This window comes from Lytechinus variegatus, chromosome 17, assembly GCF_018143015.1.
Source record: "Lytechinus variegatus isolate NC3 chromosome 17, Lvar_3.0, whole genome shotgun sequence".
In the NCBI taxonomy this organism is placed as follows: domain Eukaryota; kingdom Metazoa; phylum Echinodermata; class Echinoidea; order Temnopleuroida; family Toxopneustidae; genus Lytechinus; species Lytechinus variegatus.
The window spans coordinates 13,496,140-13,601,031 of NC_054756.1; the positions used below are offsets into that span (position 1 = coordinate 13,496,140).

A 104,892-nucleotide genomic window follows, 5' to 3' on the forward strand; every position below is an offset into this window, starting at 1 on the left:
TCAAAGTAAAGAAAGATAATGCAAGCAATGTCAGAGTCTAGACCAAGTCATCTCAGGACTTTGTTGTTCTTGACAATCAAAAATCTTGCCAGTTGCCTAACATAGCAACATCTAATGTGTGAAAATTGAATTCCAAGTTTTGCAGTCTATTCAAGTCACCAACACATGTAGATGAAATGAATACATTGTTTACGTTTCCAGGAGATGAAGTCCATTCAATTTGAATACAGGGTGATTAAAACATTACAAAAATTTATGCTTCGGGTTCGTTCACACTAACCATGATGAATGACATTGTATTTCTGCAGGACGTTCATGAGTTCAACAACCTTTCCTCTTTCCTTGATGCCCTTGTGTAGTACAATCCAGTCAATGACATCTTTACCAATAAAACACTTTTGGTAATGTCGAAGTCTGTATCGTCTATCTTGGATAAGTGATGATCTCCATTCATTCCTGAAAAAGTTATGAAAAGATGGTACAATTCAATTTACATTAATCCAGTTCAATTCAATCATGAAAATAGTTATAAAAATACAAAACAAAATGGTTAATTAACCCTTTAAATCCCCCAGTAAAATAAATGTTGGGCCTAGCAGAAAACATGCACAATGTTAAATGCCTTTTTATTTAGTCACCTGCATTGGAGAATTTTTCCAATCAAAATTATTTCATGCTCTCACTCGAACACGAAAAGAAATAGGCCTATAACAAGTAAAAAGGATAGATTTTAGAGTCTACACTTAAAAGGGCTCGAGTTAGCAATGGCAAATCATTTTACAATAAATCATGACAAGGACTATTATTATTATTTGACAGATGAAATATTTAGATGCCAAATCAGCTGGTTACAGGATACATTCTTCATGCTTGGATGATAATTAATGAGACAACAGAAAATGAATTGCCACGCTTGTTGTGCCAAAGGCAAAGACGAACAAAGTAAACACTATAGTATAGGCTATAAGGTTAGAATGCTGAAAAAACAATACACCCAAAACTTTAATAGTACATGGGTCAATCCACGTCAAATCAACCAATTTTCAGACAATTTGTCACCCGACCCCCTTCGATTTTCTTTAAACTCGCACCAAATGTTCCCCCAAATGTCTGACGGAAAAATCTGAAATATTTTGCCCCAAGGTCAAACGGTTGCTAAGATACAGCCTCCCTTAGCAACCAATGCGTGGCCAAACAACCAAGTTTTAAAAAAATTTGCTATTTTTGATCGACTGCTGCAACTAAGTTTGATGAGGTAGAGTGCTTATTTTCTGGAAATTGGAAGAACTTTTTAATCTTAACATGCACAGTATATTACGGCACGGATCTGACCAGCCGTTATTGCGCACGAGGTCGCCGAAAATGGTGTTAAGCATCCAAGTCAGTGATTTCGGGTGCATGTTTGGAAGCTCATAACTTCCAAATTCAATTAGCTTCTAGCCCAATATCATGCATATTTGAAGACTATCACTTGCTCAATAGACCTACAAAAAATTGGCCCAAACGTGCGCGTCGATTTCTTGTAGGGCGCCCTCAAAGTTGGATTTTTTCTAAAAGTTGCCAAGTTCAAGGTCACGGATCACCCCTCGTCCCATCAAGGAACAACACCAATTTCTGTATACTGATAGACAATTACCTATATTTTCATGGGATACTTAAAATTCTTTGTGACCGAAATGTTTAATAGCTCGTTTACAAATTCGAAAATGGTCGTAAACACCCCAAAACCAATGCAAAACGATACATACAGGTTTATCAGCACACTTCACATTGCAATAAATCGGAAATGAAAAGCCAACAAGCACTGGTATTGTCTGTAATGGTAGTCTGTAATTAGTACTAAAAGGATATGCATCACAAATAGTTTGACTTATTGGTAATGACCTTGAAAAATACAACTGAAAATCATTATAAACAATAAATCAGGTCAATTTTCCGTGATTATAGGGCACTAAACTGTATTTACACGTACTTTCACTTGTGTGTCATTTCAAAACAAATGATGATTTTAAGCTGATAATTGCAAATCCTGTTCCTTTCAGGTTGTATTTTAATATCCAAATAATACATAAAGTCACATCTTTATCTTTTGACCTTGACATTGATCTAAAAATAGCTGAAAATGCCTTAAAATTAGCATATTCACAACACCTGTGAGTTTTACAACACATTTCAGAATTGATTTTCTCACAGACTAAAAGCCTGATCATGTTGATATTTGCAGTACTGGTAGTCCATAATGAGTACTTGGATGATCTTTTATCAATTCATTCTTTTTCACACCACAATGACCTTGAAAAAATGGCTGAAATTCACCCAAAATCTTTAATCCGCCAATATCCCACCATACAAGGTTGTTTACACCGACTTTCACTTATGTGTCATTTCAACACAAATGATGATTTTAGGCTGATAATTGCAAATCTTGTTCCTTTTAGGTTGTATTTTAATATCCAAATGATACATAAAGTCACATCTTTATCTTTTGACCTTGACATTGATCTAAAAATAGCTGTATATGCCTTAAAATTAGCATATTTACAACACCCGTGAGTTTTACAACACATTTCAGAATTGATTTTCTCGCAGACTAAAAGCCTGATCATGTTGATATTTGCAGTACTGGTAGTCCATAATGAGTACTTGGATGATCTAATATTAATTAATTTTTTTTACAACACAATGACCTTGAAAAGATGGCTGAAATTCACCAAAATCTTTAATCCACCAATATCCCATCGTTAAAGGTTGTTTACACCAACTTTCACTTATGTGTCATTTCAACACAAAATAATGATGATTTTAAGCTGATAATTGCAAATCTTATTCCTTTGAGGTTGTATTTTAATATCCAAATAATACATAAAGTCACATCAGTCACAGGCTTTTAGTCTGTGAGAAAATCAATTCTGAAATGTGTTGTAAAACTCACGGGTGTTGTGAATATGCTAATTTTAAGGCATTTTCAGCTATATTTTTAGATCAATGTCAAGGTCAAAAGATAAAGATGTGACTTTATGTATTATTTGGATATTAAAATACAACCTGAAAGGAACAAGATTTGCAATTATCAGCTTGAAATCATCATTTGTGTTGAAATGACACATAAGTGAAAGTCGGTGTAAACAACCTTTAATGGTGGGATATTGGCAGATTAAAGATTTTGGGTGAATTTCAGCCATCTTTTCAAGGTCATTGTGTTGTAAAAAAAAATTAATTAATATTAGATCATCCAAGTACTCATTATGGACTACCAATACTGCAAATATCAACATGATCAGGCTTTTAGTCTGCGAGAAAATCAATTCTGAAATGTGTTGTAAAACTCACGGGTGTTGTAAATATGCTAATTTTAAGGCATATACAGCTATTTTTAGATCAATGTCAAGGTCAAAAGATAAAGATGTGACTTTATGTATCATTTGGATATTAAAATACAACCTAAAGGAACAAGATTTGCAATTATCAGCCTAAAATCATCATTTGTGTTGAAATGACACATAAGTGAAAGTCGGTGTAAACAACCTTTAATGGTGGGATATTGGCGGATTAAAGATTTTGGGTGAATTTCAGCCATTTTTTCAAGGTCATTGTGGTGTGAAAAAGAATGAATTAATAAAAGATCATCCAAGTACTCATTATGGACTACCAGTACTGCAAATATCAACATGATCAGGCTTTTAGTCTGTGAGAAAATCAATTCTGAAATGTGTTGTAAAACTCACGGGTGTTGTGAATATGCTAATTTTAAGGCATTTTCAGCTATTTTTAGATCAATGTCAAGGTCAAAAGATAAAGATGTGACTTTATGTATTATTTGGATATTAAAATACAACCTGAAAGGAACAGGATTTGCAATTATCAGCTTAAAATCATCATTTGTTTTGAAATGACACACAAGTTAAAGTACGTGTAAATACAGTTTAGTGCCCTATAATCACGGAAAATTGACCTGATTTATTGTTTATAATGATTTTCAGTTGTATTTTTCAAGGTCATTGCCAATAAGTCAAACTATTTGTGATGCATATCCTTTTAGTACTAATTACAGACTACCATTACAGACAATACCAGTGTTTGTTGGCTTTTCATTTCTGATTTATTGCAATGTGAAGTGTGCTGATAAACCTGTATGTATCGTTTTGCATTGGTTTTGGGGTGTTTACGACCATTTTCGAATGCGTAAACGAGCTATTAAACATTTCGGTCACAAAAAATTTTAAGTATCCCATGAAAATATAGGTAATTGTCTATCAGTATACAGAAATTGGTGTTGTTCCTCGATGGGACGAGGGGTGATCCGTGACCTTGAACTTGGCAACTTTTAGAAAAAATCCAACTTTGAGGGCGCCCTACAAGAAATTGACGCGCACGTTTGGGCCAATTTTTTGTAGGTCTGTTGAGCAAGTGATAGTCTTCAAATATGCATGATATTGGGCTAGAAGCTAATTGAATTTGGAAGTTATGAGCTTCCAAACATGCACCCGAAATCACTGACTTGGATGCTTAACACCATTTTCGGCGACCTCGTGCGCAATAACGGCTGGTCAGATCCGTGCCGTAATATACTGTGCATGTTAAGACTAAAAAGTTCTTCCAATTTCCAGAAAATAAGCACTCTACCTCATCAAACTTGGTTGCAGCAGTCGATCAAAAATAGCAAATTTTTTTAAAACTTGGTTGTTTGGCCACGCATTGGTTGCTAAGGGAGGCCGTATCTTAGCAACCGTTTGACCTTGGGGAAAAATATTTCAGATTTTTCCGTCAGACACTTGGGGGAACATTTGGTGCGAGTTTAAAGAAAATCGAAGGGGGTCGGGTGACAAGCATTTGTTGATTTGACATGGATTGACCCACATGTAAATAGTACATGTTCGCATTAATAACTTTACCTGCTGAAACCACACATCGCCATATAACCAGTACCGTACCAGTTTATCTTCCACTATACTGACTTCAATTCATGAAATCAAGAAATTGGAAGGAGGGGGCAAGCAAGTTTTTATAGGTAAAACTTAATACGCCCACAAAACAAGCATGACAAGGTATAGACCAAAAGCTTCGGTCTCTGTTTTGTTGGTTGTTCAGCTGAACTCCGTTTGCTTCACTCACCAAATACAGAGACCGAAGTTCTAGCGCGATCTGTACAGGGGACTCAATGGCCATAGGCATATATTTATGTACTTAAGATCGGATAAAACGGGGAAGTGAATTTGCGCGACAGCCGAGATAAGTCACTGTTTTTGTTCCTTTTAACTTAATTTTTCTCCGTTTTTGGGCAATTAATGCCAAGAGGAAATATAAATTTGCATTTTGGTGGCGTTAATTTTCAAAATTTTTATTCATTAAAGTAAAAAATTGAAGAGCCCCGATGGGGGGATTTTGCATTGCAACTAATTTGCAAGTCCCCTAATGGTGGAAGCACAATAGCGAGCCGTCTGTTTACGAGGAGAATTAAAAAGAAAATGTGTAAAAACTCCTCGAAACAGACGGCTGCCAGCTGTCTAGACAAGGTGGTATGTATGTTACAACTTACAAGGTATGTTAGTAGGTTGTTCCTCTGTAATAACAAAATGTCAAAATTGTTAAATAAATCCCTACATACGATAGTGAAATTATTCCCGTCTACCAAATTTTTAACAAGAAAAGAAGGCCTCGAATTCGGCCTAACAAGTAATAGAAGTACTTAACTAAAGTCAAGAAAAGACAGATTATCAATATCATGACATTAATATATTGGAAGCTGGCGCCAGATCAGTAGAGGCGCTGGTCCAAAAATTGGGATTGTCCCAGAAAACAAGGATATCCTCATAAACCAAGACAAATCATGTCTTGATAAATTGAGACTGTCCTTGTTTATGGGGACGTTTTTTTTTTCACTTCCCCCTATGGGACAAAGACAGCAATTACGGAAATTGAGAGTGCTAAAAATAAATTCAATGACCTCAATTCCCCCAGTTCACCGTCTATTTTTCATGACTTACCTTCTTCCAATAATCTTGTTATGAAACCTGATATGTTTACATTGACTAGCACACTTGATTGGTGTCGGCACTTGACAGGTGAATGAACTTTCCTAGATTTCTTGTGTGAAGAAATCCTTATAAACTGAGACAGTCCCTGTAAACTGGGACAGTCAGACAGTGGGAGTGGGACGATCCCAATTTTCTGACCAGCGCCTCTACCATGTCTACTGCAGATATTAAACGCACCTAGCTGATCAGTGATGAAAGATTAAAAGAATGTTTTCTTTTCTACCAGCTATAATTTTGTTTCATGGCAAGACTCAAGAGGAGTAACCTAGAGCTAATTTCAGCCCTAATAAGTGAGTACAAACTCACCTGAGTTTTTCACCAATGATCAATATGTTCCCCGTAGCCTTTGAAGCCAGCGACAAAACTGCCGAACCGTCGAAAGACTTCGTCTTGCCTCTCATAATTCGTTCCTCCTTTCAGCAACTGAAAACTTGAACAAAATATTCAGATATAGCATAATATCCACACCTAACGAACAATTTCGGCTAATTTCTAAGATCTGTGACATGAATTTGAAAAGATCAACCAAATTGTATCAGTTTTCCAGCATTTCCCCTATTCCGTCTACCGCGTGTCTGTGTTTTGATTCCCGTTGAATGATTGTTTACGTTGCATGCCGCATACGCGCACCACCCCACCGGCGGCGTGAAGTTGGTTGGATATTCGATATTCGATATTCAAACTGTGAAGTTGGTTGGATATTCAGGTTCGATATTCAAACGCGTGTGAAGTTGGACAGATATTCAATATTCGATATTCAAAAATTAGGGGTTTTGAAAGCTAGCTAGGGGGTTTAAAAGGTGAAACACAACACGGGCAACCATAAAATAGCTGGCTTCCCCTAATACGAGGATTTTTTAGGGGACAAAAGTCAGGGAATAAAAGGGTTGGAAATTTCTAATTTAATTTTTTTTTTCAAGGGGCCCCAGGGATATCCCGACGGCCTAGCCAGGGTAACCACCTATCCTAACTTGTAGAACTCGACTCGGGCAACAAGATAAACACCTGCTTGACCCGGCGCATGCACATTTAGGGGGCTCAAATTAACAAAATTAAAGGGAATAAAGGGCTATTTAGACCATTTTTTAATTAAAAAAAGTATTTTTTTCAAGGGGCCCCCAGGGATATCCCGACGGCCTAGCCAGGGTAACCACCTATCCTAACTTGTAGAACTCGATTCGGGCAACAAGTTAAACACCTGCTTGACCCGGCGCATGCACATTAAGGGGGCTCAAATTAACAAAATTAAAGGGAATAAAGGGCTGTTTAGACCATTTTTTTATTTAAAAAAGTAATTTTTCCAAGGGGCCCCCAGGGATATCCCGACGGCCTAGCCAGGGTAACCACCTATCCTAACTTGTAGAACTCGATTCGGGCAACAAGATAAACACCTGCTTGACCCGGCGCATGCACATTTAGGGGGCTCAAATTAACAAAATTAAAGGGAATAAAGGGCTGTTTAGACCATTTTTTTTATTTAAAAAAGTATTTTTTCCAAGGGGCCCCCAGGGATATCCCGACGGCCTAGCCAGGGTAACCACCTATCCCAACTTGTAGAACTTGACTCGGGCAACAAGCTAAACACCTGCTTGACCCGGCGCATGCACATTTAGGGGGCTCAAATTAACAAAATTAAAGGGAATAAAGGGCTATTTAGACCATTTTTTTTATTTAAAAAAGTATTTTTTCCAAGGGGCCCCCAGGGGTATCCCGACGGCCTAGCCAGGGTAACCACCTATCCTAACTTGTAGAACTCGACTCGGGCAACAAGATAAACACCTGCTTGACCCGGCGCATGCACATTTAGGGGGCTCAAATTAACAAAATTAAAGGGAATAAAGGGCTATTTAGACCATTTTTTTTATTTAAAAAAGTATTTTTTCCAAGGGGCCCCCAGGGATATCCCGACGGCCTAGCCAGGGTAACCACCTATCCCAACTTGTAGAACTTGACTCGGGCAACAAGATAAACACCTGCTTGACCCGGCGCATGCACATTTAGGGGGCTCAAATTAACAAAATTAAAGGGAATAAAGGGCTATTTAGACCATTTTTTTATTTAAAAAAGTATTTTTTCCAAGGGGGCCCCAGGGATATCCCGACGGCCAACCAGGGTAACCACCTATCCTAACTTGTAGAACTTGACTCGGGCAACAAGATAAACACCTGCTTGACCCGGCGCATGCACATTTAGGGGGCTCAAATCAACAAAATTAAAGGGAATAAAGGGCTGTTTAGACCATTTTTTTATTTAAAAAAGTAATTTTTCCAAGGGGCCCCCAGGGATATCCCGACGGCCTAGCCAGGGTAACCACCTATCCTAACTTGTAGAACTCGACTCGGGCAACAAGATAAACACCTGCTTGACCCGGCGCATGCACATTTAGGGGGCTCAAATTAACAAAATTAAAGGGAATAAAGGGCTGTTTAGACCATTTTTTTATTTAAAAAAGTATTTTTTCCAAGGGGCCCCCAGGGATATCCCGACGGCCTAGCCAGGGTAACCACCTATCCCAACTTGTAGAACTTGACTCGGGAAACAAGCTAAACACCTGCTTGACCCGGCGCATGCACATTTAGGGGGCTCAAATTAACAAAATTAAAGGGAATAAAGGGCTGTTTAGACCATTTTTTTATTTAAAAAAGTATTTTTTCCAAGGGGCCCCCAGGGATATCCCGACGGCCTAGCCAGGGTAACCACCTATCCTAACTTGTAGAACTCGACTCGGGCAACAAGATAAACACCTGCTTGACCCGGCGCATGCACATTTAGGGGGCTCAAATTAACAAAATTAAAGGGAATAAAGGGCTGTTTAGACCATTTTTTTATTTAAAAAAGTATTTTTTCCAAGGGGCCCCCAGGGATATCCCGACGGCCTAGCCAGGGTAACCACCTATCCCAACTTGTAGAACTTGACTCGGGAAACAAGCTAAACACCTGCTTGACCCGGCGCATGCACATTTAGGGGGCTCAAATTAACAAAATTAAAGGGAATAAAGGGCTGTTTAGACCATTTTTTAATTTAAAAAAGTATTTTTTCCAAGGGGCCCCCAGGGATATCCCGACGGCCTAGCCAGGGTAACCACCTATCCTAACTTGTAGAACTCGACTCGGGCAACAAGATAAACACCTGCTTGACCCGGCGCATGCACATTTAGGGGGCTCAAATTAACAAAATTAAAGGGAATAAAGGGCTGTTTAGACCATTTTTTTATTTAAAAAAATATTTTTTCCAAGGGGCCCCCAGGGATATCCCGACGGCCTAGCCAGGGTAACCACCTATCCCAACTTGTAGAACTCGACTCGGGCAACAAGATAAACACCTGCTTGACCCGGCGCATGCACATTTAGGGGGCTCAAATTAACAAAATTAAAGGGAATAAAGGGCTATTTAGACCATTTTTTTTATTTAAAAAAGTATTTTTTCCAAGGGGCCCCCAGGGGTATCCCGACGGCCTAGCCAGGGTAACCACCTATCCTAACTTGTAGAACTTGACTCGGGCAACAAGATAAACACCTGCTTGACCCGGCGCATGCACATTTAGGGGGCTCAAATTAACAAAATTAAAGGGAATAAAGGGCTATTTAGACCATTTATTAGTTTAAAAAAGTAATTTTTCCAAGGGGCCCCCAGGGATATCCCGACGGCCTAGCCAGGGTAACCACCTATCCTAACTTGTAGAACTCGACTCGGGCAACAAGATAAACACCTGCTTGACCCGGCGCATGCACATTTAGGGGGCTCAAATTAAAAAATTAAAGGGAATAAAGGGCTATTTAGACCATTTTTTTTATTTAAAAAAGTATTTTTCCAAGGGGCCCCCAGGGATATCCCGACGGCCTAGCCAGGGTAACCACCTATCCCAACTTGTAGAACTTGACTCGGGCAACAAGCTAAACACCTGCCTGACCCGGCGCATGCACATTTAGGGGCCTCAAATTAACAAAATTAAAGGGAATAAAGGGCTGTTTAGACCATTTTTTTATTTAAAAAAGTAATTTTTCCAAGGGGCCCCCAGGGATATCCCGACGGCCTAGCCAGGGTAACCACCTATCCTAACTTGTAGAACTCGACTCGGGCAACAAGATAAACACCTGCTTGACCCGGCGCATGCACATTTAGGGGGCTCAAATTAACAAAATTAAAGGGAATAAAGGGCTGTTTAGACCATTTTTTTATTTAAAAAAGTATTTTTTCCAAGGGGCCCCCAGGGATATCCCGACGGCCTAGCCAGGGTAACCACCTATCCTAACTTGTAGAACTCGATTCGGGCAACAAGATAAACACCTGCTTGACCCGGCGCATGCACATTTAGGGGGCTCAAATTAACAAAATTAAAGGGAATAAAGGGCTGTTTAGACCATTTTTTTTATTTAAAAAAGTATTTTTTCCAAGGGGCCCCCAGGGATATCCCGACGGCCTAGCCAGGGTAACCACCTATCCCAACTTGTAGAACTTGACTCGGGCAACAAGCTAAACACCTGCTTGACCCGGCGCATGCACATTTAGGGGGCTCAAATTAACAAAATTAAAGGGAATAAAGGGCTATTTAGACCATTTTTTTTATTTAAAAAAGTATTTTTTCCAAGGGGCCCCCAGGGATATCCCGACGGCCTAGCCAGGGTTACCACCTATCCTAACTTGTAGAACTCGACTCGGGCAGCAAGATAATCACCTGCTTGACCCAGCGCATGCACATTTAGGGGGCTCAAATTAACAAAATTAAAGGGAATAAAGGGCTGTTTAGACCATTTTTTTATTAAAATTTTTTTTTTCCAAGGGGCCCCCAGGGATATTCCGACGGCCTAGCCAGGGTAACCACCGATCCCAACTTGTAGAACTCGACTCGGGCAACAAGCTTAACACCTGCTTGACCCGGCGCATGCACATTTAGGGGGCTCAAATTAACAAAATTAAAGGGAATAAAGGGCTATTTAGACCATTTTTTATTTAAAAAAAGTATTTTTTTCAAGGGGCCCCCAGGGATATCCTGACGGCCTAGCCAGGGTAACCACCGATCCTAACTTGTAGAACTTGATTCGGGCAACAAGATAAACACCTGCCTGACCCGGCGCATGCACATTAAGGGGGCTCAAATTAACAAAATTAAAGGGAATAAAGGCTATTTAGAGCATTGGGAACTACTGCCCCGACTTCCTCCCTATCTCTTAGTGCCGGCAATTAGTGTGGTACGGTATGTCACTGACACAGCTCCCGTAGGACTATCGTGCCAAAATTGATTTTTTGGTTGTTTTGGCTTCAATAGGGTCCCCTTAGACCAAAAACGATTGGGGTCAAATTTTCAGACCCCTCCTTCCCTTTGTGGGGGGTCCTTTTTTGGCGCCATATTGGCCTGTACAAAGCCAAATAGGATAATCCATTGTTTTCAACCTTATTTCTTACTTTTCTTTGCCAATTATATTTTAAAGTTGTCTGAGGTGTTTGAGAATGAATTTTTGATGATGTTGTGATGTCAATGTTTTTTAACTTTAACCATACGGAGGCTGACTTTACGAAAAATCCCGCAAAATTGTAAAATATTGCCCCCAAAATATTATTTTTCCCTTTATTGGCACTAAAATTAGGACAAAAGGATTACAAAATGAAATGAATATGTCTTGTTATACAATCCAACAACAGTGGAATATATCACATGTAATGTATATCATTATTTTTGGTCAATTGATGTAAAAATCATCCCCATTTCAGGATTTTATGCAGTGAAAACCTTACTACAACACTAGAGGGCGCCATAACTTATGATAAGCACTTCCCTAAAAAAATCAAATTCTAGGCACTGTAATTTTATCAATAAATTTGAAAGCTGACACATTTCAAGAGCAATTATTTCCAATGCCGATTCATAGTATGGGCATCTAATTTGTTTTGATTCTCGCCCCCCCCCGCACGGGGGGGGGGGGCAAAATGGGCAAAAATGGAGTTTGAAATTGCTGTTGCTGCTTGAAAAACCGATATAGTTTGTTCAATATCCGGGAATATGAATGTGTGTGACTACCATGGAAAAGTGAGTCTAATAATACATTAGAATAAGTTACAAGGAGAGTCGTTGGTCGAGTATGTTAAACAATAGAGTATAAAATAGCCACTGTTATTTACAAGTGGACATGTAATATCCATCAAGAATATGGTTTCATGTTTAAACCATGATTTTTAAAGTCAGAAAATTAGTTACAACCGTTCGAGTGTTGTGGCCCAGTGGATTGGTCTTTTGACTTTGAAAGGGTCGTGGGTTCGAATCCCAGCCATGGCATATTTTCATTATCAACATTATCAACATTGTGATGCACTCAACCCAGGTGAGGTAAATGGGTACCCGGTAGAAATTCCCTGAATGCGCGAAGGAATTCCTTGAATGCTAAAGCGCCTAGGCAGCCCATCTAAGGCAGGGGTAATAATAATGGCAAGGCCCGCTGGGAGAACAGTTTTTAGAACTGAAGTGGCTTCCCTAGGTAAATATACCTATATTATTAATATTACCATATCATAACAAGGACAGTCATTGGTCTATGTCGGAAAATCCAAGATGTCGTGAAGAAATCTGAGTCTAAAGTGAATGCTGTTACTTAAAAATGGACATCGTTCATTTAAAATTCACCAAGGACATATGATTTTGGTGTCCACTCAATGGTTTCATGATTATAATAATACTTTCGATTAGTTACAAAGATATGCACTTGTCCATTTTGCCTAAAAATCCAAGAAAGTTTTCAAAATGGCATCTAAAATGATTCCTAAAACTCATTAATAATGGTCAGAGTTTATACAATATTAATATGTGAGGAATAATTTGGATGTCTACATGGTGGTATAAAGGGTTAGATAATACATTCAACAAATAACAAGGATATTTAGTTTTCCATTTTGTCTAAAATCCATGGTATATTAAAAAAATTCATCAAGTGGGTGCTATTACAAACTCATGAATCAATATGATAACTTATCCCATACATATAAGTGTAGGCACCAAAATATTTCTCACAGGTTGGTATTGTTTGAATAATGTCTCCACTTTTAAGTAACAGTAGTCATTTTGGAACCCATTTTTTTAAAGCCCACTTGGATTTTAAGGCAAAATGGATAACTGCATAGTCATTGTAGCCAGTCCTTAATATGTATTTTAATTTCAACTCTTGAAATACTAGTGTAGACACCAAAATAATATCCCCAGGTGTATGTTTAATGTTCTATATCCACTTTTAAAATAATAGCAGTCATTTTTAAAAGCAATCTTGGATTTTTGATAAACTTGATATCCGACTGTTTTTTCAACTTGAAACAATACTTGATCCTTTAAACTCTAGTGTAGACACCAAAATCAAATCCACAATGTGCATTTCTAATGAACTTTGTCTACTTTTAAGAACCACAGTCAATTTAGACCCTGCATTTTGGGGGCCATATCGCATTTTTTGACATAGCAGACCACTGACAGCCCTTATTTACTTATCCAAATGTCTTATTTGACCCTTGAAACCATTGGTTTAGACACCAAACTGGGGGCCGTTTCATAAAGCTGTTCGTAAGTTAAGAGTGACTTTAAGAACGACTGGTGATCCTTTCTTACGCGCTAAACCATCCCCTATGGTGTATACCATTTACCAAAAGAAAGGATCACCAGTCGTTCTTAAAGTCGTCTTATCTTACGAACAGCTTTATGAAACACCCACCTGATATCTCCCAGGCCGATATGAAATGAACTTTGTCTGCTTTAAGTATCAGCAGCCATTTTAAGATCATTTTTTGGAATTCATCTTTGATTTTTGGACATACCAGACCACTGACTGTCCTTGTAACTTATCCTTATATATTACTTAACCCAAACCAGTGGTTTAAAATTAAACATCGAAATCACATTTCCATGGACGATATGAAATCAGCTATGTCTGCTTTAATTTTAGCAGCCATTTCAGAATAAATTTTTTGAAGCCATCATGGATTTTTGGACCCACCAGACCACTCACTGTCCTTGTAACTTTTTTCCAATTTACTACTTCACCCTTAAAATCATTGAATCAAAACCAAATTGCGGATTTTTAGCAGACGGCAGGCTTTTTTGATGCCATCTTATATTTTCCAGGTATCCTGGGGTCCTTATATTCACTCTACCCTGTGTCAACAAATTATTTTAACTCCTAGACCATGGAGTATGAAACTAATTAGGATTCTAGGGTGGATAATGAGTGAGTTGTATTCATTAATTTTAAGTGAATGGTGGCCATCTTTGATACTATCTTGAAAATAACCATTTTCCCTGATGCAGATTTTGGTAGATTTTTAGTATATTATTCCTGAGGTCAATTAGTAAAAACAACTGTTGAAAAACAATGTAAGTTTGGAAGTTCTCTAAACATCACATGTTATTTCAATAATGAATATGTGCATATGTGCGTGTGTGTGGGGGGGGGGCTAAAATTATATTTTATGTGTTTTTTCTGTCTATCAGTAATTGGAAATTAGCCGAGAAGTACATAATTGACAATTCGAATAGAAGTCCTTTAATCGTAAATTGTACTCTAGAACGAGTGGCCGAATGGTGAAAGTTGTATGCCAGTCAGTGGGGGGGGGGGGGGAGTAGGGGATATGGTTGGTAGGATGCTCGTCCAACTTGAAGCCTTCAGATATAGGCATTTTAGCTGTCTAGGGATGATAAAATACCATAAAATAATTCATTGTTTAACCGGGCGCAAAATTACTAATACTCCTGATTTTAGTGGGTCTCGATATAGGTGACCCCCCCTCAGGCAGTGGGTGAGGGTGGGGAAAATTGGAACCCTATCATTTCGTGATAGATTGGACCCAAGTGAATAAAAAAAAAAAACAATTTTGGCACAAAAATCCTGCAGGAACTGTGTCATGATATACCGTACCACACTAATATCATCATGATAAGTTATGGCGCCCTCTAGTGTTGTAGTTAGGTTTTCACTGCATAAAATCCTGAAATGGGGGTGACTTTTACATTAATTTACCAATAATAATCATATAAATTACATGTGATGTATTCCTCTGTTATTGGACTGTACAACAAGACATATGCACTTCATTTTGTAATCTTTTTGTCCTAATTCTAGTGCCAAAAAGGGGGAAAATTACATTTTTGGGGTAATATTTTACAATTTTGGGGCATTTTTCGCAAAATCCGCCCCCCGTATGGCAAAAGTGAAAAAATATTGACTTCACAACATCATCAAATATTCATTCTTGTACACCTCAGACAACTTAAAAATAAAATTGGCGAAGAAAAGTGAGAAATAAGGTTGAAAACAATGGATTATCCTATTGGGCTTTGTACAGGCCAATATGGCGCCAAAAAGGACCCCCCACAAAGGGAAGGAGGGGTCTGAAAATTTGACCCCCATCGTTTTTGGTCTAAGGGGACCCTATTGAAGCCAAAACAACCAAAAAATCAATTTTGGCACGCTAGTCCTACGGGATGACACACCATACCGCACTAAATGGGAAGAGTAGAAAAAAAACAAAAAAAAAAGGAAAGGGAGAAAATCAAATAGAAGATATCATTTATTTTACTCTTTTATATTACTTGTATTAATTATATTTGATTTTTTATACAAAATTATGAAAAACAATAAAAACTTTAAAAGATAAAAGAAATAGAAGAGAGAGAAGGGAAAGGGACTCGGAGAGAGAGCAAAGAAAATGAGGGGGAATAGAAAAAAAAATAGGGAAAACGGAGAGGTCATATTGTATGAACAGGATATTTTAGGATTGTGCCCCGAGCAACTTTGAGATTGTTTTAGACATGGTGTGCAGAAAATGAACATCATGTATCTTTCATCTTCCTTTCCTTTCTTTCCTTTTGTCATTTCTTTTTTGTTCCCAGTTTCAGAACTTTTGGGGGGGCTTGGGGCAGTGTTATCGGATGGGGTCCGGAACAATAATGGCACAAGGGTTTTTATCCTATAAGGAGGCAAAATAACATTCTCGGTGGGGGGGGGGGGGTGACACACAATTTTTTTTAAATCGAGCGAGAAGTGCGAGCTAATTTTATTTCAAAATAATGGTGTCCCTCCTGACTTGAAAAGCGACCTGTTAAGGACTAGCTGTTTGCATTAATTGGGTCATGAAGATGATATCTCACCAAATAAATAGTGTGAGCGCGAAGGGATGATACCTGGACGTTCTAAGCACCTTTTTTGTCATCATGAACTGAATGGGTATCTAATTCGCTGAAAATATTTCAGTTATGAAAATTGTGGACACGCAGGATATGTATCTCGCTAAAACAAATAATGAAAACTCTAATGACATTGGATTTTTAAGACCCATGTAAATAGATAATTTACTTATTTCAATTATTAGTTACTGCGAGCGCGTAGCGCGAGCGACATCGTGAATTTTATATAATGACCTGAACATTGGCGTACCGTGGGTCACGGCGTTGGGGGGGCACCAGCAAAAATTTTGAGTCACTTAGGGAGCGCGCGAAGCGCGCTCAGTTGCCAGGTATACTGACCTAATAGAGACATTTTAAGGACATGCAGTGACATTAAACGAATATGTATCTCACTGATTAAATAATGCGAGCACGAAGCGCGAGCTGAAAATTTGTGATATTTAGACCTAAAAAGGGACATTATAAGCAATTTGTTTGTAATCATGATACGTACCTCTCGCTAAACAAACAATGCGAGCGCGAAGCGCGAGCTGAAATTTTTGTGTATATTGACCCCAAACAGGGATATATTAAGGGCTATATATACCTGAAAGATCTATGTTAGTGACCAAAATTGTCGGGAGCTAAATGTTAACGGTGAATGGATGAGAAATGTTTGACAATGACAATGTTTACTAAACATTGTTTTCTTCAAAATTTCGGGGGGGGGGGCAACTCACTGGGCCTCATCCTTTGGTGCCACCACTGGTCTGGGGCGGAGCCCCCGAACCTCGTGATATTTTAAAACTTTGCAGATGGCCAACATTTTTTTATCATATCGCGGGTATATACACCACATATTATATTAAAGGGATGGTCAGGGCTGAAAGTATGTATAGCTTAATAAATAGAGTAAAATTCACTTAGCAAAATGCCAAAAATGTCATCAAAATCGGATAACAAAGAAGTTTAAATTTTAGCAATGTTTTGTGAAAACAGTATGGTCATGAATATTCATTAGGTGGACTGATGATGTCACATCTCCACTTGTTCTTTTGTATTTTACTATATGAAATTAGGTCTATTCAAATTTTTTCCTCCAAGAGCTAGAAAAATTGGATTGTCCATTGATTTATTGCATTTGATATTATTCAGCTGCAACTTATTTCACTATAAGGAGACATTATTCACACAAGTATGAAATAACGGGGAAAAAATTATGTATTAACACGTTAAGAAAAATGAAAGTTGAGATGTAACATCCACAGCCCATCTAATAAATATTTATGATGATTGTTTTCACAAAATATTGCTAAACTTTAAACTTGTTTGTTTGTTTTATTTCATAACAATATACATAAGAGATACATACAATAACGGAGGATCGCCCAATTCAGCTGTATTTGCAAAATACTGCTGTTCTTCCTTGGGGTCCTACATTTACCAAACAAAGTAATATACACCATTAAAAATACTAAAAGAAAAACATTTCCAAGTAAAATACATTGACAGAAAAGTGTTCAAAAAAACTTACTAAAACTATGAAAACAAAAAGAAAGAAGTAAAAATACAAATGCTCAATCTAAATAATCATAATAGAGTATGAAAGGAACTTAAAGTTGGTACATTATGAATTTCATTGAGCAATTGATTATAAATTGATATCCCCGATAGAAAAATGTCCTTTTACAATTGTTAGAATTTGGCTTGGGTAAATTAATAACAAATACTGTAGTATTTGTTATCCGATTTTAATGAAATTTTTGGCATTTTGCTCAGTGAATACCACTCTATGTATCAAAATATAAACATTTTCACCCCGGACCATCCCTTTAAGTTCAAAGCAGTTCAGTGCGGATAATAAACGAAATATATTAAAGCAGCAAAACATAGCAAAATTGGAAAATTTGTATAAGTCACCAGCAAGCGAAGCGAGCTAGAAAATCTTGGCCTTTTAAAAAGATTTTAAATATAAATTCAAATTATGTGATGGTCGCATTGGGAATTTAGCCGATCAATCAATCAATAATTAGTCACGCGATATCGTATAAAAGAGACATGTTAATTCATAATACAATTATTTTTAAGGGGTATAACTCCGTCCTTGTTGATTAATTGAATTGAAGGCTACACGTGCTATAGAAAATGTCTCCTGAGAATTATTTGAAGGTTAGAGGAACGTTAAACTCATATTTTATATTTCAACAAGACGTTTTGTATCGATATACGGCCCCATATTTTCACGGTATGCCTATTTTCTGCAAGAATTAACATGCAGAGATGCCGATCTACAACAAAAGGCTAAAGATATTCATTCGACCCAACCCATTCTCATTTTTCTTACTTTGTAATCTGATTACAAAAAAGTAAGTATGTATAATGATTAGACTGATTCGAGAAAAAAAATATGGGTAACAACTGAACAAACTTTGTGCAAATAAAACAAAATACATGTATCACTCGGTTTTCGGAACTATGTTAGTGGCGGAGGAATTAGGACTGAGTGTCATTAATGAATAAAATCTGCTGATGAGATGCTTTACCGAGTTGCCCCTTAATGTGCATGCGCCGGGTCAAGCAGGTGTTTAACTTGTTGCCCGAATCGAGTTCTACAAGTTAGGATAGGTGGTTACCCTGGCTAGGCCGTCGGGATATCCCTGGGGGCCCTTGAAAAAAATACTTTTTTTAATTAAAAAATGGTCTAAATAGCCCTTTATTCCCTTTAATTTTGTTAATTTGAGCCCCCTTAATGTGCATGCGCCGGGTCAAGCAGGTGTTTATCTTGTTGCCCGAATCGAGTTCTACAAGTTAGGATAGGTGGTTACCCTGGCTAGGCCGTCGGGATATCCCTGGGGGCCCTTGAAAAAAATACTTTTTTTAATTAAAAAATGGTCTAAATAGCCCTTTATTCCCTTTAATTTTGTTAATTTGAGCCCCCTTAATGTGCATGCGCCGGGTCAAGCAGGTGTTTATCTTGTTGCCCGAATCGAGTTCTACAAGTTAGGATAGGTGGTTACCCTGGCTAGGCCGTCGGGATATCCCTGGGGGCCCCTTGAAAAAAATACTTTTTTTAATTAAAAAATGGTCTAAATAGCCCTTTATTCCCTTTAATTTTGTTAATTTGAGCCCCCTTAATGTGCATGCGCCGGGTCAAGCAGGTGTTTATCTTGTTGCCCGAATCGAGTTCTACAAGTTAGGATAGGTGGTTACCCTGGCTAGGCCGTCGGGATATCCCTGGGGGCCCTTGAAAAAAATACTTTTTTTAATTAAAAAATGGTCTAAATAGCCCTTTATTCCCTTTAATTTTGTTAATTTGAGCCCCCTTAATGTGCATGCGCCGGGTCAAGCAGGTGTTTATCTTGTTGCCCGAATCGAGTTCTACAAGTTAGGATAGGTGGTTACCCTGGCTAGGCCGTCGGGATATCCCTGGGGGCCCTTGAAAAAAATACTTTTTTTAATTAAAAAATGGTCTAAATAGCCCTTTATTCCCTTTAATTTTGTTAATTTGAGCCCCCTTAATGTGCATGCGCCGGGTCAAGCAGGTGTTTATCTTGTTGCCCGAATCGAGTTCTACAAGTTAGGATAGGTGGTTACCCTGGCTAGGCCGTCGGGATATCCCTGGGGGCCCCTTGAAAAAAATACTTTTTTTAATTAAAAAATGGTCTAAATAGCCCTTTATTCCCTTTAATTTTGTTAATTTGAGCCCCCTTAATGTGCATGCGCCGGGTCAAGCAGGTGTTTATCTTGTTGCCCGAATCGAGTTCTACAAGTTAGGATAGGTGGTTACCCTGGCTAGGCCGTCGGGATATCCCTGGGGGCCCCTTGAAAAAAATACTTTTTTTAATTAAAAAATGGTCTAAATAGCCCTTTATTCCCTTTAATTTTGTTAATTTGAGCCCCTTAATGTGCATGCGCCGGGTCAAGCAGGTGTTTATCTTGTTGCCCGAATCGAGTTCTACAAGTTAGGATAGGTGGTTACCCTGGCTAGGCCGTCGGGATATCCCTGGGGGCCCCTTGAAAAAAATACTTTTTTTAATTAAAAAATGGTCTAAATAGCCCTTTATTCCCTTTAATTTTGTTAATTTGAGCCCCCTTAATGTGCATGCGCCGGTCAAGCAGGTGTTTAACTTGTTGCCCGAATCGAGTTCTACAAGTTAGGATAGGTGGTTACCCTGGCTAGGCCGTCGGGATATCCCTGGGGGCCCCTTGAAAAAAATACTTTTTTAATTAAAAAATGGTCTAAATAGCCCTTTATTCCCTTTAATTTTGTTAATTTGAGCCCCTTAATGTGCATGCGCCGGGTCAAGCAGGTGTTTATCTTGTTGCCCGAATCGAGTTCTACAAGTTAGGATAGGTGGTTACCCTGGCTAGGCCGTCGGGATATCCCTGGGGGCCCCTTGAAAAAAATACTTTTTTTAATTAAAAAATGGTCTAAATAGCCCTTTATTCCCTTTAATTTTGTTAATTTGAGCCCCCTTAATGTGCATGCGCCGGGTCAAGCAGGTGTTTATCTTGTTGCCCGAATCGAGTTCTACAAGTTAGGATAGGTGGTTACCCTGGCTAGGCCGTCGGGATATCCCTGGGGGCCCCTTGAAAAAAATACTTTTTTTAATTAAAAAATGGTCTAAATAGCCCTTTATTCCCTTTAATTTTGTTAATTTGAGCCCCTTAATGTGCATGCGCCGGGTCAAGCAGGTGTTTATCTTGTTGCCCGAATCGAGTTCTACAAGTTAGGATAGGTGGTTACCCTGGCTAGGCCGTCGGGATATCCCTGGGGGCCCCTTGAAAAAAATACTTTTTTTAATTAAAAAATGGTCTAAATAGCCCTTTATTCCCTTTAATTTTGTTAATTTGAGCCCCTTAATGTGCATGCGCCGGGTCAAGCAGGTGTTTAACTTGTTGCCCGAATCGAGTTCTACAAGTTAGGATAGGTGGTTACCCTGGCTAGGCCGTCGGGATATCCCTGGGGGCCCCTTGAAAAAAATACTTTTTTTAATTAAAAAATGGTCTAAATAGCCCTTTATTCCCTTTAATTTTGTTAATTTGAGCCCCCTTAATGTGCATGCGCCGGTCAAGCAGGTGTTTAACTTGTTGCCCGAATCGAGTTCTACAAGTTAGGATAGGTGGTTACCCTGGCTAGGCCGTCGGGATATCCCTGGGGGCCCTTGAAAAAAATACTTTTTTTAATTAAAAAATGGTCTAAATAGCCCTTTATTCCCTTTAATTTTGTTAATTTGAGCCCCTTAATGTGCATGCGCCGGGTCAAGCAGGTGTTTATCTTGTTGCCCGAATCGAGTTCTACAAGTTAGGATAGGTGGTTACCCTGGCTAGGCCGTCGGGATATCCCTGGGGGCCCCTTGAAAAAAATACTTTTTTTAATTAAAAAATGGTCTAAATAGCCCTTTATTCCCTTTAATTTTGTTAATTTGAGCCCCCTTAATGTGCATGCGCCGGGTCAAGCAGGTGTTTATCTTGTTGCCCGAATCGAGTTCTACAAGTTAGGATAGGTGGTTACCCTGGCTAGGCCGTCGGGATATCCCTGGGGGCCCCTTGAAAAAAATACTTTTTTTAATTAAAAAATGGTCTAAATAGCCCTTTATTCCCTTTAATTTTGTTAATTTGAGCCCCCTTAATGTGCATGCGCCGGGTCAAGCAGGTGTTTATCTTGTTGCCCGAATCGAGTTCTACAAGTTAGGATAGGTGGTTACCCTGGCTAGGCCGTCGGGATATCCCTGGGGGCCCCTTGAAAAAAATACTTTTTTTAATTAAAAAATGGTCTAAATAGCCCTTTATTCCCTTTAATTTTGTTAATTTGAGCCCCCTTAATGTGCATGCGCCGGGTCAAGCAGGTGTTTATCTTGTTGCCCGAATCGAGTTCTACAAGTTAGGATAGGTGGTTACCCTGGCTAGGCCGTCGGGATATCCCTGGGGGCCCCTTGAAAAAAATACTTTTTTTAATTAAAAAATGGTCTAAATAGCCCTTTATTCCCTTTAATTTTGTTAATTTGAGCCCCCTTAATGTGCATGCGCCGGGTCAAGCAGGTGTTTATCTTGTTGCCCGAATCGAGTTCTACAAGTTAGGATAGGTGGTTACCCTGGCTAGGCCGTCGGGATATCCCTGGGGGCCCCTTGAAAAAAATACTTTTTTTAATTAAAAAATGGTCTAAATAGCCCTTTATTCCCTTTAATTTTGTTAATTTGAGCCCCCTTAATGTGCATGCGCCGGGTCAAGCAGGTGTTTATCTTGTTGCCCGAATCGAGTTCTACAAGTTAGGATAGGTGGTTACCCTGGCTAGGCCGTCGGGATATCCCTGGGGGCCCCTTGAAAAAAATACTTTTTTTAATTAAAAAATGGTCTAAATAGCCCTTTATTCCCTTTAATTTTGTTAATTTGAGCCCCCTTAATGTGCATGCGCCGGGTCAAGCAGGTGTTTATCTTGTTGCCCGAATCGAGTTCTACAAGTTAGGATAGGTGGTTACCCTGGCTAGGCCGTCGGGATATCCCTGGGGGCCCCTTGAAAAAAATACTTTTTTTAATTAAAAAATGGTCTAAATAGCCCTTTATTCCCTTTAATTTTGTTAATTTGAGCCCCCTTAATGTGCATGCGCCGGGTCAAGCAGGTGTTTATCTTGTTGCCCGAATCGAGTTCTACAAGTTAGGATAGGTGGTTACCCTGGCTAGGCCGTCGGGATATCCCTGGGGGCCCTTGAAAAAAATACTTTTTTTAATTAAAAAATGGTCTAAATAGCCCTTTATTCCCTTTAATTTTGTTAATTTGAGCCCCCTTAATGTGCATGCGCCGGGTCAAGCAGGTGTTTATCTTGTTGCCCGAATCGAGTTCTACAAGTTAGGATAGGTGGTTACCCTGGCTAGGCCGTCGGGATATCCCTGGGGGCCCCTTGAAAAAAATACTTTTTTTAATTAAAAAATGGTCTAAATAGCCCTTTATTCCCTTTAATTTTGTTAATTTGAGCCCCCTTAATGTGCATGCGCCGGGTCAAGCAGGTGTTTATCTTGTTGCCCGAATCGAGTTCTACAAGTTAGGATAGGTGGTTACCCTGGCTAGGCCGTCGGGATATCCCTGGGGGCCCTTGAAAAAAATACTTTTTTTAATTAAAAAATGGTCTAAATAGCCCTTTATTCCCTTTAATTTTGTTAATTTGAGCCCCCTTAATGTGCATGCGCCGGGTCAAGCAGGTGTTTATCTTGTTGCCCGAATCGAGTTCTACAAGTTAGGATAGGTGGTTACCCTGGCTAGGCCGTCGGGATATCCCTGGGGGCCCCTTGAAAAAAATACTTTTTTTAATTAAAAAATGGTCTAAATAGCCCTTTATTCCCTTTAATTTTGTTAATTTGAGCCCCCTTAATGTGCATGCGCCGGGTCAAGCAGGTGTTTATCTTGTTGCCCGAATCGAGTTCTACAAGTTAGGATAGGTGGTTACCCTGGCTAGGCCGTCGGGATATCCCTGGGGGCCCCTTGAAAAAAATACTTTTTTTAATTAAAAAATGGTCTAAATAGCCCTTTATTCCCTTTAATTTTGTTAATTTGAGCCCCCTAATGTGCATGCGCCGGGTCAAGCAGGTGTTTATCTTGTTGCCCGAATCGAGTTCTACAAGTTAGGATAGGTGGTTACCCTGGCTAGGCCGTCGGGATATCCCTGGGGGCCCCTTGAAAAAAATACTTTTTTTAATTAAAAAATGGTCTAAATAGCCCTTTATTCCCTTTAATTTTGTTAATTTGAGCCCCCTTAATGTGCATGCGCCGGGTCAAGCAGGTGTTTATCTTGTTGCCCGAATCGAGTTCTACAAGTTAGGATAGGTGGTTACCCTGGCTAGGCCGTCGGGATATCCCTGGGGGCCCCTTGAAAAAAATACTTTTTTTAATTAAAAAATGGTCTAAATAGCCCTTTATTCCCTTTAATTTTGTTAATTTGAGCCCCCTTAATGTGCATGCGCCGGGTCAAGCAGGTGTTTATCTTGTTGCCCGAATCGAGTTCTACAAGTTAGGATAGGTGGTTACCCTGGCTAGGCCGTCGGGATATCCCTGGGGGCCCCTTGAAAAAAATACTTTTTTTAATTAAAAAATGGTCTAAATAGCCCTTTATTCCCTTTAATTTTGTTAATTTGAGCCCCCTTAATGTGCATGCGCCGGTCAAGCAGGTGTTTATCTTGTTGCCCGAATCGAGTTCTACAAGTTAGGATAGGTGGTTACCCTGGCTAGGCCGTCGGGATATCCCTGGGGGCCCCTTGAAAAAAATACTTTTTTTAATTAAAAAATGGTCTAAATAGCCCTTTATTCCCTTTAATTTTGTTAATTTGAGCCCCCTTAATGTGCATGCGCCGGGTCAAGCAGGTGTTTATCTTGTTGCCCGAATCGAGTTCTACAAGTTAGGATAGGTGGTTACCCTGGCTAGGCCGTCGGGATATCCCTGGGGGCCCCTTGAAAAAAATACTTTTTTTAATTAAAAAATGGTCTAAATAGCCCTTTATTCCCTTTAATTTTGTTAATTTGAGCCCCCTTAATGTGCATGCGCCGGGTCAAGCAGGTGTTTATCTTGTTGCCCGAATCGAGTTCTACAAGTTAGGATAGGTGGTTACCCTGGCTAGGCCGTCGGGATATCCCTGGGGGCCCCTTGAAAAAAATACTTTTTTTAATTAAAAAATGGTCTAAATAGCCCTTTATTCCCTTTAATTTTGTTAATTTGAGCCCCCTTAATGTGCATGCGCCGGGTCAAGCAGGTGTTTATCTTGTTGCCCGAATCGAGTTCTACAAGTTAGGATAGGTGGTTACCCTGGCTAGGCCGTCGGGATATCCCTGGGGGCCCCTTGAAAAAAATACTTTTTTTAATTAAAAAATGGTCTAAATAGCCCTTTATTCCCTTTAATTTTGTTAATTTGAGCCCCCTTAATGTGCATGCGCCGGGTCAAGCAGGTGTTTATCTTGTTGCCCGAATCGAGTTCTACAAGTTAGGATAGGTGGTTACCCTGGCTAGGCCGTCGGGATATCCCTGGGGGCCCCTTGAAAAAAATACTTTTTTTAATTAAAAAATGGTCTAAATAGCCCTTTATTCCCTTTAATTTTGTTAATTTGAGCCCCTTAATGTGCATGCGCCGGGTCAAGCAGGTGTTTATCTTGTTGCCCGAATCGAGTTCTACAAGTTAGGATAGGTGGTTACCCTGGCTAGGCCGTCGGGATATCCCTGGGGGCCCCTTGAAAAAAATACTTTTTTTAATTAAAAAATGGTCTAAATAGCCCTTTATTCCCTTTAATTTTGTTAATTTGAGCCCCCTTAATGTGCATGCGCCGGGTCAAGCAGGTGTTTATCTTGTTGCCCGAATCGAGTTCTACAAGTTAGGATAGGTGGTTACCCTGGCTAGGCCGTCGGGATATCCCTGGGGGCCCCTTGAAAAAAATACTTTTTTTAATTAAAAAATGGTCTAAATAGCCCTTTATTCCCTTTAATTTTGTTAATTTGAGCCCCCTTAATGTGCATGCGCCGGGTCAAGCAGGTGTTTATCTTGTTGCCCGAATCGAGTTCTACAAGTTAGGATAGGTGGTTACCCTGGCTAGGCCGTCGGGATATCCCTGGGGGCCCCTTGAAAAAAATACTTTTTTTAATTAAAAAATGGTCTAAATAGCCCTTTATTCCCTTTAATTTTGTTAATTTGAGCCCCCTTAATGTGCATGCGCCGGGTCAAGCAGGTGTTTATCTTGTTGCCCGAATCGAGTTCTACAAGTTAGGATAGGTGGTTACCCTGGCTAGGCCGTCGGGATATCCCTGGGGGCCCCTTGAAAAAAATACTTTTTTTAATTAAAAAATGGTCTAAATAGCCCTTTATTCCCTTTAATTTTGTTAATTTGAGCCCCCTTAATGTGCATGCGCCGGGTCAAGCAGGTGTTTATCTTGTTGCCCGAATCGAGTTCTACAAGTTAGGATAGGTGGTTACCCTGGCTAGGCCGTCGGGATATCCCTGGGGGCCCCTTGAAAAAAATACTTTTTTTAATTAAAAAATGGTCTAAATAGCCCTTTATTCCCTTTAATTTTGTTAATTTGAGCCCCCTTAATGTGCATGCGCCGGGTCAAGCAGGTGTTTATCTTGTTGCCCGAATCGAGTTCTACAAGTTAGGATAGGTGGTTACCCTGGCTAGGCCGTCGGGATATCCCTGGGGGCCCCTTGAAAAAAATACTTTTTTTAATTAAAAAATGGTCTAAATAGCCCTTTATTCCCTTTAATTTTGTTAATTTGAGCCCCTTAATGTGCATGCGCCGGGTCAAGCAGGTGTTTATCTTGTTGCCCGAATCGAGTTCTACAAGTTAGGATAGGTGGTTACCCTGGCTAGGCCGTCGGGATATCCCTGGGGGCCCCTTGAAAAAAATACTTTTTTTAATTAAAAAATGGTCTAAATAGCCCTTTATTCCCTTCAATTTTGTTAATTTGAGCCCCCTTAATGTGCATGCGCCGGGTCAAGCAGGTGTTTATCTTGTTGCCCGAATCGAGTTCTACAAGTTAGGATAGGTGGTTACCCTGGCTAGGCCGTCGGGATATCCCTGGGGGCCCCTTGAAAAAAATACTTTTTTTAATTAAAAAATGGTCTAAATAGCCCTTTATTCCCTTTAATTTTGTTAATTTGAGCCCCCTTAATGTGCATGCGCCGGGTCAAGCAGGTGTTTATCTTGTTGCCCGAATCGAGTTCTACAAGTTAGGATAGGTGGTTACCCTGGCTAGGCCGTCGGGATATCCCTGGGGGCCCCTTGAAAAAAATACTTTTTTTAATTAAAAAATGGTCTAAATAGCCCTTTATTCCCTTTAATTTTGTTAATTTGAGCCCCCTTAATGTGCATGCGCCGGGTCAAGCAGGTGTTTATCTTGTTGCCCGAATCGAGTTCTACAAGTTAGGATAGGTGGTTACCCTGGCTAGGCCGTCGGGATATCCCTGGGGGCCCCTTGAAAAAAATACTTTTTTTAATTAAAAAATGGTCTAAATAGCCCTTTATTCCCTTTAATTTTGTTAATTTGAGCCCCCTTAATGTGCATGCGCCGGGTCAAGCAGGTGTTTATCTTGTTGCCCGAATCGAGTTCTACAAGTTAGGATAGGTGGTTACCCTGGCTAGGCCGTCGGGATATCCCTGGGGGCCCCTTGAAAAAAATACTTTTTTTAATTAAAAAATGGTCTAAATAGCCCTTTATTCCCTTTAATTTTGTTAATTTGAGCCCCCTTAATGTGCATGCGCCGGGTCAAGCAGGTGTTTATCTTGTTGCCCGAATCGAGTTCTACAAGTTAGGATAGGTGGTTACCCTGGCTAGGCCGTCGGGATATCCCTGGGGGCCCCTTGAAAAAAATACTTTTTTTAATTAAAAAATGGTCTAAATAGCCCTTTATTCCCTTTAATTTTGTTAATTTGAGCCCCCTTAATGTGCATGCGCCGGGTCAAGCAGGTGTTTATCTTGTTGCCCGAATCGAGTTCTACAAGTTAGGATAGGTGGTTACCCTGGCTAGGCCGTCGGGATATCCCTGGGGGCCCCTTGAAAAAAATACTTTTTTTAATTAAAAAATGGTCTAAATAGCCCTTTATTCCCTTTAATTTTGTTAATTTGAGCCCCCTTAATGTGCATGCGCCGGGTCAAGCAGGTGTTTATCTTGTTGCCCGAATCGAGTTCTACAAGTTAGGATAGGTGGTTACCCTGGCTAGGCCGTCGGGATATCCCTGGGGGCCCCTTGAAAAAAATACTTTTTTTAATTAAAAAATGGTCTAAATAGCCCTTTATTCCCTTTAATTTTGTTAATTTGAGCCCCCTTAATGTGCATGCGCCGGGTCAAGCAGGTGTTTATCTTGTTGCCCGAATCGAGTTCTACAAGTTAGGATAGGTGGTTACCCTGGCTAGGCCGTCGGGATATCCCTGGGGGCCCCTTGAAAAAAATACTTTTTTTAATTAAAAAATGGTCTAAATAGCCCTTTATTCCCTTTAATTTTGTTAATTTGAGCCCCCTTAATGTGCATGCGCCGGGTCAAGCAGGTGTTTATCTTGTTGCCCGAATCGAGTTCTACAAGTTAGGATAGGTGGTTACCCTGGCTAGGCCGTCGGGATATCCCTGGGGGCCCCTTGAAAAAAATACTTTTTTTAATTAAAAAATGGTCTAAATAGCCCTTTATTCCCTTTAATTTTGTTAATTTGAGCCCCCTTAATGTGCATGCGCCGGGTCAAGCAGGTGTTTATCTTGTTGCCCGAATCGAGTTCTACAAGTTAGGATAGGTGGTTACCCTGGCTAGGCCGTCGGGATATCCCTGGGGGCCCTTGAAAAAAATACTTTTTTTAATTAAAAAATGGTCTAAATAGCCCTTTATTCCCTTCAATTTTGTTAATTTGAGCCCCCTTAATGTGCATGCGCCGGGTCAAGCAGGTGTTTATCTTGTTGCCCGAATCGAGTTCTACAAGTTAGGATAGGTGGTTACCCTGGCTAGGCCGTCGGGATATCCCTGGGGGCCCCTTGAAAAAAATACTTTTTTTAATTAAAAAATGGTCTAAATAGCCCTTTATTCCCTTTAATTTTGTTAATTTGAGCCCCCTTAATGTGCATGCGCCGGGTCAAGCAGGTGTTTATCTTGTTGCCCGAATCGAGTTCTACAAGTTAGGATAGGTGGTTACCCTGGCTAGGCCGTCGGGATATCCCTGGGGGCCCTTGAAAAAAATACTTTTTTTAATTAAAAAATGGTCTAAATAGCCCTTTATTCCCTTTAATTTTGTTAATTTGAGCCCCCTTAATGTGCATGCGCCGGGTCAAGCAGGTGTTTATCTTGTTGCCCGAATCGAGTTCTACAAGTTAGGATAGGTGGTTACCCTGGCTAGGCCGTCGGGATATCCCTGGGGGCCCCTTGAAAAAAATACTTTTTTTAATTAAAAAATGGTCTAAATAGCCCTTTATTCCTTTAATTTTGTTAATTTGAGCCCCCTTAATGTGCATGCGCCGGGTCAAGCAGGTGTTTATCTTGTTGCCCGAATCGAGTTCTACAAGTTAGGATAGGTGGTTACCCTGGCTAGGCCGTCGGGATATCCCTGGGGGCCCCTTGAAAAAAATACTTTTTTTAATTAAAAAATGGTCTAAATAGCCCTTTATTCCCTTTAATTTTGTTAATTTGAGCCCCCTTAATGTGCATGCGCCGGGTCAAGCAGGTGTTTATCTTGTTGCCCGAATCGAGTTCTACAAGTTAGGATAGGTGGTTACCCTGGCTAGGCCGTCGGGATATCCCTGGGGGCCCCTTGAAAAAAATACTTTTTTTAATTAAAAAATGGTCTAAATAGCCCTTTATTCCCTTTAATTTTGTTAATTTGAGCCCCCTTAATGTGCATGCGCCGGGTCAAGCAGGTGTTTATCTTGTTGCCCGAATCGAGTTCTACAAGTTAGGATAGGTGGTTACCCTGGCTAGGCCGTCGGGATATCCCTGGGGGCCCCTTGAAAAAAATACTTTTTTTAATTAAAAAATGGTCTAAATAGCCCTTTATTCCCTTTAATTTTGTTAATTTGAGCCCCCTTAATGTGCATGCGCCGGGTCAAGCAGGTGTTTATCTTGTTGCCCGAATCGAGTTCTACAAGTTAGGATAGGTGGTTACCCTGGCTAGGCCGTCGGGATATCCCTGGGGCCCCTTGAAAAAAATACTTTTTTTAATTAAAAAATGGTCTAAATAGCCCTTTATTCCCTTTAATTTTGTTAATTTGAGCCCCCTTAATGTGCATGCGCCGGGTCAAGCAGGTGTTTATCTTGTTGCCCGAATCGAGTTCTACAAGTTAGGATAGGTGGTTACCCTGGCTAGGCCGTCGGGATATCCCTGGGGGCCCCTTGAAAAAAATACTTTTTTTAATTAAAAAATGGTCTAAATAGCCCTTTATTCCCTTCAATTTTGTTAATTTGAGCCCCCTTAATGTGCATGCGCCGGGTCAAGCAGGTGTTTAACTTGTTGCCCGAATCGAGTTCTACAAGTTAGGATAGGTGGTTACCCTGGCTAGGCCGTCGGGATATCCCTGGGGCCCCTTGAAAAAAATACTTTTTTTAATTAAAAAATGGTCTAAATAGCCCTTTATTCCCTTTAATTTTGTTAATTTGAGCCCCCTTAATGTGCATGCGCCGGGTCAAGCAGGTGTTTATCTTGTTGCCCGAATCGAGTTCTACAAGTTAGGATAGGTGGTTACCCTGGCTAGGCCGTCGGGATATCCCTGGGGCCCCTTGAAAAAAATACTTTTTTTAATTAAAAAATGGTCTAAATAGCCCTTTATTCCCTTTAATTTTGTTAATTTGAGCCCCCTTAATGTGCATGCGCCGGGTCAAGCAGGTGTTTATCTTGTTGCCCGAATCGAGTTCTACAAGTTAGGATAGGTGGTTACCCTGGCTAGGCCGTCGGGATATCCCTGGGGGCCCTTGAAAAAAATACTTTTTTTAATTAAAAAATGGTCTAAATAGCCCTTTATTCCCTTTAATTTTGTTAATTTGAGCCCCCTTAATGTGCATGCGCCGGGTCAAGCAGGTGTTTATCTTGTTGCCCGAATCGAGTTCTACAAGTTAGGATAGGTGGTTACCCTGGCTAGGCCGTCGGGATATCCCTGGGGGCCCCTTGAAAAAAATACTTTTTTAGTTAAAAAATGGTCTAAATAGCCCTTTATTCCCTTTAATTTTGTTAATTTGAGCCCCCTTAATGTGCATGCGCCGGGTCAAGCAGGTGTTTATCTTGTTGCCCGAATCGAGTTCTACAAGTTAGGATAGGTGGTTACCCTGGCTAGGCCGTCGGGATATCCCTGGGGGCCCCTTGAAAAAAATACTTTTTTAATTAAAAAATGGTCTAAATAGCCCTTTATTCCCTTTAATTTTGTTAATTTGAGCCCCCTTAATGTGCATGCGCCGGGTCAAGCAGGTGTTTATCTTGTTGCCCGAATCGAGTTCTACAAGTTAGGATAGGTGGTTACCCTGGCTAGGCCGTCGGGATATCCCTGGGGGCCCTTGAAAAAAATACTTTTTTAATTAAAAAATGGTCTAAATAGCCCTTTATTCCCTTTAATTTTGTTAATTTGAGCCCCTTAATGTGCATGCGCCGGGTCAAGCAGGTGTTTAACTTGTTGCCCGAATCGAGTTCTACAAGTTAGGATAGGTGGTTACCCTGGCTAGGCCGTCGGGATATCCCTGGGGGCCCCTTGAAAAAAATACTTTTTTTAATTAAAAAATGGTCTAAATAGCCCTTTATTCCCTTAATTTTGTTAATTTGAGCCCCCTTAATGTGCATGCGCCGGGTCAAGCAGGTGTTTATCTTGTTGCCCGAATCGAGTTCTACAAGTTAGGATAGGTGGTTACCCTGGCTAGGCCGTCGGGATATCCCTGGGGGCCCCTTGAAAAAAATACTTTTTTTAATTAAAAAAATGGTCTAAATAGCCCTTTATTCCCTTTAATTTTGTTAATTTGAGCCCCCTTAATGTGCATGCGCCGGATCAAGCAGGTGTTTATCTTGTTGCCCGAATCGAGTTCTACAAGTTAGGATAGGTGGTTACCCTGGCTAGGCCGTCGGGATATCCCTGGGGGCCCCTTGAAAAAAATACTTTTTTAAATTAAAAAATTGTCTAAATAGCCCTTTATTCCCTTTAATTTTGTTAATTTGAGCCCCCTTAATGTGCATGCGCCGGGTCAAGCAGGTGTTTATCTTGTTGCGCGAGCCGAGTTCTACAAGTTAGGATAGGTGGTTACCCTGGCTAGGCCGTCGGGATATCCCTGGGGGCCCCTTGAAAAAAATACTTTTTTTAATTAAAAAATGGTCTAAATAGCCCTTTATTCCCTTTAATTTTGTTAATTTGAGCCCCCTTAATGTGCATGCGCCGGGTCAAGCCGGTGTTTATCTTGTTGAGCGAGCCGAGTTCTACAAGTTAGGATAGGTGGTTACCCTGGCTAGGCCGTCGGGATATCCCTGGGGGCCCCTTGAAAAAAATACTTTTTTTAATTAAAAAATGGTCTAAATAGCCCTTTATTCCCTTTAATTTTGTTAATTTGAGCCCCCTTAATGTGAATGCGCCGGGTCAAGCAGGTGTTTAACTTGTTGCCCGAATTGAGTTATACAAGTTAGGATAGGTGGTTACCCTGGCTAGGCCGTCGGGATATCCCTTGGGGCCCCTTGAAAAAAAAATTAAATTAGAAATTTTCAACCCTTTTATTTACTGACTTTTGTCCCCTAAAAAATCCTCGTATTAGCGCAAGCCAGCTATTTTATGGTTGCCCGAGACGTGTTCCACCTTTGAAACCCCCTAGCTAGCTTTCAAAACCCTAATTTTTGAATATCGAATATTGAATATCTGTCCAACTTCACACGCGTTTGAATATCGAACCTGAATATCCAACCAACTTCACAGTTTGAATATCGAATATCCAACCAATTTCACGCCGGGCACCACCCCCTTATAAAAAAATCTCACGCTTCTATTATCCCTCTTGCGGTAATTTTGAGCTTAATAACATTGTCAACAACTAGTTCGTCCAATAGAAATATCGGTATCAAGGGGTTGAATGAGGCGCATTCATTGTGTAATTGATATTACGGATCACGAGAGAGCTTATAGGACCTGTAGGCCTCCCTATATAGGGAGTGGGTGCAGGGAGGGGGGTTTCTCCCGCGCGAAGCGCGAAGCTATTAGTGTTTCAAAAATTAAAATGAAAAGGATCCTTTTCTCTTGTCTCTAGTACCTCCAATTCGGTTGACTATATTGCGATTTTGAACCTTGTTTTCAAAAGTGATTGTGAACGCACAAAAGAGTATACAATGATAATAACTCCGCGCGAAGCGCGGAAGCTAAAGCGTTTTATCAATTTTTCTTGCAGTAAAAAGGGTCCCGAGAAAAGGGTATTCTCAAAGATATATTGAATACTTTCTTTGAAAAGATCAGATTTGATTACAAACAATTTAGCAACAGTGCATATTTTTAACTCGCAAAACAGAGAAGATTGGTAGAGGAAGATATTCCTCCCCGCGCAGAGGAATGAAAATCTGAAATTTCAAAGGGCGGATGTTTCATCAAATGCAGATATCTCTAATACCCAATCGGCTTTAATTCAATTGATTTTCTAAGATTATTGAACTTCATTACAAGGAAAATAATGCGCAAACAGTTGAAATTTCTGTGATTTATTGAAATTATCTATCTATATAAAAAAAGGATGCCTAGTTTTTTTTACTTATCCTGAAGCGCTTTATTTTGAATATAAAGAAACTTAAGTGTCATTCAAAATTTCAAACTGAGGGCGCAAAACAGGACAGGTGATGAATGTATACAGGGAAATGACATGAAGTTTAATACAATTTGACATAAAATATTGTCCTTTTTTATTTAAAACGACACGAATTTCATACCTTCCTCTTTTTAAATTACGAACCTGTTTGCCCCAAAATTATGATTGTTTAGTAATGAGCTGAAAAGCGGGAGAAGTTGACTTTATGGAGGTGACGGCAGAAACTGATATAAAGATTTTTAATACCCGCTCGGAGCCGACCAGACCAGAAGTTGCGCGATCAAGAAAAAAAAGATAACTTCATAAGGCCTATATTTACATCGGCCTAACCTTACTCAAATTCATGCCCTAATGTATACAATTTTAACTTTAACTGGCAAGAAGCTCATAGCTGAGGTGGAAAACAGGGTTAGAGAAAAGGTGGGGGAAACAATGGAGAACTTCAATATTGTCATTTAACCGCGCGCAGCGCGGAAGCAAAATTCATATATAAATTTAGAGCAAGAAGAGTGAAGAAGTTTCTCTTTTGAGAAAAAAAATAAAGATTAAAAAGACAAAGCTACCTATTTTCCCTTTCCTCCCTTCCCCTTTTCTCCTCTCTTTTTTCCTTCTTTTTTTTCTTTTTGGGGACTTTTTTGAGGGCGACCGCCCTACCGCCCCCCCCCCCGGCTACGCGCCTGCCCCCCCCCTTGAGACGCCAAAAAAAGGGAAGAGGGGGAAGTGAAATTGAAAAAAATGAAAAGAAGAAAAAGAGGAGTTAAAATAAGAGGAAGACAAAAGATTAAAATAAAGGGAAGACTTGGAAAATATCCTTCACAGCCCCCATTCCTTCCTTCATTAATTAAAACGATGAATGCTTTCTACAGGCGGATCCAGCTTCCGCCAATCGTGGAAAAACCTATATTTTCCTCAATCGGCAGCTCAAAGTTGTTGTTTTTAAGGGGTTGTGTTAGAGCCCAGTGGCGTAATAGCCAAAAATATTGAGGGGTCGATATGGCGTATCGCGTAAAATTGATAAGAAGCTGCGAGCGAGCAAAAAGAAATGCCTTTTTTATTACAAAAATCCAAGTTTGTGATGGACTTTGACAAAATATTTAGAAAATAATATTTCACCCTTATCATTTTCCTTTTCTCTTTTTTTTTCTAGGTCGTGAAAAATGGGGGCCGGGGGGGGGGCTAAACGCCCATGTCCTATAAGAGTCATTTCTTTGCTTAAAAATAACATTAATACGTAATAATCTCATAAGCCCTATAAGTCTATAAAAAATGTTGATTTGAATAAATAATCAAACTAGAATAACGCTGAATCAAAATCGGATGTAAAACATTATGACATTTAAAGTTTCGCTTATTTTCACAAGTCATTATGAACAATTTAGAGAAATGCAAATGAGATAGTCGATGAAGTTCCTCATTCACTATTTCTTTTTTTCATTGTTTAAAGGACAAGTCCACCCCAACAAAATGTTGATTTGAATAAAAAGAGAAAATTCAACAAGCATAACACTAAAAATTTCATCAAAATCGGATGTAAAATAAGAAAGTTATGACATTTTACAGTTTCACTTCATTTCACAAAAATAAGTTATATGAACGAGCCAGTTACATCCAAATGAGAATGTCGATGATGTCACTCACTCACTATTTCTTTTGTATTTTATTATATGAAATATGAAATGTTTTTATTTTCTCGTCATTGTCATGTGAAATGAAGTTTCGTTCCTCCCTGAACACGTGTGGAATTCCATTATTTTAACATTTTGTGCTTCAGGCAAGGAGGTCCTAATCATCAAATTCGTCAAAATTGAAATATTGTATAATTCAAACAATAAAAAACAAAAGAAATACTGAGTGAGTGACATCATCAACTCTCTCATTTGGATGTAACTGGCTCGTTCATATAACTATTTTGTTGAAAATAAATGAAACTTTGAAATGTCATAACTTTCTTATTTTACATCCGATTTTGATGAAATTTTCAGCATTGTGCTTGTCAGATTTTTCTCTATTGATTCAAATCAACATTTTTCTGAGGTGGACTTGACCTTTAAATGATACGATATTTCATTGTTGAAAAAATTGAAAATAAGGACCAAATTGACTGTGCAAATTGCGCATGTTTATAGGGATGACAATATAATTCCGCATGTTTAGGGAGGAATTAATTGATGATTCACCTGACAATGAGGCTAAAATAAGAATGTTTTGTATTTCATAATGAAATACATATAAGAAAAGTAAGTGGATGACGTTATCAGTCCCATCATTTGCATATCGACCTCTGGATGTGCATAACTATTAAGAATTAAGCGGAACTTTAAAATGCCATAGCTCTCTTATTCATCCGATTTGATAAAATTTTCAGTGTTATGCTTATTGGATTTTTCTCTTTTTATAATCAACTCTTTATTGGAGTGGACTTGTTCTTTAATAGTGCGAACGCGAAGCGCGAGCTATTTTTTATTTTAGAATTTCATGTATTTTGTCCTGAAAATTGAACATTCTGGGCATATTATTCTAGATGATCACTGCGAGCGCGAAGCGCAAGAAGAAAATTTCAATGACCTGATCCAAAGGGACTTGTTAAGGACGTTTCGCAGTTAGTCATTAAGACGATACATATTTCATCGATTGAATAATTATGCGAGCGCTAAGCGCGAGTTGAAAATTTTTGACATTCCGACCTTATAAAATTGACATAATTGATGCGAGGACGAAGCGCGAGCGGAAAAATGAGATTTCTGATCTTATAATGGGACACTCTATGTATGTTTTGTTAATCATGAAAAAGGATGGATAATTTGGTATCTCCTACTGCGAGAGCAAAGCGTGAGCAGAAAATTTTTGATATTCTGATCTAAAACTCGATAATTTTAGCACGTTTTGATTAAAGATCAAGCTTCGTATCCCAATAAACATGGCCGGTGCGCATGTTTTAGAATTAGACAAAATCTGGGCATTGGAAAGTTTATTTTTTATCATGAAAATCAATCATGCGAGCGCGAAGTGCGATCTTAAAATATTTGATATTCCGTTATGAAAATGGCAAATTTGAGCATTATTTAAAGCACTGTGTAAGAAAATTATGAAGTGGGTGTGATAGCACTTTAATGATGAGAGCGCGAAGCCCCGAGCTGATATTCATTTTGATCTCGGACCGGGTCATTCTAGGCCTAAGGATAGGATTCATGGGTTGATATATTATTAACAATCAATGCCATAATGCATTTCAAGTTTTGAAGTCAATATACAAAACATATTTCAGCTCTGACATCGAGCTTTGGCATTATTTTGTGTGCTTTACAATTTGATTTTGTAAGTGCTCTGTAAAATGTCCGTTTTATGATGTGAATATCAACGTTTTCATACTTGCGCTGTGCGCTCGCATTATTTGATATATTCCTAGCTCTTGTCTTCTAGTATTCCATAATATTCTCAAAATATCAATTTTCAGTTGTGATTGTCAAAACTAAGGCATATCATGCAATTAGCGCTGCGCGCTCGCATTTGATTGGGGAGTTATGCATACTACATCAATTCTATGACAAAGTATTTAAAATCCCCTTTATTATATACATATAATTGCACAGTGTTCTGTATAAGCTATATCGAGCTGTATAAGCATATTCATAAATAACAGGGTACACTTCAACAAATCCCCCCCCCCAAAAAAAAATCATTATGAAAAATACGAGACATTTGACTAGCTCCTGCTCGTACGCACGGGCGTCCGTTGATATAACACATAATATTTTTATGAAAATATGCACCTTTTTTCTTAAAAGTTGATGGAGAGGGGGAAAAATTTATCGTATCAAGTCGGGGTATTCAGTAATGAGTACAGGAGAAACTATATTTCACTGATTTTCATGATTCATCCCATTTGATTAACTCATCTATTCGTGTTTTGGGGCTAATCTTTCCCTTACGCATTGCTTTTTGGCAGAAGTTCTATGGAAAATGCACCTTTTTTCACACAAACTTTGAGACACTCTGTATTCATTCCCCCATTGCTCGAGAATTAATGGGCAGTTAACGACGGGGTTAGAGATTTATTGAAGAATGGAATGTATATTTCATGAAAATGAAAGCCATTTCCCCATTTGATGTTATCTTCAATACGTGTTTTTTAGATGAAGTCAGTTATCGAATAGGCTCTCCTGGCATTTGAGGTCTCTATCGGTGACGTCACTCAGGATCGTCATGCCTGGACCATCGGCCAGGCAGGGGTCGCAATGGTATATGATTTATGCATAATGCACTCGATATATACAATAATCTTGTCCTCCCGTTCAAATGAATGTGAAACTCATATAATTTCCATCAGAGCATTCAACAGGAGTACTGTAGTACACATTTCTTTGTTATAAGTGAATTAAAGTCCCTCCAGTGAGTTTGCCTCACCCCTATTGTGAAAATGTATCACCCCTAAGTTGTAACACAGTCAGCTGTTTGCACTCAGGGTCACTCCGTGACCTGTGTGTGCGTTCAAGAGTTGTACACGATTTTCTGTCTCATTTAGGCAGAAATCTTTCATAATGAACAGTCAACGATGCTTTTTTTTTGTCTAAGCTAGGAGTATTCCAAATCTTTAAGTTTTTAACAAATAATTTAAAGGCCTCAACGTTTGGTGAAACATCTTTGATTATATAGAGGTGACAGGTCTATGATATTTTGTTGGAAGGATCCATTTCCACTCCCTCATTCTCCCTCTACTCCTAACTGAAAATGTTAAAAAACAATAAAGCACGTTTTTCACAGTTAGGATTGAAAATGTGAAATGAACGAGTAGCATTCAAAGTAGACAGCTGGCAGCCGTCTGTTTCGAGGAGTTTTTCAACATTTTTTTTCTTCATTTGTTCAATTTCTCCTCGTGGAGCCAACGTAGTTCAGCGGAACAACCACTGATCTCTCCACTAGTGGGGGGTGGAGAGATGAGTGGGAACAACTTACATGTAACCAACATAACAGAGACCGAAGCTTTTGGTCTACATTCAAAGAAGTGTCAAAAGATTGAGCCGAGAATTTGGAGGGCGATTGTCTCGATTCCTTAGCATGTAAAGTGTCTATTTCCACGTCCACAGTTGGAGGCCCGTGAAGTTTAATTTTTGAGGACAGATATTCAAATGTCGTTCGGAATGGCCAATATTAAGGTGAATCCCGTTGGGATAATATTCCTTGTCGTGCTAGGAGGAGGAACATTACTACTGATCAAAAATTCTTTTTATGGGAAGGATAAAAACAGCGATGTATCCAAGCAAGGTGAACTGATCAGCATGAAGCAGCTCCTGGTCGCCAGCATCCAGCTCGCCGAGCGCGGCGGCAAGGTGGTGAAGGAGATTCGCGATGCGCACAAGCTGAACGAAGCCAGCAAAGGGAAAACATTGGAAGGAGCCAATAATCCTGTAACAGACGGAGATATGAAGTCACATGAAGCAATTTTATCTGGATTCCAGAAGTCATTTCCTTCAGTTTATGTATGATTTTTTTTAATGTATTGTTTTAAATTTTGTTAGATCAGGCAGGGTGGGCACGGTCAATAATAAATCATTAAATCACTAAATGTGAGACTCCTCTTTGCTTTACCAAAGAATGAAATTGAAAGAAACAACACCAACAAATGATGCAGTATTTTTTTCCACCCAATATGTTGTCTCACTGAGGTCAAAAGCCCATTTGTTTTGTGTGTGGATGACAACAAAAATCCTTATCAAACAAAAGTAGACGGTGAATTTTCAAAGTAGAAGGTGAAAAGGGGTAATTTTTCATGAGGAATCTGCTTATCAGTTATCACATTCTTATTTGCTGCCAAGGTAATCATTTTGCAACAAATAAATAAAACAAAGGATATTGGTCTCCCAAACTGGAGACTGTCTCTGAAATGGAATACCCAAATTCTTTACAAAAGTCTCTGATATTGGAGATAATCTCTCTCATGGAAGACAGTCTCCCATATTGGTCGTGCGCCTCTACTGACTGAGCCAAAGTCCACAAACAAACGAAATCTGCATGTGCAGACTTTGATGGCACTGATCTAAATCTGGAAGCCTTGCACTTTTGCAAAGATTAGGATGCCAATTTGCTTTAAAAAAATGATCTGAATTTTGTTACACTTGTTCATGATAAGAATATGAGGAATCTGTGTTTATGATATTGCTAGGTATTCCCACTCATTCAATGAACAAGGTTATGACCTTGTTCTCAGTTATATCTCCATGTGTGGCAAAATAAGAGTGGCAATGTTTGGCTAATTTTCTCTTTTTCTTTGGGGCAAATGCTTGATTTTTTTTACACTGACAGTTTCCATTACACCTATTATTCATACAACTTGGCTCTTATTTAAATTTGATTCTTTAAATCATTTTTTTCTTAATTAAAAATAGAGATCAAAAAATGAATTTTTTCTTGCCTTATTACTTTCCACCAATAGAGTGCGTACACAAAAATATGCCAAAAATTCAAGTTTTTGAGCGCTCTGGTGAATAAAAAAATTATTCCCAACTTACTAATGAAAAATAAATGGCAACTGTACGGAAATTAGTAATTTTGGTCACAAAAGTGATATTTTAATGACTTTTTAAAGTGTGTGCTGTGGACAACATTGGCATACCATAGTCATACCTGTAGATTCCCCACAGGCAGGGTGGTAGGAGTGGGTACTCCCACAAAAAAATGAAACTTTCATTCACAAGATTTCTACTTTCAGCACTCAATAAAAAACAAGGTTATGATAATTATAAACCTTGTTCTCTGATGCTGCTCCCTGCCACCCCTATGTGGTGGAATAAGATTGGCAATTTTTTGCCTATTTTTTCTGTTTTTTAGGGACAAATGCTTGAATTTTTGACACTGTCAGTTTCCATTACAACAACTTGGCTCTTAGGGATGTTCCACAGTTTGTGCGCATCATGATCTGTACATATTTTACAATCGGAGCGCTGCTGACGTCACAATGTATGAAGAGGTGATCAATCAGCTGTAGAGTGAGCTGATTTTTCTCATTATCTGCACTCTAACTGCAGATCCAATGTGTTATTTTACATGATGCTAATATACTGAAATTATTCCATGAACCATTTAAAAAAATATGTCTCCCAATATGTCTCCCAATCTCTTTAAATCAGAGCCAGTTCACTCATCTTTGGGACTATAGAGTATCCCAAAGGGAGCCCCCTGTCTACACCAGAGAGACAGGACGATGTCTGGACGGTGTCGTTAGAAAGGACGGGATCATGCGGTAACCTGTAAGATACGATAGTCTTTATGATAATAATAATAATAATAAAAAAGAAAAGAAAAAAAAAGAAGGAGAGGAACGATTTTTTAAAGACACGTCGAAAAAAAGAAAAGAAATAATAGTTGGCCTAACGAGTTGGCGATAATAGTCAAATATGACTGGTCGCCATTAATTTTCAACAAAACATCTTCCCTCCTTCTTCCTGGTGGTGAGAGAAGATGAGTGGACTGGCTCTGATTAGAGATTGGGAGACATGTGCCCTCTACTTTGGGAAAGGGAACTTCCAAATACCAAGGTCCAATCTGGACTATACAGTGATGATGAACTACATGTATCAACTTTTTTAAATACCGGTACTATATTTTAACAACAACTTGCTCTCCGATATTTTTTTGAAACCATATTTTTATTGAAGTATTAATCTATTCTGAAATTATATTTTCCAGTTTTAATAAAGAATATGGAAATACTTACTGAAAGTTATTTGAAAATATGATGCACTGTAGATTGTGATTCATGAAAGGCATGTCTTAGGATACATGTACCTTCACATTTTCATGACCACGTAGGGGGTGGTTCACAAAGATTTATGACTTAGGTGTTGTGGCTCAGTGGATAAGTCTCTGGACTTTAAACCACAAGAAACTCAACGAGGGCCGATGGGCACATACATGTAAGCATTTTGCTTTACGTCTCAACATCCAAGTAAATCCAAGTAAGTAAGTAAGGTCTGGGATTCAAATCCCACCTTAGCACTCGCGTCCTTTTGCTAGGCGTTTATCTATATTTGCCACCCTCCATCCAGGTTTAGTACCCTATAAGAAGGCATCCAATCACGGAACATGTAGCCGTGCTAAAGCCGGGGTAGCAAGGAGCTTTGCGTTCTATGAGATACATTGTACTACACGGAGTCACGTTTAGATTCCCATTTTGTGAGATACAATAGGCATCACCACATTGAAAAAAATCGCGCGGAGAGGATGCGCGCTACTGCATATGAATTGATGATATTCTACGTTACATATCATATGTACATCAGCATTTTAAGGATGACTCTAAATCAAATTTATAAAATCTTTTGTTAAGCACCCCTCTGGTCTTATTTCAATCTTCACTTTCATTACAGGTCGTGTCGGAAGAACATGAAGATAAAACATTTGATTTGGATAAAGTCGAGGCCGTGTCCAAAGACCTACCTCAAGTGTCTAACATCATTCAATCGGATGAGAAGATCCCTAATAGTGATATCACAGTGTGGGTAGATCCCTTAGATGCGACACAAGAATATACAGGTAATTAGACTCCAGCTTCAGACCCTAGGTGACACTCCGACACATATTTTCAAGCTTGTACAAGTTTTGAGATTGTTGCATACAATACATGTATGTCTTTTGAGAGCCTTAGGGTGTGTTTATGCTTCCATTGCGAGGACAGAATCAGCGATTTCAAACGTCTATTCAAAACGCTGATCGTAAACGTGGTTCTGGGAGTGCTGTTTATGCTTAACTTTTCAGAGCAAATCATGATATCCAGCTGGGTTCGCATCGTAAAGCGAGGTCAAATCGGGCGCGCCTTTTTTCGAAAGTTTTTTTTTTCCGAATGTTGTTATTACGTGGAGATAACATGGAGCAATACGACTGTATTTGCCCGCGGATTTTCATCTCACCGGAAGCATGTACCAAATGACGTCATTTAAACACGTTTACGATCGTGGTTCTGTTTATACTTCCCCAGAAAGCCTGATTCTGGTCAAACAACGTTTACAAACGCACCTTTTTGTGAGTTTACGATCGGCGTTTTGAAACAGCGTTTAAATGTAAGTAAGCATGGACGCAACCGTGTTTTCGACTAACCACGTTTGGAAACGCTGATTCTGGCCTCAAAAGTGGAAGCATAAACACGGCCTTAGATTGCACAATAAAGCCTTAATTGCAGAATCCTCTCTCCCTAATACTGTGAACTCTCCTTATTCATGCACAGTACTTGCATGTAGCGAATCTTCTGATTTTCCCCAAATCGGTTCTAAAATTCTGAATGATGGATGATTAATCAAAAATCTAAAGCTCCCTATTCACTCAGTGTGTGCTGGGTCTGTTTCCTTGATAGTAACAAATTTGCTGTAACAGGTAAAAGCTACCGAAGTGGCGAAGTCCTTCAATCTGAATGGCTGATAGTAAATTTGTATAAAAGAAATTTTGCATTTGTTATCGTAAGAAGTGTTATGAAACTGGACTCTAGTCAATGATGGGGTTGACTTGTCTTTATGCATAGTCTACAAATTAAGCTATGTGTCCTGCTTCAAATGACTAGAATATTGAGGACTGTGTTGAGCAGTATCTGTTTCCTGGCTGCGCTGTATTCAGAATCTATTATTTGGACTGCATGACCATTGAATTAAAGGATGGGATTTTTTTTCTGTGCAAACATATGGTAATTAATGCAAATGTTTATGATGTAATTTGATATTTATTAGAATGATTGTCAGATATCTGGTTGGCTATATGTACAGTATTTATGCAATGAATATTGAATCTTTCACATGCAACAAAATCAACGGGTACTAAAAGCTGGTGTCAATATTCTGAGAATAAATTCTGTTCCCCAATCTTGTTATTGTCATGAGTGCTGGTACCACATGTATGCAGTGAGTGACATTTTGTGCTTCTCCTGGTAGATAAGGAGGTGTACATGTACATGTATGTAAGGGCAGAATTACTTGCTTTGGCTTTGCTATGTGCTGTGGGTGAGAGTTAGACCCCATTTTCAGCCCTAAAGTTATTGTCCTGAGCATTTCAGTTTCAGAAGTCACAAAAATTTTGTACTAAAGAACCTCATTTGCTGTATTTCACACTTTAGCAAAATGATAGTGCAAAGAAGGTACAATGTATTACTATTAAAGGGCTGAGTCAAATCATTACCGTTCAAACGACCGTTAGAAGCATAAATGTGTACCAAGTTTATTTTGACAACCGTTTGAATGGAATTGAGACAAAAAATGAATGTAGACATTCATGTTATCAAGTGTGACATCAACTGAAGTACAATTTTTTCAGAGTCAAGAAAGAAGGAAATGTTCTTCTTATTCTTGATAGTTTCAAACTAAACAAATCTAATCAGGGAAATTTGGGAAACTGATAGCCATTTCATGAATGTAAAAATATGAAATGTGATATTTCAGCAACTTTTGGGAAAGGTTTTTTCTTTCTAATTAAACCGTAGTTGGTTAAACCTGACCGCCCATTTATTAATAGCATTTTAAACGTTTTTTCAAAAATACACTCAATGGCTCAGGCCTACTGTACATGTAGTACATGTATTTAACTCATCCAACAGAGTGGACATTTTCAAAGTGAATTTATTAGCTTCCACAATGCAGTTCAGATATTTATGTCACGGATTGAAAGAAGTTAATCATATGTGACTCTATGAGAACACTGGACACACGAAAGCTAATTAAAAAATTACCAACATAACACCTCTCAGGTTGCAGGTACCCACATACCGTAATTCTGCCTCCTTATCTACTAGAAGATATACATGTATGTATGTGTAGCTCAATACTGGGTGTGGAGAGAGTCTAGAATGGGGGATATTGGAATGGGACAGTAAAAAGAGAGAGGGGGGGGGGGGGGTAGTAAAAGGAGAGAGGCGCCTAGGTGTAAAGAGGGCGTATGAGATATCTCTTGCTATTCTCAGGATCATAATTGACCAACAAGAAATAGCCGCCAGGGCCTCAAGAAAGAAGACGCTTTTCTTCAGTGGGTTATTGACAATAGACCTGTTGGCAGAACTAGCCATGGAATCCAGATAACATACATCAATTCATTTTTTGAAAAATCCTGTTTTATAAAGATTTGATTGGTAACTCTAGGCAGGGGCTTATCCAGGATTTTTCTAAGGGGAGGGGGGCACATCTGAACAAATTTGACAAGCTAAAAAAAACAAAGGGCTTTAACCAAAAATTATTAAAGGGGATTTCATCTACGAAAATAATTGACAAGCCTCCCAAAAAAGAAAAAAAAAGATCTTCATTTTAAAGGGGGGGAGCACATTTCTGTTGCAACAGCATTTTTACATGTCAAATTATAATTGATCCTTTCAAAGGGGGGGGGGGTGGGTGGGCACGGGCTGCGTGTGCCCCCCCCCCCATGGAACTGCCAGTTACTCTGCTTACATGTAATTTACATTATACATTCTACATGTAGGAGCTCTTGAATAAAGATACTACATTCTGCTATGCATGGAAAATCAAATAAGGTATGGATGATACTGTCAAGCACTGATTTTGGGGTAAATAATGATGTAGAATAGAATGAATAGAATAGAATGTGAATTATAACAGAAGTTGCTGAAATCAGGTTATGATTTTTCTCCCATTTTCAGAGGACTTGCTGGAATATGTCACAACAATGGTGTGTGTAGCAGTGAAAGGAGTGCCCACAATTGGAGTTATACATAAACCATTCCTTGATAAAGGTCCCAAGACATGTAAGTGAAAACTATTTAGAAAAGAATTAGCTCTTAATTTCTATAGCTTTGGTAAAAGGTCAGTTGAACATGTATGGAGAGCTCACTTGCAAAAGGGGTTAGGTCCATTTTTCATCAAATTTGATTTGTTTTGTCTCAATGTATAGATTTTTAGTTAGCTCTTTAAGATGGTACCAAAGAAAAGTTGAAATTCCCATTAAAAAGTGAGCTAAAATGGCAAAGAAAACTCACTCTTCTGAAGAGCTCATTTGTCAAAAGGGGTTAGGTCCGTTTTTCATGAATTTTATTGTTTTTCTGTCTCAAAACCTCTAAATTTTTGTTGATTTGATGATACCAAAGAAAATTTGAAATTCACATGAAAATGTGAATAAAAGTGGCAAAGAAAATCACTTTTTAATCAAAAGAGATTGGTTTCATTTCAGTTTGCTTGCAAAAGGGGCTAGGCCACAATGATAATTAAATATATATCAATCTAAAATAATTGAAGACAGGTAGATTTCTTTTATACCCAACTACCCAAGTTTATGTTCACATGATAGGGTAGTAGGGGAGACCGGGGTTAGTTGGAACATGGGGTAAGTTGAAACATTTTAATTTTCTTTAAAGCCTGTAAAATAAATTTATGCAATACTGCCTTCAATTTATTGCTATTAATAATACAACAGTGTTGAATTATTATTGCAATAAATTGAGGGCAGTATTGCATAAATTTATTTTACAGGCTTTAAAGAAAATTACAATGTTTCAACTTACCCCATGTTCCAATTAACCCCGGTCTCCCCTACATCATGACAATTTAGTTTCTTTTAAGAATATTGCAATATTAAAGTAAAAAATAAAAAACATGGCTTTTCTCGGAATGGTCCAAAGTGGACCTAACCCCTTTTGCAACCAAACTCTTCATATCAACTTGAGTATCATTTAACATTCCAGGATTACAAAATTGTACATGTACTGTCCATATAGCAGTCATCAAATTGTGTTCTCAGCCATTAGAATTGGAATTTGTCATTTATATCCAATATCCTGTATGAATTAACTCCTGACAAGATTCCAAGGAATGACTTTGGTAACAGAATTGTTAAACAAAAATGGAAAAAAGACAAAGCAAAGTAGCAAACATGCATACCAAAAGAGACGAAATCAACAAACAAAATATACCATGAAGATGTCCATGTATATATATTATTTACCCATGGTCCATAATACAGTATGTAGGAAATAATCATAGATAAAACAAAAAAAGAAAAAAACAAAAAATGGATTGATTATATATGAAAAACAGGCCCTGAATATATGACCTGTCTTTAAATGGGCATTACTTAGTCATCATACAATGTATGTATTACATGTATGAGTGAAATGGAATGCATGTAGATATTGTAAAATTTATCACATCTCTCTCTTTCTTCCCCTTTTTTGTACCTCATTCCCTCCCTACCTTAACTTCTATTCTTTCTATCTGCACTCCGCCCCCATGGCCTTTCATCTCTTTCTCCCTCCTTAAACTCATCTCTTAATATGTCTTCCTACAGCTTGGGCATGGGTAGGTAAAGGTCATGCAGAGCATCTGAAGGAGGTCAAACATCATCTCGACGCCTTGGAGAATCCTCGAATCATCGTGTCAAGGAGTCACTCTGGCAAGGTTGAAGAAGTCTCCAAGAAGACCTTTGGTGAGAGTACTAAGGTCAAACCAGCTGGAGGAGCAGGTAGGTTGGTCTAATCTCTTTTGTACATTGTTAGAATCATATAAAGGAGTCACTCTGGCAAGTCTTGAAGAATTCTCAAAGAAGACCTTTGGTGAGAGTACTATAAAAGTCGAACCTGCTGGAGGACCAGCCTTTGGTGAGAATACTAAGGTCAAACCTGCTGGAGGAGCAGGAAGGTTTGACTTAACTCTGTTTAGTTTGGTACATTGTAAGAATCATATCAAGCAGTCACTCTGGCAAATCTTAAAGAATTCTCAAAGGAAGACCTTTGGTAAAAGTCAAACCCGCTGGAGGACCAGCCTTTGGTGAGAGCACTTAGGTCAAACCAGCTGGAGGTGCAGTTAAGTTTGTCTTAACTCTGTTAAGTTTGGTACATTGTTAGAATCATATCAAGCAGTCACTCTGGCAAGTCTTGAAGAAGACCTTTGGTGAGAGTACTAAAGTCGGACCCACTGGAGGAGCAGGTAGGTTTTTGTCTCACCTGCGAAGCAGAGTGAGACTATAGGCGCCGCTTTTCCGACGGCGGCGGCGGCGGCGGCGGCGGCGTCAACATCAAATCTTAACCTGAGGTTAAGTTTTTGAAATGACATCATAACTTAGAAAGTATATGGACCTAGTTCATGAAACTTGGCCATAAGGTTAATCAAGTATTACTGAACATCCTATTAAAGTTTCATGTCACATGACCAAGGTCAAAGGTCATTTAGGGTCAATGAACTTAGACCATGTTGGAGGAATCAACATCGAAATCTTAACCTGAGGTTAAGTTTTTGAAATGTCATCATAACTTGGAAAATATATGGACCTAGTTCATGAAACTTGGACATAAGGTTAATCAAGTATCACTGAATATCCTGCATGAGTTTCACGTCACATGATCAAGGTCAAAGGTCATTTAGGGTCAATGAACTTTGGCCGAATTGGGGATATCTGTTGAATTCCCATCATAACTTTGAAAGTTTATGGATATGATTCATGAAACTTGGACATAATAGTAATCAAGCATCACTGAATATTTTGTGCAAGTTTCAGGTCTCATGATTAAGGTCAAAGGTCATTTAGGGTCAATGAACTTTGGCCGAATCGGGGGTATCTGTTGAATTACCATCATAACTTTGAAAGTTTATTAGTCTAGTTCATTAAACTTGGACATATGAGTAATCAAATATCACTGAACATCCTGTGCGCGTTTCAGGTCACATGACCAAGGTCAAAGGTCAATGAACTTTGGCCGAATTGGGTTTATCTGTTGAATTACCATCAAAACTATGAAAGTTAATGGATTTTATTCATGAAACTTGTACATAAGAGTAATCAAGTATCACTGAACATCCTGTGCGAGTTTCAGGTCACATGATCAAGGTCAAAGGTCATGTATGGTCAATGAACTTTGGCCATGTTGGGGTTTTTTGTTGAATAACCATCATATCTCTGAGTTTATTGGTCTCGTTCATAAAAAGTGGACATAAGAGTAACCATGTATCACTGAACATCTTGTGCGAGTTAGAGTAGTATTCAAAGTCAGCACTGCTGCTATATTGAACCGCGTGATGCAGGTGAGACGGCCAGAGGCATTCCACTTGTTCTAAATTGAAATCTGTTGGATTTGTCTTCTGATCTCTGTTTAATTTGGTACCAACGTTAAGTCTGGTACATTGTTTGAAAAGTTGTAATAAGGAACTCTGGCAAGGTTGAAGAAGTCTCGAAGAAGACTTTGACGAGAGTATGAACGTTAAACCAGCTCTTAACTTACTGTTAAGTTTGGTACATTGTTAGAATAGTTGTATCAAAGAGTCACTCTAGCAAGGTTGACAAGGTCTCATGGTTTCAAAATGAATTCAGTTTGATTTATTTGACATCTGCTTTCGCATACCAAGAAATTATGTGATAGTGGCCCTCTACCATGTTTAAACTTTCATTGCTTACTCTTGTTTTCAAAGTGATGTTACATCTGGAAAATGAATCGAACGTTGACATCCATATTTCACTCATTACAAAATGCTGTTATTATACCACATCCCATTGTATATTTCAAAATCACTTTTGCTGCACAAGGCTTCATATATGAAATGACTATTAAAAAAATAATAAATCTGACATGTACCATCTTTTTGTCTTGTTCTGTGGGTTATCCTGTTCTTTTTAATCTATTCAGTAAATCTCTGTAGGCAAATAGCAACCTTTGCATCCCTCTATCTCTCTTCTCTCTCTCTCTCTCCTCTTTTCTCTTCCTTGTGGGATGTTCACATTATACAAGCTATGCTTTTGAGTGAATCTCCCATTTCCACAGGTACCTTTCTTCTATCTAAATTATATATCATAATTTGTCTACAAATTGTTTTGTGTATATCTTTATATGTTAATTATCATTGATGTTTTGTAGCATAAATATTTGTTAAAATGTATGAAAAATGATTTGTATCAATATTTATGTCATTTCTGTTGGAAATAAATCTGAATCTGAATTGTAGCAAGTAAATATGACCCTGCTCCACTTTCTCTCATCATTGCTTACTCCAGGCTTCAAAGTGATGTCCCTCCTTGAAGATGAATCTGACATCTACATCCATGTGACGCTCATCAAAAAGTGGGATATCTGCGCAGGCAATGCCATCCTGACGGAGATGAAATCTAAGATGACTACGTTGAAAGGAGATACGATAAAATACGACAGGACGGATGACGTCAAGAACCCTGACGGCCTCCTAGCCACGGTCTGGGACCACAACGTCTTTCTGGCAAAGCTTCAGCCGGTTTATGAAGACCTAAAGGCAGAACAGAAACCAAAGCAATAACGTTTGCAATGATAGACCCATCGAGTAGAAGTCATATTTTTGTGTCTAAATTAAAATTTATTGTGCTGACTGTGAGATCAATGCAATTTTATGTGACAGTGAGAAGCGTGAAGCACTACACTCCCAACATAACTTCAAGTTGATATAAATGAATAGCAATATTTTCAGCATTGACAATTTGAGCTAAACCTGATTGTAAAGTATGGGGGCATCGTGGTCTAGTGGTTAAGACTCTCGTCTTTCAATCTGAGGGACTTGGGTTCGATTCCGAGCCATGGCGTGTTTTAAACAGCAAGAAATTTACCCACATTGTGCTGCACTCAACCCAGGTGAGGTAAATGGGTACTGGCAGGAAGTAATTCCTCAAAAAGCTGCTTACTGGGGTAATATACATGTAGGAGCGCTTTGAGCACCTAGCAGGATTGATACGTGCGCTATACAAATCCTACATTATTATTCATATTATTAAGCGTTTTTAATATTGCATTTCTATTTTCTAACTGTCATTTAGTTTCACAAATCAGAAATAGAAAAAGTGAGGAGTGTGTGGCTTCTTCAGCTTCTTTACATCAGATTTGTTTGATATATTGTCTTTTGCTGATATTATTTCCTCTAATCATATATATCAACTTATTGTTGGGGTGAATTTTCAAACAACTTGTTTTTAGTGCAGGTCCCTATGGTAACGATATAGCCTCATGATATATATGTTCTTCAGTCAATTAAACCACTGAACATGATTTTAAAAATTAGATATACAAATTTATAATCAAGTATGGTGGTGCTGCCATCATTGTTCAGTACTCTGACACATTAAAACTTGTTATTATTGACTAGTTAAGTGTTTCTGTTACAAGCCACTGAAATCGGTATCTGTTTACTGAGAGCCCACTGTCGTTTTTGATGATAACAAGCTTTATACATTGCTACTCATTGGTTTTTAGGCTGTGAAATACATTCTCCTATTTACCTATTCAAAATGTGAGACTGTGCATTGATTCATAGGGGCTGCTTCATAAAATTGTGAGTCCGTTCAACATTTTGCAACAGACTGTTTTATGAAACTCTACTTTGTCAAAATTATACACTGCATTTGCTAACATCAAAGAGTACAGATATCGATCTATGTTATTATGGTTCATAAATATATATTTATTCCTGAAAAGAAAAGAAAATATATATGTATATTTTAGAGGGGGCAACAACTTATGGTCAGGAAATCATTTTGGCTCTTTTTTGTGTACTTTGTAATCTAGTCCCTATTAAAGTCATTTACACAAAGCTTTTAGAAGGCTCCAGATATTATTAGGATGATGAAATATAAAAATCAATTTTTCATTTTTGCCATAATCGTCTTCTTCAATTATTTGGAGGATCATGTATGTAGGACCTGCATAGTAGCGTTACCCTGCAATTCTATATGCAATACTGAAAATATTTCATATCAATAAAGTTGGAAGTCACTATATGCTATAAGTTGGTCATTTTAATATGGAAACATGATTTTATCATCCAACTTGCACTAAACTCGTGTTATTGAATCATTGGAATCCTCTTGATTTATATGTAATGCTAATTGTTCAAAACTTTTTTTTATAAAAAGAAAGGTGAAGTTGAATGGCATATGTTTTTCTTATTATAATATCTTTATCAGGTGACATAATATTTGTTCCAACGACGATTGCTCCGGTCTTTATTTTGTCTCAGATATAGGGTTAGGTTTTGAATAGGGTATGCTAAGTTTACCATTTAATTTAGCGTTCGCTTAAGGTTAGGATATAGTGTTAAACAGGCGTTGAAGTTGGTTGTTCCATCAGTGGGTGGAATTTTTAGCAAGCAATTGTCGCCGGATCAAATGTCATGGAACCTAACGATGTCAGGCCATAGTGCATAAACAAAGCAGCTGGGGAAAAGGGGCATTGTGTGAGTGATTGATAGAGACCAACCATAGACCAATGGGGTCTCCTCATCAGAAAATTTAGTGTAGAATATATATTATATGGTAGCTGGGTTTAGGTATTCATTAGAAGATATTTGAATTTAGAATCAAATATTTTTTTCCATTACTATTGGTGTTTTTGGTGAGGTGTTGATGTTTGATAACGTTATAAAACTGAGGGAATTTGTTTCCTTGGTTACCTTACAAACTTTGAATCTATAGCCAGTTTTTCAAAGTACGAACTCATTTCGATGTTGTTACCAAAACTAGCATTTACCTTTAAAGGATATACTTCCTGCTGTTAAACATTTACCTCACCTGGGTTGAGTACAACACATTGTGGGTAGATTTCTTGCCGAAGGAAAACACGCAATGGCTCGGATACAAACCCATGACCTGTCTAGAGAACTAGGCCACAATGCTATATACTGGTTAGCAGTTCAAATCAAATTATCATGTGATATCTTAATTCTACAGTACTGCCGCAAAAATAAACCATGGAATATAACATGGGCTCGAAGATAATAAGCACCAATGTGTAAAGGAAATTATTCAAGAATATCCTCTACCTTGATTTGCTTGTAAAAACACTTTTTTTTCCTTGGCGATTCTTCACTGCGTATCATGATTATAAAAGATAGAAAAAGTCAAAATTTATGTATGAAGGACATGTACATGTATACAGGTTCCTAAAAAATAGCTCTATTCATTGGAGTTAGATTTGCTGAAATGTGCCTTTATGATTGAAAGTATTTTCATGTGAGAAACAAGATTATATTGCAGAATAGAAGATATTGAATTCTTACATGCTTATGTAGATTTGTGTAATACCTTGGTATAGTGTGTACAAGTGTGTTTTTTTTTTAAATCTATTTCTTGAGTAAGCACTGTAAGAATTATTTACTTTTAGTTCTAATTAGTAGTCATTCAAGGTAATTTTTGCTCCAGAAGGATAAGTATACTTTTTTTCCTCCCCATTTTTTCAGGGGGGGGAGTTAAGATTGTGTTTCAATTTTTTAAATTAAACTTAACATGTGTAAATAGTTTATTGGCTAGATGGCCTTTTAAGGTCAATTTTGGAAGGACATTTATAGATAAAATTTCCTTTTGAGCTGTCATCTGTGCAAGTTTTTCTCCATTTTAGGGTTGCTATTAGTCATATTATGATGTCACTTCCTCGGTCAAGACCTTTGTTTCTTATCTATGTCAGTATATGTATATATATCTGGTCAAGAAGAATAACCACGCGTCACCTGAGGGAGAAAGAGTTTGTTTAATATTAAACACAAGTCCAAACCATGTACACCTCAGATTGGTTATAAATCGAGGTGTGTTTGATGTTTGGAATTGTGTTTAATTGCAGCTCTTTGTGCAAAAGGTCCAAGGGGAGGGATTTATGTACTCGTGTATTGTAAGGTGTTGTTCAGTCATAACTGTCTTTTTTAATCGCTTTAAAGTGATTGGTTGAAATTCTTGTATTTTACTGAGTGCAAGATTGTCAGTGAAAAATCACAACTTTGTTGTGAAATGTCCTGTGATATCCTGTAACATCTCTTAGGAGGTGTTGCAAGAACAATCAATTGTAAATATTCTGTCGCAAGTTTTCAGTCAATTTTAGCTGCATCAGATCAGACAACACTTCTTGTTTCAACAAGCAGGTTAGCAATCAATTTGCAGTTAATTGCAAGACATGTGATTGATTTAGGGACCGAAAATACCCTTGCATTTGATCACATGTTTCTTGCAGCACCACATTAGTGTTTACATGTATCTTGTTAAATGTGAAAGATGATATAGTCAGAATATATAATGAAACAGACTCCATTTTATATTGATGATGATCGACAATCTTGTGTAGGGAGATATAATAGTTGCCAAGGTTCTTCTCTTAACCCTATCTAGGCCGGGGTATTTTGGGAGTTCATATGGCCGGGGGGGGGGCCTCCCAGGCCCCCCCCTAAGATCTCGGCCGTCGACCGCGCGATCGCGCCGAAAATTGGCATGCTGGTTGCCTGGGACATAATCTCCAAGATTGTATAGTAATTTTTTCGTGCGAGTCGCTATTAAGTGATTATGCTAATTTATGCGTAATTAGTATGCGAAATCATACTTTTTCCTCTAACTCCCTAAATAAAGCTCCAAATGTACTAATTTTTGGTATAGAAACTCTTTGTGGTGTTCTTAGCAAGTGTACATGAAAAAAATTGCGATATCAAATCATTTTCTTATGTATTTTATTGTTTTTTGCAATTTCTTATGTATTTCTTTGTTTTTTGACCTTTTGTTTTTCATTGTTTTTTCAATGAAAGTTGTTGGGGACTCTTCTGTGATCATAAAAAGCATAAAATAAATACATTTAGAGCAGCAAAACTAAAAATAATCATACATTTATGAATTTTGGTTGAAAACACAATTTGCATTGACTTTGTACACGAAATCACGTTTTTGAGCAATTTTCGGTCTGACATGCACTTACATCATGTTGCGTAATTTCGGAACCACGTACCCGGAGGACGCAAAGTTGGTCTCAAAAGTTGCGCAAGACTTGAAAGTAAAAAGTCAGCGAGTGGCGCGGTCAAAAAATTTCGCGCGGCGAAAATATTGCGCGATTTGTTGAGGGGGGGGCCTCCGAGGCCCCCCCCCCCGGCCTAGATAGGGTTAAAGAAATATGTCAAAATGTGTGTATATATGCATATATATCAACATGGTTTATTCTTACCTTGCTTTAAAGTAGCTGAAGTAGATATATTTTGTGAGAATGTGAATGTCAACTGTGTATCAAATTATCAGCTGCCATATCTTCAAAGGTATATTATGTTTAAGTATACCTTGACCTTTGTTTAAGAATATATGAAATGTGAACGTAAAAAAAATAATGATATTTTCCATTATTTGTATATTTTGCTCATATTGTATTATTATTCTAGATGTTGAGAAGTAATTAAGAGACTGAATTCTGCAATAAACTCCCATTGCGACTACGGCCCTGATTCATAGAACTTAATATCATTGGCATGTTGCAAGCCACTGTCATAAGCTACTGAAGTAGTGCCGTTTGATTGGCTGAGATGTTTATATGTCCGAGAATTCTTATATCTATCATCAATCACAAACTACAGCAACGAGGACCAAATGCAGCAAAACCATGCACTTTTCTACAGATCTAAATTGAAAGTTGAGATTTCACATTTAAAGACAAGACACTTCTCAGAGATTCACACAATGGTTTCTGGTTAATGCAGGGGGGAAGGTCAAATATATTGCTGTACACACGTGTGACCAAGGAATTTCCGTACACCCCCTAAACAAGTTTTTCTCTGTGTGCAAAATAACCCCCTAAACAAGTTTTTTGCAGGCTTTATTTACACATTTTGGCCCCTAAACAAGGTGTCGCCAAAATATGACCTTGGGGGAAAAGTTTTGGGGAAGAAAAGTACCCTAAATACATTTGAAGTCTTCAACTCTATATGCACCTGTAAAATATAAGTGCTACTAATATCTATGATGACTAGGGCTCGGTTTTCCTCTGGATTTTTAATTCAGAATAACCTTTCACACTTCAACGTCATTGTTTGAATCTAACTATATATGAAGTTCTTGAATCAAATGAAGGTTTGTGCAATTTTAACACCAGTTCATTCTTTCAATACAATATATGTGGTATGTTATTGATTTTCTTCCACGCAATTTGATTAACCCTATGGAATGTAATTAATTTGGTTATGGATTAGTGTGAGCACATTCATCATTTTTAATAACTACTTTCCATGTGAATGTGTGAAAAATCGTGGATGATGCCATGATTATGTGTGTTATTTATATACTTTTTGTAGACTGTTCTTTTTTTTCTGTTTTATTGGTTGATATGCTGTATCTTTCTTATATTTGTCATTGTTAAAAGGGGAAAACGGACTACTTGGCTTTCATAGGTGCAGAGAATTTAGGAAACCTTCAATCCAATAAAGAATTACATAGTTTAGTCATTTCAAAGTTTGGATGTTGTGATGTTTTATACTATATAGGTAGAATCACTCCTTTGTGGTAACATATTCTGTAGATTGCAGTGGCATTCGAGATTTTGAAGAACGGGCCACAAAGAGCAAACTAGAAAATAGAGGGGACACATCACATTTTCCTTAGAGTTGGCTAAAGTAATATGGATGTTCAATGGGCAATTAGCAAATTATAGTGGGGGTGTGCACCCCCCACCTCAGAGCTACCAAGTCTCACGCATTATGCGTGAGACTCATGCATTTTGGACTCTTGTTCATCCCCTCAAATCTCTGTCTCACACAACTATCACAGCCTATCACCATATACATTGTATACAATGTCTGTGATCTCACTCAGATTCACAGAAAATCTCACGCATAGGCTGGTCTTTGAACTTGGCATCTCTGCCACCTGGATCGCCTCTAGGTCACAAATTTATTTCTCAACAATAATTGAAGTGTGGTAACAATTTCAATGAATTGGAACAGAATCCAATAAAACGACCACCCAAGTGTTTGTATGTATGAATATAAAATATGTGCCAAATGACTTTGAGGGAAAATGTGTAATTGCTGAGAAATGAGCAAAATAAACAAGGAATTCCATAATGATATTGGGTATTTTTCCAAATAATGTTAATACACTGTCCCATATATGCTTTTCTGTGTTAGTGGTCATCGTGCAGAATTATCGGTTTCCAGCCGAAATTTCACGAGTTTGCAAAGATAAGTTGATTTCAATGTACCAAATCTAGATCTATAATAATAGTGTGGCAATTAACCTTGATTTTAGAAGACTTTTTGTGAAATGATTGTTTGCTGCAACCTTGCTTTCTTTTACCTTTAACATCAGGGTCAGCTTTCCCTTTAAATGTGTCTTTTGAAGTCGGGCCTGTAAACACAAAGCTTAGCAATTGCCGCAGAACATTTTTTTTTTACGATTGATTGCATTGACTAGCTACATTGTACAATTAATCGTGAAAATCAAAAGTATGATTAATTGCTAACCTTTGCGTTACAGGAACCAGGTGTTGGGTTTATCCGAAGAAACAGTAATAGTGAGTATGGTTTCACAAATTTACAAAGGTGCAAGGACATGATTATTCCAAAGTCATATGTGTGTCCATTTGTCAATGCTGATATTTCAAGAATATGATTTGATGATTTTGTGAGACTAGGTCTTTTCATTTATATTTTTTTAGCCAAGAAAAATTAATGTCACAAAGGGAAGGGATTGGATTCCCCATTCTCTAATTATAGTTTGCCTTCACGTATATAGGATATTACACATTTTTGTAGATATCTTTAAACAAGTATTTACCTGAAACCTACATATCGTCGGCGGTCATCCGGTGTAAACCCATTTCATAGAAAATCGACTTAACAGTTTACTCCTATTTTCACACTTAGTTCCCCAGCCTTACAACTTATTCTTGTGCTAGAAAAATACATTGTTGCAAAGACCAAGAAAATTGTTTGGCATTGGCATCTTTATTTTAACACAAAACTAAGGATGCTAAAAGAGCTACATGCTTGTAATTTCGGTTTGAGCGGCTTAGATTTTCCCTGTCCAAAACCGCCATAGGAAAAAGCGATACAATGTTTTGACTGACCAGGATTTCAATACACGCGGTCAGTCAAAACATTGTATCGCTTTTCACGTGCAAAGTCAATGCAGTGCCCAGTGCTTACTGCTCGCATTGAAATTGTGGTTAGTCAAAGCGTTGTATCGCTCTGTTACAGTACATGTTTCCAATGGGATTTGCACATTTTATTGAAAATTTTGTATGGCATCACCATAAAAATCCTCTCATATCCCAGAAAATAAAATAAATTGCTGCCTAGAAATTTAGTTATGAATAGAGTAGGACTTATACTTTCATTTTCTGCAAAAATCTCAAAATCAATTTTTTGACCAAAATTGACTGCTATGAAGGTTTGGATGACCACCGACGATATATACATATATAGCATAGATAGGAAACTAGTTTAACAAGCTCATGAAATGATATGTGACTTTAATAAATCTCTTATTTAAGTGATTATTTCTATATTTTTCTGAATTAAATTGTGTGTGGTATTATGCTCAAAATGTGCGAGTGGGTCATGTGATTTTTATTTCCTTCTTGTAAAATTTGTTATGTGTGACTGTATTTCTTAGAAATAAGTCTTTACTATCATGAATAAATTGCATTGAACATGATTTTGAAGATGAATTCAGTTCAAATTTTTTTTTCATGTTTTTTTAGAGGAACAAGCTGTTGTATGTGTTAATGCATAAATTATGTAAAGTACAATCAGTAATCAAAAGTGGTTTAACCATGGTACCAATTGTTATATTTGTTATGTTTTGTCTTCGTTGAAAAAAATGATACTTTCATATTTGTTTTACACAAATACTTGGTATTATTCATTCATAAAATTAGCGTAGGATTTTTAAAGTGAATACATGTAGTGAAACAGCAAGCGACATTGAGGTTGATCCAAACACTAGACTCTGCCTATGCACCAATGTACCTATTCACCTTTATTTTTCAATTATTGTGATACAAGATTCCAACGACGATATAACATGATCCATGATAGTTGAAGAGCTAGGACATTCAATCAAGGTGCCATAAATGTAGGCTAAATTCTTATATATTACAATGGTATAGTTTGGCAATGCAATAGTAACATTGTTTCTGCATTATTTACCACTTTACCTGGGTTGCAGGTTATTTTGAACAACGTTCAGAATATCAAACCACCTGATGATTAGTCAAACCAGGGCCCCGTAACACAAAGGTTTGCAATCAATCGCTAAATACAAATGACCAATCAAGATCATCTTGCATGCGCACTCTGTTTAATATACTGACTGGGAACCAATCAGTACGGTTCTTTCATATTTGCAATTCATCGCTAACCTTTGTGTTACGGAGCCCAGGATTAAATACTCATCAGTTTGTATATTCCGAAGGTTCATTCATTTGTCCAAAGTTTTTTTTTTTTTAATTAAATATGTTATTTGCATTGTTAATCTGTAGGTTCAATTGTCTGACATTAGTTATTACAGAGCTCCATGAGCAGATCTGCCAACTACTTCTTTTTAAAAGGAGTTAATCCTTTTGGGGGAAATTTTTGATGTACATTATATCACATATAGGGAAAGAAAGCTTTTTTTGTCCAGATATTATGTACAGCCATCTACGACTCCTATTTTTTAAATGAATCATCCTATTCTGTATGGTAACAGGTTTGTAGGCCTGCATTAATTAGTTCAAAGATTCTATAATCCTCATCAAATTAATCAAAGTTTTGTGTTTTCAAATAACGAACATTAGGAAAAGTGGGTGCATAGTTATCAGTGTTATAAGAAATATAGAAAAAAGGTGATTTTTGTTTCCTTGGGGCCGTTTCATGAAGCTGTAAGTAAGTTAAGAGCAACTTTAAGAACGACTGCTGATCCTTTCTTATCCACTTAACCATCGCTAGTGAATGTATCATTTACCCCAAGAAAGGATCACCAGTGGCTCTTAAAGTTGCTCTTAACTTATGAACAGCTTTATGACACACCCACCAGATTCTTGTTCCCAACATTGTGCATACCCAGTAACTTTGTTACAGTGAAAATAGAGTGTTGCAATAATATGTCTGTTTAATGTAACTATGTAGTTTTTCAACATTCAGTTAGAGGATTTGATTCTATGTAAGCACTTGAAAGAGAAGTATTATTAAATGTATATTGTGATCAATAAATTTTTTTTATTTCTCTGCTATGAAAATTGTTGCCGTCTTGTCTTTATTTCAGTTAAGAGTGTTTGCGTCTTTGTTACACATATCTTGCCAAGGGAAATTTTAATTCCCCAGCCACATTTTATTGTATGAGATTGCTTTGTATTTTCAGGAATTAATATAAGAATGAATAAATTGTACAAAACTGAATTCATTGCCAATGCTTCGGGCTTAACGGGGAAAGGGCATAATAGTATCAGTAACCATGGTAATAGGGGAACAGGGTACATTAGTATTTTGGCACATTTTGCTTCATAAGTAACCTATAATGTATAACAAGTTGAGCATCTAAATTCTTTAATAGTATTAGGCCTCGATAAAAGTAATGAGGTATTGGACAGAATTTCCAGGTTTCAGTATTTATGCAAATAATCATCTAGAAATATGTGAATTTAGATGTTAGCTAAAATGTAGGTAACTTGGGCGGAAATAGAAGGGGCGGGGCAGTCAATTTATGCACCATGGATGGATGCACCAAATGAGATGCATCCTAAACTTGGATGAAGCTCTTCGATCGCCCACGATCGCGATGCAGCTGCGCCAGCACTGATTTGTTAAAGATCGTATAACAAAGAGATGCCTAACTTCTGTTTAGAGGAGTCGCGATTGTGTACAGTGATTGCTCTTGAATTACTGGTATGATACATCTAGACATGACAAATATGTCATATGGCAGGCCTATTATCTTATAAATGTCCAGTTGTTGGACGACTGAATGGTGTTCAAAACTAATTTCAAGGTGTGTGTAAAGTACGTGACCGACAGAAAGCTTTCAAATATTACAGTAACGTTGCGAGAAAGAAGAGGAGATAAGCCCAAAAACGAAATTAAAAAAAAATTAGAAAGTTGATATATCACAATGAGCAAATGTGGATCAAATAGTTAAAACTGATTTGAGATGAATAAAGGAGCCTTGTATGAAATGCATTATATGACATCACAAATATGAACTTCGCAAAACCAAATAATCGTGGAATTATAGATCTGTTTCCTCCGAATGTGTATGTTTCCGAAACCATCAGAATTTAAGAATAATTATGAGCGAGCAAATGAAGAGAATAAGTAATTCACTGCGCCGTCGATCTCCGCCGACTGTAAGGCGTGCTGAGCTACTGTAACGTGGGGCTGGGGTCAGACGGCGAACATCCCTACGATTTTCAAGCAGTGGCAAAAAATTGAAAAAGAAGCCGGGAGAAAAGAAAAGCAGAACTTTCAAGAAGAGCAAAAAAGGGCCCTGAGCCTTGTAAGTCTATAATACTCCTATAGGTGAGAGAGAGAAAAAAGTTATTCACTACCATATCGATCGCTACCCCCCCCCCCCGCCCCATCAAAATCCCTTTAATGAAGGTCCCGCCTAATATGGAGAACAAAAGAAATAAAAAGGATTCTTGGTATTGTTGCAGGCGGCGTTATACTATTTTTGTGGGGGGGGGGGGGTGAGGGGACTTAATTCTGGTGGCTTTAGAAAATATTGACGTTGGTTTATTCACTACGATGAAAATGGCCTATTGTGGGTAGCCCGCCAAGTAGCTTGTTCCTCCCCTGTAAAAAAAAAATGCTGAAAAACGTATGCGAGGGAGCATAGCGACCTAGAGCCACCCAAAAAAATTTGCTTGCTTGTCAAATTTTCTTTGTGCATAAATCACCATTAATTGAGAGTGGACATCTTATTTTTATTCCATTTTTCCGTGGGTGGGGGCTTGTTAATTTTTCCCCGTACAAAAATACGCCCCCCCCCCCTGATTTGGAGCAATTTATTTTGAACTTCCAAATATATTTTCATCTGCAACACCGTTACTAAAAATGGGACAGTCTGCAAAAAGAACAAGTGACGATGGCTGCATTCATCCTGGATCGTCCACATTGAGAGTATTGTAGAGAATAGAGTCAAGTCACATGTTAGTGGGGCGGGAGCAGGGAGCTGAAAATATTAGGGATGCGGCAAACACAATATTTATTGATTTGCCCTGCCCATCAAGTTTTACAAATTGAAAATTTTGTAAGATGCAATGCTAAAAGTATTTGAAATAGTATTTAAAAGTATAAAACCATCAGTCTTCAAATATGATGAAAAGACTATTAAATATGCAAAATTGTATTTTTTGTGCCCAATATTCTGTATCATAATTTTGCAAGCAGAGCGCGCCGAAATTTTTGGTCATTGTTTTTACTCCTATACCCCCAAAACATGGATCGACACCCCTGAATCTATTAAAGCTAAAAGAGCATTTATTAAACGTACTGGATTTAGATGTTATTTTGCAAGGGAGTGTGAATTAGCGGCCAAACGAGAATTTTTCGTATTTGGAAAATGATAGATTAAAAAAAATATTTTGGGAACTTGACGACATGAATGGAACATTGCATTATCTAACACATAAACGCATAGGGCCTACATAATAGGCCCTGTATAAATCTATTTTTTTTTTCTTGAGGTCGATTTTTTTTTGGGGGGGTGGGCTCAAGCGATTTTCTAATCAATCTATTTATTTATTTTACCCATTCATTCATTTCATTTATTATCATTATTGTTATTTTCATTTATTTATTTATTTATTTTTATTTATTTTTTGGGGGGGGGGCTTTATTCCCCAAACCCCCTCCTAGAATTAACCGCGCCTGCTTTGCTGATTAATGAAAGATGATTGAAAAGTTTGTTCATATCAATGTTCTTTTTTTCGCAAGCACAGAGGGTATCACCCCCCCCCCACTCGCCCTGGGGTAAAAATAGGTGGGGGCTGGGAGACATGCATGGGACCCCTGTTTTCAAAGGACCAAGAAAAATAAAGGAGAAATTAAGAAGAAAAGAAGAACCTCCTCATATGTATTCATTAATGTTGCCTTATATGATTTGAACCATGCCCCTCTGATTGAAAGGCGAGAGACATGTTGAAACTGGAAAATAAATGAGTTGAACTGAATTACTTTTACTTGATCAAAATCGAATTGACTTGAAAATATATTCGGACCCCGCCCCGTAAAAGATACTGTACTACCGATCTTGTCATTGGAAATGACCGAGTTCAGTCTCTCGCATAGTTCATTCTCATGATATTTTTTGAGGCGCCGCGACGTCGACCAGCTGGAAAGGAGTGACGGTATTTTCATCTTTGTTCATGTCGTTTCATTTTAACCAGGCTTCATTTTACAAACCGAGTCTCAGGAGACCATAGATGAGCTGAAATTTGAGAGAACAATTAGAATTTAGTGCTATAGATGGGTTTGGGAGTTGAGTGATTGTGAATTTTTGTCTGCATCTAGCAGAGACAGCAGAGCCAGAGCGCATTTGGAGTGCCAGATAAGCCGGGAGGAGCGGCATAGCTAACTTCGTTTGAGTCTAGATCTACTGACTTGGCTGAGCAGAGCCAGAGCCTCGCGCCTAACTCAACTGCTGAACAATCAATTTCGAATTGGTGAGTGAGATGATAAAAAAGAGCAAACATGTCGCCGACCCGAAACCAAGCCATTATTCCTTATTGAACAATCAGTTATATTACTGTTTGTCTTGCTTGATGAGATGTTGCGCCATTGGATTGGGGTGTCCAAACTTCGTGCACTTTTCAAAAATATTCATCAGGCTTAATTTTGTTCACAAAATATTCATAATTTATACAAAACCAATTCAAGAAATAGTAACCATATTGACGGCAAGATTGTAAACTATAAAATCATGGACGAAAATATAAAGTAGGTCAAGGGAATTCGCCGGTATCGCGATCTCAAAATTCTATTCTGATCGGCGAATGTGGGCTGTGCTGGAAAACCGTTCAGAATAAGTGTGACCTAACTTCGCGCACCAAAGCTTTTGTTGAGATTTAAACAAACACTCAAGCTCAAAAAGTGAAATATTTTTAACAGATTGATGGCAAAATGCTATAGAATCGGTTAGTACCACATTTAACTCACATTTTTGATGATATCTGCTTGCAAAATGGTGATATCGTGATGCTTGTTGATTTCTTCAAAACGGGCGCTAGCGATGACAAATTTGCCGATCTTTTGCCAATATTTTCATGAATACTGAACTCATCGTAAAGAAACTTTCACCAAAGGGTAATTTTAGGTCGCTTTTCATGTTGATGATGTCAGATTTTATTAAAGGATATTGGCTAGTTTTTGAGATAATTACCGTCCGCGAAGTATGGACACGCGCGAAGTTTGGACTCACTGCCATACTTACCCAAAAATACATGTAGGCCTATACCAACAGATGACGTTAATTTTTTCAACTGTTTGAATTTCTGTGATTTTTGCTCTGTTTTTGATGGATTGTAGATCTATGCAGGTCTAGACTTGTTGATCAGGTCTGTATTTCACTTGGAAGAGCCTATTAAATTTGTGTTAAGTGTTTACTCGGGCCTTGCAAGTTGTACACGTAATTAGCCTGGAGGCGTCTGGGCAGTGAAAGTCATAAAAAAAATATACTATATACGTATGGTCACTTCCCACTGGCGCCTGGGATCCCTACCTATATTTCCCCACATACGGGTACAAAACCAGAAACTTTCGCCCCCGAGAATTCTACTTTCCCTCTAAAAGATCTAGCCCTAAAACATGTACATGGGGTCCAACTTCATTTCCAACATTTCTGCGATATTGATCATATTTTTAAAGAAGAATTCATTAAAAAAAACGAGAAATTTGTTATGAAAAGATGGGAAGAGCTTACGGCCGTGTTTACATCGCCATCTTGATTACTTTGTCTTCCGCTTGGCGACAGCACGCAAAGCGATTTGCGTATAAAAAGACAAGCGGAAGACAAAGAAATCAAGATGGCGACGTAAACACGGCCGTAAGCTCTTCCCATCTTTTCATAACAAATTTCTCGTTTTTTTTAAAGTACACACACGAAGAAAATTCACGAAAGTGATGATTATAGACAAAATATATATGGATGAAAAGGTATTGTCTTTTTATACACAAATACACTGTATGTCACTAAAAAGTCTTATATAGATGTCGTGGAAATGCAAGAAATGAAATTATTAGACACCCTTCTCAGCCCCCAGACCGACAATCGCGCAGCCGAAAACGGTCGAGAATAACATTGACGTCACCCAATCGACCAACTCATCATCTCTCTGCATCATGCACTGAGTCACCTTACTGACCTGTTCAATATCTTCAGAATTTATCGTTTTCTTCATGTAATGTGATATTCAATTTCTGTTTTTTACAACTTCAGACCAAACGTGAATCAGAACTGTGTTCCTTTGCCAGTTTTTATTGAATTGTGAAATGTAAAGACCAATTTTGTCCACTGCAGTCGTCGTCGTGTTGCTCCACTCCAGTCAGTCAGTCAGTGAGTCGCTACCCAAATAAGTATAGAATCTAATCAAGAACTTGAAAATCAAAAGCAGCAATTAAGAAGTAAGGTTTAATAAATACAAGACTGAATAGAATCTCACATGAAAATAAGGAGAATAAAGGGCTAGTTTGAATGGGGAAGGAATATAATTTTAAAAAAAAATCCCGAACCAAAAAAAATCAAAGAGTTTCGAACCAGGATCCCCGCACTCATAAAAAACCAACATGCTTACAGATTTGTCCATAGACCATGTCTCTAACTTTCCGGGTTCATAATGATATATTTAGCAAAGTGCGTTCGCTGAGCTTGCCTCGCAATGCTTCGGCAATCCAACTGCAATGCCAATCATTTCGCGATGGATATTGCCGTGTTTTTTGTGGTTCCTGAACATGCTACATAATTAAATTTCATAATTTGTGTTCAGTCGTGAAGACGAATGTCTATGCTTTATATTGATAATAATATCGATGTGGTGCAAGCGTGATTTCTAAGTGAAAATATGCTTTGTTTATTCACGTATATTTCTTGAAAACAAATAATTTAAGCTAAATATCGGTTACCAAAATTTGTTAAATGTGCATTTCATTTTACTGTTCAGAAAATTCAAACTTTCATCTATGTAATAAGACCAATCTTGAGAGGAATAAACAATTCTAAGGGCGAAAAATGCTGATTGGAAAGAATAAACAATTCTAAGAGCAAAAAACGCTGATTGGAAAGATTTCTTCAAATCAAATCAAATACAAATCGTGGCCAACCAAAGAAATATAGTGGAACCATCTGAGTGACTTATCAACAAACAGGTTGTCCATTGACAGACTTTACCTACATTTTACAGTACGACTAGATGTTGTGGCATGTGTGTGTAATCCAAGCTCCACATGGGAGAAGTTACAATTTTGAAGCACAGCTTCAAGGTTCAAACCCTGGTCACAATTATTGGATTGTGATGTTAAAGGTCGGTCCCAGAAGTAAATCAAATATGTTGGTCTGTGAAAACTGCACACACCCCTTCTAATCATCCTTGTGCCTAGTCTGCAGGCACAGACCCTGTTGAAACTTTGATAACAAGTGGCTCTTCACAGAAGACTAGTTTTAGCACTGTTACATGTACAGTAATGTATGCTGCTTATTAAGACCCTTTATTATTACTGTAGTGAGGGGTTTCCAACTTTACAAAGCAGACTAGTAGATCCCTCATCCCATATCCCAATCCAGAAAATAGGTACATGTACCAGTACAAGTTATCTTCTGCAACAGAAATTGCTATGTTGTACATGTAGTCCCCAATTTCTGTGATGCACTAAAACAGAAAACAAAAATAATGGGATTGTGGAAGAACAGAGAATTTACAAATTATACGAATGGAAAACCCATTTTTTCCAGGCCAGGAGATTTGAGTTTGAAAGTAAAAGTGGTCATCATGAAAATCAGTGAGAATTAAAAAGTACATGTACTATAAAACTGCATTTGTACGTGACTTTCCATGGAACCTGTTTGCAGTTTTGAACAATTATTTGTCAAGCAGCATGGATTTGTAAACCTGCGCAAATTATAAGATTTGGATGCTAACAACACCAAGTGACAAAGAATAAACAGAAAATTTGGGTCTATTCTTTGTACATATGTAAGTTTGATTGTGTAATAACTTTATAGTCCAGAATACCCCTTTTGCTCCAATGAAGCTGTTTCATTTTATTGATGTACACTGTAGGAAATCAATTGGAGTGAGTAACATTTTAAATTTTACATGTACCTTCATAAATTCAAAACCCTAAAAATGGAATGCTTTTCCCGAGTCACTCCAAGACCTCCCTAATATTTCAACAGAAAATTACACTCACAGAATACAGAATATTGATATTTTGATAATTACCCATTTAGCCCTTGAAATTAAAGTTATTCATGTACCCCCAATGTACCCCCAATTCAGCAATCATCCCAATGAAAATAAAAAGATAACATTTTGTAGGAAATTCACATTCCATATAGATACCCTGATTTGAACCCCCAAGGAATTATCTCATTCATGCCTAGATGCCATTTTGTAAAGCCGTGGCTGTGTATCTGAGCAATCATGTAGGCAGGGAACTCCCACTTTCCTGATGTACATGTACATGTAGGTAAATGAATATTTTTTTGTGTGTGTATGTGGGTGGACTGTTCAGAACATTTTGTGTGAAATTTTGAACAAATGAAATTCTGGGTGTTAAAATTCAAGGGGAAGTTCACCCTGACAAAAAATTTATTGTATTGAATAGCAAAAAAATAATATAAAAATATTGCCGAATGTTTGAGAAAAATCCATCAAAGAATAATAAAGTTATTCGAACTTCAATTATTTGAATTGTGACTTCATATTTCTACATACATGTATCAAATGGTAAAATATCTATGAGATGTTATTTTCTCAGAAAATTGAAAATGGTTTTAACTGTATAATTCAGTATCAATAGACAAATCATTAAATACATGTACATGTTGTACATCCATTCCTGAAAAGAAAAAAATAAAAATAAGTCATCATGAACCATCAAAGAAAATTGAAATTTATGCATTTATTCCTTCATAACATATGGGGCAGCTGCTCGTTTATGTCGTCACAAATCCAAAATTTAAACTTCTAATAACTTTCTTAATTTTTAATGGATTTTCCTCACCTGCCTTCACCATTATTTTTCAATATTGTTTCTGCTATTTTTACAACAAACTTTTCTTTTGGGTGAACTTCCCATTTTTATTAGGGTTTTTATTATTATTTTTAGTTGCCCTCGATTTTGTGTGTGAATTCCTCCTTCTCTGCATTTGGGTTTATGTGCCTTTCCAAATATTCTACCCCAGTTGGACATTCTGAACAATATATGTATGCTTTTCAAACAGAGTTATGGTGCATGATGTATTGCAAATTGTTTAATTACGGTATAGGCCTTTCATCCCCTCATGATGTAGATTTATCCAAGGCTCCACATTAGTAAAGTACATTGCAGCCCGGTTCTTTCATTCAGTGTTAATTTACAGTGTACATGTACAATAGTACATACTAGAAGCATTTCAGAATCGACTGAAGGGATACATTTATACAGTTTCCTTCCCCTCTTTTAACACCTGAATTCCAGTATTTGTCGGCCTATTTCTATTTGATTTTCCTGTCAAGCTGTGCCGTTCTTTGAGTGCAAATCCCTGTCACTTGGTCGTGTGTATAAAGTATTGAAGCAGAACCTGCTTTGGGGTGAAGCTATTGTTATGGTGTGGAGGTGCATCTACATGTATGCATTGTTGCCTCAGGCCTTTGTCCAAATAGTCAGCAAAAATATGCGATCATTGTATACTAAAATAGCTAAACAGGTAGAATTAATAAAAGAGAACTTTGATTCCAATTTGGTTTTATACCATCAGCAATGGAACAAATTATCTGTTGGATAAATAGTCCAGGACTTGTCAGATAAAATGCATAGTAAAAAACAAGTCCTCTCCTGAAACTCATGGGAGTGAGGGTGTGGAGATTTTTGTACCCAGAACCTCCCAGTTCCCACTTGACATTTCATGTAATACAGGTATTTACATGTATGATGTGTTCTAATGATTTGCATGTTATTGTTTTTTGTAAAGGGGAGGGGGGGGGGGGGGAGTAGAGGAACGTGGCAGATTCCCTAATACATGAATGTCATATGTTCATGTCATTAGGGGTACTTTATGCGCATGTACATGAAATTGAGGAACTCTGTGTATCCGTAAATTCCCCTTTCACTCTTGCCACATGATTTCATTCTGGAATTGATCTTTAAACTTGTGCTGAGTAAAAGCCCCTTTGTTTTTAACACTGTACTAGGTACATTGACCTTGGAGTATCGGGGACCACTCACCAGTTGATCAATTCACTGTGTCAACATACAATGCACTAATAATTGCTATTGATTTTAAAGGGAGACGGACAGACGTCATAGGACAGACATCCTTACCTAAGGATTAAGACTACACAGACAGAGAGCAGGCTTGTTCTAAAAAGACACTAGGCAGGTAAGCTTTATGTACAGTATATTGTTTCTGTCTCTGTCTCTGTGCTGCTACAAGATTATCTTCCTTGCTAAATGATAAGTGTCCATCAAGTACTCGACCCATAACTATTAAACCACCTTGGACTAATACTTGCGTCATACATTAAAACAAGCCTCTCTTTTTAATCTGATCTGAACATCCTTAACCAAAAAAAAATATTTCTCAGAAAGATTATTCACACCAAACAGTAGTGAACCAATTTCATAAATAGTGGGGGTTGGGGAGGGGGCTCAAAATTTTGTTTGGCAAATCCTTTTTGGTAAAATAATAGGTACCACAGTTGTTGAAAAGAACTGATGGTATTGAGCTATGAAAATTGACAAGCAAAAGTAAATGTAAAAGAGTATTACAACAAATTATGTCATTATCTTCCAGAATTGTGGTCACAAAGACACCCAGGTAGTGGGGGGGGGATGAGTGTGTAGCAGGGGTGGGCACTTAGGGCCAAGTCCCATGTATCTCAGGGGCTACAGAACCAAAACTTTATAAAGTGACAATACATCACGTGGTATTCTGATAACTAAACCTAGGTTTATTCCTGTTCTAAACTAGATTAAATACTTTTATGAAATGCTGTGCTTTGTAATATTTCTTTCATACTCGTGGCAATTATGATGTACAGTGTATTAATTTGAAAAATTGATAGTAATTTTTGTTTTTTCATATTCTCCCATTTTATGACTCATTTAAATGCTTTGACAACATTTTGCAGGAGGATGTGATTAATTTTTAATTGAAGAATGAGTTGACAACTAACACTTCATAATGGTTTGGGTTCAGTCTGGATGTAACTTAACCCATGTTTAACTACCAGAATACATGTACCATCCAGTAGTTTTAAAGCATATACGGACCAAAAGCGCCATCTTTAGTTTAGTCCTCAACTAGTCATACCTGGCCAGTTTCCTGACCCATAAAGCTAGTGTAGACCCACTCGAATGATAACATGCTACTCAGAGCTACCAAGTCCCACGCATTATGCGTGAGACTCAAGCATTTCGGACTCTTGTTCATCCCCTCAAATCCCCTCAAATCTCTGTCTCACGCAACTATCCCCATATACGTTGTACACAATGTCTGTGATCTCACTCAGATTCACAGAAAATCTCACACATAGCTGGTCTTTGAACTTGGCATCTCTGGCTACTACTCAAGACATACTGCAATAATCATGATACCAAGTTACTTTTCCTCTCAAAACATTTTTGTTTCTCTATACAAATACAATTATAGGTCAATTCATTCTCTGTAGTATTTTAATAGTAGCTATCTGAAAACGTATATTTGAAGACTATGTATTTATAACACACAGTCAATGAGAAACCACACACAGTTAACTCCCCCTTTCAATAGCCAGACAGCCACTTTTAAAGATTTTATGGATTATGAATTTCTTTTAGTAGAAGTTGTTTTGAATCACACTTGTGGTACCATACAGGTACCAGAAAGAATCACAGCTAAGAAAATGCAAACTGTTCAGAGAGAGACAAAAAATAGAAAACCTGTTGTATGAGCTGTTTTTTCATAATTTTGCACATCAATACACTAGGCCTACCTGTATACGCTTCATATAATTTCATCAATACCAGCTTGATGAGAAATGACAGAAAGCATACATTACAAAGCTAAAATAGTGTGACAAAGTGTCACGTAATTCCTGGTAAAATGCCAATTTTATCACGCACCTGTCTGGTTATTATAAAATGTCATGGAGATTGGAGGATATTGATTTATTGAAAGTTCATATTATTTAAAGCACTTGTGATTTCTACAAGTGGTTTTGTTCATTATTCTTATGTAGCTGTAATACATTGTATGCAAAACATGTTCACAGTTGGGGAGAAAGTAATGTCAATAGTACACGTACATGTAGCTGCTTTTTTTTTTACAGGGGATACGAAGTGCAGCTATACATGTATATGCTTGGGTTTATTTTATATTCTTTATTATTACATGGGGGCCTTTGCATACAGCTACATGTACATGTACTGTATCATCTGTATGCTAACTTTCCATGAGGCTGAGAAATGTAATTCAATGGAAACTTTGTGATTGGCTGCTAAGCACCGTTACCATGGTAGTGTTATACATAGTTGTATTATAAACTCTTTAAAGGTCAAGTCCACTTCAGAAAAATGTTGATTTGAGTCAATAGAGAAAAATCAGACACGCAAAATGCTGAAAATTTCATCAAAATCAGATGTAAAATATGAAAGTTATGACATTTTATACATGTACATGTATGTATTTGTGCTTATTTTTAACAAAATAGATGTGCTAAATTTATTCACATGCAAATTAGAGAATCGAATATGTCCCTCTCTCACTTTTTCTTATGTTTTTTAGGGTTTGAATAATACAATTAATTTTTTTTACAGATTTTACAATAAGGACCAACTTGACTTTAATAAGGTCCTTAAAATACAATGGTAATTCAAATTGTTCAGGGCAAATTAAAACTTTCTGTCACAGGACAGTGAGGAGAAAACTATAATATTTCATATTTGATATAATATATACATGTACAAAACAATTAGTAAGTGATGTCATCAGTTCCCTTGCATAGCGATCAAGATGTGCATACAATGAACTATTTTGTGAAATTAAGCGAAACTTTGAAGTCATAACTTTCTTATATTACATCCGATTTTGATGAAATTTTCAGTGCTGTGCTTGTTGGATTTTCTCTTTTTTTCAAATCAACTTTTTTGTTGAGGTGGTCTTGTCCTTTAAAAATGGGCTGCATGGTCAGGAAGGGAACCTTTTTTTAAATCTACATGTATGACATTTTGATTGAAGAGATACTGAAATAAATGTTAGAAAAATCATTATTATTGAAATTAACAGTAAAGAATTTTGAATTCTCATTAGAATCTGACAAAACTCAATATAGAATTTCAAACTTATTAAAATTCATTGTTTTTGTAAACAGATACATGTACATACATGTACTCTATGTAGTCCATACTTTTCTTTTTGTATTATCAAATCTCCTTTCAGTTTTATTGGAAATGAAATAGGGAATAACAAATCATCTATGTAAAGGGATCGAGTATATGGATTACATAAAGAGCTGCGGAACCTTACTTGCTGCAAGTACATGTAATCATGCAATAAAGTTTCAAGAGGAAACTGAAAATTTTGATTTTGTAATAAGTATCACAAGCTTCCACACAATATATGTGGAATAAAAAAGTGATTAATTTTCCCTGGATAGCGTACAGCATTATAAAGCGTTGGTTTATCTATATGTATGACTGAAGACTGTGCACATTCGTCATTATCGCAGCAATTAAGCTTTATCTGTGGTGATTCCGACCTCCATGTACATGTACATGTAAAGGTCTTCAATTATGATTAGCCTACAGCATGTAGCTGTGAGAGAAAAAATATCTTATAGATCCTGAATAAAGATTAAACAATCCCTTTCAGATATTGATACTGCATTTCATTTATTTATTTTTCATTTTTTGTTTCATTCACATTGAAGAAAAGCAAAGAAGTGGAAAAAGAAGTTTGCCCCCCCCCACCAAAGAAAAGGGGGGAAAAATTCCATCAGCCTTACTGCCTCAGTAACAAATTTGAATTGAAATATTTAGAAGGAAAGTCCTTGCAGTTCTATGTAACTCAATGTTCTGGCCAATGTTCAAATATGGGCAGCAAGATATAATCCTGAGACATGCACAATATGAGATTATTGAGATCTTGTTATACAATATGATGGAAAATCATTCAGCGAAGCTCTCATCACCCTGATTCATGGCATTCCAGGAATAAGTGAGCTGCTCTCCTTACGCATGACATGGTATAGTGTGCAAGGTATAGGTATCACACAAAGAATGCTCTAAACTGAATCACATAATATGTTGAAGACGAACTGCAAGAGACCCATTCACAATGAAATAAAAATGTTTGAATACTTTAATGAGGATAATAAAATTTGTGATTTTCATATCGTTTGCAGTAAAAGCATGCAGGTAGGTAATGAAGTTGCTTGACCGACCTCATGGTTTGTCCTTTCAAGTAGGCCTTATCCCAAATCCCCTAAAAAACTTTACCTGTAAGTTAAGAATGACTGGTGATCCTTGTGGTAATATTCACCATTATATGTTCATTGTTGATTATTTTGCACATTAGAAAGGTTCAGTCGTTCTTAACAAACAGCTTTATGAAACACCCCCCCCATCATGTTCATGTTTGTATTGAAACTAATAAAAAATATATGGGAGCTCTGTGCAGATTTGCTCCTGAAATGCACCCAAAGCCCTAGAAATCTGACTCCCAAAAAAGAAAGCACATGAATAGGGATCAATCAATGCTGTAAACCTGTATGCAATACAGGGTAGAGGGGGTAGATATTCTCAAGGGAAAAAAAGTAAAGCCTTTAAATCTAGCATCGAAGCTGTATTTTCAAAAAGTGAAATTCCCAGGGTTGAATGCAGTTTTACCAGCTTCACATGTATAAAGATTTTTTCATTATATTTTAACATGTCACGCTACATATAGGCTCTAATGTACCCGGTACAGGTTTATGTACATACGACTGTATTGCATTTAAACACGCACAGTACATGTATGTGCACCTGCGAGTGTTATGGGGGTATTGGGTGTTCTCTGATTCTCTGTCCATTATGTGCATACATGAAGTGCCTCGCTGGAAGATGCTTGAACTTCACTCTAATGTTGCATACCCAAGGGCCTTTCAGTTTCAGACTTAAAGTTTAAAGGACAAGTCCACCCTAACAAAAACTTGATTTGAATAAAAACAGAAAAATTCAACAAGCATAACACTGAAAATTTCATCAAAATCGGATGTAAAATAAGAAAGTTACGGCATTTTAAAGTTTCGCTTCATTTCACAAAACAGACATATACAATACATGTACACATTTTGGTCGGTATGCAAATGAGGAACTGATGACATCACTCACTATTTCTTTTGTATTTTATTATATGAAACATGAAATATTTTTATTTTCTCATCATTGTCATGTGAAATGAAGTTTCACCCACCTGAACAGGTGGAATTTGTGCTTTAGGCAAGGAGGTCCTAATCGTCAATTTGTAAAAATTGAAATATTGTATAATTCAAACAATAAAAACAAAAGAAATAGTGAGTGAGTGACATCATCGACTCTCTCATTTGGATGTAACTGGCTCATTCATGTAACTATTTTGTTAAAAATAAGCAAAACTTTGAAATGTCATAACTTTCTTTATTTTACATCCGATTTTGATGAAATTTTTAGCATTGTGCTTGTCTGATTTTTCTCTATTGATTCAAATCAAAATTTTTCTGAGGTGGACTTGACCTTTAAGGAAGACTTGGAGGTTGAAGTTTTCAGATGCAGTTGCTCACTTGTGCTTTGAGATTGAGTTTCATTGTCTTCCAATTATTGCTAAATGCTTCAAAATTGAAATACTATTTCTTGTAAATTATTCCAATTGCTATACCTACAGTCGGCCTGCACATGTACATGTACCTTCTTTGAATCGTGTGTGTGTGTGGGGGGGGGGGGGTAGATGGCAATGACTACCAATACATGTAGCTCTGTCAATCAGTAATCATGGGAAGTCAAACTTGATATATGATTTTACATACATGCATGCCTTGATTTGAGAAGAAAAAGAAGAAGGAAAAAAAACCTGACTTCTCTATTAAAATCTGAAGTGGGTGAATTTTATAGGATCTCGTATTTTCAATGTTTGGGCTTGTACATATCTAGATTTCCAGAGTACAAAGAAAGGGGGATTCTGAAGAGAAAGGCCAACGAAGAGATAATTGAAAGTCGAAGAAGAAAGAAAACGGAGGTTTTGAGACAGGTACATTCAAACGCTTTAATACAGTGGACTTGCCCTTGTGCAAATTGAATTTATGATGGCCTGTGCAACACCTTTGACATGAATGTACTTGAAGATGATTTTTCTACCTTAAACAAGTTCAGTTAAGCTCAGGGGGGGGGGGGGTGAGGGGGTGTGTAACACCCACAAATGTATTTTTTTCAATGGTTCCCGGGGCTGTATACATAATATGTATGATGGGCACTGGGTTGAAGACAGACTGAATAATTTTATGAAATGGATTCTTGAATACCCATAATGCACCTCCCATATCCTTTCATCACTCTTGCCTCATTAGATTGTAAATTAGGTCAATGTAAAGTGCAAAGTTGGCATTTATTTGAACAGAGAACATTCACCATGGTAATGCCAGACGAGGGTTGGGAGGGAGCCATGGAGTGCTTGCATGGCCACGTTGGAGCAGACTCACTGCACACAACTCTATGCAATCATTATGAATCATCCTAGTAGTCTCTATTCACAGACCCATATCAGGAATGATGTATGCAATAGTGTCTGAAGTTGCAAACTACACAGTTTTGATGCTTATACCTCCAGTGGGCTTTGACTTCTAGCTGATCCCGATATTGCAAAAGTCCTCCTAATCTAGGGTCTTTTCCAGACTTCCGACCTATCACCATGAATGTTGAAACAGGGTCTGTGTTAGCAGACTCTGCACCTCCACTGCAAGTGCATGCTTTAATACATCTACATCTAAGTGAGATACATTGGTGGAATTGTCGAAATGTAAACAAAGCCCTCCACTCACTCTTGCTCACTATAAATCAGTGAGACATGAACAGCCGATCATTGGATAGATTGGATGTTACATGGTAGACTGAATATAATAATTAATTTAAAATCTAATTCAATCTATTGATCTCAAAGACTTGTACATGTAGCATGTGTGTAGTGTGCATGTACATATAGGGGGCATACATGACATTTACATTATACCATGTAGCTCTGTAGTGATGGGGTGGGATGTGCAGTAGTGAATAACAAAAATCTTGATCCAAATGAACCATATTTCTGTGCAACTTCTCCATCGAAACAGCTGCACTTTAGCACCAGTTGAAGTTGCTCAATTGTGCATCTCCCCCACCCCCCTTCCCCATTCTCCAGGTCCTAATCCCCCATCCATATTTACCATCATGTTCCCCTCCCAAGTCCACTTCCAATTGCCTTCCCCTGCAGGGAGGGGTGACAGTACTGTGCAGAAAGGGAGGCATAGGGCCACCCGCACCCCACCCTTTCCTCCACATGATTATTCAGAAGTTAAAAAAAACAGGTAGGAAGTAATACCATGGTCACATTTGTTCTACGGCGGCCGTACGGCGAGTCGAAAACAGCCGTTTTAACACTTTTTTGTAACAGCTACATATAGGTGGTTTGAATGAAAATTAATAAAATGACTGTTTTCGACTCTCCGTACGGCCGCCGTAGAACAAATGTGACCATGGTATAAGGGGAAGGAAGAAGGAAGATCTATGAGAGGTCTAGGTTAGTCTGCTGTGCAGACTCGTACTCGAGTTAAGGGTCTGAATGTGCAGCCTACTCATGCCTTGTGTACTGAAGGCCCTCTTGCTCAGGGTCTGCTTCATCTTTCGAATTAAAACAGCAAGTTTTGTACAGTATGTGCTAGTCTTTGCATAAAGACACATGCTGATTTCAATTAGGGTCTGTGCCTGCAGACTAGGTCTTGGTTGTGTATACTATAAGCTCTACCATTTTAAATGACATTCCCTTGATCAAAAAGCTGCTGCTACCCCTATTAATATGCATGCCAGTAGTGTTTATCTTTTAAAGGTCAAGTCCACCCTAGAAAAATGTTGATCTGAATCAGTGGAGAAAAATTTTATAAGCATAACGCTGAAAATTTTATCAAAATTGGATGTAAAATCAGAAAAATGTGAAATTCTAAAGTTTAAGTTTGCTTATCATTCTTCACAAAACGCTTATATGCACAACTCAGTGACATGCAAATGAGAGAGTCAATGATATCCATCACTCACTATTTCTTTTGTTTTTATTGTTTGAATTATACAATATTTCATTTTTTTACAGATTTGACAAACAAACTTTAATGGTTCATAAAACTTAAAAAAATATGGGAATACACATGTTCAGGGAGGAACCAAACTTTGTTTCATAGGAAAATAAGGAGAAAATTTGAATATTTTATATTTCATATACCCTGTATAATAAAGTACAAAAGAAATAGAGAGTGGATGATGTCATCACTCTCTTCATTTGCATACCATCCAGGATGTGCATACATGTACATGTAAATTGTTTTTGTGAAATGTAAAGCAAAACATTAAATTGTCATTTTGATGAAATTTTCCCCTTTTTACTCGTATTCAAATCAACTTCATGTTGGGGTGAACTTGTCCTTTAATATGCAGAAGTATATATACATGTACTACATGTTTCAAATGATAAATAAAGTACATGTATTATTATTCATGCACATGAACATACTGTATGAAGTGCATGTACATGTATTCGCCCAGGCACTCGATCAGATGTGAGTTTCTCCAAACAGTTTACATTGTACAGTGCGTATCAAAAAAAAGTTTACACTTTAAAAAAGCCCTGTGAATTAAAAAATATACAACATGTGGGTAATCTTTTCACATATAATTATGGGTTTGGGTCTCATCTATCCAATGAAGGTAAAAATTTTGACAGAATGTTACACTTGAGTGAGCACTGTCCATTTTTGTAAAGCTCGCACAAATCTGTTTGCGCAGAAATATTTGTTTTCACGCTGTGTCAAGGGGAAAGGGCGAAATCAAACTTACCCTTTGAAGCATTTCTCATAAATTTCCCCAGCACATTTAGCCAATTGAAATAAAACGGATACATTTAAGTATTTTGTAACAATTTTGCCGCCCAAATTTGAAATTTCAACACTTAGTACGCACAACAATTACCCTTTTTGTGCCAGCTGGATCTGAGGACATAACTGAATCTGAACAAAAGTTTATATCAGACATCTCCAGCATTTTTCACTAAGTTTTTAGCATTTAAAGTTGGTTTACATTTCATTTTCGTGTAATACCTGTTTCTCCACACTTTTCCCAAGCTTGGAAATGATTAACGAAATGAAAATCAAGCCTAAGCCTTTTCATGTAAATCACAGCTCAGTCTAAAGCAAATATCGTCACGATGGACTCGGTGTGTGGGGGAGTGGGATGGGGTGCAATGCACTCTTCGAAGTGTTTTGGGCAGGAAACAAGTATAAAATGGTAAAAGATATTTTCATATCAACTTTACTTGCTAATTTCCACGTGTTCTTCATGATTAACGTCTACTTTTATTCGCATAACTATTTCAAAGTTCAAAGTTCTGCGCAAATCATTTTTTACCAACTTTTCAAAAGTAAGTGGTGCTCACTCAAGCGGAAATAGTTTTCAACAGTTATATCGTCATTTGCTTAAATGGATCTGTACCAATTCTAAAATGTGGAAAAATCGTCAGGATATTGCAAATATATAATTTTACAGGATTTTTTCTAAGTGTAAACTTTTTTTTGATACGCACTGTATAGTCCTGCTGAAACTTGGATCATACATGTACATGAATCCCACATCATACATACACTCACATGCATGCGATGCACCCAGTCACCAGTATATTGTTTTTGACAAATGAGGGCAGTCTCCGTGTGTGTCTCCCTCTCGTCATATTAAAGCCTGTCATACCCGTGATGTAATCATTCCAATGAGTGAGTCAGGACAGCTCACCAGCCAGGCAGCGAGCGAGTAGTCAGTCATCATGCATCCAGGTTACATCGCGGATGATTAGGTTTTTCACCTTGCTTTGTCTCGATAGCATGATAACGCATCCAGACCAGGTCGGAGGACTGAGGATGAGCTAGAGAGGCTATCCCGCTGGGGATTTCACCTTATTATGAATCCCTGTTTATTATTATTACCATCATCGGAGTAGTAGTCGTAGCCTTCACCTTGCTTGTGTTTGTACATGTACATGTGATTCATGGGAGGTGCCCTTTGTGAATTCTTCTGACTGTCATCTTTGTTAATGTGAGTACATTTTCTGTACAACATCTTCTGTACATCAGGGAATATCATTTTACATTTATTGTCCTATTATTGTCACACATGTAACATACATGTACATAATTTGACAGCCCAATTCTGATTGAGAATGAGGTAACTAAAAGGTATCCTGCTGAATTTCTATTGTCACTGGAGGAATGTAACTTTAGCCTTCAACTGGTGTGGAGTACATACAGTAATGTATTATGATTGGGAGTGCCTTTTGTGAATGCACAATCTTCTCATTATCATCTCTATGTGACTCCTGTATGAGGAGTACATTCAATATTCATGTGAAGATGATTTACAAATTAGACGTATCTTCATTCATCCGGTGTTGGAGGATGATCATAATTTGTTGAGTTTGGTCCGATCCAGGGTTTCACCTTTATTATGACTCTGTTTGCTTGTGTATATTCATGTATCCACGGGAGGGTGCCATTTATTGGGTTTTGACTTTGATTGCTACATGTACAGTGTATTCTATACAATCTAGAATGATTACTGAGTGAAAATCTGAAATAAATAATTCAATAGTGAATTGATTGATTTGAAAAAAATGTTTGAGTACCGGTAGATCTTCATGTAGATGTACAGTGTAGAAGACATACTGTGAATGTTTAGATCTACATGTATGTGCCAAACGTACATCTTGACAGTGAATATGCAATCCCAGTGTAGGGACAGAAAAAAAAATAAAATATAAAGAGAAAAAATGCAGGAGGGGGGGGGGGGGCTGAGAGCAATATTGCCCCAGAAGGCCTGAGATTATCGAAAGTGCCCTTTAAAATTTATCTCCATTCACTTATAAATGTTGCTGGTTGTGGGAGTTCAGTGTACAGATGTACATGGAGATTAGGAAAAGTATGGTAGACCCTGAAATATATTGTTTTGCCTGAATATGATTCTTTCCCAATTACTAGCCTCAATACATACTTGTACATGAACACATACTACTGTATATTATTCACAGAGAGTCACCTCCATAATTCTCTTCTGGTTTAAACCAGACAAAAATGCATGTGACCCAAATGAGGTCACTTTTCAATGAATCACACATGAACATGGTTTTACTTTCTTTTCATGAACAATGCAGACTTTTAGGCATTTTTAATATCCTCTCACATCTACATGTACATGTACTGTATATTGGTCATACAGGATATCCAGTACGTACATGTAACAGATAAATTCCCTCTCAATCGGCTAATTAGCACACTTCATGTGGTGTCTACATGGTATGCACACTAATCATATTCATAATGCTTAAAGTGTGCCTTCATGTCTGTTTTTTTCTTCTGTTTTTATGATCACTCTTCATGCTGTGTAAATTTATTAAAGGAGCAAACCTGCAGCCTCTTTTATTAATCAATGCCTCTACATGTGCTCTAAAGATCAACGCAGTAGCTATCCTGTGCCATTGAGTAATATATGTAGATACCCAATTTTGAGTGGTCATGATGATAATTCATCACTATCAAAGAAAATACTTGTGATGGGTACATGTACAATTTTTTTCACCTGTTTCACAATATATGGCGTAACTCTGAAATTTCAAGGTTTTTATCTGTAGCATTCTCATTAAAAGCCACATTTGAAGATGCTTGGCATATGTATGAGTGCCCTCAATGAGTGCTACTGCGGGTAGAGCTATTATAATGTTCACTTTCCTTTTCAAACGAGTTCAACACTAACTGTCATGTTCAGTGTGTATTCATCAAGTTCATTAATGAGTTTCCTCATGGTCTTTTGATTCATATTTGAAAAAACAAAAATGAGTATGCACTGTACAATAAAACTGGAAGGGATTTTTATGAGCAATACAAATATATATAAAAAAATATGTGATATAGACAGAGAGAAAAAATTAAGGATGTTAAAAATAAAGAATACTGGGAGCCCTCAAATGTCCAACATTTTACTCCTAAAGATGTGAGTAGTTCACCCTCATTTTAGTGCCAGATTTAAAACCTTCAGGAAGTTTCCTGGACATCAGAAAAAATATATATATTTTGTCTGGGTAGTGTAGTCATATATATAGGCCTATATGCACTGCCAATATGTGGGCGATGAACATAAATGGGGCAAGCATCATGGTCATGTTAAATAAAGAACATAACTTTTGCATTAGCTCATTAGTTTGGTAGAATAATGAAATCCAGGATGGTCATTTGAGGCTACGGTCAGTTGACCACTTTAACATCTACTGCAGATATGCACATTGTGCATGTGTACACTGTAACATGTGCAATAACGAATAGATGATGTGCTTGTTTGTATCTCCTTACTTTTGATAGGGACATTTCCTCTTTATAATGGTTCTGAGTTTAATGACTTTGACCTTTAATTTGAAGGTCCTGTTGTGACCTTGAGGCATCAGTTTGAAAGGGTCAAGTTTCAATTAAAGCAAATTCATTTTCTAAAAGTGCAAAGTGTTTTCCAAGTTATGTGTGCTGCATGTTCTAAACAGATTTTGTGGGGATGATGTTTAATCCTAAATCTAGTTTTTGGCTCATCTTTTTTTTATATCACAAAGGAATCAATAAATTTATCACAAAAAAGGCAATGTTTTCTCAGAACATGTACCTATGTAAGTCATGTTCCAAGAATAGTATGTGTACCAAGGCCGTGCCCCAAAACCATGTCCCTGGGACATATATCACTGAACAGTAGCTCATACATGGAGCTGACAGCATTCTGTGATTGATTATAAAGCTTTCACAAGCACCATGCCATCCATCAGAGACAGAAGGGCAATAGTACCATGGTATGGTATAGCAATAACGCCCTCCTGGTCCCCAGCACTAGATTTATAGATTTCTATGCACTTTTCTAATGAGTCATTTCACTGGAATTGTAAGAAATTAACTTTGATGGATGAGGACTTGCAGGGGAATGTAATCGGTAAAGACAGGGATTCACTAGACGGATTATTGAAGCAGTTTATTATTAAAATGCTATTAAAGGGGTAGTCTATCTTAAAAATTAGTGTTAAAAATGTCAGTGATATGTTTGGATGGTTATTTTTGCATTATTTTTTATGACTGTCATACGTGCTACAGTCACATAACCAAGAATAATGGAATGCAATGGAATTGAATTTGACAAACCAATGATCATATGTCATCGGTAATAATGTACAGTTTTAGCTGCCTATGGTTGATCAGGGCCCCGTCTTACATGACTGATCTAATCAATCGTAACTCTATGGAAATCCATCAGTGTCATAATTTTTTATACAGGAAATTTGCAAAATGTCCTTTGTAAACATAGGAAAACACACCAAATTGTCAAGAAATCAATGAATGGATATATACCTGTACATTAATATCTAGATTTTTTTTTGAACAAACATGCATATGTTGACTTTGCTGGCTTTCCATAGTTACGATTGATTGGATCAATTGCAACTCTTTGTAAGACAGGCCCCTGGTGTCTGTTCCCTGTGTAACTGTGGCATAAGACATCGTTCTCACTACCTTCCTAAAACTAGTTAGTGGTAACTACAATTTAGATAAACGTGTAGTTAGAACGGTCGAAGCGATCTTCCACACTGGTTCAGAAAACCACCTCCCGATGTAGTTTTCAAGATCGCTTTTCCTTGTTAAACTGGTTTTAGCGTAAGTGAGGACACAACCGGTTTTTCGGGAAGCGATCTTCACACATTTTGAGCTCACTACTCCACACGACAGGTGTAGAATGCCGACATGTATGCTGCAGTTTCAAATTTTGCGCGAAATGTGTCACCCCACTGAGTGTTTCCTTAGCAACAAGAGCGCTTTACGTGAAGTGGTTTTGAAAACCACTTTTGTGTGATCAAGTGGAAACGCTAGCAAAGCGGTCTTGCAAATTGGTTTCCAAAATCGGTTTCCAGTAAAACTAGTTTTTAGAAAGCGTAATGAGAAAGGCCTTCTAGATTGCAGACCATGTCCTGGCAAAGGGAACATGAAATGAAAAGAATTAGTTTTCCTACAATTATTCAAATTATGCAATTACTCCAAATGCATATCAACGTTATTTGTTTTCCAAATAATTTTGTTGTGAGAAAATTTAGAGAAAATGAAGTGACCCCCAAACTTTGACTATATAGTAAATCTTGTTAATTTACAAATTACTCTCACATGATATACTGTAGTGTAGACATTGAAAAGTAAATAATGTACTATCTATATGGTCTAGATATGAAAAAAACAAAAACTCGTAGAGTCGCGTTTGGTATCACATTTTAACCTACATGTACATGTACGTCTGTTGACCCAGGGCTTTTTTAAGGATTTGCCATCAATCATAAATGACAATGGCCAATGGGGATCGTTGTAGAGTGCACATTTTGTTCAAAACACCGACCAGGAACCAATCAGAATTGTTCTTTAATATTTTCAATCAATCACAAACACCCCTTTTTTGGTGTGTGTTCCAGGTCCAATCAGAGCATTTCATGAAGAGTTATGTCAAGTGATTTTTGACCAACGGATGTTATAAGCTACTGAAAATTTTGCATCTGATTGGCTATTTATAAAGAGCGAATTAGTAATTGAAATCACCGACAAATCTTTCCATAGAATGCTCTCCTGGGGTATAGAAGAATATCTGTATGGTGCAATATAAATGATATGGGTCATCATCATCATCATCACCTTTAAGATTCATTGCATTGACTACAATGTAATCAAGATTCATGAAAATCAAGCATGGATCGTTTGCTTTAATACCTTTGTGTTTAACGGTCCCCAGGTCTCATACCTCTCATTCTCCCTCTTCATAGGCTCCTTCGTGTCTCCTACTTGATATTCCTATGTACTAAATATAACCATGCCCCGCATCACTCTCTCGATCCCAATGGCTTTCAATGCACACACCGAATGTGAATGAATTCATTATCATTAGCATAGAATGGCTACTGCATTGATCTTATTGCACTTCTACTGTCAATCATGACCACTATTCTTTTTTAAATAAATGCAAAGAAAACAAGGGTATTGTGTTCATATATACTGTAGGAGGAAGCCTGAAGGGAATATAGAGAAAAGAATCAATGATTTGCATTTCCAAGCCTTTCTGTCAGTTTGTTTTATTAATGATGCCATTACTTTCCTACATGTACAATGCCTGCATTTTATGTACATCATTCTGTTTCTATTTTTGTGTGTGTCAAATCTCGATGTAACATAATTCTGTCCAACTCCAAAAGGTAGGCATATCGTGTGAAGGAATAATGTGAAATATGAGGCACTATTACTTGAAATCACCACTTTTACATCATCATGCATTATATTTAATTTAAAAGGTATTTATTTTGAACTTTGTTTCATGGTTTGGATGGACTTAAAAAAAACTGCAACCAAAGTAGATATGAACTTTTGATGGCAACCAGATTTCACAAAGTATATTTTCTCTATTTCATGCCTTTTCAAATTATGGTCTTCTTTGTTTGGAAAAAAATTGCTTGACTTATCTTTTTATTCCAGTACAAAACAATTTTATTTGGAAGAATGTTGTTACAAGGTATTTGTACATGCACATGTACATGTATGTATATTGCCAATATTTTACAATCTATTCTATCATTCATTATAAACTGGGATGTAAAACATAAAGATGGTTATAATTGATAGTATATACAAATTGTACCATATGGGACTTGACTTCAAATGGCAGGTCTAATTAGGCTTCATCAAAACAATTTTCAGATCAATGACAATAAACTTAAATTGGAAACGTTGATATCCATTGATTTTCATGCAGCACGCAGACCCCAATCAGCACATGCTTTCAGAAGCGTTGTGATAGATACAGGCCCTATCACATTGTTTCGTGCAAGCCGTGCGAGTGAGTTAAAGGCATTCACCCGCAACAGAGTTTTGAGAATGTTCAAAACTTTTCCGCTTGCAAATCAGATTCGCATGCGCATCTTTGTGTGAGATGGCTTCAAGATACATGTACATGTCAATGCGGGCAACCTGCGGGTAGCAAAAATACCCAAGGTCCGCAGGTCACATGCAAAGCTTGCACGGAATGATGTGACAGAGTGTTTAAAAGCCAGCAGTGCCAACATCTAGATTAATAAGGGTTAAGATGGGGCTTTTATCTGATGAAGGGTATGTTGCTTCTATGAGGGATACTAAGAATATTACAAAATGTACACTCTGAAAAACAAGCTAGAATTATCCAAAATACACCCCTGCAGGTGAAATGTTTAGTGTCAGAAAGCTATAAACTGACATACATACATGTAGGATTAGTGTCCCTCTGGCTCTGTGAGGGTGTTATGAGGGATGAATTCCCCAGATGTTTTCCTGTTCGTTCTCGCCCAGATATCATTGGGAGTTCTAGCGAAAAGTTTGGAGGAGAGAGGGGTTCAAGTCTAGTTTAGATTCTCTGGATAAACAATCAAAAGACATCTATGCTAGTCTACATTTACAAACCTCAATCAAGTTTTACAGTGAACAAAAATGGCAGTTAAGCCTAATTAAAGGTCAAGTCCACCTCAGAAAAATAAATCAAAAGAGAAAAATCAGACAAACACAATGCTGAAAATTTCATCAAAATCGGATGTAAATAATAAGAAAGTTAGGACATTTCAAAGTTTCGCTTATTTTCAACAAAATATTTATATGAATGAGCCAGTTACATCCAAATGAGAGAGTCGATGACGTCACTCACTATTTCTTTTGTTTTTTTATTGTTTGAATTATACAATATTTCAATTTTTACGACTTTGATGATTAGGACCTCATTGCCTGAAGCACAAAATGTTAAAATAATGGAATTCCACGTGTTCAGGGAGGAATGAAACTTCATTTCACATGACAATGACAAGAAAATCAAAATATTTCATATTTCAAACAATAAAAAACAAAAGAAATAGTGAGTGAATGACATCATCAACTCTCTCATTTGGATGTAGCTGGCTCGTTCATATAACTGTTTTTGTGAAATGAAGCGAAACTTTAAAATGCCATAACTTTCTTATTTTACATCCGATTTTGATGAAATTTTCTGTGTTATGTTTGTTGAATTTTTCTCTTTTTATTCAAATCAAGTTTTTGTTGGGGTGGACTTGTCCTTTAATGATATGATGCATGTACCTACAATGTACTTTGGTACTTCGATATCCCACAAAGTTGCCTTGATATAAGAAGGTGTACAGTATGCCTACACTGTACTTTTTTAGCTTGAGATTGAAATATTACAATATTTTTGGTCAGATACATGTATTTGTGTCACAAATTTGTGTTTGAAATTTAAATCTGACTCGTAAAGCCAAACATTCATGGCTGAAAATTGGATGGTATAAGGAGCATCTTTTTCGTTGTAGACATTCTTACAAGGTCTGAATCTCTAGACTATGTTGAGAATGCAAGGAGACTCAATTACCAAATAAGGTCAAATTGATAAGTTTTTCCCTGTGCTGTATATGAATTGAATGCATTCTAGACTTGAAGGAGATATTTTATTTATAGCATACCTGTAAATCATCTCACTGTGATCATGAAACTTGTCACTTTCATATGATATATACCCTGTTCACATGTGATAAATATAATAATAATACATGTATGTCCATTTATATACGGCAGTTACTACATGTTCGTGCATATACTCAACTGCGCTTTGATACTTGGTATCATATTATTACCCCGGCTGTAGCTGAGCTGCCATATTAATAGGCGCTAAAGCGTTCAAGGAATAAATCCTACCGGGTACCCATTAACCTCACCTTGGCTGAGTGCAGCACAATATGGATGAATTTCTTGCTGAAGGAAATAACGCCATGGCTGGGATTCGAACTCATGACCTTCTGCTTCGAAGTCCGGAGACTAATCCACTGGGCCACAATGCTCCACGTGTACCACATGTGCCATCTTTTATATGAAATACATGTATGATGTAGGCATAACGGGTACTGATGTTTTTTTATAGCATTATGAGGTGCTGGTTATGTAGTGCATGAAGTATTACTCCAGCTGCATAATAGCATTTGGTGTATGTAAGGAAACAATCCATCTACCTCACCTGGGTTGAGTGCAGCACAATATGGATCAATTTCTTGCTGAAGGAAATAATACTTTGACTGAGATTTAAACCAATGACCGATAACTCTCTTTTTCAAATTCAGAAGTCAGAACCACCGGACCACTGTACTCCACGATGAATAAACAATTCATTTGCAACTTTATTGTAGAAAAGAATGTAGAATTTACACGTACTTCATGCTGGATAAAGTTTTAAAACATATTTTTTGAAACTTTGACAGTTGCACTATTTTAAAGGAAATAATAAATAACTCATCTCTTCTTGATCCTTTCTTTTTAAAGGGCATGTAGAGGTGACATTGCACCTACCGGACGTTGTTGAAATCTGGACCAAATCCAGTAAGGAAATGGATTAATTCACTGAGGATATGGTGGTGACGGCAAAACATGGTAGATGTCAGCTACTGGTTACACCTCAGTTATATTTCAGAGAAAATTAAAGTCATTATTAAACAGACAAACAAAGTATATCATCCTGTTTATTATAAGTTCACCTTTGATTAAAATAATATTTTGCAGCATAAATCCTATGTGGAGGTGCCGTGGCCGAGTGGTCTAAGGCGCCTGACTATACATAGAAAATCCAGGGTTCGATCCCCAGCCGCGGTACCTATGCCTGTGAGCAAAGTATTTAATGTACAATGCTCTTTTATCTGCTTTCCATAAATGGAAATACTATGCGCATTATTGGTTACTTTGTGTGCACTTTAAAAAAAAGAAGTAATGTATTAAGGCACTCTGATCTACATTTGTTTTTTCCTAAAACCCATACATGTAGATAGCTCTGAAAAGGTATGGTAGTGGATCGTATTATTACCGAACACTTTTCATGAATTTGATCATATCAAAACATTATTCCAATAAAATTCACCAAACTTTCACCATAAATACACACATTCCTACAAAATATAAACATGCAGAAATTTTGCCGAAATTGTTTTTCATTTTTTACGACATCAGCTTCCAATCGGACCCCTCTTTGCAAGTTAAATATTTTTGGTCACTTGAAAAGGTATCGTATTTAATACCGAACGTGTGTTTTCTATGGGAAAAGTTGGGAAAAAACAACAAAGTCACTGATGAGCTATTTTGACCATATTTTATTGTTTTGAGGATAGAAAGACTTCGAAATTGTGTTTTGATAATTTTTGATAATTTTTCTATTAAGTTCCCTTTGGGAGGAAGTTGCAAAGGGTTTGAGCGCATTTGATTATTTTCTGACGCATATGATGCGCGCGCGTTCGGTAATACAAGGCCGGTCGGTAATACAATCACTCACTATACATTTATGTACTGTAGGTATAGGGATTTTCTGTTTAAAGTAGTAAATCAAAATGGAAACCCATTTTTTTTTAACAAAACAGAATTCGTGTTTTTGCTGTGTACATTTTGTATGACAATACAGAATTCCCATTTAAAATCAAGTTTGAAATGGACAGTGTTTCAGAAATGGAATAGACCATTACTTTGGAAAAGGAAATTCACTTTCCCTGTAAAAGGGTCAATAATGTGAATCATTCTCAAGTAAATATATTGTCTGACATTTGAAACTAAAAGAATAGTGGCAGTAGATTTTTTTTTCATCTGTAATTATTTGTGCAATTGGACTGTGGCAGTCTTGTGCCCTATCTCTCTCTCTCAGTAATGCTCAAGATTACCTTTCTACATACTGTATAAAAACTCACTTTGAGCAATGAATGGATCCTCAGAAATCTAAAGACAGAATATTTTCATGCATATCCTGAAATTTTCAGATCATTTCATGCTTGAGTAATGGTTTTATTCAGAAAAAAAGAAAAAAAAAATACACTGTAGTCTAATCTCACTGCTGCTGGCAACAGTTACCCACATGATATCTTGTACTTTGTACAAAGTATTGTGAAGTAATAGATTAATAATAAAATTGAAACACCTTTGAATTTGTATCCTTCATTTCAGTTCTGTAATATGAATCAGAAAAACTACACATATTTATTTTTTATTTATATTTATTTATTTATTTTTATCTATATTTCTATTTTTCTGGGGGGATACCAAACACTCAAATTGGGCTTTTAATAGCTCTTTGGTCTCCTCTATTTTCTCTCTTGAAGGAAAGTCCCCATTGATACTATGAATTCAAAGGATGTGCTTAATTGGTGTACCAACTATTGTGAGGTAATGAATTTAATCTCTTTTTGCTCAGTCTGGGAAGACGGAGGGGGGGGGGGTCAAAGGTAAACCTTATTCCAGTTCAAATGTAGATTTAAATATGAACACTCTGTGCTATGCTGATGATTACCTAATGGTGTATACCGTGTATTAAAATACTACCTCATCGCCATGCTGGGAATATCCTCTTAAAGAATCAATCTTCAGCTGAAAAGTATTTCTTGCGACCTCCCTGTGTGGTAAACCTTATTCCAGTTCAAATGTAGATTTAAATATGAACACTCTGTGCTATGCTGATGATTACCTAATGGTGTATACCGTGTATTAAAATACTACCTCATCGCCATGCTGGGAATATCCTCTTAAAGAATCAATCTTCAGCTGAAAAGTATTTCTTGCGACCTCCCTGTGTGGTTGCGCTCAATGCATTGTCTGCTCGATATCATTAGGAGTTTACCATTAAAAAATGTGAAGGATAAAGTCAGAATTTTAGGTTGAAATACCAATTCAAATATTAGGGAGAAAATACTCTGAATCAGTAAACCCCAAAATATTAAGCAATTCCTTATAAATATTTTTCAGGGATGTGGCGAATTGACACCCTGTCTCATTTGAATGAGTCTGTTGATAGCGGTTCAATGTCATGAAAGTACATGACACTCATTGGGATTGTTCATTTCCTTTATAGACCATGTGTTCTGAGAGACAATGAAAATGTCAAAATGTGAGGTTAAATTGAATTGGCATGTGTGGTTATAAGTATCTTCTATAGTAATGCTGTAACCGATTTTTAATCCAATTTCCCGATGCGATCCGATTTTCCCCTTTTTTCTACATTTTTCGAACTCCGATTTTTGACCAGTGGGGGAAAAAATCGGATCGGAAAAACAAAACATAACAAGACAAAAATAAAAACACGTGGCGACATGTTTGCCGTCAAAATGCGCTGGTGATTTGTTTAGATCTCAGACAAAAGCGGTGGAAGGAAAAGAAGATAAAGGGAAGAAAATTATGATTTGTTTTTATCTGTGATATTAGCGGAAAGGCAGGTGGAGAAGAAGATTATGATTTGTTTTGATCTCCGACATAATCGGGGAAGAACAAAACGATAATGATAATTGGTGATAATTTGTTTTGATCTCCGACAAAAATGGAGGAAGAAAAACAACGAAAAGACGATATGTTTTGATCTTAAGCGGAGGCAAATAAGATTTAGTTGAACACGCTGACATGCGCGGTAATATTTACGACTATCTGACTATACGTCCTCTAAGAGTTTACGATTACCTCCGCTATCACTACGATGTTGTAGAGAAGGTAAATATCATGGTGAACAACTCTGGATAATAATGCGTCTTTTCGGGAGGTCATGCGACCTTTATGAGATTACGATTACCTCACGATGTTGTAGAGAAGGTGAATATCACGGTAAACAACTCTTGATAATAATGCGTCTTTTTCGGGAGGTCCTGCGACCTTTATGAGATTACGATTACCTCCGCCATCACTATGATGTTGTAGAGAAGGTGAATATCATGGTAAACAACTCTGGATAATAATGCGTCTTTTTCGGGAGGTCATGCGACCTTTAAGAGTTTACAATTACCTCCGCCATCACCACGATGTTGTAGAGAAGAGGCCTATCGTTGATCGGCGGTAGTGTCGCGCGCTGGAACGTCATTATCTTATTTTCCTTCCTCCGATTATGTCGGAGATCAAAACAACTCATCATCTTCTTCCTCCGCTTTTGTCGGAGATCAAAACAAATTCTGCCATCAGTATAGCGTGCCGCATTTGTCCACGCGCCGCCACATACAAATTTTAATGTATTTTTTTGTTTTTGAATATCTTCCGATCCGATATCCGAACCGATTCCGATTTTAGGAGCAAAACTTCCGAACCGAACTCCGATCTTGTAATTGCTCTAACTTACAACATTATTCTATAGTATCTCTGAAGGAAAACATGGATTAGGAAAGCCATGAGATACTTGATTAAAATTCATTGGATCATTATTGCACCATTCTATAATACTTACCCCCCCAAAAAAAAAAGGTTTCTTCAGTGATTGTTCCCAGAAAATACTAATATTTTATTTGGAAAGGAATCCCAAAAGGTCTTGTCATTGTTTCCCGTTTTGGTGAGAGATGGGCTTGAGTTGGAAATTACTTTTGTTGTTGAAATAAAATCACAAGCCTAAGACATTCTTCTTTTAAAAATTTCACAAGGATGAAAGGGTTAAGTGCCGCAATGAATGGTTCCTCAAAAATACCCAAAATGTCTGTTATAAACCTAAATTGACCAACAACAGAAAAAACAACAATAAAATATACAGTGTACATTATATGCCATTAAGGTTCTGTACACATTTAAGAAAATGCCCCCCCCCCCTCCCATTCCCAAATATTTCTTTCCTCCAAGGTTTGGATATGTGTCAGAGGAACTTGTCACATGTAGGTATTTCTTTACACCCTTGTCAAACCTATCACATCATTGCTCATGACATGCCCTGCTCACTTAATGCAGCTATGACATCACACATTAGGCTAACTGAGTTCACTGTCAAGGGCATGTTCATACCAGGCTCTTCCATACTTTAGAACTCAAATGTTTATTCCATGAATATGTTCATTTTTCTCCCCCACCCTTGCAGTGGCCAAAGAACAGTTCTGAAATGGGGGGGGGGGGCTTCAGCTGCCCCCCCCCTCCTTCAGTTCTGTGGACCCTGCTCTGATTTGCTTGGTTTTATTCCAATTCATAAATAAAATTTGCCAATAGGGGAGAATACAGTCAAAATTGTGTTTTAAGGCCACCCAATGGAAAGAAGAAAGGTAGCCTGTATAGACGGGTAACATGAATTTCGTGGCCACTAAACACAGCATTTCTCTATAGACAGATGATTGATAAGACAGGTTTGACTTTCCTAGTAATCACACTCAAGATTTTCTTCACTTTGATTATAATTCTTACTAATAAAGGGAAGATTTTCCTGATATCATATTGCAGTCTGTTTTATGGATTTTTAGTTGTACTGTTAAGATTTTCTTTTCACATTAGAATGCACAAAATTGTGTTGAAGTCTATTTTCCAATTAATAGCTGCTTTAAATATGACAATTTGAATCATGATTTGCAAAAGAGGTCATCCTGTATTTGCACACTTATTTGATTTGTCTAAACTGAGTGAAATCCTAACATTCCTATATGAAATGAAATTATTTTGTACAAATATCCATCTTGCAGACATGTAGATCTTACTTTGTATCATTTTTTCAAACGTTCAAACATTCATTTTATTTGAAATATTAGGTGTAAGTTTGGTTGGTATGTGAACAGACCCTTGTTATTTTCAAAGATTTGGCATTATCCTGTAATAAGCATAAAGCTTTTTATTTGCTTTTAATTTAGGAGAATTCAGATAGTCTTCACATATGTATTCAATTTGGAAATCTCGTTATGGATAGGTTTACTCTGGCAGGGGCTTTAAACTCGTCATGAAGATGGAATTCCAGATGCTAAATCTTTTAAAATCACCATGTTGATGATAGCTAGCATCAGGCTTGTATACTGACAACTGAGAGTAATATTGCCTTTCGTTATTTCCTAAAGATTGTACGTGCAGTCTATGTACAGTAGACCATTCCACCCCAGCCCACTTCATTTACCTGTACAGTGTGGTACCATAAGAATTGTATCCACAAGAACATTTTTAGCTTTCTTTCTAGATAGCTGGTGTATACATACTGGGTATGTGTTTCAATAATCAATTAATGGTATTAATACAAATAGTGACCTGTGTGCATAATGCAGCACTTCCTGTATTAAACTTGTTTTTTGTTTATTTTTTTCAGATGACCTAAAGATTAGTATGGTGTAATATGTGAAGGAAACAAGATGGGATGCTGCCAGAGCTGCCGTCGGAAGAAGGCTCGGCCGCCTTCCGCCGAGATTGGAAACTTCCTCTACCCTGAGATTCCTGACACTGGGGGCCATCCATTTACAGAGATCAAAGAAGAGCCATCATCATGCGAAGATATCATCAGGGCATCACCGGTGCCTCCTGCACCAAACAGCCATCGACAGGACATGACCCCAATCAACAATCTGTCATTTGTTATTCGAAGAACTCCTGGGTCAACGCTCTCCTTGTCCAAGAGACTCTCTATGGCAGGGAACTTCTATCGCTTGAGTCGCTACGGAAGCCAGTTCAGCCTTGCGGACAGTTTGAAGACAGACGGGAGCACTTGGACAGTCACATCATCGGTTGCAGAGCAAAAGGAAGTGGATGATCCGAACTACGCAGCAGAAGTACTCAACAAACTTAACCAATTCCGTCTGGAGGATAGATTCACAGACTTCAAAATATTTGTTGGAAATGCGCAATTTAGGTGTCACAAAGTAGTTTTAGCTGCAACTAGCAGATTCTTTGCCCATAATCTAGCAGATGAAGTTACGGAGGAAGGAGATCGAATTGCCAAAGATGAACTTGTCATTGATGCCGTAGAGCCATTCATTGTGCGGTTGTTACTTGATTATATCTACTCTGCCAAACTCACAATCAGCAATGAGAATGCTACAAAGCTCCTTGCAGCATCAAGGCAGTTCCACATGCATTCATCAGAACAGGCATGCCTGGAGTTTCTTGAGAGACAAGACAATCGACGGAGAGAATCAGCAAATGACCTTGCAAAGCTTGCCACCGAATACACCTTTGAACAACCTTACCACGTCAACGAAATCCTTCTCGGACTTAATGACCAAAGACATGATGGCAAGTTTGTAGATGTTAGACTATGTGTTGAGAAGGAGGAACTTAAGTGTCATCGGGTTGTCATAGCAACCATCGATGAAGTGATGGAGAAGAGGATGCTACATACAGAGGAGTCTGGGAAGGTGACCATAGAAGACATCACCCCATCTGTTCTTAGGATGATTGTCAATTACACCTACACATCTCGTTTAGAGGTAATGCCATTTTCCTATAAGTTCTTGTAACTGAACTAGGCAGTGCAGTCAAGCATTATCAAAGGGGAAGCTCACTCTGACATAATATTGGTTTGAAAAAAACCTTTAGAAAACAACGAAAAGATAGCATTTATAGTGAAGATTTTGCAAATAAATTAGCAATATTAACAGAAGTGTTATTTTAAGTTTTTCACTTTGTGACGTCACATGCGTGCAGCTCCTCCATTTATCATACTATTTTCTCAGAAAATTAAATATGATTTCACTTGTGCAAGTGGGCTTTTTCACAAAGACATCAGTGTGACTTAGATTTGCACTTAAATTCCCGGTTGCGTTTGATATAAAAGTCATCACCGATTGGTCAATTTGTGCAAAGATGTTGCTTGCTGCTGCAAATTAAAAAGACTGTTTGTTAGATAACCTGTTAGTCGGCATTCAAGCATGACTCTTAAAGTCACCCTTAACTCTTTGTAAAACATCCTCTGGTAATATTAACAAAAATAAATCTGGTGGGTTTTTTATGAAAGTTGTCAGCACTGACTAAATTGTCAGTGCTGACTATTTGAGTGAAATCCTTGCATTTGATTGGCTAAAAATTACTGGCCTCTGACTATTAATATGGTAATTGTCAGAGAAAGACAACTTGTTAGTGCTTTAATGAAACAGTACCCTGTTTTATAGATCTCTTCTTTGTAAAAACTCTCCTGCAGATATTTGAAGAGGCGTTGCAGCTAGCCTCAATGAAGGAACACTCAACTATATTCTCTCTCCATCCCTCTGTCTATACTACCTGTATATGTAATAACGGTATATTCTGTTGTTCATCTTTCTTGTCTAATACTTCTAATGCTATAGTATCGTTGCAGCTTGGATTCATGATGAAACGCTCCTCGACTTTTCACTCTTTCCTTCCCTCTCTATGATATGCATGTATCTATTTATCCCTTTTTTCATCTTTTCTGTAGATATTTGAAGAGAATGCCAGAGAAGCATTGCAGCTAGCCTCCATGATGAAACACTCCTCAGCCATTCAGAAGTGTAGTGATTACTTGAGAGGAATGTTAGACCCTGCTAATTGCCTTGAGATACAACGAACGGCCTATGAAAACCCTAGCTGTGAACAACTCCATAAGGTATAATAATTTGAATAATACGGTAGTAGTACTTGTAGTTGTAGTAGTAGTTATAATCAACTCAATAATCAACTCTTTCAGAAGCACATAGGAACGCATTTGGCAGTGATATGCACTATATAAGCATGTTGGTATCATTATTATTACATTATTCATTATGATGATAGTAGTAATGATTGTAAATATGTTAGTAATAATGATTGATAATAATAATAACAAGGTTATTGATGACGATGTCAACAGTGACAACAAAAAAGCAACAAGAACAACAACACAAATAAAATTTCATGATCAAAATCGTTTTTGTATTTCAATGAGAGAGGTTGCCATCAGCAATTTTTGGCCTTGACATTGGAACTTTTCAAGTGAAAACAAATTTCTTGAACTGATGAATTGAAAGAGTCTCAACCCCCCCCCCCCTTTTCCCTTTTTCTTTTTCCAGGCTGCAACAAAATATGCCTTGAAGTGCTTCCCAGAGGTGATCAAGCAGGATCAGTTCCTTCAGCTGTCTCCTGAGGAAGTCCTGGACTATCTAGGGGATGACAACCTCAACCTGAGATCAGAAGAAGATGCCTTTGAGGCTTTGATGAAGTGGGTAAAGTACAAGGAAGACGAGAGAGCCGGGTACCTTTCAGACATGCTCATGTGCATCCGTCTCCCATACATCCCTCCTGACATGCTCCGTGACAAGATCAAGACTGCACCTCTGATACGGGACAATGAAGGTTGCCAGTTCCTGATCCTTGAGGCTATGGAGATGCAGCAAATCATCCGTGAAGGCAGGAGCAGTGGAGATCCTCGCATGAAACCAAGAAGGGCATTCTCCGATGTGACGTTTGTCATTGGTGGACGCAACAAGCAACAGGCCTGGATCAGGGACACTTGCTACTATGATAGCGTCAGGCGCAAGTGGTACCCGCTTGCGCCCTATCCAGGGAACACTACCGAATACCGCGTAGTTGCTCACAACAATGATGTATATGTAATAGGTGGTCGTAACGAAGCAAAGGTAATTACCGGAGACACTTGGAGGTATAACTCACTATTCAACGAATGGTCACAATGCAATGGGCTCGTTATTCCCAGACTCTGCCATGGCCTTGGTATTGTCCAAGAAAGAATATATGCGGTTGGTGGCCGCCTAGACTCCTCCAACGAACCACTCCATGAGGTGGAAAGATACAGTCGACGATCAAACCAATGGAAGCAGACTGAGTCTCTTACCTATGGAGTCGTTGATCCAGTCGTGACCGCTCACAGTCGACGTCTTTACGTCATCGGAGGTCACATGGAAGACACTAATGACATTCTGGTACAATGCTTTCATGTGGATAAGAGTTGTTGGACAGTCATTAGAGACCTATCTTTGCCTTGTGAACCGAGGGTTGGAGCCACTCTGAAGAGCAAGATTTATCTTGTGGGAGGAAGAACTGAGTACAAAGTACAGGTAATCTAGAGGCAGAATGATAAAGTTTATAAAACCTGTTAAAGAAAAATGCCAGTAGTTGCAGTAAACACTGATTTCAAGAGAAAGTCTGTAAAACCAGGCTTAATTGTCAGAATATAATCGAGGATCTTGGGTGGTCATTATATCAGATTCTGTCAAAAGTCATTTTGAGATCGTTACCAAAACTAGAATTTATCTTTAAACATTTTGGTTTGTGGGATATGCTTGATGTATCGCAGTCAGCAAATCTCAATCATCATCTGTTTGAGACTTAGAAAAAATTATTTTATATTTTAATATAATCGCAAGGATTGCAATGAAAATGCCAAACGCCACTCATAGTAAATGGGGAGAATGTCAAATAATACAGGTATTGATAAGCAGTAATGATCTGAGCTGATTAACACCTCTTGCCCTCTTGTGTGAAGCTTATTTGCAGAGGTATTAATTTTTTTATCCAGTTCAGTATAAATACATATTTCCAGCTGTGCTTGTTTACTATGGGCATTTTAATTTAATATGAAAATATTTTTCTAAATGGATTTCATTCGTCAATTAAGTGATTGTATGATGGGGTGGGGATTGTCAATGGTGAATAATTACTTTTCCACTGCTAGATTATTTCCCAATCTTTTCATCTTCATTATTTGAAACCAGGTGTACAGTCCACATAAAGGAGAAGTGAATACTATAGCTGAGATGCAGCATGCCGATGGCCACGCCAGGGATCTATACTCCATGACTGTCACCAACAAGAAGATCGATGTCATCGGTGGTCAGTGGACGGTAGGGGACGAAGACGATGCCTTGACCATCTCGACCAACAGTGTAGAGCAGTTTGACCCCCAGACCAATGAGTGGACCGTCCTTGGGCCGATGCCTAGAGCCTTGACCTATCACGGATGTGTGACCATCAAGAAGTACATAGGCCTTCCTAAGTCGCTCCTGAGCTGGGTACCAAAGACTGGATTCCATCATGGTAGATGAAGGAAGAATGGCAAGGAATTTAGAGATACAGACACAAGAGGGCATCTCAATTTGTAATGGGGCAATTCCATACAGTTCGTACATTTGGGGCCAGTTTCATAAAACTGTTTATAATAACAAATTTGCAACAAAAAGAAAACAGTTAAAAGCTACTGAAATCATTCAATTTGATCGGCTGATAGTAAACTTGTTATAGAACTTGTGCATTTGTTATCATAACAAGTATTTATGTAACGGGACCCTTACATATATATATATATATGCAGGATCTTCCTGAACCGATTCATCTATGCTTTATGCTTATGAAAATAAAAATATATAATACTGCTAATTTCGCCATGGCTTCAATAGTTTATGAAGAGATGTGGAAATAGGGTTGGATGTACGAAAAGGTCAAGTTTTTTTTATAGATTTGCCCTTAAAGGGGAAGTGCTCTCCAAGAAAAAGTTTATTTGAATAAAAGATGATGAATCAATCAAGCATAATGCTGAAATTTATATGAAGTAAGAAGTTATTGTTTTGTGAAATAAAACTAATTTACATCTACCCTTGAAAAAAATCAGTGTTATGCTTGTTTTAGGATATCTTTTTATTCAAATCAGTTTAAAAAAACAAATCTATGTTATGTTCTTTTCACTCTCAATCCGGGCAAGTGTTTTAAAAGATGGTAGGTACATGTATTTTAAATCAATTTGACATCAGGTGTGGGCTGTAGAGATGAACAACCTTCTAGGAAAGTGAACATCTGACACTTAGAGGCTCATAAAGAGCTTTATCATGTTAACTTGCACTTTCATGGGCATGCTAACAACATTTAAGGATGTTCACATTTTCAAAAATGACAAAATCCTGGACCCGTCAACCTTGAAACCTGGGAAGTGTTTCATAAGTATTGTCAACTGTTCATCATCAGTTTGGCAGAAATGTCACAAAAAGTTTGAAGGAACTTCGTATTTTGTATTTGTTTACATCTTTTGAACAATTAACAATGCTTGTGAATCTTAATTAGCTTAGTTTGGCAAATGCTACAAATGTTGGATTTTGTCCATTTCAAGGGCATGCTAATCCCGTCTAGAATGGTTCTGTGACTGACATACATGTACACACCTTAACCACTTGTCTCCTGGAACCAGATAGTCCCTGTACAGAGCCTATGGGAATTGGAGAATTCAGTAGTCAATGAGTTAGGAAGTGAAGGTAAATGGTGTGTTTACTTCACTTGGTCTGCAAAAAGTTTTCTCTATTTCTTAGATGGTCTAGTATCACATGGGCTAAACCAATTTGGTCTACTATCAGTCCAATTTGGTCTAATTGCTACTTGGTAAACCACCACTTGCTCTAATTACTGTTAGGTCTTACTGTCACTTGGTCTAATACTCACATGGTCTTGGTCTAAATGCCCGGATGGTCTAATATTCACTTTGTCTGCTTACTTTTTCACACCTTTGTCAAGTGAAAGTTTGGTTCACTAAAAGTCCTTTTTTTCAACCAAAGACTGACTGATATTAGACCAAGTAGATATTTGACATAATGGGTTAACCCAAGTGGGAATTAGACATAATTGTAAATGGACTAAGAGGAGAAACTGAGACCAAGGTCCCGTTTCATAATGACTCGGTATTTCATATGTGCAATATCTAGAACAAGTTTACTGGCAGTCAATCAAATTGGAGGATTTCAGTAGCTTCCAACTGTTATTGCAAATTTGGATGTTGTTTGAAGGTTTGCATGGTGGCATGTACAATCGCTGATGTGGTTTACGGTACACCATGTGGAGTGTTATAGAAACAGTGGATAGAAGGAGAAAAGAAAAGGATAGGCGAGAAAGTTGAAATTTGAGAGTAGAGTAACTCTCTTGAATGTAGTCCTGAAAAGGACTGTATACCAGAAAAGATCGATGAGTTGAAACAGCTTGAGTAGTAGGTTGGATGAGGAGATGCTGGCTTGAGTCGACGAGTAGAGATGATGAGTAGAAGCAGTAGAGAGACTCGACGTTTCGAGCAGGTTGACTGTCCGTCTTCAGGAGTTTCTTTCTTTTAAGAAAGATTACGCTCAACGTTCCACTTTCTCGCGTATCCATTTCTTTTCTTCTTCTATCCACTGTTTCTATAACACTCCACATGGTGTACCGTAGACCACATCAGCGATTATTGCAAATTTGTCATTATAACGAAATGGTCCCCTGATGGTTAGTAGGCAAGCTAGTTGTAAACCAAATGGAATTAAATCATGTGGTATAAAACCAGATGGAAAGTTGACTATATAGACCAAGTGGCAATTTACTGAAGGATGTTTAGGAATACATGCCTTTCTGACTCATGCTTGGTACATCACAAGGTTTTGAGAGTGTCTTTTAGTCACTGTAATGATCACTGTCCATTGAACAACCTTCATAGATCACAAAGAACCCTGACATCCAGTCAAACCCAGAATGTCTCATTCCACTTTGGCTATACATTTACATTGATCTTTTCATGTGTCTGAAACTAATTCTTAATCAACTTGGACAATAAGATTATTCTGAAGACTTTTGTAGAATATGTCACATATATTATTTTCTTGGATTCAAAGGTTTAAAGCATGTACAGAGTACATTTTATCAGAAGTACTAATTGGTGCAGTTTGATGAAAGCAAGAGCAGTTGAAAGTTTGTTCAGGCCATTGTCAAATTGCTGTTGGCTCTGAAAACCTATTCAAGTACTAAATAGAAGTTTTATTGAATAGTTTTATTGAATGCTTGTATAGTCTTGTTCTGGAAATCATCTCATAAAAGATATGAGCACTGATATTTTGTCATTATCTGACAATACCATATAACATTTAGACATAGTTTGTTATTTTCAGCCAATCTTTACCAAGAATTTCACAATTTAATCAGTGCTGAAGTTGCTGTCATGTATATTGCAATCGATTTCGAGTTAATGTTAGATGAAAAATCAATCATTAATCGTGCAATTAAATTACCTGAACTTTTGTTTGATGAGTCTAAAATACTGCAAGAGAATGAATGAAGGGACTTTCAATAGTTCGAATTCAATTAAGAAACTTGTAATTGATCTTTGTAACCAATTGCTGGTATATGCCTTGTAAAGATGGCTCCTGGCTCCTTCATTTCAAAAGTTTGAGATATTCACAAATTTTAACAGCTTTGTACATTTATGTTGGAGATGCGAGACTGAACTTGTGCTTTGCATTTATTGAAGAAAAAAAAACTCTTTGAAAGATAGTGCCCAAATTATTTTGTGCTAATATACATACTCATAATATGAATATTGTTAGAAAGTGGTGCAACTATAAGGGTAGTTCTAAACTGTGAAGGGCAGATCACAAACTGCTTCACAAGCAGGCATTAACATTGTCTTGGATGCTGTGTCTTTGATGTTGTAAGTCAAAGTAAAAAATATAATATAACAATATGGCAGATATTTCACATAGGGAGCTTAGTAGTAGTAGTGCAAGTACACACAAGGTACAAGATATGGTACATCATTTACAGGGGATATTTATTATTAGTGATATTAGTCATACATACAAGACACTCATATAAATTCATATTATCATCATAATTAAATAACACTATTACTTGAATGCTTTTAAGATATCTATCATGTTCAGAAACTTAAATGGGCTGCATGGGTGGGATTTACAATATTTTAAAGTACTATTTATTGAAACTAGAATTCAGCTTTCTTTAATATTGTCATTTGGTTGCAAAATAAACATGAAAATGAAGCTCTGCTTGAATATTTCTATGCTGCATAGATTCTTTGAAGTCTGAAATAAACATATGAAGGCTGACTCCAGAATCCTCTTTTAAGTACTATTCATAACAAATACTAAATACAAATCATTCCTTTATTTGACTTTCTTGACTTCTCTTTGCTACTGTCATCTTTCAAATCTATTTACTACTCTCTATTGGACTATCAAACTTTTTTGCATCAAAATGCATATTGTGTTCTGAAAAATTCAGTCTTTTTTTTCAATGTTAACCTATTTCTTTTTTGCTTTGACTGGATAATTTTTGTCGTGATTCTGTACTCCTCATCATGGTATAAAGTACTTTCTTAATAGGACATGACAATGTTCATCTGCATTTAATTTGATAATTTCAATTACAATCTGCAATATCTCTATAGCGCTTAATGCAATGTTTTATACTAATGCGTTCTGTTATTCTTTTATTTCATCTTAATTCTGAACAGAGAAAAGGTCGTCTGTCCCTGGAGTGTATAATAAATGTCCTTCATACAATGGCCATGAGGTAAAAAACATTATTGACCTCATTAGAAACAAAATGTGCATCTATGGCAATGTGTTACCGTAGACAACATCATAACTTCAAAGCTTGTTTAATAGGTTAAGCTGTCGAAAGATTTCCTTATTGAGTGCTTTGTATAGAAGATCTTTGGTTTTACAACAATTGAAAGGTCACAAATTATATCTGAGGTGTACATTTCCAGTGAATTCTGGTAGATGTTGGTTTGTAGGATTGACTACTCTCAGAACTTGAGTAATTTGATGTAAAATGTTTCAATTTCCTATTTTTTCTCTTTCAATTAGCAAGTTTGCTTAGTTTGTCAATATTGTGTTTTACAACAATTGAAAAGTGGAAAATGATATTGAAGGTTAAGGTTTACATTTCTTTTCCACTACAGTTAAGTGTTTGAATGATGTTTGGAATCTGGCTATTTTCATGACTTGTGTCATTATTTACACAATGTCACACGTGGTATCAAACATCTAGTCGTTTTAATTACAGATTTAGTGTGATTTATGATGTTTGGATGTTACATAACAAGGAACCAAACATCCATTCTGAGTACTTTCATTTCCCTTACTGTAACCTTGCATTGCGTCATTCTTTCAACATCTTATCTTATTCTAACAATTCGAACATTCCTCATATAACTTGGCACCTTGTAAAGTACATTGAGCATGCATCTACTTACTTCTACTTAAGAGTTAATCTGTTCCCCATAGCAATACAAATGCTAAATCAGGTTTTGATTAATGATAATATGTGCGATTATGTTGAGGTATTCCTGGAGGGATTTGTCACAAAGATTTAAGCGTGCCTTGAAGTCGTACTACTTCAATTCCCAGTTGCATGCGGTAAAATCATACTCAGAGGATGTGGGTTTCTGTGTATTAATCAATGAGAATGCATATCGTGTGAGCGTCAGCGGTTAAGCATGATTCTATTAAAAAGATACACTTAACTCTTTGTAAAATTCTACCCGGGTGGATGTTTCACAGAGTTTTACGTGTGTCCTAAGTGCTGACGTGCACATGATATACAGTGCGTATCAAAAAAAAGTTTACACTTTGAAAAAGCTCTGGGAATTAAAAAATATACATGTGGGTAATTTTTTCACATATAATCTTGGGTTTTGGTCTCATCTATCCAATGAAAGTAAAAGTTTTGACAGAATGTTACACTTGAGTGAGCACTGTCCATTTTTGTAAAGCTCGCAGAAATCTGTTTGCGCAGAAATGCTCGATTTCACGCAGTGTCAAGGGGAAAGGGCGAAATCAACCTGCGACACATTTTTCCTACATTTCCCTTGCAATTTTAGTCAATTAAGATAAAACAGATACATTCAAGCATTTTAAAACAATTTTTCCACCAAAATTGAAATTTCAACACTTAGTAAGCACAACTTTTAGCCATTTTGTGCCAGCTGGATCTGAGGACATAACTGAATCTAAACAAAAGTTTACATCAGACATCTCCAGCACTTTTTCACTAAGTTTTTATTTAAAGTGGGTTGACATTTAATTGTTCATTTAATACTTGTTTCTCCACACTTTTCCCAAGCTTGACAATGATTAACAAAATGAAAATCAAGCCTAATCCATTTTATGTAAATCACAGCTCAGTGTAAATCAAATATCGTCTTGATGGCCTTGGTGTGTGGGGGAGTTGGGCGGGGCGCAATGCACTCTTCGAAGTGTATTGGGCAAGGAAACAAGTTAAAAGAGGTCAAAGATATCTTCAAATCAATTTTACTTGCTAAATTCTACGTGTTCTTCATGATAAAGGTTTACTTTTATTCGCATAGCTATTTCAAAGTTCTGCGCAAATCATTTTTCACTAACTTTTCAAAAGTAAGTGGTGCTCACTCAAGCGGAAATATTTTTCGATAGTTATATCGTCATTTGCTTAAATGGATCTGTACCAATATTAAAATGTGGAAAAATCTTCAGGATATTACAAATTAATAATTTTACAGGATTTTTTCAAAGTGTAAACTTTTTTTTGATACGCACTGTATAACGCACAATGAGGCTGTTTGTCTCACATTCAACTGGGAATTTGAGCACAAGTTTTAGTTGCGCTTTAATATTTGTGTATCCTCCCCCCTGAATGTTCTACTTAATTAATGAACTGCTCTTTAAGGGTGATAAATCTATGATACTTCATGTAAGATACCCCAATTGATCTATAGCAACTTCATGGTTCAGATATGGCAATGTAGAATATTCCACTGGTGTGGCTTTCTCATCTCTGAATCATTAGCTCTAGCGCCCTCTCTAGTCCATAGTCAACTATAGATTGATTTAAACATTAACTTCTATCTGTTGGTGCATTCTTTGGGTATCTGCTTCACATATGTTGCATTATACACGTGCCATTATGCTGAAAATGTGGTGGCCCTGTTTGTGAAGTCTAATGTTTGATGGAGGGGGGGGGAGGGTTGTATTTTTTTCTGGTTTCTGGTTTCAAACTGTATACTTGTTTCACATGACAGATCCATGTGCCTTTGTTTTGAAGATGTGCTTCCATATCGTTTCAGTCATTGGGGAGAAAGGATTTTAGTTATATTTAGTAATATTTTAGTTTGGTCTGGAGTTGTGGAAAAAAATGAAATTTTTGGGGGGTTGTATCAGACGATGAGTTGGATTGTAATATCAGATTGTACTCTTGACACATCTATGACTTGTAAAGGACTTCTGATCATGGTATTATTACCATTATGATTACTAACTACCATGGTAACAGGTATCAGTTGCCAATCAAAATCAATAACTTCCATGGCATTTGCCACGATGATGTTCAAGTTACCATAATTGTGAATCATCGTGAAAGAGCCGAGGAATATAGTAAATTCAATTTTTTGTGGATTATTTTTTTATTTTTCATTTTTGTTTGCATGTTGAATCACTTTGTCAGATTGTCATATTTGATAATTAGGAGCAAAAGGAAACAGTTTCCTTGATGTTTACAGTGACACTTCACCCTTTGATATATAATTGTGTTTTAATGTTGTAAAGCACGAAGAGTTTTGTTTATGAGATATATGCCATTGGAATGAAGTAGACTTAACATGTCTTCTATAATCAGTCAGAAAACATGAATTTATGAATTATTTTTTTATTTTTGGCTGAATTTGAGTGGTTTAATCTGACCAATACTGATAAAGAGATACACATCACATTAAGGGCCCACAGGTTGTTCATATGTATAGGCCTATATAGATGTAAACCATATTTGAATTATGGACAGAATTTCAGGTTTCAGCCATTGATATGTT

The 104,892-nt window shown here is 37.4% G+C and overlaps 3 protein-coding genes across 4 annotated transcripts in view; 2 read left to right on the forward strand and 1 right to left on the reverse strand.

Annotated features, from left to right (window-relative positions):
• Positions 1-6,641, reverse strand: part of LOC121431044 (DEP domain-containing mTOR-interacting protein-like) — a 20,925-nt gene extending 14,284 nt beyond the window's left edge. The window contains exons 1-2 of the mRNA XM_041628513.1: positions 6,342-6,641; positions 281-456 (exon numbers count right to left, since the gene is read on the reverse strand). Coding sequence (XP_041484447.1) covers positions 281-456; positions 6,342-6,436 — 271 coding nt within the window. The 5' untranslated portion in view covers positions 6,437-6,641. The remainder of the gene's footprint in view (positions 1-280; positions 457-6,341) is intronic.
• Positions 6,642-38,457: 31,816 nt separating this feature from the next.
• On the forward strand, positions 38,458-53,465 carry LOC121430541 (inositol monophosphatase 3-like). Its single transcript, XM_041627844.1, has 5 exons — positions 38,458-38,904; positions 41,791-41,956; positions 45,048-45,152; positions 46,688-46,861; positions 49,382-53,465. Exons 1-5 carry the CDS (start codon positions 38,554-38,556, stop codon positions 49,654-49,656), a joined length of 1,071 nt encoding a protein of 356 aa, XP_041483778.1. The 5' UTR covers positions 38,458-38,553; the 3' UTR covers positions 49,657-53,465.
• Positions 53,466-62,422: 8,957 nt separating this feature from the next.
• Positions 62,423-97,515, forward strand: LOC121430801 (kelch-like protein 38). Of its 2 annotated transcripts, XM_041628208.1 has the most exons (6): positions 62,423-62,777; positions 68,596-68,689; positions 92,674-93,787; positions 94,753-94,920; positions 95,363-96,367; positions 97,025-97,515. In XM_041628208.1, exons 3-6 carry the CDS (start codon positions 92,717-92,719, stop codon positions 97,352-97,354), a joined length of 2,574 nt encoding a protein of 857 aa, XP_041484142.1. In that variant the 5' UTR covers positions 62,423-62,777; positions 68,596-68,689; positions 92,674-92,716; the 3' UTR covers positions 97,355-97,515. The 2 variants fall into 2 exon arrangements, with proteins under 2 accessions (XP_041484142.1, XP_041484143.1); XM_041628209.1 differs by lacking the exons at positions 62,423-62,777; positions 68,596-68,689 and adding an exon at positions 78,219-78,621.
• Positions 97,516-104,892: the final 7,377 nt, after the last annotated feature.

What these genes read in the sequence shown, in the direction of transcription:
- LOC121430541 (XM_041627844.1), top strand. Translation starts at nt 38,554, where the DNA reads ATGTCGTTCGGAATGGCCAATATTAAGGTGAATCCCGTTGGGATAATA. An exon ending in TGCGACACAAGAATATACAG is followed by an intron (nt 41,957 to 45,047) that starts GTAATTAGACTC and finishes TCCCATTTTCAG; the next exon opens with AGGACTTGCTGGAATATGTC. An exon ending in CAAACCAGCTGGAGGAGCAG is followed by an intron (nt 46,862 to 49,381) that starts GTAGGTTGGTCT and finishes TGCTTACTCCAG; the next exon opens with GCTTCAAAGTGATGTCCCTC.
- LOC121430801 (XM_041628208.1), top strand. Translation starts at nt 92,717, where the DNA reads ATGGGATGCTGCCAGAGCTGCCGTCGGAAGAAGGCTCGGCCGCCTTCC. An exon ending in CCTACACATCTCGTTTAGAG is followed by an intron (nt 93,788 to 94,752) that starts GTAATGCCATTT and finishes TCTTTTCTGTAG; the next exon opens with ATATTTGAAGAGAATGCCAG. An exon ending in GCTGTGAACAACTCCATAAG is followed by an intron (nt 94,921 to 95,362) that starts GTATAATAATTT and finishes TTCTTTTTCCAG; the next exon opens with GCTGCAACAAAATATGCCTT.